The sequence below is a fragment of the Anabas testudineus genome, chromosome 14 (genome assembly GCF_900324465.2).
Source record: "Anabas testudineus chromosome 14, fAnaTes1.2, whole genome shotgun sequence".
NCBI lineage: Eukaryota > Metazoa > Chordata > Actinopteri > Anabantiformes > Anabantidae > Anabas > Anabas testudineus.
In genome coordinates this window covers 18,207,905-18,349,327 of record NC_046623.1, presented here as the reverse complement: position 1 = coordinate 18,349,327, position 141,423 = coordinate 18,207,905, and the positions used below count along the sequence as shown (strand labels likewise).

The 141,423-nt window shown below is 40.8% G+C and overlaps 13 protein-coding genes and 2 pseudogenes across 15 annotated transcripts; 9 read left to right on the top strand and 6 right to left on the bottom strand.

Annotated features, from left to right (window-relative positions):
* Positions 1–23,086: 23,086 nt before the first annotated feature.
* pitx1 (paired-like homeodomain 1) lies at positions 23,087–33,677 on the top strand. Its single transcript, XM_026369794.1, is given in 6 exon segments — positions 23,087–23,139; positions 23,141–23,176; positions 24,160–24,214; positions 28,127–28,276; positions 29,301–29,503; positions 32,396–33,677. Coding segments are annotated over 6 exon segments (1,023 nt in total). The 5' UTR covers positions 23,087–23,109; the 3' UTR covers positions 32,945–33,677.
* Positions 33,678–45,984: 12,307 nt separating this feature from the next.
* LOC113170880 (pterin-4-alpha-carbinolamine dehydratase 2-like) lies at positions 45,985–57,275 on the bottom strand. Of its 2 annotated transcripts, XM_026373183.1 has the most exons (4): positions 57,063–57,273; positions 56,078–56,209; positions 47,882–47,962; positions 46,364–46,645 (listed from the first exon to the last, which is right to left on the bottom strand). In XM_026373183.1, the coding sequence occupies exons 1-4, from the start codon at positions 57,174–57,176 to the stop codon at positions 46,550–46,552; spliced, it is 423 nt and encodes a 140-aa protein (XP_026228968.1). In that variant the 5' UTR covers positions 57,177–57,273; the 3' UTR covers positions 46,364–46,549. The 2 variants fall into 2 exon arrangements, with proteins under 2 accessions (XP_026228969.1, XP_026228968.1); XM_026373184.1 differs by lacking the exon at positions 47,882–47,962 and having other exon boundaries at positions 45,985–46,645; positions 57,063–57,275.
* A 780-nt stretch (positions 57,276–58,055) lies between these two features.
* On the bottom strand, positions 58,056–61,165 carry txndc15 (thioredoxin domain containing 15). Its single transcript, XM_026373176.1, has 6 exons — positions 60,983–61,165; positions 60,112–60,431; positions 59,822–59,968; positions 59,199–59,362; positions 58,578–58,708; positions 58,056–58,384 (listed from the first exon to the last, which is right to left on the bottom strand). Exons 1-6 carry the CDS (start codon positions 61,077–61,079, stop codon positions 58,188–58,190), a joined length of 1,056 nt encoding a protein of 351 aa, XP_026228961.1. The 5' UTR covers positions 61,080–61,165; the 3' UTR covers positions 58,056–58,187.
* A 592-nt stretch (positions 61,166–61,757) lies between these two features.
* On the top strand, positions 61,758–64,564 carry LOC113170879 (15-hydroxyprostaglandin dehydrogenase [NAD(+)]-like). Its single transcript, XM_026373182.1, has 7 exons — positions 61,758–61,903; positions 62,304–62,427; positions 63,000–63,106; positions 63,230–63,326; positions 63,795–63,871; positions 64,064–64,221; positions 64,373–64,564. The coding sequence occupies exons 1-7, from the start codon at positions 61,811–61,813 to the stop codon at positions 64,485–64,487; spliced, it is 771 nt and encodes a 256-aa protein (XP_026228967.1). The 5' UTR covers positions 61,758–61,810; the 3' UTR covers positions 64,488–64,564.
* Positions 64,565–64,976: 412 nt separating this feature from the next.
* Positions 64,977–68,967, top strand: LOC113170876 (annotated as a pseudogene).
* A 161-nt stretch (positions 68,968–69,128) lies between these two features.
* LOC113170877 (15-hydroxyprostaglandin dehydrogenase [NAD(+)]-like) lies at positions 69,129–74,175 on the top strand. Its single transcript, XM_026373181.1, has 7 exons — positions 69,129–69,286; positions 69,425–69,548; positions 71,172–71,278; positions 71,365–71,461; positions 72,100–72,176; positions 73,444–73,604; positions 73,764–74,175. Exons 1-7 carry the CDS (start codon positions 69,194–69,196, stop codon positions 73,876–73,878), a joined length of 774 nt encoding a protein of 257 aa, XP_026228966.1. The 5' UTR covers positions 69,129–69,193; the 3' UTR covers positions 73,879–74,175.
* Positions 74,176–74,325: 150 nt separating this feature from the next.
* Positions 74,326–80,942, top strand: LOC113170878 (annotated as a pseudogene).
* Positions 80,943–81,091: 149 nt separating this feature from the next.
* Positions 81,092–84,852, top strand: LOC113170875 (15-hydroxyprostaglandin dehydrogenase [NAD(+)]-like). The gene is made up of 7 exons (XM_026373179.1): positions 81,092–81,261; positions 81,551–81,674; positions 82,922–83,028; positions 83,115–83,211; positions 83,652–83,728; positions 84,270–84,430; positions 84,590–84,852. The coding sequence occupies exons 1-7, from the start codon at positions 81,169–81,171 to the stop codon at positions 84,702–84,704; spliced, it is 774 nt and encodes a 257-aa protein (XP_026228964.1). The 5' UTR covers positions 81,092–81,168; the 3' UTR covers positions 84,705–84,852.
* Positions 84,853–85,240: 388 nt separating this feature from the next.
* On the top strand, positions 85,241–89,033 carry LOC113170874 (15-hydroxyprostaglandin dehydrogenase [NAD(+)]-like). The gene is made up of 7 exons (XM_026373178.1): positions 85,241–85,409; positions 85,699–85,822; positions 87,051–87,157; positions 87,246–87,342; positions 87,787–87,863; positions 88,013–88,173; positions 88,330–89,033. Exons 1-7 carry the CDS (start codon positions 85,317–85,319, stop codon positions 88,442–88,444), a joined length of 774 nt encoding a protein of 257 aa, XP_026228963.1. The 5' UTR covers positions 85,241–85,316; the 3' UTR covers positions 88,445–89,033.
* Positions 89,034–90,087: 1,054 nt separating this feature from the next.
* Positions 90,088–94,238, top strand: LOC113168850 (tripartite motif-containing protein 16-like). Its single transcript, XM_026369887.1, has 2 exons — positions 90,088–90,123; positions 92,072–94,238. Exons 1-2 carry the CDS (start codon positions 90,088–90,090, stop codon positions 93,491–93,493), a joined length of 1,458 nt encoding a protein of 485 aa, XP_026225672.1. The 3' UTR covers positions 93,494–94,238.
* A 1,904-nt stretch (positions 94,239–96,142) lies between these two features.
* Positions 96,143–99,162, bottom strand: c14h5orf24 (chromosome 14 C5orf24 homolog). Its single transcript, XM_026369801.1, has 2 exons — positions 98,938–99,162; positions 96,143–97,668 (listed from the first exon to the last, which is right to left on the bottom strand). The coding sequence occupies exon 2, from the start codon at positions 97,663–97,665 to the stop codon at positions 97,042–97,044; it is 624 nt and encodes a 207-aa protein (XP_026225586.1). The 5' UTR covers positions 97,666–97,668; positions 98,938–99,162; the 3' UTR covers positions 96,143–97,041.
* A 274-nt stretch (positions 99,163–99,436) lies between these two features.
* On the bottom strand, positions 99,437–109,662 carry ddx46 (DEAD (Asp-Glu-Ala-Asp) box polypeptide 46). The gene is made up of 23 exons (XM_026371785.1): positions 109,534–109,662; positions 109,119–109,289; positions 108,189–108,311; positions 107,775–107,862; positions 107,513–107,681; positions 107,002–107,243; positions 106,710–106,820; positions 106,433–106,598; positions 105,784–105,904; positions 105,435–105,610; positions 104,932–105,053; positions 104,230–104,308; positions 103,141–103,223; positions 102,879–103,043; positions 102,538–102,700; positions 102,139–102,332; positions 101,833–101,970; positions 101,481–101,630; positions 101,115–101,342; positions 100,622–100,840; positions 100,035–100,179; positions 99,841–99,914; positions 99,437–99,700 (listed from the first exon to the last, which is right to left on the bottom strand). The coding sequence occupies exons 1-23, from the start codon at positions 109,548–109,550 to the stop codon at positions 99,653–99,655; spliced, it is 3,192 nt and encodes a 1,063-aa protein (XP_026227570.1). The 5' UTR covers positions 109,551–109,662; the 3' UTR covers positions 99,437–99,652.
* Positions 109,663–109,830: 168 nt separating this feature from the next.
* Positions 109,831–113,670, bottom strand: camlg (calcium modulating ligand). The gene is made up of 4 exons (XM_026373269.1): positions 113,338–113,670; positions 112,429–112,889; positions 112,227–112,292; positions 109,831–112,011 (listed from the first exon to the last, which is right to left on the bottom strand). Exons 1-4 carry the CDS (start codon positions 113,486–113,488, stop codon positions 111,820–111,822), a joined length of 870 nt encoding a protein of 289 aa, XP_026229054.1. The 5' UTR covers positions 113,489–113,670; the 3' UTR covers positions 109,831–111,819.
* A 3,103-nt stretch (positions 113,671–116,773) lies between these two features.
* Positions 116,774–131,989, bottom strand: sec24a (SEC24 homolog A, COPII coat complex component). Of its 2 annotated transcripts, XM_026371436.1 has the most exons (24): positions 131,619–131,989; positions 128,375–128,983; positions 126,569–126,748; positions 126,144–126,221; positions 125,504–125,560; positions 124,821–124,987; positions 124,222–124,409; positions 123,985–124,087; positions 123,429–123,555; positions 123,147–123,256; positions 122,885–122,997; positions 122,634–122,752; positions 122,334–122,389; positions 121,910–122,116; positions 121,705–121,828; positions 121,163–121,321; positions 120,720–120,893; positions 120,513–120,623; positions 119,499–119,674; positions 119,086–119,223; positions 118,782–118,886; positions 118,145–118,237; positions 117,903–118,006; positions 116,774–117,813 (listed from the first exon to the last, which is right to left on the bottom strand). In XM_026371436.1, the coding sequence occupies exons 1-24, from the start codon at positions 131,677–131,679 to the stop codon at positions 117,699–117,701; spliced, it is 3,474 nt and encodes a 1,157-aa protein (XP_026227221.1). In that variant the 5' UTR covers positions 131,680–131,989; the 3' UTR covers positions 116,774–117,698. The 2 variants fall into 2 exon arrangements, with proteins under 2 accessions (XP_026227221.1, XP_026227222.1); XM_026371437.1 differs by lacking the exon at positions 126,144–126,221.
* A 940-nt stretch (positions 131,990–132,929) lies between these two features.
* On the top strand, positions 132,930–140,974 carry sar1b (secretion associated, Ras related GTPase 1B). Its single transcript, XM_026372340.1, has 7 exons — positions 132,930–133,082; positions 136,085–136,160; positions 137,631–137,750; positions 138,146–138,211; positions 138,432–138,535; positions 138,816–138,947; positions 139,261–140,974. The coding sequence occupies exons 2-7, from the start codon at positions 136,103–136,105 to the stop codon at positions 139,375–139,377; spliced, it is 597 nt and encodes a 198-aa protein (XP_026228125.1). The 5' UTR covers positions 132,930–133,082; positions 136,085–136,102; the 3' UTR covers positions 139,378–140,974.
* The last annotated feature ends 449 nt before the right edge of the window (positions 140,975–141,423 follow it).

Sequence of the window (141,423 nt, the reverse complement as noted above, 5' to 3'; positions counted from 1 at the left end):
TATTCTACTTGATTCAGACGTAACATTTCTGAATGTTTTAAGAAACAGGTCAATGATTGTATGTGGACAGTAACAGTCAATTTACATTAATGAACATGTGTCCAGTTTAGATTTAGATCAGAATTAAATCAACTGGGGGAGAAACTGCATCAATCACAGGTGCTAATAGTTGGAGATGTTGTTCAGCCATTTTTTAGATATGTCTGTTGTAGAGCATCTTTCAATCATAATGCTTTGTTTTTATTTGAGAACCTCGAACGCCTGAAATGCAGCATGGGCGGCACCAGTTTGATTGTTGACATTTTCCTTTAATCACATGCAATTTTCTCTTTAGGAGAGAAAAGCAACCTAAGCAAGATCAGGTCACACACTCATGGCTCGGAGAACCCTGCAGAGTGCGACATCAAAAGAAGACCTCTCTCTAATGTCTTATGGTCGTGAAGTTATTCTTCTGCACACGGTGGCGTCACCACCAAATTGCTCAAACCTTTCAAGGTGATTAAGCTTTTCTTACCTAATCTAACATGTCAAGCCACACGTTGGCTCTTTAGGTTTGACAGGTACAAGTTTTACACATGCTACATACGAGTGTCCTGCAGGCATGTGTGTCATACTTCTGCTTATTTAAATCAAACGGCTCAACAGAATAAACGCACACTTGTTATAAAGATCAATATGTGAGACTACAACTCGTCTTCTTCAAAGAAAGACAAACACCAGTGTCAGTTTTATATGTGCTCATCTCAAATCTGGCTTCAATATTTAATCACTGACATTGTGCATCCAGGTTAATCACAGCATGTGGAAATGTGAAAAACATATCTACCTACACCCCCATCTAAAACAAAAAATGAAAGGTGAGGAAACTGAAAATCATGATAACACCTCACATCACACACATATTGAACCAGACTTCAAAAAGACCATGAACCTGCTGTTTGAAGATTGCTGCAATATGTGTATGAAGTGAGGTCTATTTTTTTTTTTTTACTCTACTAGATGAAGAGAATAGGTTTTTAATATTTGCTGAGAATATTTGTGGAATGTGGCCTTTTAGTTTCATGTGCTACACCTACAGTAGATTAAAGTGTGCATTCACTTGACCTTTCTTTTTAAATCTTAGGTTGCTTTGTCATTCATCTTTATATCTGCAGTATATGAAGGACTGATGCTGTGATCTAATGTCTGAATATCAACATTGCTGTTTTTAATGTATTACTACACTACTTGGTGTGTTACCACCACCAGCTGTTGATACAGTATGTAGAAGAGATCAAATACTTGCATCCAGCTTTAGGTAGACATTAGGTTTTTATGTGGATGTGAGTTGATGATGTCTTCCTGGCATCATAAGCAACGATGAAGATGGCCAAGAAGTGGCCTTCATCAGGTACAATACAACGGTACAATATTCATCAAAACTTTAATGTAGAAATTAATATAACTGATGCATTAAGGGGTAAGAAGTTTGTTCTAGCTGAACTAATTCTTTATAAACTACTGTATGCATTTATTCATCATGTAAAACCTACAATAAAACTGCATTTTACAATAGAATTAGCAGTGAGGTAATAGAACACTTTCTGGATCTCTAATGCAGGATTTCACAATAAAATATATTTAAATGCATTTTACAATGTCCTTTATACTATATTCAGTTCTTCTATAAAAAAAAAAAATACAAAACGTACCTAACGTACCTTCCACCACTGCCCATCTGCTCACACACACACAGCATATAGCACCATATTTTTTACCATGTAAATAAAATAGAATAATGATTTCACTTCCAAATACTGTACCATCAGTTTTTCCTGTCTTTATCTGTGTGACATGCTGTAAAATGCTGATACAAATACTTATGCTGCAAACACACACGCTCAAAGGACAGAAACAGATTTCACGATCCCTCTTCCATGTTGGGTGGATTTTTCAGATTCTGTCAAGGTTTTGTGGGGTGCAAAGTAAAGCTTTGATGTCACCATATATCTTCCTGATCTCTCTGGCTCCACTCTGGCCTCTGCTACCTTCAGGTTTTACTTAAAGCACCACCAAACGTCTAATTTAGGGCCAGGCTTATGGAAATTGGACTTAATATACTGCTTTCCCCTTTCTCCCCAAGTGCCTTAACAGCCACTTTGGAGGGGGGGGGGTGTAATACACCAGTTAAGGTGTTTGGCCGAAGCCGGCGATGAAGAATGTGTAGAGAAACACGTGATGTGAAATCTGGCTTCAAGACAAATGAGGATGCACTTGAAAATATAACGGTGGAGGTATCAGTGTTTCATGCAGGCTGTGCATATTCAACATTAACAAGGTTAAAGGAAAATTTAATACTTTGACAACTTGAAAAAAATAAACTTAATTATATCTAAAATTGGGTTAATTAGCTTATTTCCTCAGTTGATTAAGACTTTTGTAAAGACTGAACTGTGGATTTGGTTAAAGCTCAAACTTTGACATGAAAACGTTACTGAGCATTTTGTGACTGTTCAACTGGGTTGAGGGTCACACTACTAACCACTGCACAGGGAAGTACCAACAGTCTGGAACAGCAGATAAGAAAAGAAAATACTGTCCAGCATGACCAGACAAAGACATGTCCTCTTTGTCTGGTTATTCTTAAACTGCTGAAAAGCCAGAGAGTTTCAGTATTAGAGAAAACTGTCCTTAATAAAATGAAACGGATAAGTGGACATCTGTACTTTTAATACACTGCATATTTACAGATCCAGGCTCAGTCCAATAATAGTGCACCAGCGCCTATAGAAAAAGAAAACTAATATATAGTCTCTGGAGTCTGGAGCTGCTACAAATATATATATTTTATGAAACCTCAATTTGCAGTTTGTGATTCATCCTGCAGCCACAGACACTTTATTCATGTTGTTTCCTTTCTGCATATCTATTCTGCTCCTCACCACAGTCCAGTTATGCAGAGGGTGATCTTTTATATACACAGGAAACTGATACAGGCAAATGCTTTGCTTTGCATTAAATCACCTTAACAAAATATGTGCATCAGGCCAACGCTCTCGCTCATCCTCTGTCTGCATTTGAATAAAAATGCACCTTGATGCTGAACGAACAAGAGAGAGAAAACAAAAGGGGAAAAAAGGAGAAGCCCTGAAATGTAAGCTGGTCTCTCCTTGATATCCCTGCCAATTTATTCTGCCTGTCTGTCACCACTCCCATCCATCTGTAACATGAAGACAATGATGAAGCTGTGTTTCATTTGGCAGCTGTGGCCTCTTGTCAGGAGTCAACCAACTCCTTTGCATGCAATGCGGATGTCCCAGCCTACCTTGCAGCAGGCCAGTCTTCATATTAAGCAGGTAGAGCTGGTTGGAGACAATCAGTAATGGAGGTGTGGAGCCAGTTGTAACAGCAGGAAGAGGAGGGGTGAGCATGAATTATTCCAACTGTGCTTCTGAACAGTATTGGCATCTGAATATAACAATGCAATCGGACCGGCTGGAAAGAAAAGGACGGTAGAAACACAAGAGCGCCGATCTGAAAAATCAGCAACACCACCAGGAGTGCCAAAGACGAGGCACGATCTGCTGAAAGAAATAAAAGAAATGGTGACACATCCTGTGTTCTTAGAAATAAACAGTGAGGTTTTGGAAAGCTGACAAAGAGCAGCAATTCATTACAGCCAGGGATGAATACACCCAGAGGAAGAGAAAGTGCACACTTACAATAGCAAAGTCCCTGAGAACAATCGCCACATCCGCATGAGCTTAAATCAATTAGACCACAATGGTAACAAACCAGATAAATGATGAGGTTATGTCCTCCAGCAGAAAGTGTGACCTTATGTTAGCCTGTATTCATTCATGCTGTTCGTGCACCGCCCTGCTTCAACTGCTTCAACATTTATACAACTCAAGTTATTGTTTCTGCATAAACTCCTGTGCTGGTGTCTATTGAACTACTTGAATCAAAAGAACCACAAATGTGCGCCGTTAACCGCTAAGCAGCTGGGCACTGAGGCTTTGTTCAAGGGCACCTTCATGCTGTTTACTGAAGGAGGAGAGAGATTTACACTTTCTCTTGTCCTAAAACTGCAAACGCATGCCGACATGAACCGCGTCTCATCTGCCCGGCTGTCGGTGGACAATCCGAGCGATGACACTTAAGGTGGATGTGGTGATCGATGGACTCCAAGCAACTGACAAAGCTGAAAATGATGTGACCTAATATTATTGTGAAGACACTTTCATCAACCAGAGGAGCTATCTGACTGGATGATGGAATAAGATGCCAGAGGGGATAACTGGACTTTAATCTACAAGTGGCGCCATAGCTGAAATACTCTCCCACAAATAATTCAGACACACAGATATGAACACAAGCAAATGTTAGAATATTTTTATGTACACATACAGAGCACACCGTCACTCACCTACATCAACCTTGTACACTGGCGTCATCTCTCATCATAGATCCAAAGGAAGCTTTGACTGTTCAAGACGTTTATTTCTAATGTCTGAAATCTGAACTTAGCAAAGAGATTTCTGCACAGGAAAGGTATTTTATCTGTACCTCTAGTTTAGGATAGGTGTTTGTGTTTGGCTGTAGCAGAGAAACCGCGGACTGAGCATTAAAAATGTGAACAATGAGCAAAGTAGGATTAAGCTACAGGTACTGATGTGCACAGAGTCACAAGCACGGATGTAGACTCTTGGTCTTATTGTATTGATATACAGTAGCTATAGTTATCAAATCAATATAGTAAAGTAAAAGTAGAAAACCTGCCTCTGTCCACAAGGAATGCAAAAAAATTTAAATAAAATGAAACAATACAAACAGTATGGAGAATCCATCAAACAAATTATACAATACACATTAACAACAACAATATGAGATATAGGTGATACACATTTTGGAGGTGGAGGCCTCTTTTTGTTCACATAGATGTCTATCTGTTGAAAACCTCACTGTGCCAAAAACCCTCTCACAGCACATATTACTGGGAGGTCGCCCCATGCACAAACCAACGCCTGTACAGAGTGGAAGAACTAACTGGTCTACAGAGAGACCGGATCTTAAATCTCTGAAACCCGAACTGTGAGCCAGGCTTTTTTTGTCCAACATGAGTAGCTGACATTGGTCATGTTGAATGGGAGCAGGTCTCTGAAACAAAAAATATCAAAAATAACACCTGCTGATTTTTAATAAGATGTTCAGCTCCAACATATTCGTGTAAAGTCGGTGTATTCACACACTTTTAGCCACACAAAGATAAAGAGACAAGTCTTTGACGAAGAAAAAACAAGACAGAAACACAAGGGAGAAATGATGGATCTGGACATGATGGGAGCATTCCTCCATGAATGGACATGGAGACAGATGTGGTGAAGAGTAGAAGAAGAAGGGGATAGACAGTCACATAGGAACATCAGAGCAAAGAGCAGCAAGACAAAAATGACAGAAAATCAAAATACTCTGATGACAGACGTCTGTCATCAGAGTATTTTGATTTTCTGTCATTTTTGTCTTGCTGCTCTTTGCTCTAAGAACAAACAAAAGCAAAAAGAGTCACAGAAGAGAGGAGAAAATAAGATAAAAGGTTAGGAAGAGAGACAGGATTAGGCAAGGAAAGTGGGAGCAGGCAGAAAGAGAGAAAACATTCACTAAAGCAAAAGAAAGAAGAGACGGAGGGAGAACGAAAGATCAGAAGGGAGACAAACGGGAGATAAAATAGGCCTGACACAGATAGACGACAGCGAGGAGATGAAGAGAGGGGAGGGGAAAGAAGAGAAACAACGCTAAGCCAGCTAGGAGGAGAGTGCCAGCTGTGTTTATCTGACCTTTGACCTCAAGGCCACTCCAATCTCCACAAGACCTCAGTCTGACTAGCAGGCGCTCACAAACACACACTCGTACCTCACTGCAGCACGGCTGCAAACAGATTACTGCAGCACTACTTTCCCTGATTAAAACAGAGCAAAGGTTAGAACCACTGACCGCTCAGGACACACGGACACACCTGGAGGAAACTAAACTGTGCACAACACGTTCCCACTGGAACCAGGAGGACATAACAGACATAATACACACACCACAAAGGAGTTCCTCCAGTCGTCATGTGGTATTTTAAAATCAACTCTCCTAAAATGATGTACTGAGTACAGTACTCAGGTACTCTGGCTAGAAACTGCTGCACTCTGTGGCTGTTTCATGAAACCTGAAACATTGATTTTTAAACTATTTCAAAGAGTAAATCTTGAGTCTTGTCGTGGGATTTGTTTTTATGGGTTTATAATAAAGTCTTACCTTGATCCAAAGGTGAACATAGAATTGTGCACATGACAAATGTAATGGACTTAAACCTGATATTACTGAGTCCAGTCCAACACGGGAAGGGAGACAAGAAACAGTCAAAGTCACAGCATCAGAGATGAAGGTCAAGCTCTAATCTAACCACATCACGTATCACATCTCCTATATTACAACTAGCATCAGACACACTTCCTACTCAGTTGCTTAAATTTTTTTAATTAAGGATTTCAGAGCATCATTCAGTGTTAAACATTCCAACAATCATCAGGTAGAAGCTGAAAGAGGAGACGAGCTGCTCCCTCACACCAGACCTGGTCTGTGGTAATCAGCTCCAAACACAAATACCCTTAAACAGAGAGTGTGTGCCAGATCAAAGCCTGACAGCCTCTGCAGATCTACAACTACAGCCTCTATTTCACCACTTCTCCTTTTCTTTTGTTCTCTCCCTCATTTCTTTCCTTCTCATCTCACACAAATCCACAAATCTCTATTTATTCAGTTTCCTCGCCCCTCTTTTTTCCCCTCTCACACTTTCAGCTCCATCTCTCCTTCTCTTTCTGTTCTTGTGAAATATGTCCAGCTGGATTTAGCTTCTTCCTCCTCAGGACTCGGCTTACCAACCCAGGAGAGAGAAAGAGGAGCAGCTGGTTTAACACAACATGAAGAAGCAATGGATGGGCAGGATGGAGGGGGGTGGGGGAGAGATCTGTGGAGTAGGAGAGAGAAATGTGGTAGAAGGTGACAGAGGAAGCATGGGAGATGGAGACAATGGACGAGAAAGGTAGAGAAATGATCATTTAAAGGTGGAGGATCCTGTACTGTGAGCAGATAGTTTTACAGTAGTAACAACTTCTGAGGATTTAAACTACGTCTATGTTTTCTAAGAGACTTTGGGCTTGTTTCACATTCACAGGTTTGACTTCACGTGACGTTCCCACCCAGTCACCTCAGTCATGTGACTGATTAAAATACTAGAAACGTAGGGAAACAGGAGCTACTGGACAATGAACAACCCTGAAAATAATTTGCTCTTCAGTTACGTTCACACATGTCGTCTTAGTTCGGGCTTCCTGAGGCTCCGAGATTCACAAACAGTAAATATTCATTACAGCTCCTGATGCTGAGAAACCACCACACAGAGCAAAGGGTGAAGAGAAGAGGCTGAAATACGCAGAGGAACAGGAACCAAGATCCTCAGACAGCAGGACAAGCAGCGTGTTTTCTTAAACAGAAGAAGAAGAAGATTATTAGTGCGACCAACAACAACCGAGACGTCGCACCACTGCCCTCAGTCCTGAATTAAACAAAAGGCACAGATCTCTGGGATTAAACTCACCCTCATTCACCACAGATGAGAACACTCACTGAACATTTGGAGTCTACAGGGATCTTTCCCATTATTTAATCACACCTATACTTAACATATTAATTCTGCATTTGAGGATTAGTTCAGTAAATTTCAGTGGCGACTGTTAATTTCTATGATAGATCGAGTGCTTTGGGTTTTAGCACACCCGTCCCAGGAATGACTCACAGCATTATACTTCTCAGACTGAGACAAACAGAGATTACTGGGCTTACCTACTGCCACACAGGTAGACACTCTGTCAAACACACATTCATGATACACAAGTGCGCACACACAAGCAGACAGCAGCTAAAGCTTTAAGATACGCAATTAAACAAGCACCAAAGGCATGAAAATAATCCAGTGGTGTTGCAATCACTTTGAACTGTTGCTCACCAAAAAATCAACTCAGTGTAATTCTGCTGTTTTACTGCTTAGAGACGATTCAGCCTGTTAAAACAGTCGTTGCATCACTTCCAAAGATGCATCTGTAAAAAACTAAATTGAGCAGCAGCTCTCACTCACACACTGAAAAACATGTTGAAACTCTGTGGTTTTTATTAGCGCATGCAGTTTGGGAAAGAGGTGAGTATTTCAGAAGGTGCATTTCTAAACCACTGGACTCTGCTGAATTGTTCCTAAGAAACTGTTTAATATGGTGCAACAAAAACAAATGAATCAAAGATGAGCGTTAGTTTTTGTTAGAAACCGGTGTAGTCGAATAATTACTGCGACATGACGATACAGCGCATTGGGCCAAAGCTGCTAATGACTTCATTAATGAGGTTTAATATTTTAAATTGTACAATGTCCCGTTTTTTCCTTTAGTGCCACATTTTATATACACAAAAGCAGCGTCTTGTTCAAAATGTTGAACACAAACATCCTTGTTCCGGTTTTAAAAACTCATTGATGTATTATTGATTTTCTGTTTACTTGTTGTATTTATTTCTTTTCCACCATTCACACCTTCTGATTTTTTATTTATTACACATTTTTGCTGTACCATACATTTTAAGTTCTTTGTATAGTATGTTGCATTGTTGCCACAATAATTAACATACATTTAGCTTCTTCCTTTTTGCTCCCTGCTAATTTCAGTATTTTTAGTAAAGTGTCCTTTTGCAACACAAGAGTGTTTTGAAATGTGAAACTCTGCAGAAGAGTGAAGAAAAAACTGAATGTTTATTTTTAAATGTTAAGTTTTCCTTTTTTTCCCAGTCAGGTGATGCTTGAGTCCTACCAGCTTCACAAAACAAACCTTGTGACAAATTCCCACGATACACCTTTAATTTTCATTGTTAGGTATTTGTTTGAAGGCAGTACTGTGGTCTCAGACCTCCTCCTGTTACTGGACAAGTGAGACCAACATGTCTCAGTGAGAGGAAGCTTTTTATTGTGGATTCGATTCGAGTCGTTTCAGTTTTTCTGCTTCATCAATGCTAAATTAAATCTGGAGGAAAACACCTGTAGAATAACTGGCATTAATAAATTATATGAAACATTTTCCAGGAGCTTTAATTGCGTTAGTTATTAGAATTAAACACAATGAAATAAAGTTTAATTAGAAAAGAATCAGGTTTCAGTTAAGGACAAATTTATTAAAATAATTACCTTAATTTAATACTATATTTAATGTAATACTATATTTAATTTTATACAATATTTAATACAATATTTGAATAATTGTCTTGTTCCAAATGTGTTTAAAACAATTGTGCAAGAACTAACAGTAAATGTTATGTGCAAATGTGTATACACTGTAAATATACGTTGTATAGGTAAATACTCAGCATATTTACATTATAAATGAAGCTAAAATAAGTCCTGAAGTTCTTATAGTACGTGTTTCACTATATCACATATGTAATGAATCCAATACATAGCTAATTCATTTCTTTTGACCTGGTTTACTAACCTTTATTAAATCTTACTTTAACAGTATTTGGTTTAATAAATTATAACTATTCTTTTATTCAGGATGAACATTCATTGGAAACTGCTGCAGTAGCATTATTCCTACATGACTGTTGTTTCCAAAGCTTTCAACCACATCTGGTGATTTTCCCTGAGATGGTTTAGTTCATCACGACATGACAAGTATGGAACTTCATGTGACAACAGGTGGTCCTATGGTTGGTCCTCAAATATCTCTGGCTTTAGCCTCAAATGTGAAAGCTCTCCTCGATCTTTTTCCAGCCACGAACAGCCACCTGTTATATGTTAGCACAGAAATTCCACACTCCATGATACACAAAATGCAAAAGCAGTTGAATTTACCTTGACTAAAGTTTGTGCGACATCGTATACTGTGGCTTCCATAAGTCAATGGAAGATTCCATAATAAATGAGCTTGTTACAATGACAATACTCGAGTTACAACACACACATACCCCAACATACAATGACAAAGAAACACACCCTCCACATGCTCACAACCCTAACCCTAATTCCACAGCAGTCTACTGCGTACATTGTCTGCTGCTCCTGAAAACGAATTAGTCACACATATTTGCATTTGTACACAAACCCGCCCAGCAACAAGCATAAGAGGCGTTCAGGGTCATAAACATATGTGCACAAACACACACGCATGCATGCATGTATGTATGAACTCACATTACATGCATGTGCACAGCTGCACACATAGAAACACGTGAGGATGTTTGAACGAGAACACGTGAAGACACAGGAGTGTGCACACTCCCGTGCAACACAAACCCACACACACCAACACTACACTGGTGGTCCTGCTTGGCTTGTGTGTCCTTTGTCTCCTGTGTGAGGCCCAGACAAAAGCAACAACCTGACAGGTAAACAAGCCGTCATGTTTGGGCAGACCTACCTGAGAAAAGCTCTCATCCTACTCAGCCTCCTTCGACACACCCTCCTCCCACCTCTCTCCCACCATCAGTGGCTGCAGTCTATGGATTTTCTTCTCTAACGTTCCTGCGTTTCCAACTTTCCATTAGCTCTCCCAGCCACAGCACTTATTTCTAAATCCCAACAGAAATGCTGAGCTCTTGTATGAAATGAGATTCGAGGACTCTACTGTAACATACCCTGCAGATAAATAGATGGTTACCTTCCACCCCCCAGTATGATTTGTTGTACTGACTTCAGCTAAAGATATTAGCAAGCTAAAAGAAAAGCTTTAAGTGCCGTGTTGTCCCCCTTCACTATGCAGCCATGCAGAACTCCAGTGTTAGTATTTTGTTCTTTGTGACCATCATGCAGCAGTTGGGATTAGTGTTGTGCAAGTTAACAGTTCACAAGAGATAGCTCATAGCGCGGTTCACACAATTTAAAATAACCTACTTCACATTCAGTTTGCAAAAAGGAAAAGATAAGATGAGCAAAATATGTTTGTCCTGTCAAAGTCTAACTATAAAATCAGGGTATACTTGTTACATCTGAGGCTCTAATGCTCCATAATGCATCTTTAAACCACAGAATACAGTATGTAAATGATGTCTCAGAGATTGCCTTCCCAAGAATAACATTACCGCTGCAGTGTTGAATATTAGCAGCACATTCTTTACCAGCACATTCATTCCAAAAATAGCAGCATCACAATTCTATATTGGTCAATATGTTTTCATTTCAATCGGTTTCAAAAGGTACGTTTGTCAGCTTTGGCATGGAAACTGAAATGCATCATCCGTATTAACAAATATTGGTCAAAACCAAAATATCAGCGCATTAGGCCAATGACATTTGGTTTGATATGTTTTATAATTCTCCCTCACACGCAGCTATCTTAAGTGCACAGTGCTGCATGCACACAGAAGAAGCAAATCCCTGCCAACTTCAGGCTTTCCAAACAATTCAAAACATTTGGGAATTAAGTCCCGCAGCATAAGACAAGAGTCTAACAAAAGCCACCCACACCTGCTTTATCACTGGAGTGTATTTCTACTGTTTTTCCTCCAACTAAACATTGGGAACTAGTTTGTTCATTCTGCACAGCAGATGTCAGATGGTGTAAGATCACGACCACAGGGAAAGAGAAGAGACGAACAGACGAAGAGCATGAAAAGTAGGAGAAGTGCAATGAGCAGTGACACTTGTATAGAGTCTGCTGAAAGGATGATGACTGGCCATGTAGAAATGGAAGAAACAAAGCCTTCATTAATTCTGATTACTCAACTTTTTATTAGCGGGACTATTGTTTTCCGATTGTCGTAATAAAACTAAAGCACCTTCTTGTTTAAGCAGGTACGGACAATTATCTTGAGAGATAATTGGGTGAGACTATGTGACTTTGGGAAGAAGAAATAAAGCATTCTCTTACAAACTGATTTCCCAAACAATAAAACAAACACTTGCTCAATTAAAAACACACCTTAATTATGTCACTACAGCTCAACGTGGATTTGTATGACTGATGGCTGATGTTAACCAACTGAGAGAGATATTGTTGTATAACTGCCATTACTGTCAATCAGCTGACTCCATGACTCTTCTGCTATGGCTAGTTTTAGCACTTATCACAAAAACTCGCTTTACAGTATTGTGTAAAATATACAGGAACAGGTTATTACAAGTAAAGTCAATGTGAAACTGAAACAAAGATAAACTGTCTTTGTGATCGCACTGATACCTCGACTGAGTACAGAAACGTAACAGGAACTCAAATCATCAGGTGTGAGAAGTAACCAAGTACCAACCACCACCATCAGTGCTTATAGTCAGTTCAAAGTTCTGGTTCTCTGAGGTACATGTGGGACAAATCTGGACTAAAAATGTAAAGTCATACTATCAACAGCATACATATTAAAGTTTTAGTGCAGCCACTTAGTACTAGTACAATTTTAATTCTTAGTGCTTGTTCTTTTGCTTGAGGCATAAAATAATTTTAATAATTTAAAATTGCCACATGTTTTTGTCACATGGAAACCAATAACTTGATTTAAGCCCTCGAGCATCATGTCCACCTTTTCATGACTTAAAACAGCATAAATCACTGCGTTTCTGTGAGTGTAAGATTTTCAGTTATACTCTGTGAGGACAGAGACTGTGCCTTATGACAGTGACCAACTAGGTCATACTTTTTAAAGAAAAGCAAAATAAAGAACTAATACATGGAGAGAAATAACGACAGGAGAGTGGAGGGAATTTGTTTGCATTCGCTACTGTGGGAAAACCCTCTTTCCTGCCTGAGGATAACCAGAGTCCCTGCTGTCCATCCTCCTACTCCTCCACTCCCCTAACCCTGCCCGCTGGGTCAGGCTACTGTGTCTGTGTGTGTGTGTGTGTGTGTGTGTGTGTGTGTGTGTACACCTGTGTTAATCCATACCTGCGTCTGCGTGTCTGGCTCAGAACACAGCATGGGAACGAATAAAGGAAAGTAGAGTAGCTTTAGCCTCAAGGAGTAAATTTATAAAAACTATTAGTAGTAGTAGTACTACTACTACTACCACCACTACTACTACCACTACCCCCATGACACAATTTCTTGTGTTTTAATAATACATTATCATGGGTGTAATGTACAAAGGTGCGTTTGTCCTTTAAAACTAGGATTTGATCCTTTCAGTGCTGCACAAGAGTCCAAATGTTAAACTCGTGAGGTTTTTGACTTTGGTCAAAATTAAACATCTGGCAGAAAGAGTCATAGATCAAATAGTTTTTATAGCCATAGATGTTATCAGGACCGTCCTAAATCTTTATGAGTGGACAGTTTTATCCCAACTCTTACACAAGGATGCAGAGCTCACATTCACTGCATCCTTTACAAAGAGAGCAGCCTGACTGAGATCCCTTTTACACAGCGGAGCTTCAGTATACAACAGATTTTGATTGATGAACTAAAAGGTAAGGTTTTTATTTTTCCACAAGCATGTTGCTGCTTTCAAAGAAGCTTTCAGAAGACGCTCCAGGCCTCTGTGCACTTTTATTGGCCTCGCTAATGACAGTGTTTGTGTAGTTTTTATCAGAAACCAGAACGTGAGAAGGAGCTAAAGTGACTCTTGCTAAAGACTCTCATGCACAGCTTTAGAGCAGCAGATACCGTTTTATCTGACAATCAAAATAAAACTGCCAGGGTGAGTTCACTGCTCCAGCTTTTCCCACTCTCCATTCCCATACCTGGATCATGTGGAATTCCCAGAGAAGGGCAGTAAATTGTCCAGTGGGGTGATGTTGTCCTCTCCCTCCTGAATACCTTTCACTCTGAGAAAAAGAGACAAGAGGTATGTTGAGTTTCACCTATGTGTCCTCTCTGAAAAACACATTCATCACTTTCTTTTTTTTTTTAAGGGGGGGATGTGAGCTTGAGGCGGAGCAGCATGTGTGAGTGCATGTAAATATGTACCTGAATGCATTCTTTCGCAGGCCTAACAACTTACAGTATGCAGTGAATAAGAGCGCTCGTGCTTTGTGAGAAATGAAATATGTGGTTGACCTTTTGTTGACGGACAAACACGGCTAAGGCTCCAGAGTAAATATGTAGAGGAGGCTCATTCAAACTCAGTGGTTTGTCATGATCAATATGGAACGTTTACTTGCCACAGAGAAGTTCATAACCCTGCCAAGAATATGTCGTCTCCTTTAGCTGGAGTGCAGGATGCTGTTTTGATGTATTAACCTTTAGGAAATAAATGAAATACACAGGTGGTTTTACAAAGCGATGCTGCGGTCAACTCAGGGCGTGTAGTCAGCTCTTAGAAAGCTGAGGTGTAAGTCAATGCACTGTGTGTATATTATTGGATCCAAAACCCACATTTCACACTGCTTGTGACTTGCAGGCCCATTTTACTGGTGCAGGAATAGTCATTTGAAATGTTATGTCACTGACAAACTGCTGAACAAGACAAAACCTCATGGCTCTAACCTGCTGGTATTCCTCGAGTTTCCACCTGCAGAACACAAGTAATGATGCAGCACATCTGCAGAATGTGAAACTACTATAATGAGGCACACACGACTTACAAAAAGTACAGGGCAGTACAGTGAGTATTTTGAAAAATATGTTTATTCAGTGAAGCTCTAGGATGTAAAGTTCCAGACCATATTGTAGATCCTTGCCTAACCACAAAGTCACATTGGCACAGTTCAGGTTAAACAAAACTAAAAGGTTTAGTGATACTGGTTCTGTGACATACTGCTGCTACTACTACAACACTGTTGAAGTGTCCTGTAACACGGTGCATTAGTGTTGTTCATTCATTCAAAGACCAAATTGTTTACATTTCTCACTGTGTCACAGAGTGATGGCTATGGATTGAAGATGGATTGTATTACTGGAGATGAGGAAAGACTGGAAAGTAGGTTGGACCGTCACTGAAATTCACTCCATATAGTACCTTCAATTAATCCGAGCAGAGGATTTCCTCGGTTTAGTGGCCAATGCAATAAATCCTGACAAAGCTGACAGACTGATTGGTCTGCAAAGACCTTAGGATCCCCTCTGAAGGTGCTGGAAGAAGTTACTCGTTATTAGAGATATTATTACAAAAGATATTCAGTTTTGATGGTTTACCATCAATCATGACACAGTTTTGAGTCTCTGAGAACTGTGTACTTTGTCTATTGTTGGTCCACTTGTTAGCTAACTAGGTTTAATACTAACTAAATATTTTGTCATTTATTTTAAAGAAGCGTCTGAAGGAATTTTTCTGCTCACCCTACTTGCAGAGCCACAAACACCTGTCGAACAGGTATCGCAACAGTTGCATTCAGAAGCATAAATAGGTATAAAGCCTGTAGCAGGCAGATAGCTTACTCAGCAAATTCTCAAAACTGCAACGATACTGTACGTGTGTGAGTTTAACAACTCTGAGGACATACAGCTGTACGGGTGTGTATGAGTATATGTCTGTGCACATGTACATGGGAGTGTGTTTATAACTATTTACACTCTCCAGGTTCAGGCCTTAGCTCAGCCTGGTTGCACTGAGCAGGCAGGTACAGCGACTGGCAGGGAGGCTACTGTGGCAGCTTCTTAATCATTTCTCACTCCTTTTTGTTTCTTTTCTGACAGTCCTTCGCTCTTGTGTGACGGCCCTCAGCGCCGCCCCGGCCTGCTCACCTTTTCAGGGTTCCTGAAGCGAGACTACTAATGCACTTGCTGCTCTCCTCGCTGCCTCGCCGGCCCGCCCTGAGCGCCAGCCTCCCGTGACAGCACAGGACGCTCACTTTGTCTCCTGTGTTTGTCCAAAATAGTTTCAATATGTATTTTTGGGAACGGTAATGTTTGCATAATAAATCTTTATGTCAGAGGAATACAAAAAGAGCTATAGGTCGAAACCTGGGTGGATCGGATAGGAGACTCACTCTTTCCCTCGTTTACTCTCCACTCTACTTTCCATTCTCTTTCAGTCAGGTTGTTTTTCCAGCCTGCTGTCAGTAGGTTTATACAGACATGTATCAGGCCAAGTGCAGAGTCTGGAGCTGCCATCCTCTGAGAAACATCTTTCATGCACTAGGTTTAGATACCTTCACCGGCCTAGTTAGAGCAGAGTGCTGAGAATCCATCATCCATATGCTATGAATATATTATCATACACAAAACATGGTGCAAGGTTTGTGATTCTACCAATAGTGGTTTGCTATGAGCCAGAGAATCTAATTATCAGTGTAAGATTCAAGTTCCCGACCCTTATGCCAAAAACAGTCCATCAAGAAATTACTCAAGTACAAGTTTCTTCTATTTGAACATTATGGGGATGACTTGGATGGGCCAAAAGGGTTTTTAATGGCATTCAGCTTTTTCCTTTAACAATTCAGTTTTTGAATGAATGAAGTCTATTGTGTGGGACTGAAACCGCAGACCTGAGCTTAAGTCCAGAGTCCCATGTCAGGTTGGGTTAAAGCGACAAAAACCCTTTAGTTAGGGTTAGAGGAAGATTGTGGTTTTGTTTAATAAAGACAGTGTGTGTGTGAAGTAAGTTTTTTGCTTATGAAGCCACCCCACAATCTCTCCCTGACATTAATCAGGTGCTGTGAGAGTCTAAACCCAACTATAAAAAAGATTTAATTGTTGGTTTTCAACATTAGTGATTTGTCATTTACATTAACAGTGAACATATTGTATTTAATGTGATTGTAACATCATCTTTAGGACACTGGGTTGGTATGTTTGTCCAGATTCACACTGACTTTACCACCTATATGGAGTTAAATGTTGTTCATCCTTGAGTTGTATGTGAAGAAGTTCAACAAATTCCCTAAAGAAGTTCTTGAGATATTGAGTTAAAAACATGCCGGACAGACGACCTGAGAACAAAACCTCCTCCAGCCACTGCACTGGAGAAAAAATCATAAAAACCCACTGCAGCATTTTAGTTTTTGTTTGAATGTCCATATTACTTCAAGATTCAACTTATTAATTTATTAAATTAAGGTGCTTCTAATTTTGGAGGAACATAGACCTCAGTATGTATCATAAATATATAAATTTATATTATATTTTACATTACTACATTATTGTTGTGCAGTGAAGTAAGCTATATATTTCCTCCAGGAGTTGGTAGAGACCAAAACAGAGCTAAAAGAGAATGAATATGGGTCTTATATTCACCAGGTGGACAGAGACACTTCAACGCAGTGATAAAGTTACTCCATAACTGTCCAGAAAGGCAACTTTAAATTGAAACTGACTTGTTAAAGGTCACATGAATGTTTACAACTTGTTTCTGTTCCTCACAAGTGGCAGAAAAACTTTGGGTTTAGTTGGTCGAACAGACAGGTACAGCACAGCAATACAACTATTTTACAGGTTGCTTAAAGACTCTTTAAATCACTCATGAATTACCATGCAGCCCAGTTGAGCCCTTCTGCTACAACCCAACCAGCCCAAACGCTCCTGTAATCAGAGCAGCCACATGACCGAGGTTTTTATTGTCCCTCGCTGGTGACAGAACTAGACTGAGAGGGAAAAGAAGGGGGCGGACAGTTTCTCGATGCGCCAGAGGCTGGATTGAAAGCGGGGACGCAGGGGAGGGGAGAGTATAGTGATCTTAGTGGGACAGCGCAGGGCAACGCTATCCCAAACACAGCAGAGTGCTATAAGCCTCTGCCATAAATCTGAGCTCGCCGAGCCACAGCCAAGCTTGTTCAGTGCTGTGTGCCGCTCCAGAGGCCAGAATCCAGATGTTGGAGCGAGACAGTAAATAAAGCAATCTATCAAAAGTAAAGGGGGAGAAGATTTTTTTAAGACTTACTTTTGTGCAACAAGTATTGGAAAACTACATGTTGTAAGTGACTATCCGTGAGGTTGTGTGGGACATAGAGCACCAACCAGACACATCCAAACTCCCTCGAAAGCGAAATCAATACTTTAGTCCCATCTGGGACAACACAGATATTATAACACCGTGCAATCTGTGTAGCTCGAGGTGTTTCTGAATACAAAACAGGCCTGTTCCTCTGGATTAGTTTTTATCATTTATAGATGCAGGTGGATTGAAGGGATAAGCAGATATGGAAAGACCATTGTGGAATAAATAGCAGTGGCTTAAAATCTTATCAAGCTGAGCATAGTGATGGTTTATTGTTTAAGACCCGCACCTCTGGACATGAACTCCTGCTAGCATAGAACTGATTTGAACAAAACCCAGCGCAGTCGCAAACAAAAGGAAGACGTCTGAGGGATTTGAACTCTTGGAGAAAGATTTTTTTATGTTAACACACAAAAATCACCTCTCATCCACCAGATTCACTCAAGCTGCCCAAATGAACTTTCAGTGTATGATCACGGTAAGGAACTGACAGGAAGTGGAAACATTACGCTTTAAACAGCTCGTCTGAGCTGTAAAATTCTGCCATTCGTGCGTCTCATCTAATCACAGGCTCATCAGGTTGACTGAGAGGACTGGATGCAGTTAAAGACGTCATGTTGCAGGATTTTAGCATTTCCGAGTATTCCCGTTCACACAGTTCTCAAACAGTTGCCTGTTGCTGCCATTTGGAGCCGCTACAGTACACAGTAACCTGGTGCAGCTTTAGTTTTGAATTCAGTAATTGGTACATAAAATGTAGTTCTGGGATTACTTGCATCCAACTCGCCCAAAACATAAGTAGAGAATAATGTAAAACTACTACTATTGCTTTTCTAGATGCAAAGTGTTGTGGTATGGTATGAAGTGGTCAAATGCATAACATTTGATTCTTCTTCGGAGATCTTTGGTGTGGCTGCTGGAATCTTAAATATGAAACTTGATTTCTGTAAATAATAATAATAAAGGGAGACGAGATTGGCGATGCATCAAATCAACCTGAATTATTTAAGAATTAAATCTCTTCAACTCGCACCAGGAGTCAATTCTACATGACAACTGTCATTTTAAGGGATGGTTTGCTTTAGTGGATCATTAAAAACTTCAATATACAGTGCCTGTCCAAAAAAACATCACCACCTGGATTTAACTAAGCAAATAGGTAAGAGCCTCCCACTGGATAATTTCTGAATGGATGATTCTGTTTCAGCTGGTAACAAGTTATTGAACCTTAACTGATGCACTGAGTAGCTTCTGATTTCTTAAACAACCATGTCTGAAGACACATTCTGTGGTCGTGGAAAAGATGTTCATCTGTTTCAGAAGAGTCAAATTATTGACATGAATCAAAGAAAACATCTGAGGAGATGAAACTACTAAAACTGGGTTAAGAACTGTCCAATGGAAGCAGGTCATGTGGTCTGATGAGTCCAGATTCACACATGGATTGGGCACCACAGAGTCCAGACCTTAACCTCACTGAGAATCTTTGGGATGTGCTGGAGAAGACTTTGTCCAGCCTCTGACTCTCCATCATCAAAACAAGATCTTGGGAAAAATCAATGCAACTCTGAACAGAAATAAATGTAGAGACATAGCAGAAGCTGATTGAAACGATTCCACAGTGAATCAGTGCTGTAACCAAAGCTAGAGGTGGTTCAACGGGTATTAGAGCTTGTGACTGTAGTTTTAAGTTCTAACGTGAGGAGTCCTGGAGATTAGATCATCAGGATTCATCAAAATATGAAAGGGGTTGTGGGGGGCAGAAAAAAGGAATTAAAACTTCAGTTGCGGGATGATTTCTCTTTTGACTTGTGATGAAAACATTCCTTTAGACACGTGTGGTGATGACTGATGGCTGCTACAGCAGTTTTGGTGGTCACTGATTTAAATAATTCATTAACCAGCATTACGCTCCGATGAAGAACTGGAAGCTGGATGTCCGATTGTCATCAGCACTAAATCCAGAGAGTCCCACAGAGTTTGTATAAAGTGGTGGTGGGGGGGGGTTGAAGCCTCCTCTTGAAATAATCTGTGCATCAGACCTGTTTATGTTGGTAATCTCTGAGCACTGTGTAATCAAAACATCACTAATTTCACTGCTGATTGGAAACTGTGACATCTGCGTTTAACACACTTCAAGGGGGCTTGGAAAAAAAAGCCAACTAGGAAGCATCTATTCTTCATAATAGCTCCGGTGATGAGATGGTGACTTCATCCACATGTTTAGAAGAGGATAGACATCTAGTAGTGGAAACCTTATGCACTAAATACCCCTGCATGGGTGTCTAACAGTCTGTGTGAGCAGGCTGGCTGGTTGGGTGGATGTTTGGCTGGTTGACGTGCAGGCGGGCTCTCCTGCTCAGAGTTTAAAAAAAGAAACAAAAAGAAAAAAAAACAGGCCGAGACGTTTAAGAAGGCTTTCCATTCTCGAGCTGCCCAGCGTCAAGCTCGCAAAACCCTCCTGATTGATTCTACAGAGTCTGGATGACACACGGTTCAAAAGCACTTCGCTGCACTTTGCTCAGCGGAAACAGGCCTTACACACTAAAGCCTCCAGCGCTGCTTTGCTAGGAGTGTCCTGGACGGAGAGCGAACTGACCAAGAAGTCGTCCTTGCAGCTCCGATTTAGAAAAACACACACGACGCTGCTGCAAGTGTGTGTGTGATGCTTGTGTGTTAAATGTATCCTGAAAACACACACTCCCTCACCCAGCGTCTCCCACACCCCTTCCAGTGTGGGGTGTGAACTTGTTTTTCCACGCTTCCAGTGTGCATCAGCCCTTCTGTTTAGGAATAACTATTTACACTGCAGAGGTGACCATGAGACAGGTCCTGGCCACAGACACACACCTCCCCCTCCTCCCCCACTTCACACACAAATGGGCTAAATAATCCCTCCATCTATTTACACAGGAGAGTTGAGGCCACGGCCTCACCTTCAGGGTACTACTTAACTCCTCGAGTCACTCGTTGAGTAATCACAGCATTCTCCTACCTGCCTGCCTGCTGCCTAATTACAGAGTGACTGTGTGTGTGAGAGACTCATTTAGTAATGCAGGCCTCACAGGTAGACGGCTACACACACACATAGTGTCTATATTACTATTCTGTGGATGCAGTTTGATGCAAACAACCTCTGTGTGTCTGTTTGATGGGACTTTACTGAACAGAATAAAGGAACATTAGTGTAGGATGGATGTCCTGCAACAGGCATGAAGTGCACATTGAAAGTTTTATTCTGATTAGCAATAATCTATAGTTTTATGTTATCTGAAACATGCAGCAAGTTGTTTGAGTCTATTGTTGTTGTCTTTAAAATTAATTCTTCAAATCCATCCAGAGTTTGAACATTTGACAAAAGCTGAAACAGCTTTAGGGCCGTGGAAGGAAATTCAAGAGTCCAGACTGTTTCAGATTTCAGGCCTGTGCGTCACATCACTGCATCTCTGCTGCATGTGCACGACAAATATTGACATGTTCACTGTGATGCAGGAGAAATCTTCAAAAACGAAAAGACCGCTGACGTGAGGGTACGTGAGAGAGCCTTCGGCGTCTCCGAGAGGCACCATGGGAAGGAGGTCTGTCCGTGTCCTGGAGGGAGGCCCGCAGCTCCTCTTTAATCCCTCCAGGATCCCTCTCTCAGAACCCGGCTTTGCTTCGTGCGCAGCTCTTGGCCGAGTTAAAAAGGAAAGTGTAAGGGTGGGACAAATTTCACACTTTCTCCCATGTCTCAGGCCAAAAGAAAGAGCTTGTAAACCAAGTATGTGGAGCTGGAAATATTCTTCAGCACACAGTTGAAAACAGCCTGAAACTTGGTCTCAGAGATCAACTACGCATGTGGAAGCTCCCGATACGAGCACAAATGATAGAAACAGTCACTTTTCATCTCCTTTGAGGTCGAGAAAATGTTAATTAGGTTCTGTTTAAATATTTTAATGTCTTTATTTCGCCGTGATATTCACGGTTTTATTTAAAGTGTCGTTTCACGGCTTCTAGACTAATTCTACTTTAATTTAAACTGCGGCCTGATTCACGGCCCAACTCGAAATGTAATGCTGCAACGCGCAAGACTCAATCTGAACCAATTTGCTTTGGCTGAAGAAGAAGTTATTAAAATACTCTATTGTCGTCGTTTTCATTGTGTTTTGTCTTTTTCCCACTGGACTGGTTCTGGCTCACAGGCCTCAACATTTTCAACTCAGCATCTTTTTCTGCTCATTCAATTTGTTTTTTGTTTTTTTAAACTAGTGAAAGAGTCGAATTTCGAGTCTTTACACCACAAAACAAACATTAACAATAGAAATGTTTAGATTAGCAGAATAATGCCGCGCTTTAACCTGCAGCTAAATATTGGACTCAACTATTTGAATAATCATCTGATATAAAAAGGTTTAATCTAAAGATGTTGAAACCGCAGAATTAACAACTTTAACGCCAGCGGGGAAACAGTCAAGATGATTCTATTATTAGATATTATTCAGTTCAGTTATTTATACAAATCAAATATTTTAGTAACAAATTCATGAGAGGAATTAAATTTAAAACTGTCTCATTTTAGTACTTTTTTAAATTAAAACGTGTTTATTACGATTCTACACGACAAATGTAAGTTTACAAAAAACAAGTCACGTGAATAAAGAGACTGCAAATAATGGACTCACATTAAAACAACAACAACAAAAACTAAAAGCAACTGAAGCTGCTGTCAACTCGCACAGGTACAGAAATAACAGGAGCCTGCACAAGAGGCAGCAGTAATTATGTGTAATGCTAAATAATTATTATTAATTTATGTATTTTTATTGATCCATCATTATCTTTATTACCATTATTATCATCATCAATTTTGGTCCGCGGCGCTTTGGAAAAATGAAGGTGTAAATAAATGTGGAGCTGATGTGACACTGACGGTGAAGATAATGACGAAAGGCCGAGGGTGACGTCACGTGAGGATGAGGATGATGAACGTGAGGAGTTCTATGATGATTTAAAAAGAAAAACATGGAAATGAAGCGCTGGGATGAAGCTGCAGGAGGATCACACTGGTGCAGATCGTGGTGGCGGCAGCGGCGTGTTGGGTGGAGTGGGGGTGGGGGGTTGCGGTGCCGTGACGTCATCACGAGGCGTGCTGCACAGCACTAGCGAAGAAAAACCAAGGCTGCGCCGCAGAGACGCAACCAAAGCGCCGAGTACCGCGGACGCAGCTTTTACGCGCAGACGACGCGCACAGTGGATTTACTGAACACTTGCATGGGGCAAACTCTGAGGCTTTATTCCTTTTTATTTCCCGTCATCTGCCTCTGCTGGGGACCAACTGGTGAGTAAAACACATGCAGCCTGTCCGGTGGGTTTTAGCTGGTGGGCTGACATGGCGCTGTTCGCTGTTTTAAGATTCAGAATTTGCAAATATAAACATGGAGAAAATTAAATATAAAGCACTGAATCCATGCTCCCTGCATGTCCTGCATGCTGTGGGTTAGCTGGGTAAGAGACTGGGTTATGACTGTAGGGAGGCCGGAGAGTGGATGGAGCTTTACGCACAGCAGCGAATTCTGGAATTAAACAGCAGCATCGCCTGAAGATTCAAAGCAGAGTCGGTGCTATTTAGAGTGTGAGCATCACTGTCAGCCAGATGTAGCCTGTAGAGCGCTGGATTCTCTCAAGTGCACTGACGTCTTAAATCGACCAAATAAATAGGATATATACACTGTATAAATGTGTAAAGTGCAGGTTTGTGCGCGCCACGACGCCAGAGGGACGAAAGATTTACTGATCATATAAAAGCAGAAAGAGATTCCTGTAGATACAAGTGACTGTGTCAGTGTGTGTTTGGTGTCATGGTAAACATTTCAAATAATGTCCAAGTCAACATATAAAATATAAAAGGTTGAGTTAGAGCTGATACAGAAGGTCGGAACAGTCATTAAGGTTTGTGTGAAAACGTTTCAGAACAGAAACTAAATAATAAATCTGTACAGTCGTTTGTAGAGTTGCAGCATTTTCCCATCGAGTCATTTCATTTTGTTTCAGTGCTTTGGATTCATCCTTTTCTTAACTTTGTTATTAGTTTGACATATGTTTATCTAAAATAAGTGATGATTCACACAAGGAAGCAGAATGTGTCCATGTGTTTCCTGTGGTGAAGCAGAAATTTATTGGTTTTAAATTTTTTTAATTGTTCAAAAATATCGAGGTTGAATTTCTAACACTGCTGTTTTAAAGAGAAAAGATACGTATTCAACCTTTTTAAAAATTATTTTAAGACAGGAAAATTTGATTTGATCTGCTTCTGTTTTTCAGGCAACTGGAATGGAACTGAATCTGTCGAAGAATGTGATTTCATGTGGAGACTCAGGTACGACTCTGCTCACTTTAACACTTCCAATGACTTTTTTACATTTCCAGTTCAACCTTCGCTGCAGATTTATAGAAATTTACTATTAAAAAGCTGCTTTTGTGTCGGTTTGGAGAAAAACACTGTTGGTAAATAATAAGAGCGCACAGATTGTGCGTGTGCACGAGCATCTGCTTGTAAGATTTTACAGGCGCAATATGTGATATATGCGCAGAGCATCTGCTGTGCTGATGTGCGGAAATATCAGATAACGAGATGCAAATGGAAGTGTGCGGAAATCAAATGAAAGCACACTGAAACAACGTTTTCAACAATGTACCTACAGTTGAGTTTTACTGACCCACAACACTGTGCTCGAGTTTTTGTGTCTGGTTAGCTGGTGACGTGTTTTCCCTTTAAAGAGTGGAACAACTTCAAGACAGTTAGACAAGTGACCCCGTAAATAAATAAATCTATATTCAGAACAGGAGGTTTAAATCAGAATAAGGTTTGTCAGGCTGGATTCAATCAGACCAATGAAACGGGAAAATGGAGATGTGAAGACTTTGGAAAATATCTGTGGTTTTCGAGATTTAAATACCAGACGTGCAGATGAGACACTGGTTGTGTACAATGGCTTCTTTCAGGATATAAACACTTACAATAATAAATTAGATTCAGCTTAAACGTCAGATGCTGGAGTGTGGGACACACGTTAGAAACAATTATTAATTAAAGAAGCATCCGACTGTTGAGTAGAAGCTTGTGGAAGTAACATTAACCTCAACTGAAGCAGTTTTTTGTAAATTTAAAAACAGATTTCATGTATTTCGGAGACTAAATTCACCTCAGATCAAGACATCAGCCTTTATTTTTTCTGTCAAACGCGGCTGCTGGGTTGAGTAAACAGTATGATGAATGCGAGCTGGCTTAAGTTGAACAAAGACATTTAAATGAAAATGAATGGGACATTTTAACAGATCATCTTTTATGGGTGTTTTCGTTTTATTTACACCTGCACCTCATCTTTGTTATCTGTCAGGCTCCAGGTCAAACAGGCCTTGGACCAAGCAGGGAAACCATCACCACAGCAATAATCAGCTCTGTCCTTCTCCAGTTACGCACAGACTCCAGTTACATCTCCGATGCTGCCCTGCTTTTGAGTTTGGTCGACAGCTTTAATTTTCTGTGCCGTGTTGTTTGGCCTCGTGGTTGCTCTGCTCTGCTTGCTTGCTTTTCAATTAAGAAAAATACATCCACACTGTATTTTTGTGGGCGTTTGGTTTGTAATTAACGGCGCTCGTCGAGTTTATTTTCACTTCATGGAGGAAAAATATGAGTGTTTGCATTGCCACTGGCCTTTAACCTGTCCTGCCGGATGGAAAGGCTTTTTAACTCATCCATCACGGTAAAGTGCCCTCCAGAGCAGAGCAGAGGAGGCGCGGGACGCAGGCAGGGATGCAGACTGAGGAGGTTGGGTATTTAGATTTAGCCATCCATCTATCAGCCTGTAAGATCTGCTGCAGGACAGAGGAAGGTAGAAGCACAAGAACTGCGCCATGGAAAATCTCCATGTACTGCAAAGCCTTTAATATTCCTGTGGGAATTAAAGGGTCAGCGTGATCTTACTGTGATTTTATCTACTGTAGAGCTGCTGTTACATTAATTAAAAGACTTTTGTCAAAGTTGTCCCTGTTAAAATCTCCCCGTTACTGTTTGTATTATAAATATATTAAGATAAATACAACTGCACTATTGCTCCAACCCAGAGCTGCAAGCACTTCATTGTACCCATTAACCCCGCCAACTAATACGCATGCGTTCATTCAGCCTTTGCATCGTGCATAGTAAATACCACCTGCTGACACTACTGGATAACCAGGTCCTCGAGGTCGCTTCGTACAAAATTCATCAGCTGCTGCTCTTCCGTTTACTCTGTTCGGGTCAGTTCCGTTTCCTAAAGACTTTTTACACACTTGTCTGCATCTTAGAAGTTGAGTGAGCGCAGCAGCTACACGCTCGACTGCTCGTGATTGAAAATGGGCCTTTGCCAGCACAGAGCATCATGTTGGAGCTTCTAGATATTCAGATGTGTTCGTTGATATATTTATGTACATTTCGAAGATGCTCTGTGCAAACAGATGCCAGACACAGAAAAAGCATAGGATTTGTTGAGAGCTTGCACAATTGTCTTTTAAAAGGCCCCTCGGGGAGTTTTCCGGTCGGACGGGGATCTCATGTCAGAAGTCACCGTCACAAAAACCGAACATGCTCGAGACCGGCGCCGGTGACAGATGAGGCCCGAGCCGGTGCTCGGTTATCTGTGACGTGGAGACTAGAGGCCGGACCACAGGAAGACACCAGGTTGGGTCTCAGTGTAAGACAGAGCAGAAACTAGCAGATGAATCAGCTCCAAACATACATCGGTCGGCGATTTGCAAACATTTGGAGCAGTAAATGCGCAAAGAAGAAAACTGATCATCTTCCGGACTTAGATAATTACAATCTCGTTTTCCTCCATAGATAAATTTATCATTTAGTTTTGAACAGTTTGGTTCGTTTTATTTTTAACAGAAAGAGTTTAAATCAATAAAGAAACTAGTTTAACACGTTGTAGAAGTTCAGTCAAATCCAGGTGATTAAATTCTGTCTGATTTGAATTATTACATTTCAGATTCAACTGTAACTTTTTCCCTTCTTCATCTAAAATGTTCTTATTTAGATTTAGACTGTCTGCAGCCTATTTATGCATCGCTGCCAACCAAATAGTCTTAACGCAAATGTGTCTGTATCAGAAGCCGCAGTCCGGTTGTCTGTAATCAAATCATGTTTGTGGAACATCCATCATAAAGGGATGTGCTGAGAGGTTCGGTGCTGCAGCCAGAGAGACGCTGGAGCAGAGTGCATGTTGTTTGAGTTTGGAACAAGTTTGAATACAGTTTGATTATAAACCGGTGGCTGTTTAGGGAACAGAGCGCGGAGAGATCTGCTGCTGTCAACAGATTATTATTCACCAACGTATTTGGTAGAACAGAGCCTGGTGTTGGTTCTGCTGCAGAGACCGGTCCAGGTAGAGGAGACCGGCTCCTCTTAGTCCTGATTGTAAGAAGAAACCGCTGAGCGACACTTATCAGTTTATAGTGCGTGTGTAGGTTTACAGTGCGTGTGATTCATACACAATCATTTTCACATCACGCACTTTTCAGGCCCGTGTCAGATGGCAAATGTTTATTCAGCTCAGTACATATCCGAGACGTACATTGTGTGGGAGTGTGTGTATAAGCGCACCCAGCTGCGTTGCGCTGGACACATTTCAAACATGCCTGCACAAATAAAAGATCCATTTTACTCCCAGAGACCAAAGAGCTGCAGAGAAACTGAAGAGCAGCCTGTTAGGAAGAGAAAAGGTCGACTCACTGATCAGAAGTCATTCTGCTCACATGGTCATTTAATGCCCCCCCTCCCCGACAAATGGACAGATTCATTAACATAATGGCGGATTTTTCATCTTTTAGCTTCACAGCAGATTGAAGATCTTGTTTGGGTGGATTTTTTTCTTGCAGCGGGCTGGCTCAGTGGGTGGGGCTCGTTCGTTCTGTGGACGTTAAACGTAGAAGATGGGTGGGTCTCATGTGGGAGTTGGAGATCCGGAGCTTCCTCTCGGTCACAGCGGCTGGTAGTTTTTCACTGCAGCAGACAGAAGGGGAGCGCACTGGGCCGTCACTGCCGCACCACAGGGAAAGAAGGGCTGCTTGTTTCCTAATTTGTTTTTCGTGGAAGAACTCTCGGGACTTCTCCCTGCATGGTTTATCCTCTCATGTCGTGGTGTGTGCCTGGCAGCGGGTGTTTTTTTTGTAGCGTGGCTGTTGAGGAAAACTTTGTGCACTCCAGGATTCACCCACTTTCCTCTTTGTACGCATCCTTCTCTTCAAGGTGGGATGAATTTGGACAGAATCACAGAGGCAGTGAGAGCGCCGCCGCCCCGCGACGTGGCCCCCGCGTTTCACTTACCGAGAACTTCCAACAGCAGCCGAGAAACGTTAGAGAACTCAAGCAGCGAGTCTTCAGACACTGAGTTGGCAGGTACACGGTCAGAGCGCTTTTAACAACTGTTCCTTCTGAGTACGATCACTGTTTATTATACGTCTCCATAAGAGCGTTTACTGCGGGCTGTCACGGGGGCATGGGAAAGGAGAACATTTTAGGTATGTACAGGTCCCGGTGTTTGACATGGGATAAATTCACAGTCAGCAGGACATTAGTTTTGTCTTTTTCTAGTTAAACTCGCACAAACGCACACAGATTGGGAAAACAGTCCGTTTCTGGGGTAGTTACACCCCATTTCTTGTTTATTGCTCTGGCCGAACCAAACACTTGGCAGGATCCCGAGGTCTGTCAGGGAAAAATGTGCAGAACAGCCTGGCTTGCTGTCAGTAAATGCATTAAAACAAACTATAAATATTGGGCCTATCCACCAATCTAAACTGAAAGCCAGAAGGTCTGTATTAACAATTCTTGGAGAAATGTTTTGTTCCTCAGTTTTTGCTGCTTTTTTTAGAGAAACAGACTTTTTCCCCTTTTTTCAGTTCACATGAGGAACAAAAGAGTGAAAATCCTTTTATTCCTGATGCTGTTAAATATAATTGATTGCAGTTGAAAAATAATAGTGGGATGAAGTTTAAGTTGCTTTTTAATTCTTGGCAAACAGTCAACACACTATCCCTCTCCGTGATTAACCTTTGCACGTGTTGACCTTTCAGTTTAATGAGGCAATCTTGTTAGGACACGAATACAGGATAGTAGCTGGGAGATAAGAGCGGGCAGAGCACTTCACAAAGAAATCGGGGCAGATCCAAGTGTATTTAAAATAACGGAGAAAACTCAGACGTGTGTAAATATTTGTCTTTAATCTGTCACTTCTCTGGCTCATTTTTATGAAGATCTGTGTAAATAATTTGTTTATAGCTTCGGGTTTGCTTATTTCAGGCTGAAAGGCCTTGTCGGTTGTTGACCTTTGCTGCACGTTGCTGTTCCCCATTTACTATTCTATTTTAAATACCTTATAGCTGCAGCACACAGTAATCCCACCCCGGTTTATGGTCCACAGAAAAGGAGAGAAATGCTGAACACAGAAGCGATGACGGGAACGCGGATGACCCCAAAAAGAAGAAGCAGCGGCGGCAGCGGACTCACTTCACCAGCCAGCAGCTGCAAGAGCTGGAAGCCACTTTCCAGAGGAACCGCTACCCGGACATGAGCACCAGGGAGGAGATCGCAGTGTGGACCAACCTGACCGAGGCCAGAGTTCGGGTAAGAGGCCAACAGGCAAACCGCCGTCCGTGCGTAAAGTGTGCGTAATGGACAAATAATTACAAATAATGTGTTTTAGATGGGATAAAGCTTAAATTAGGCCTAAGTATATATCAAAGACAAATAACATACATAAATAAAGTGTAAATTCAAATAATCTGACATAAACGGTGTGTGTATGATACATTTTGGTGCTAAACTGACTGAATGATTTGCCTAAACTGAGCCATCATCGACAATAAAAATCTAAAGTGAGGCTGCCAAAACTCCCTCATTTTAATTTTGTATCAGGACAACCTGATAACTCCCATTGTTATGTGTGGCATTAGAGGTGCTTTATTAACTGTTGTGCTCATACTGAGCTTAAAAGTGCAAATCCAGAGTTCATGTAAGTTACCACAGCTGGTTTACACGGCTCAGGCAGAAACTAAATCTGCGACATAACTCAGAGACACGCTGAAGAAAATCCGTTGACACAAAACTGGGATATCTTCAAAAAACTGCAGTGTTAACAGATATTAGGTTGCAGTCATGCCTGACTGTCAGCTGGATCCAAAAAGTACAGTAAGTTATTAAAGCGTGTGCGTAATTCTCATCACCGCGCGCAATTATGACAAACAATAAAAAGCGCGTTTTTTAAATACGTTTACGTTATATGTTGAAAATTGAGCAGCATAGTGAGCTGTGTTTGGGTCTGTGGGTAATGACATAAGCTTTTTAAGGGTGTATCTGCGCTGCTAATGGAGCCCGTTGAGGATTTACCTTTGACGACTTCATCAGCAGTCTGGAGCCTGAGCTCTCCCTGTGGAGGAGGCTGCTCAAATCCACCGGAGCTGCGCAGTGAACAGTAACAGCATGTGGTTCTAGTTATTAACAGAAACAGGACGATACATTCAACAAGTTGGAAATAAAAATGCGAACAATGCCCATGTTTAACTTATTCCAACTCCAAGATCAGAGTAATGTGGCCTTTAAAAGTAGAGCACAGCTGGCAGAGAAGGGTCTTAAAGAAGATGCAAACACTAAACGCCGCTTTTACACACAGGTGGAAACGCTGGCTGCCGTTTTCTTTAAAAATATGTGGATGCTTGAAATGTGCCTTAAACAAAACAATTGCAGTCGGTTTTCATTTACAGCAACTGGCGCCTGGCGGCCTGTCCTTGCAAAATCCACAGTCTCAAATTGCATAAAAAATGCACACAGCTATTTAAAGTGCAGAGGGAAAAATGTAAAAAGTCTCTGGACGAGTTTGGAGTGTTGGGTTTTCTCCTCTAGATGGAAGGAGGAGGGTGGATTTTAGACAGTGCAGCTTTTTATTTTGGAGGAATCAAAAGAAAACGCTGTACAGCGCGTGTCGTGAATATTCCCGCTTCATATCTGAGCATTTCAGAAAGTGTTTGGACGTTTTTAAGTGTTTGACTTGACCTTTTAGGACCACGAGTGTTGAATGACGCTCAACAGATAATATGTGGAGGCTGAATTAAATTAGTGGCCTTTGTATTTTGAATCCAATACTTTTCATTAACTAATGGATCTTTGGCTCGTTAACATGTTATTAAAAACCAAACATATAAATTTCAGCTGAAGCTTCGGCTCGTTTCCTCCGCAGCTCTCCGTCACATCGCTCACGTCTTTGTGGACAATTTGTCCGCAGCACCCTGTTCCCTGCGCGGCTATAAATAGCCTCCGAGGGCCCGTCTGATGGCCCCACTTGTAAACTGTTTCTACTATGAATTAAAAATGACTTGCAGAGTGGCGACTAACGGATATTTTGTCAAGTTTCAATAAAGCCTGAGTTTATCCAGAGGCGCGCTGCTGATTCATTTACACAACTTCTCCGTGCGCGTTTGATTCCTGAAGTAAGTTTGTTGGTCCTGGACAGTCCTGACCTATTTACTGACATGTACTTGAATGGGACGCATTATTATTATTATTATTATTATTATTATTATTATTATTATTATTATTATTATCATCATCATCATATAAAATAAATCATAATTGGCTCCGCCACAGTTTGGCTGTTATCGTTTTAATTTAATTTAAAAACTAAATGAATATGATTCAGTCTGTTCTGTCCCCATGAACAATGTGCAAGTGTGTAATAAATGTAATTACTGGATTAATAAATTCATAAATAACATTAACACAATGTTCAAAATAAATTTTCTAAGGCTGAAAATTATGCGTTGGTTGTAGAAAGTTTCTAATTTTATTGTTTCTATTCTTCCATATTCAGAGCCTATTCAAATCTTCCTGGACAAACAATTAAATGCATAAAACTTTAAAAATGAAAAGGTGGAAGCCACGTTTTCATTTTACTGAAGTCTGCACAGGATTGGATCAGAACAGCTGCTGTTCGAATTGACATCAGAGTTTAATAAGAAAAGACTCTCAGGACCAAATCTACCCTGAATTGTTCTCAGGGGGAAGATGTAGCAGCTCTGTTATTATTATTCTACAGATTTTAAAAAGGTCCAAATCATTTTGTGTTCATAAATAAAAAGGTTCGTTTCTTAAATGATCATTGTAAAAAACAGTTTAGAGTAAATTCTAATCAATGAGCAGGAGTTAAATGAAGCAGCACTGAAGCAGCCCTCAGTCCACAGAACTGGGTTTCAAGTGTTTTATTCAGCTGGAGGTGGTTTCTAAAAATCACTTTTAAAGGTTCGTGTTGGTTTTACGTTTTTAAACAAACTCCACATATTTATATAAATTATTATTAACTTTTAGGTGCACAGCGTGAATAAAAACGGACTTTGTGCTGGTCCAATAATCTGGGACATTTAGTAATAAATTACATAATAATAATAATAATAATAATAAATAATAATAATAATAATAATAATAATAATAATAATCTACTCTACTGACCCCCTTTCTCTGCCCTAGGTCTGGTTCAAAAACCGCCGGGCCAAGTGGAGGAAGCGGGAGCGGAACCAGCAAATGGACCTGTGCAAAAACAGCTACCTGCCGCAGTTCAGCGGCCTCATGCAGCCGTACGACGACATGTACCCGGCCTACACCTACAACAACTGGACCAACAAGGCCCTGACCCCGGCGCCGCTCTCCACCAAGAACTTCACCTTCTTCAACTCCATGAGCCCCCTGACCTCTCAGTCCATGTTCTCGGCGCCCAACTCCATCTCCTCCATGACCATGGCCTCCGGGATGGGCCACTCGGCCGTGCCGGGCATGCCCACCCCGGGTCTAAACAACATCAGCAACCTGAACGGGATCGGCACGTCAGGCATCAACTCTGCCATGTCGTCGTCCGCGTGTCCCTACGGCCCCCCCGGCTCCCCGTACAGCGTTTACCGGGACACTTGCAACTCCAGCCTGGCCACCCTGAGACTCAAATCCAAGCAGCATCCGACGTTCGGATACAGCGGCCTGCAGAGCCCCGGGTCGAGCCTGAACGCCTGTCAGTACAACAGCTGACGGGACAAGAGGAGGCCTGAGTTTTACCAATGAACCGAACGGACTCGGTGTCCGAGCTGGGGGGGAGGGGGGGTCCCTGAGGACGGGAACAGACAACTAAACTGGATTAGTTGCATTTTGAGAAAAGAGAAATATGGATTATGCGGGTTTTATGTGTTTACCAATGAACTTGCACAGGTCCAGGTTTTTTGGATTTTTTAAATGATGAAGACAAGTTACAGTGACGCAGTGTACATATAGAGATGTAAATACACGCACGCACACACGCACGCACACACACACACACACACACACACCACATTTAAACAGACGGGATTCTCTTTCCTTTGTGCGCTTGCTTGCTTTTCAAGACTGGCTGCGGGTTCCTCGACCAAAATAAGGATTTGCAAGAAAAAATAAATAGTGTCGAGCATCAAGACTGAGAAAAGTCCTGGAGCTTGTCTTGTACATATTTTATATTTCGCTTCTGTGTGCTTTCTATTTACCGTCTATGCAGGTCTGACTCCCGCACACTGACTTTAAGATGTTTTCTCATGTTGTTTGCTGAAATAGGACAAAAAAAAAAAAAAAACTAAACCCGCATGTTTAACTTGAGTGCAACGTGTTTTGTACAATGTAAAACTCTGCAGAAGTTCATTAGCCTCGACTGTATACAAAAAGGTGATTCCAAGTCCTCATGTGTTTATGGTAACATGTTTGTTTGAATAAACTCCAGGAAAAGAGGTTTATTTCAGCCATGTTTTAGAGGAGTCTTTGTTTAACCAGACAAGCCGCAGTGGCTCCATTTTCCCCAAAGGGAGCAAAATAAATCATGATAATAATCAATAAGACACATCCGCAGCCTATTGATCCGCTCAGTCTGAAGAGATCATCTCATGATGGGAAGATGTTAAGTGTGATCTGGGCTTTAAACCATTTTCTTTTGGTTCTTTCATTGTTGCCTTTTTACACATATTTTAATTAGGACTAAAACTAAATCCACCTTTATGCAAACCTCCAAACTTACATACATATAATATTAACTGTTCTCTTTGCCCTCACAGCTCAGACTGAGGTTCTGCGTCACGGCTGCGTCTTATCCGCTGGCGCATGTTTTCCATGTGTGCTCGAAATGAATTCAGTCAGTACATATCTTGTTTGTGACACCTGCAGAAATCTCTATATCTATATTACTGACCATTAGACTGATATTAGTGCAGCAGCAATGATTGTGTGCTTTAACTGATAGTGAAGAGAGGATGTTAGGATTAGAGGCCACACTTTAATAAACCATCAAATGTAAAACAGTCTAATGACTAATAAACCAGCCGTGGTACCTGAAGAATTATTACATGGTTTATGAGACACTGGTGCAGACTAAGTGTTCCAATCCTCTAAGGTAAACCCGAGCGTGTAGTTAGAATAACCACTCTACAACAGTATTCCTCTTTATTATTGCTCTACTGCTGCATCGTGTCCTCTTGTCTTTGCTTTTCTATGACTCCCAGAATTGTCTTATTATAGCATTTTAAGATTAACATGCAGCAGCACATTTTTTATATTTATTCTCCAGGTAGTTTCATCATTTAGTGGCATTTTATGTTGAGTTTTCCTGTTTCTGATACTTAGAGTTTGGTAAAGTCAAGATACCTTTTGGGAAATTGTTCCCACAGCAGCTATGATTCAACTCATCTGAATTATCCTCTATTACACCTCAGTACCGGCTTCGTGTTATCTTTGTAGTGCGTCATGAAAATATAAAGTGACTTTGTTAAACTACAGAGTTTAACATTCATGTTGTTTAGCACGTCAGTTCTTCTGGTGCTTTTTTGCCAACAATTGTTTTTTATATAGTTGCTTTGCTCATTTAAAGTTTCTCCTATGTTTAGTGACATTTTGACATTTAACCATAGAGCATCTGACCCTCAAGTGATTCTGATCACCACTGTGTAAATTTGACATTTGGATAAATTTATGAGTTTCTCTTGTTAATATTTTACACAGCTGAGAACAGAAGGTTCATACTTTAAATTTACCTTAATATTCTACATTTGTTTGTAGAGTTAAACTTCAGGTGCCATTTTGAATTTTCCTCCCCAGCACAGAGTCTGACTCTCTAAAGTTTCATTTATTGATATTTTACATATCACTTAAACAAATTCATGCTGATATTTAGGTGATTTTTGGGAAGACATTACATTAATGTGTTGTCAGTCTGTGTTGTGTTGTGCACTCAGGTCCGTTAGTCCTGACATTTGTATTTAATTATATTTAATGAATATTTTTAACGTGTAATCAGTCTGTGACACATTAGTTTATAGACTTGTGGTTTTAGATCTGATACTTTCAAGTGGTAAATTCATCTGCAGCAGAAATGGACTGAATATATTTAACAGAGTTTTTTTAAACTGAATTATTTTATTTCCAACTTCATTGAGCAGCTTGTTTCCACTGAAGCTCTTTTATTTCTGAGCTTTATTCATAACAAGTCACAACAGTATGAGCAGAGCGCGCGGCTCCAAATTCTTTCCTTGGGCGCGCCCGCGTGCACGGGGGTAGGGTTTACACAGGGCGGGCATGCGCACTGGCTGTAACTGCAACTATCCTGCTTTGATTTGGAAATGTTTGATGGGAGGACAAAGCGCAGTCGGGGCTCATGGTGATTGGAAAGAAAAACAAAGTGCGCATGTTGTTGTAAATAGTAAAATAAATACCTGCAATAAGAGCGGGCGGCACCGTGAACGCGCATGAACCTGAGGGAGGGGGCAAAGTTCAACACGGTGCTTTATAGCTGGTAAATATTTGAACTAGTGTTTCTCTGGAAAGGAATTCCCCACGGCCTCTGAATTACTAGAGATACTGCAGAGTGCAGGTCCCCAAGTTAAATGAACCTGATTCTTCCTCTAATCAAACCTCAAATGTCCCTTTAAACATGTGAGGACTGATGTGCACAGCTAAAGTGTGTCTACAGAAAGAAAAACCTGTAGAAATAATGAATTAAAAATAAAATAGTTGGTAATCACTGATCAATTTAAAGAAAAAATGCTGTAACATTACATCAAAGTCTCATGAGCATTAATAATTCATATAAATGCAGCCAAACTGGACCCAACATTGATGTATACAGTGTGAGTTGGTGGGTGAGTCAGTAGGGACTGACAGCTTGTTTGGGGCAATTTGATTATTCTGATGCACAAGTCTGAAAATACTGCATCTGAAATGAAAAGGTTCCTGTTGTTTCACCTTTCTGTCTTTTGAAAAGTCACTTCTCAACTTTCACAGCCAAAGTGAGATTAACAGAGTCTAAACCAGGTCACACAAGAACAAATGTAACATCTACCTCTATGTCGGGGAAACAGTAGTAAGAGCCTCATAACTATCGACATCGTACATTTACTGACAGATCTAATCTTACTGCACATAACTGTCATCAAATCTAACTCGGCCCCGTGTACTTCCTGGAGGGAGTGACAGTCAAACTGCTGGCAGCACATCACGAAGAGGGAATGAGACTGAAACTAAATCTCCAAAGAAAAATAAATAAAGTACCATCATGTTCGAATTTTACAAAAAAAAAAAAAAAAGCGCAACAACTAAAAGTGTCCATGATCAACATGGAACTCTGTGTAGTTCCTACTTAGTCTTAATAAAAAATACAAAGTAAATTATTTCTCATTAAAATTAATTCTGGTTTAAATAAAGAGTTAAAACAAACTAAAAATGTTTTTGTGCATCGTTTCTTGTGCAGTTAAGTTCACCCAGACAACGTTTTCTGAATGTGTTGGCATAGATCTGGTAGAAGTGTTTTGTTTGGGAGGGTCTAGAATAAAAGTTTCTACATCAGGATAAAAAATCCTAATGAAATCTTCAGACACAAACCGTGGAGCCTTTAGCACAACACATTTGTCTTGGTTCACAAGTGAGCAGAAAAGCTAAACTTCTCAGCTATAAAATGAAAACAGCTGTGGCAGTAATATCGCAGATTGAATCAAGAGGCGTATGACTTTCAAACAATGAATAATTTGTTAAGGTTGTGCGAAGATTAAGTCAGGTACAGACCCAAACACACCTAACTTGGCATGCTCCAGGCCAAAGCATCCCACAGGTAGGACAGTGGGTGTTAACAGCTTGGAGGCTTCTCACACCCTCCTCTTCAAATGAAGACGTCTTCAGAGCTATTAGCCACAATTGCATATCATGTTTGACAGGCAGAACACCACGACATGTATATAATAAAAAGGCAGAGGGTTGTAGCTGAACATCACCATTCCTCTAAATGACATCTGAACAGTTTCTACAACCCCGCCCACCCGGTGTACCCTAATTAACAAAACAAGCACCGCTGAACCAGGCCTGCCCTCAGCTATGACAACAATGCTGGTCGGCTTCTGTTAGTTTTCTGCTGCTACCAGGTCCCTGCAGCAGCTCATTGGATCCTGAACCCTGCACTACAGCTGGTACAACTACTCCTACAGGCCTGCAGTTTACACAGAAACATGAGCTGGAGTCGAATAGAACAAAACTGACCCAGTAATCAAACAGCAGCAGTTACAGCAACACGGCAGCACAGGCCTTCACCTTTCTCACATTGACATTTACAGTGTCTCTCCGGGTGTAAGGCTGCTGCTGTCCCTGTCATTTTCCACAGCATCCCACATGTTCTGACCACGATTAATGATTAGTCTTTAGTTTGAATTAATTTTCAGTCGATGTGAAAATCAAACTACAAAGAACTGAGACGAGCGAGCTGGGTAATCTGCTCCAATGAGCATCATCTGCTCTTATTAGTACTGGCTGTTTAAATTAGGAACAAGCCTTCAGCTGAGAAACTGATGCTTTAAAAACTATTTGGCAGAGATGTACCGTGAAACATCCACAACCGTGATACAACTGCTAAACGGTCCTTTACATAATGTAGTTGGGAAATACAAAAACCTTTTACACCAGGTTTTTCAAATCCGAGCTGTGCAGAGAACAAAGCACCTTCCTGCAAAACCGAACCAACAGGCTGAATCCTGAACTGCTGTTCACATTTGATTGCTTTTGGATTACTGTTGCCATGACATTCATATCACAAACAGTAACTCAAGATGTTGCATGTTTTGCTTGCTAACACTTTGGGCTATGGCATCTCCCTTTCAGTTTTCACTGAATGTGGAACACAGACCAGTTATGTCACTGTTTGGCTTTCTGGCCTTGTGTTTTTGTGGAGTCAAACGGTCACGGATTATATAGCAACTGCCACAGGTGAGAGACAAGCTGGGCCAATTCTGCCTTAAGTGTTCAAATGAAGAAGAAGCAGCCTTTATTTGTCCTATGTCACATTTACATGTTACAGTGAAATTGGTCCTCTGCATTTAACCCATCCCCCTGGGGGGAGCAGTGGGAAGCTACATACAGCGCTAGCGTGGAGTGTCTTGCTCAAGGACACACCAGGTGTCGGTGACGGGGTTTGAACCCTGTATCTAAGGCCAATGATCCACCCATTGAGCCACCAGGCCGCAATGCAAACTGCGGGTAGCTAAAGTGACATGTCTCTGCTCTGGATCTTCCAATTTAAATTTAAGAAACATATTCAGACCCATCAGTTTAAACTTTAAGAAACTTTAATTAATACATTGAGTGTGGACACGTGAAGGTTTTTATGGTTTGGCCCCAAATGTCCAGTTGAGAGAAATCTTAATGCTACTACATACAACACACGTATAGGCCTGTGCACACAGCCAGGTCCTCAGAAATAGTTTTAGACTGGCCTGGTCTGCACAGAACTCTCATCTCAACCCAGTGAATGATATCATGGCAACAGACAAAGTTTGCATTGCAATTAAACAAGATATTTTATACATTACTTTTTAATTTGTATTAATGCTCATGTTGATGCCAGTGCCACCTTTACCCATGAAAATCCTACAAATGCTGCAAAAGAGATTATTAAGATGATTCATTTTACCTTTTCAACTAGACATTTCCATGTTTGTAGATTTGCAGGGCATCGTGTCGTCAGTCATTGGGTGAAACAGAGTCAGTGATTCATGTCTGCTGCACCATCAGTGCACTGTACAGTGTACTGTACTGATGTTCTCTACCGTTTCACCTGTTGAGTAGAGGTTTGGAGAAATGCAGTGATTAAAGTTTCAGTTTACATAAAAATGTAAATAGTTATCACCAAGTTTCTCAAATTGCAGATATTTAAATTTGATGTAGACCAATTATATAAACACAAGACGTTTAAAGTGGGGGGGAAAGACATATTTATAAAGAATATTAGTGAATATATCTTAAACTTGAAGATGATTCCAAATCATTCACTGGGTTTAAGAAAATACAATAATTTAGTTTAACATATCTGTTTATGGATTTACACTGTCTGCTCAGTGAAATCCGGTCCTGACAATTTCTACAGATTTTCTTTGAATATGAGAAAACGACAACAGTGACGTCATCGGCCTTAAAAATCAAAGGGGTGAGTTTCTTAAGTTTGGGCATCAGCTTTCTCCTTTTCAGTCTTAAGAGGAAATCAAAAAGTTTACTGTCCAAACAAACTAATTTGTATAGTATCAACTCCCAGAAGACCAAAATCATTGTGAAGACATTAGCACACCGATCTTCATTTAAAAATCTAGCAATTTAATGTGGTTTACTTTACTGGCAGACATAAATTTAGGAGTACAAGCATCAAAGGAGACAATATAATGAATGCATCAAAGAAGTACATTTAGAATTTATATTTTAATGTGTTCGAAAGAAAAGCTGCATGTTGCCCACATGACATCTGAAGGCAAAACACTCCCGCCCGCATGGTGTTAGATTATTTTCCATAACGCACACTAATGTCAGCGCCATCATCGCTTGATATCTCACAGTAAGCACAAGCTGTGCAGGAGGCCCGTTTGCTGAGTTGAGCAAAGCAGATGTGACAGTGAAAGAACGCCATGTTAGCAAAGTGACACAGGTCTGACATGCAGTCATTTTAAAAACTAGATCCCAGTGCTATGCTAACAGCTAATAATTGTTATTTGAGCACAAGTCTGACTTATGACAAAACTTACAACACCAGGACATTAACTTCCCTTTGTTGTTCATCTCTCTGGTCATCATCCGGCAAAAGGACCTGACAGGGCTCTCCTACCTTTATATACTTCCTCGTTCTACCATGTTTAAATGTAGGAGGGGAGAAGCGAAGTCTGATTTTAATGAAAAGTGTTTTTATTTCTTTCTAAAGCTGACAGTTACACATACATTTAATAAATAGTTTGTTTTTGGGTGAACAAAATTGTATAAATCATGAATCCTCACATGGTCAAATTATCTGTCTAAAGGTGTGCTCATGGTAAACCCCCCTACTAGTGGTTCAGTCCAGTCCAATTAGTTTCCTGGAGGTTATATAAGAAGTGGTCTGTTGACCTGTTGGAGGAGAGTAGAAGAACTGAGTGTTTCTGTAGCCCAGCAGAAGGTGGTGATAGTGTGCCACCTGGCTGCAAAGAAAACTGAAGAAGTTGGAGGATTTAGCACAATAAAATATGATTTAACACAAGAAATCAGAAAAGAAAAGTTTGAAAACTATACTAAAGAAGCATCATGTGGAGGGAAATTAATTCACACAACAGAAGGAACAAATGCACCCAAACTAGCTGTTATGGTGAGAAAGAAGTTTGACAAGATCCGGTTCTGATAAGCTGATGACAGGAATACTAATCCTATAGCTTGTTGTGATCTTATTGTGCCATACAACAACAAGAAGAAGACTCAGTAGAACAGGACATGATCACACAGTTGCAGATTTTAGGTTGGGTAATAAAATGTTGGAATGTGGAGATAACACTGAGGCCCGCCCCCAATTAGTTTATAAATCTTACTTGGCTCTGTCTCAGGACGGAGATTGAGTCATCCACCAATCGCAAGGTCAGAGGTTTTATCTCGGGATCCTCCTGCCGCCGTGTTGAAGTGTCATTGAGTAACACACTGAACCCCAAGTTGCTCCCAGTGGGTCAGGCCAGAAACTTGCATGGCAGCACAGACTGTAGTTGTTAGCTGTTTTTAATCAATAACATGATTACCGACTGACCTGAGAGCCACAGACAGGATGGGATTGTTCTAATGCATTGTGAGATGGACAGGAAGACAAAGGGCTCTGTACAATACATCTAATAAGTACAGTATTTTAGACGTGCCATTGTTAGCATTAACAGAAACATATGAAAATTCTGAAAGAGGTGGTCAATGATTTCAGAAAATTTAGGCTGTTTATTTGTTACCTCCAATAAATATTATTATTGACTATTTAGTTACTTCCAGTGGGACAAAGTTGGGTGACAAGAGGCAAAAAGTTTTCCACCCCTTTGTGGTATAATCATTCCTGTGACATGACTGGAAATCATTGAATACGTGAACAACAGAGGGGCTGATGAAGCTCACACCATCGACCGGTGTAATTGTCGCTGACAAAAACTAAATGTCTCCAACAGATCAGTGGCTGCTTAGTTTATGTCTTTCTCTCTGAAATACATAAATGAATCGACTTTATTGCAAATTCCGTGTATTAAATGGTAAATGTATTTTAGTTCAGTCTGTCGTCAACAGATGATTCTAATATGAACTGCTTTTTACACTGTGCTGCAAAGAGATGCGCTTTTGATTTATGGCTCTTAAGATTTATTACAGAATATTGGATCAGACAGTCAAAAGAACATTTAGTCATTAAGTGCATGCTGTTGCAAGCCAAAATACAACAGCATAAATTACTTTAATTATATGTGTCCTGAGATGATGATGTAATTACTGCCAACACTCTGTCTTTGTGCTGCAGTAATTCTGACATAGTTGACACATGACAGTCATTTTAGGATTAGTGACGGTGCTGAGTCGAGCTGCAGTGACTCTTACAGCACAGTTTGTGTGTCTGTGCTTCACAAACTCAAGGGAGCTGTGGGTGGCTGAGTAAAGAGTCACGTCTACTGTATGAAAGATTTGTCTCAACATCATTTATTCCTTTTAATGGAAGCTAATTATGAGACTTTGAAACCTCCTTAACAGCAGTGGTGAGCAGTTAATGTAGAGTGCAGGGATAAAAATCTAAACCCTGAGTCTGATTGTTGCTCTTTTTGAAACTGCCTGAAACGACTTTCTACAAAAATGTTGGCTTCACAGATTTGTTCCCACTAAACAAGAAGAGCAATGCTGAAGTGGGCCACTGATATTGTGCAATACATGTTTGGCTCTGAGTGAGTCTAACATTTCATCCTGAAGGTGTTAAATGGAGCTTAGGTCAGAGCTCTGTGCAGACCGGTCCAGCTCTGGGAACTGTTTCTTTAAGGAGCTGTCTGCACAGTTAGGGTGATAACCTGTACTTTTACTCCACTACATTTGTTTTACATCTTTAGTTACTGATTACTTGCAGATTACTTGCTCCAGTGTGACCACACATTTTTACTCCCCTCCAAAGAGGTGGCAAAGCTGCCCCAAATCATGATGCTTCCTCCACCGTACCAAAACCAGGAATTTACAGTACAGATCAGTAACTAATCATACTGTGAGTATAATACATCATTTTTCATATACTGTCAGTGTGTTCAGTAAAGACATGAAAGATCAGGACTGTTTGTGTTTTATCTGCCTAGAAATGTTGTTTGTTTATATATTTGTGATGTTCACTTCATCACTTTATGCAGAAAACCAGGTCATTTCAAATAGTTCACTTACTTTTTGTTGCCACTTTAATATTTTGTACAAAGAACAGATGGACAACAAATCAATTCCCTTTAAGGACTGATAGCTCTTGTTGCTTTCCAGTGAAAACCACATTCTGTATCCCTCATTTTATTGTTGTTACATTTTCAGGTAGACTGCAGAATTGAATGTCCCTTTATGGGCTGAGAAAATTGTTATATAAACCACTTAAAATCCCCTTGGATTGGGAGAAGTTCATGAAAAGTTGACATTTTTGAGATATGGTCGATGATTTTCACAGAACATCCACAACTGTAATGGATTTCTGTATCAGGGAGCTTCTCATACTCCCTTCATAGTCCAGACAAAACGTGTTTCCATTTTCACAAAAAATCAGTCCTGACAACTTGTCTTTTAAATGGAAGAAGACAGCATGAAACGGCCATTTATCAGCAAAACAGACAGTATGTTTCTATTCACACAGATGAGAGCAGTCAGTGATCATCCAGTAGTTGCAGCCGCAGCACATGGTGGAAATACACGAGGGGGTGCATTTGATCAAATAACAAACGCCATACAAATGTCTGCAAATGTTAATCTCCTCTGCTTTTTGGCATCAAGCGAACACTGTGATTATTATCAGTGGTGTGTCTGCAGCGAGTCGAGCCCACGTGCTAAACGCTGGCCTGTGCACTCCTCTGGAGACTCCCACAGCAGACTTAAGTCAAGATTGACTTGTTATCTTTATTCAGCAGTATCACATTGCAACTACCCGTCCTCCAGCCCCATCCCCACGTGGCCAAGGAGTGCAACTGCAATTCACAGACTAGAGGAAAAATATGGGCCACTATCACACACAGCAAGCAGCTACTTGGAGAAAGCCCAGAAAGCCTCTCTCCTGGTTGTGGTTTCTTCCCTCACTCAGGGATGAAGCCCACACTCCATCTCTCTCTTCTCCCTTCTGTTGCTTTTAGGGGAGTTGGACATTTATGCTGGAGAGAATTATTATTTTTCCATCTCAAGGTCTACACAAAAAAAGGAAAACGGCATCCCCCACCTGGCCCGTCCCACTCATCTAGTCTTGTATCTATTCCTTTGCACTCTTTTCTCCTCATTTGTCATTGACTCCTTTTATCCCCCCCACCCCACCCGCTCAACCGCCCTCCTCCCATTCCCATTCCTCCTCCTGTCTGTCTCTCTTGCTCCCGAGTGTGTCTGCAGGTCGGACTGCTGGCACAGCAGAATTAGTAGGTGAAGCTGAAAACGGATTAAGGAGCCACAATCCAGGGAGTCTGCTAATAGGAGGGCTGGATTGGCTTCCTGCTGCAGGCCATCAGCGGAGGCCAATTATTAGAAGGGGCTACATCTGGCCTGGTCTAGCCCACCTCAGGCTTGTAGGAATGGCTGTCTGGTCACCTACAAGTGTCTCTCCTCATCCTCAGAGGAAGGAGAGTGACTTTGGAGTTTGTCATGAGCTGATCCACAGAAATTAAATAATCAACCATTTCAACTATACATAAAAAAATAGATAAAATACATCCACTGGGTCCAGTTTAGACAAGAGGAAATAAATATTTCATGCAAGTATAAGTGGAAACCTGGACATTTTCCTCTAGAATTTGTTTATATAACTAGTTGAGTCTCTTCTCTTCTTCTTCTATAACAATTCCTGGATTTATCTTCTTTAATTAACGCAGCTCCTCCCAGATTCTCACCTGGTTGTCGTCCACTTGACTGAAGCTGATTCTGGTTCCACTAATTCATTGGTAATTTTCTACTTACACTGATACTTCAGTCACATGTGAACATTCATTTCCACAACGAATAAAAGTGAAGTACTTGTTTAGTTGGGTTCCTTTTATTCAATTCAGTTTTATTTGTATAGCACCAAATCACAACAGAACTATACAGTGTTTAAGGTTTAAGACCTTACGGAGAATAATCGTATAAAGAATTATATAGAAAACCCAACAACCCCATTTGACCAAGCATTAGCCAACAGTGGGAAAGAAAATCTAGTTATCTAGTGTTAGGGCTTCTCTCCGGACGTCTCCTGGAACTGATGACAACAACAGCTGCTGCAGGTGAAGGTAAGGTAGTGTCTGTCAGTTATATTAAAAGACTTGTCTCATATTGTTTTCAGCCTTGTAGTCGACGCCGTGTACAAGAAGCAGTTAGAAGGGTACTGGAAAGAGCGGTGCAGGGTAATTACACTCTATTTAAATTAAAAATAAACACTGCTAAAGACAAGAAAACCACACAGTGACACACACAATAAAGTGAAATCCTCCAGAACCAGTTAGTGTTGAAATTCTGAAACTAAACCACAAAGTCCAACTAATTCAAGAGTCAGTGCTCCATTGTTCTGTATGATTCAGTTACATAGACAACAGCATTTGACTAAACATTTTTATTTTTACAGGAAACTCGTGTTTAAATAAATATGACTGATTTTATTCAAGACAAAGGCAGAATTTAATACTTATCAGATGCAGCAGCTTACTGTACAGACAAATGAACGGGGGTTAAGTGCTGCTCACAAACCATTTTTTTGCAATATGATACATATCTAACATCGACCATGTGATTTAACCTGACTAACATGTGGCCCAAACTCTAAAGAGGGAAAACACTGTGAAAATCTGATCCAATGTAAACACAGCCAGTCTTTAACCCATGAGACCCAAGTCACAACGCTGAATGGTGGCTGCAGCATTCAAGCACAGGTTACAAACAGTTTTATAGATTTGAACAAAACTGTGAAACAGAAAACCCACAGGACCCCCATCCAAGTGAAGGCTGATTTAAAAAGCATGAAAACCTTCAATTACATCTCATTTAGACATTTGTTTTCTTTCCGGCCTCTTCCAACAGTGAAGATGAAGCTCATTTGAAGTGACTTTAAGGACCTTGAAGTCCCAGTTGCAGTGGAGACGTCTATTATCATCACACCACACAATGAAACCATCAAATGACAAATGTCCACATTCAAATCTTACCACATTTATGACACTATGTTTTAATTAAGCTACTGTTGGACATTCACAGCTGTGACCCTGTTTCATCTGTTGGAATCCTGTAGAAAGAGTAACTAGATTACTTTTGATTCGTGACTATTACTGACAAATCAAGATCTGTTGCACGTACATGTAAATATGATGCCACATTGACAGTGTTTAGGTTTGTTTCCCTCCCTCATCAAACTACTTCTTGGTCTGACATCATAACCTCTGCTGTCGGCCTGTTACTGAACCAGTAACAGCAAAAAGCTCCCACTGACACTGGCACCTGTTGCTTTACACTTATTGTATTACTACTATCTGGAGTAAAATCATATTAACTTTCTTTTTCCAGCCTGAAGGAACAGAGACGACAAAGAAAGAGGCTTTTTACAACATACACTGACAACATGTACCCCTACTGATTGGTTTGTTTATGACTTTTTAGAACTCCTTTCTCTTTGGTGATCTTCTCCTCATGGCAATCCAGTCAGGAAAACACAGCAGCTCTAGGTGACTCATCCATTAACAAACAGTAAATCAAATAAATCCCCTTCCTACTGACTTTGACCCTTTGCTCATTTTGCTCCACCTCCAAGAAACAGAACATGTGGTCCAGCGGAGGGCCGACAGGAAAAAGAATCCTCTGGACTATTGTTGAGCTCTCGACAGAGTTGCAGGGAAATTACTCTATTTTATTTCCACGTGTGAAAATAAATACTGCTAAAGACATGAAAACCACAATGAAGTGAAATCTTCCAGAACCACTTACACAGACACCATTTAACAAAAAGCTTTTTATTTTTACAGGAAACTTGTAGAAAACAGAGAAAATTTAATAAAAAGATTTAAACAGAATATATTTCAGATTTTCTATTTAAAACAAAGCAGAGATCTGTGGATCAACAGGAAGCAGAAAATACATTCACCTGAGTTGGAATAAAAAGATAGAACAAACATATTACATGGAAAGTGAGATTTTGTCAATAAACTTGGCCATTTTGATGTCGCGCTTTGAGAGTCCTCCACAGTCGTGTGTGGTCAGTGTAATCTGGACCTGTGAGGACACACAGAGGTGTTTACAGAGTAAAGTAAAGTAGTAATTAATCATCCATTTTTTGGTATAATCCACATATTTCAGAGAATGTTACAGTACTGTCAAGGTGAGATGGTGTAAAATGATCCGGCTTGTGATTCAACTTAGAAATCAAGGACCATGTTGACAGTAGTTTCAGTTTCATCTGTAAATACTGTTTTCATGCTAAGTTAAGTTAGTCAAGTCCTGGCCCCAACTCTCCTTAAAAGCAAACTTTATTTTTTTATTTCCCGTAAGCTGCATGGTAATTTCAAGGAGCTACTGTTACTATTGTTATCTACACTCACACTAGCTATAAAGACAAATACAGCAGGTTAAAACAGCTGCAGTTTGAGGTGCTGCGTAGGTGTACCTAATGAAGTGTGTTATTTAGTAGGAGTTGTGATTAGTGGGCGTCTAACTCTGCCTTCAGCAGAGTGCATTCAGAAACATTTGAGGGCATGGTTGTCCCCTGGGTCGCAGCCCATGTTAATAAATTCACCTTTCAATACTGGCAGCCACAAAAACAGAACTGTTCATGAATGAATAATAATAGAATATTAGCAGTAGCTCAGAACACAGCATCTATTTTGTCGAGGCTGAACTTCAGCGAGTGTGGGATTTATGTGCAAGTGTCTGGTGGAAAGTGCTGTGGGGGCCCAGAGACCTGTAGCAGCCTTCTACAGCCACTTCAATAAAGAGTGGATTAGGAGCAGCATTCCTCTCCCAGCAGCCTGGTCCACCACACAGTAACTCAGTGGCTACAGACTAACGCTGAGAGATTTTCAGGGACTGGGTTTGTCATATCAACCACTACCTTATTTTTGAGACTGACAAAGTGAGGAAGTATGTGTGAGTGTTTGGGGCTGCGGGGGTTCGCGAAGGCAAGGCCGAGACATTTGCAGAGATTTTCACAAAAAAAACGATGGGATTACAGCGTGAAGCTACTGCGTTTTATCGTGGCTCTGACTAATGGAGTGTGTGGGCACTTCAGAACATGCAGGGACTGTTCTGACTTTATCCAGGGTTGATTGATGTCTGTGTGTCTGTAATTTGTTATATCACAACCATAGAATTGTAAATATGGCAGTAACTCAAACACGTAGCTGAGACAACACTGACTTTACAAGCCATGATTTCTGTAACAGATACTAAACAAACGCAGCCCTCCATTGTTACAGTGTGTGATTAAAACCAAAATGAGGAGACAGTTATTACCTTATTATAAACATTAAACCATTCTGGGTGATGATTCATCTTCTCTGCCTGCAGAGCCACTCGCGACATGAAGCCGAAGGCCTGGTCAGGAAGAAACAATCAACTGTCAGTCAAAAACTATTCAGGAAGTGGATTTCTCCTCAATCAAAACCTAAAACTATTGTTTCTTTAGTCTTTACCATTTTCAGTCTAGTCACCATCAGTGATAGAAGGAGTAATGTAATGGAGTTTGACCACAGCTTTATAAACGCATCTCGAAATGGTGAGAACAACCATTTTTTTCAGTCTCTGAATTAACAAAGAGTCAAATGTGCATCAGACCGGATACGTCCCCTCTCAAAGTATTGGAACAACAAGGCAGATTCATTTGTTTTTGCTGTAACCAAAGACATTAGGGTTTAAGATCAAGAACCGCTGGTGTACTGAGCAACGTACACATTACAGGTCAACAGCTGATGAGAGAAGCAAGGTAAGAGCTACTGTAAATACCCAACACATCCAGCTACGGCTAAAGGAGCAATGCTGCCACCCGAGGCACAGAGAAGCACATGTAGTCATGCAGTCACGACTGCTTGTGTGCACACTTCTACACCCACGTAAGGACCAGAGAGCGTGCACGCACACAGAAACATACACATTCTTCATATTTAGCATGTGGATCTCTCCAATCACAAGGCATCCAGGGGGTGATCGTGGTTATTCTAATTATCTACAAAGAGGAGAGTGAAATCCCTCGTTATGCCCACTGTGAAGGAAAAAAAAAAAAAAATCAGGTAAACCTATTTCAGAGCAATTTCCCACTGCAATCTCAATTAAGCCCCTAAATACTTCCTCCCTGCCTAATTAAATCAACTGAAACACCATTGTTTACAGACCATGTCTGCGGCCCCATCCACCACCTGACATGACGACACAGAATTACTCTCGCAGAGGAAATTGCTTTTGGCCCTTTTAGTTTGTTGTAACCAATTTCGGAGACGTCCTGTTTGGTGCCCAAGCAGCGCGACACATGTAACACGATCGGCTGTTTGATCAAATTGGTTATCAAGGAAACCGTCTCCCGATCAATTTAAGTAATTGGCATATTCCTGCAACTTGACCCCACTGGCACCAATTTGGAGAATGTGGCGGTCTGCTTTTCCTCAGCTCTCATTGACTCTAATGGAGATGGCTGAACAGCCTGTCATGTCAGGTGTTGCCCAAACATGTCTCTCTCTGTGTGTCCCCCACTCTCTCTTTGTCCCTCTCTCTCTCTATATATATATATATTTGTATATATCAGGGGGGGTTAATCTGCTGCTGAGGAACAATGAGTGGCAGGTAAAAGGATTCTGTGTGAACACTTAAGAGTTCCTGCAGATTGTCCCATTTCCAGTCTGTACTCAGTTAAGGAGAAAAACGTGCTCACTTAACATTCAAAGACCGGCCCGTCCGGCAAAACTGGGCTAAGAACATGTGCTGGAATACACTTGTCATGCTAACATTTGAATCATTCACTTTCAATATTTCTTTTTTTCCACTATCACTAATGAGGCTTGTTTGAACACAGAATACTGTGTTGAGTTATAAAAACATTATCCTCCTGTCAAAATGGATATTGTTGCTTGTCAAATTAAAATTGCTGCCTTCCTTGTCTCCATGGAAAATGCGCCTCTAGTATTTGTGTAAATTATAAGCTGCACCACACTGAAATGAGTGATGGAGATAAACTCTCTGCTCCGGATCATTTAACACTACAACCACATAGTACTGGACATGATACACAGAAACTACTACTACTACTTTTAACAGTAAAATGTCAAGGTTGGATTACAAAACAAGGCCCAGGCTGAGAGATGCACAATTATTTTGTGTCCGTTTTCAGCGATTGTCTCTTTAGGTTCATTTTGTGTCTTTTTTGGTCATAATCCATCTATTTGTGATCATTTTTCATCTCTCTTTCATTGTAAAGAGTCTGATATATCTCTTAACAGTGGGTGGAGACCAAAAGCAGAGCTAAAAAGAGAGGAAATATTAGGCCTGCATTCATCAGGTGGTCACAAACACATCTTTAAATGAATGATAAGGTTGGTCTTCACATTTATATCAGCTGCATGTATAAATAAGCAACTTTTCACTTTATGTTTTAGTCACAACAGGCCTCCACTGCCCTCAAGTGGCTAAAAGAATCAGACATCAAAGCTGCCTTAATTATTATTCCTCGGTTAAGTTAGATTAGCAGTTCAAAGCTGAATGTTTAAAATACTGCATGTCACTGGAACAGTTTTATATACATGTTATCAGGCTTCTTACCTGATCAACAGGTGTGAATGATGCATTTGTTTCCCTAGTAGTAATAATTTAATAAGGGATCTTCTAATACTACTGGACTGCCAACTAGGTCCCAGTACTCAAAATGAGACAGTTTTCAAAATGAGACAGTTGCACATTTACAGACATTATGAAGGTTTTTCAAATGCAAACATCTGCAGTCACATCTGTATCATACATTTCCAAACTTGGCCGAGGAAAGAATTTCTAGTCTGGACCAATAATTGGTCTCTTCAATTCAGTTTTTATTCAAGAAGTATATTTTTCTTCCAAAGCCAGCTCATGAAATGGTGAAGCCCACCAATGATTAGGAACAAATGCTGTATTAATGCTGAACCAGCACCAACTGGAGCTTACACTCATTATCCAAATTTCAAAGTACGATACAGTACACAGGCCGCGTTGCTTTTATCAAAATTCACTGTAGCTGTTTAGACCTCGTGATGTGCAAACAAAGCAAAATGTAAGTTGGAGCAGAACTTTGAACACGAACCCTAAAAGAACATTCAGTGACTTAAAGGCTATGAGTAGAGAAGAAGTAAATGAACCGGAGACTGTCTGAAAACCCTGAAATAACCTGAAAGGTGGTGCCTCACATCAGCCCCATCACACAGGTACTGGTCCCCCAGGGGCAGTAAGCAGAGTAGCAGGACACAATACTGGCAAAGTGCTACGCTCGTCTGTCACCTGTAGGTCATCTCAACACACTGCACTTGGGTCAAACAAGAAAATAATCCAGCTCTAACTCCCAGTCAAGGTCTTAAGTCAACAGAGGTCAAGGGCTCTCTCTCTCTTAAAGTTCTTTATTTACCCATCTGTATTGTACAGGCCACACTTCTCCAGTCAATAGGTCAACCAGCTAGTCGACTATCCATCCTGTCAGCCAGACAGCCGTTCTCTCCAACAGGCCCAACAAGCCGGAGCTGTCAGACTCAGATAATTTGACATGACATTACACAGGCCCCCATCTCAAATAATCAGAAACACCCCATGGCAGACCCCCACTATGCCCCTTTCACCATACACCCGCTTTTGAGGAGCCATTTTGCTGCTATTACAGCATGATTGTCATACAACACTGGATGAGACAATTTGACGTCGGGGCCGAGTGGTGTTCTCTCTCTCTTTGCGGCTGTGGGCTGGAATACAAGACTCCGTTTCAAACACATGTGTCTGTTATTTACAGATTGGTTTTCCACCGCCGCGCAGTCCAGGGGCTTAGAAACGCCTGCTCTGCCTTGCCAGGACTAAGTGCATGCAGATTGTGCCTACTCTCACTAGCCTCTGACACACACACACAAACACACACACACACACACACACACACACACACACACACACACACACACACACACACACACACACACACACACACACACACACACACACACACACACACACACACACACAGGCACACTGATGCGTGTACGAATACATTTATACAAACCTCCTCAGCAAACACACAAGTATGTGCCAACACACATGAAGACAAGCCGCTCTCCTCCATTACACACCACCAAGAATGCCTGATGATTACTCTGCAAACCCCATCATCACCCACGTCAGTGTCAGCCCCCTGGAAAACCTTCGCTCGTCCACAGTGACAGGCAAGAACGCTGCGAATTGCTTGGTGGTGGTGGTGGTGGTGATGAGAATGATCATGATGACCACACCTCTTATGTCTCATTTCTCTTCACAAGCTTCCAGCTGGCCGGACGTGGCTTCCCACTAAGTTGACATGTAACTTAAAGCAAAATATCAAGTAATCATGAAGCAAAGCTGCCAAGTGATGAAGTTCTTTCATGAAGCAGTGAGAGCTCTTCCAAGCACGTGTATTAATCTCCTCGAATAACGTACTGGAAGTTAAGAAACACAGAAAATAGTTTAAACCTGATACTAGGTATTGCACTCTCTGCCATGCTGCAAACACTTGTTAAGTGACTAATGCCGTGTGTAACAACGTCAGCTTCTACTTATGTTGAGAGTCTCATGTAATGTTCGAGCATGGTGTCAAAGACGACGTATGCAAACCCCATCATTAACTGCAGGGTAACCAGCAAGGGCTTAAAAAGACGTTGGGTTTGTCAAACTACAGCAGACATCTTAGCTTACCCAGTGACTGATAGCCAGATTATCTAACCACCTCCGCTTGGGTGCCACACCTTTCAGCTTCCCTGCAGCCATTTTGACAAGATGAGATGAACGCAGGATGCCTCCAGTTCCGAGGGAAAGTTCCATTTATGAGACGGAGATGGGAACTGAACTCACGGAGCCGAGTAAAGGGACCCAGCGTGAGCACGATACATGTGTACATATAGTAGTTGGGTTTAGAATAGATTAGGTGAAAGTTTCTGAGCATTTTTTTCCAGGAGTTTCCTGCATTTCCACATGAATTTTATTCATGTCACGTCAGAAAAACTGCTCAAACTCTCCACAGACTAAAATGACAGCAGGTCTTTGAAAACAACCATAGTTATTCCATAGGTAAAGTCCTAATCTGGCAACAACATACAAAATATTAAATGGAACAATTTATTTAGTAAGAACCGATTATTTCCCACTCTGGTGGCTCTGAAAGTACGGTTTACCCAGGGGCTCAGTTTTAGTTGTAGGACAACTTATTCAACACAAGCACAGCAAGGCCCATAACGAGAGGCAGAGGCTTGAAGGAGATTTGGTGGACAGGGAGCCCCTGACTGAATATAAAAAGGGGGATCAACCTTTGAGAACGGAGCCGAGGGAGCAGAGGGAGCTGTCTGAATCACAGCAAAACTGCAACTTAAGTCCAGAAGCTTGTGGACGCAGCAGCTTTTTCCGGTGCTTGTGATGTGGTTATTGTCTGTGGTGAACCGCAACTTTGGTGTGTTGTTCATCTCCAGCTTGTCAGGTTCGTCTTTGTTTTTGTTGCATTATATTTTTTTTGTCAGAATATGACTGCAAATTTTCTAAAATCCAACTTCCTCTTCATTTGTTTCTAACATGACCACAAATTAAAGCCACAGATTTACTGCCTCACAGCATCAGTCTCTAACACCCCAACCAACACACTTCCCAGAAATTAAACAACATACATTCACGTAAGTAATTAGAAGACCACGTGAACCATCCTAAGAACATACATCAACTAAATAAAGCAAATATTTAATTAGGGCTGCAACAATTTATTGTGTCATATTAATGAATACATCTGTCAGAGTTTTGTAAATCCTATCACTTTCTTAAACTGTCACAACAAATTCCTTTTTTTTTTCAAAAATAAGCAAGAAATTTTAGCTTAATACTTCATTTTAATGTTGATATTCATGGTCATGTAACATGAGCGGTCAAAGAGTCAAACATCCTCATTTATCTGCTTAACCCATGAATCAAAATAATCTATTACATTGTGGATATAATGTTTACCTGGTTCAAAGTTTTCTGCTCCTTAGTTTAAAAAAGGCTTTTTCCCACCAAATGCAGCTTTCTATACACGACTGAATATTTGATGAATGTGACCATTGTCAACATAACAACAGCGGAGCATGCACAGCTTACCTCTCCTATACAAGCAGCATCTATAGGCTACGGATTTGATTTGTGTCACATGCATGTTTCCACTTCAACCACTGAAATGTAAAGCAGATGGTCATCTGCAAACTTACACAACTTAAAGCTCGACACGTAAACATTATCAGTGCCTGCAACTTACAAACATGCACAATCCCAACCAAAATGTAGAGAATTAAAGACACATCTACACACAGATGTTTCCACATATGACTGCAGGGACTCTACTGACCAAAGGATTTCACTGCTCAAACCTGATTAAATAAACTTGATGGGAAAATAACTTGTCAGACTACTGTCCCCACATGCTGCAGATTCATTTCTGTGTGGATACAACAGCATCACAGCACTTTCCACTTGATCTAATCAAATAAAAATAAACTTAAAAAGGAAAGTCCAGCTGTTATGCTCTTTTTTTTATAAGTTCATTTCCATTTACAAGTGGCTGTTTCAGCAGCTGCCACTGTGGATTTAAAGCCACGGGTACAGTTCTACCGCCCCCTATGGACCATTAGAGGAAGTGTTGCAGCTCACAAAAAGAGGATTTGTTATTCTCATTATAAACTCTTGGGGATCTGATTTCCTCGAGCCCATCACTCGGAGATAAGTAGCGAATGGAAATCAGCCAGCGTGTCGCTCCTCATCTCCCTTCCCCTCCAGTAAAAGCCCTTCAAGAACGAAAACGAGAAAAACGAGCTCGAGAGTTTGTGAAAATGCATCAGAGAATTTAAGGGTGGCTGGAGAGAGAATAAAAGAGTGAAAAAGAAGGGCAGAGACAGGAGGAGAGTGTTGCCAGCATGTAAAATTGGAACAACATGAGCTCATTCCCCAATAACATGGGGCACAGGATGGGAATGAGAGACAGACAGAGACAGAGAGACAGAGATAGGGAAGCGGGTGGCAACAAGCAAGAAAAAAAAAGAGAAAGCAAAGCACGTCTACCAGAAAGAATGATGGGGTTGTTAGTGGTTTGTGAACCAGATGAAACATTTTAACCAATTTGATTGTTTGTGCAAGAAATCATTCTGATCGAAACCCCAATTGCTGCGAACTGGCCGCCTGGCGAGTCTCAGGGTAATGCAGCCTGACGTGTCGGGGTAAGAGGAGAGGCTTTAGAGCCGGGAGGAACAGATGGGGGAGGTCACTGCTCGCCCCCCGACTTCAAACACTGGGAAGTGTAAAAACAGACTATTTTAGGGGCTAAAACAACTAAGAACAGGATTAGAGGAAGTCCACTAAGTGGCCTTGAGATCCCGCAGTTCACTCTGCCCAACACTGGGCTGAGTGGAAAAAAACGTGCTGACACTAAACATTTCTTTATGTTTTCTTTTACCCCCAGAAATAAAGTTTGTGCCACTTTTTAATGATGGTTGTGTCACATTTTTAAATAATATGTATATGTATAATATACTTTTTAAATATGTTTTATATTATTATAATTAATATTTGTAATGTTTGTAGTTGGTGTGTGACAAATACATCAAATTAATGAAAATTATGATAATCAAAGGGTTATAAACTAATATTAAACTGACACTTATCTTATTGGTGTTGTTTAAAACCTCGGCCACTAGATCGCAGTGTTTAACCCAAAAAAGAAAAAACCCTGCTTAACGTGTCACAACATACTCAATCCCAACCCCCGTATCATGATATGTTCTGTATCGACAGCTTCATGTCCATCATGTCTCACAGTGAGTAGGAATAACGATTCATTTCAAACAACACATTTCTAATTGTTATTGTGCTTTTCTTAGCAGAAAGGAACAAAAAGTAAATCCAGAACTAAGAGAAAACAGAGCAGACAGGAACATGCACCTGCAACCAATCAGCATTTAAACACTGATGGATTTTCCAGTTAAAGAGTTCACTGTGCACGTGGTGGTCTGCACCCAGATCCCCATCAAACAAACCTCTGACCAGTGTACAACAGCTCCCTGAAGACCACAGCAGACGGCACATTTACAAAAACTAAAAAACACTGAATCTCTCAGAGTCTGGAATAAAAACTAGGAACAGTGAAGCAGACGGCAGCTGTGTTGTTTCTGTCATGACAAATGTCATAAAAACCTCTATTCACACTCCAAACAGCTGCACAAGTTTCTGTGACCCCAGTGATTAGGTATAACTGACAAATGATTTTTATTACATCTCTATGGTTTTACATCCAGCTCTTCACTGATGCACTTAACAACAGTAGAATCAGATGTTTTAGTGCTGCCAACACGGCAAATATATTACAAACCTGAGTCTGAACTTTAAACTAGCCAAAGAGAAGCAAAGATGTTGGAAACTCAGCTGTGTAACGTTGGATCCAACCAAAGTACAACACACACACACCTGATTAAAGTTTTTAAAGTGAAGCTCCTTGAAAATGGCGTTGCGGTCCTCCACCTCCATCCAGCCTGTGGCCCTGAGCTCCATCACCAATTGATCCCGGTCTGCAGCTGAGAGCCAGTGGGAGTCTGAAGACTGATGATGGTCACACATAAACATTCAGCATAAAACATTCAGTTACTCTTTGTCGACATTACATCGGAAAATCTAATATTCATTTGTGTTTATGTTTTATAATATTTTAACCTAAAGTCACTTCAGTGTGAACATGCTGATCAACCTTTAACGACAGCACCATGTCAGGTTTTCAGGTGTCACCTTGTTTGCAGCAGTTACCTGAGTTCTCTTCGTGCTGCGTCCCCAAGGTGGAAGTCAAGTTCCAACAATGACAATGAAGTCAATGAAAGCAGGTGAGAGCATGAACCATCTATCTGTGCATTTAATGGAACCAAACTTAATGGCTTCAATAGTTGGAAACTCACAGCCACAACGATATTAACACACTATTTAAAAAGAGTTGTTCTGATCCTGCTCGTCTTTAGCAAACCAGACTTCATGTACAAATCCTCCACTTTATGACATGTACCAGAAAGTCCCCAAACCAAGTTCCACGGGTTGCAGATGTGAAAATACATGTGATGATTGTGTAGTGACTTAGAGATTTTTATGCCGAATTTAAGAGAAGCAGTTTTAAAAGTCTCAGCTTGTCACAAAACGTGGTTTTAATTCTAGTGTATACACAGAAACGCGTGGAAACTTTTAATTCGACGCTTTCGACTGGAGTTTGGCGTGCGTGTGTTACGACAAAGGACACGGTGGGTTCCTGCAGCTGTCGACACCTATTTCTGCATCCACAAACGTGTGTGGGTTTTCTTATGAGATATCACCCGTGTCTCCATCACTCGAGCCTCGAATAAAAGCCACCACTGAGCTCTTTTCCATGCTAATGCTAATGCTAATGCTAACCCAGTGTCGGTGCAGCACTCACCATTTTGGACGAACAGTTCCTGGAGAGCGGAGGCAGCATCAGACGGATCAGCGGAGACAAACGGCTGCAGGGCCATGAGCTGCTCGTCTTCAGGCTAAACATTAACCCAGACATAACCAGGCCTTTGTCGGCTGTGCTCTGACTCCTCAATGACCCCTCTGCTCCCTGCTTGTCCTCTCACGCTTGACCATAGCTGTTCAGATTACTGCCTGATAAAAATCACCACTTTTCTACTGGAGTCTGGTTGTAAGTGGCAGGAAGGTGAATACAACAACCTGCAAACTCCAACCTGCAGTAAAATATTAGTGCATGTATTCTTGGTGCAAACAGGATGTACTTTATCTGAAATATACTGTAGTTATCATCAAACAGTGGATTTATCCTGCTATTTTACCTGCAGAACTAATTCAGTTAGTTAGGTTCAGAGCTCATAACTAGGTCATCAGATCACAGAGACACTGGCTCCTGCTCACTCTAAACTGGTTCCATTTACTATGCACCTAACTTGTACTGGAATGAGCCACTTTGCCCAAAAGGTCAGATCTCATTGAAGGAAATGAGCTGTTAGCTCACGTTAATGTTCTTGTACATATTCCCTGATAAATAAACTTAAAGCACTGGACTGAACCCTGATAAGACAGCAGTACAACATGCTTTGCAGAAACTGCATCTGTTTTATCCAATCATACACATAAAGTGACCACACAGTCAGAAAACCAATACAGTTACACACTGCCCATCCACCTGGATTTAACTAAGCAAACAGGTAAGAGCCTCCCACTGGATAATTACTACATAGATGATTATTCTTCAGATGGTAATTTAATTTAAAACATCTAAGGAGATTGATGAAACTACTAAAACTGGGTTAAGAACTGTCCAATAGTAGAAGGTCATGTGGTCTGATGAGTCCAGATTTACCCTGTTCCAGATTATGGGAGCATCAGGGTAAGCATAATTTTTTTTCCTAATAACACACACTATTCACCAAAAAACGATTATTTCCTTTATTGTAAATCACAATGGCTCAAATAATAAATTTTATAGAACAACATAACTTAACTTTAACTAACTGAACTGTTTATTGTTTACATCCAGTGCATTGTGTGGTCTGTGTGTGTGTTTTCAGTCCTGGTGCTCATGCTCCTGGCCCGGTATGAGCCAGCGGATGCTGTCTGTCCTCAGGATAGCGTACAGAGTGAAGCCTGTGATGAAGAGGATGGAGAAGACCAGCAGCCAGTCGATGCCCTGCACTGGGACGCTGGGGAGGGGGCCCAGACGGTCTGCATCAGTTACGTTTTTATCAGGGCCAGCTTCAAATCCTGGAACACAGACAGTGCTTGCTAGTGTGTTTATATGAGTGCTTCTTCCAATTTTGATGCAAACTAATTAAAATAAATACTCAGAAATCAGCAGCAATAAGCACTCTGCAGAGAGGAGGTTTAAGAGTTGTGACCAAAACCAAACAAAATAAATGTTCATGATGAACTAATAATCATTATAATAAGTATGTACCTGTCTGGTTAGTGATAAAGGCGGTGAGTGTCTCCAGCGTTCTGTCCGTGTGGTTGAAGCGAGCCATTGGTTTGGCCCCCTGGAACAGAAGGATGTTGGGCACGGCCACGGTCCCAAACCTCGTGGAGAGGCTGGTGGAAGACGGAACCGGACAAGACACAGAAACAGGAACTCATAATGATCAAATCTGTTGTTGGTGATGCTATTATACAGATAAGTCTTATACAGATAAGTCTACTCTAATAAAACTGGCAAGAAGATTTGTGAGTGGTTCACAAAATCCTAGATACGCAACAATATGACACCACAACTATTCTCACATTGTTCACAGAATTGAATCAACATATCTTTGTTTCACTTCTAATGAAGTGTGGTATTTTGTTGTGGTACAGTTTGTTTTTGGTTTACACAAAAGTATTTTTTTAAACTCTTTAAAAGAAGACAACCCTTATTTTATAGTTTGCATTTTTACTCATTTGCACACACACATTTTTTTAGCTCCTCAACCATTGAGAAACCTTTTGATATATCTCTAATAACATCAGCTTGTTCAGTAAAAATCCCTTAATGCCTCTTCCAAACCTTCAAAAAAGGAGGGATGACATGTTTAAGACAGCTCACCTGCTGTGCTGAGAGGCATCCAGTGCCAGGAAGTGCATACTGGGAAAGACTCTGGGCAAGGCGTTGAAGTGAGGTGCCAAGCTGGCTGAAAACTGGCACCAGGTGGTGAAGAACAGCACCACAGAGCACTCGGTGCCATTGGCATTCAAGAACTCCATCAGGTCCTGAGACAAAAGAGGAACATGCAGACAGGCCTATGAGCAGGTTTAGTTACAGGCTTTGACAATTAAGCAATTGCTGTAGGTGCCAGTAATTCATCCACCAACAACCACAGTTAATACTTGCCTCTGTGGAGTTGTAGGTCACATCCTACAAAGAAAATTGATCTTACAGAGGCTGAGTTGTTACAAACGAGAATACTGGTAAATATAATGCTATAATATTTTTCAACCATCAAATTTCATTACTGGTGGTTCCCCCAGGAAGTACTGTCATCAGAAACTCTCTAGAGAAAACAATATTGTAACGACTTCAGGTGATAATATGTAAATATTTAATATGAAAATCACATTTTCAATGATTTACACTACAAAACTGAAAAACTTCACAATCTTTTCTTTATTTCATTAATAAACATCTTAAATTTAATATGATAAATGTCATTTAGAGTCCAGTATAAATACCTGTGAAGCATTGAGGACCTGCACAGTGAAATTGTCCATGGCCGTTATGTTCCTCTTATCACAGTTCACCTTGTACATCTTAGCACTTTCTGTGGTGTTGTGCTCCTCGGTTGCTGTAACTTCTGCACGCACTATGTCAAGAGTGACCTGGAGGTAAAGATCCAGGGAGAAGTCACCTGCTGCATAGTGCACTCTTCACTGTGTGACACAGCAATATATGAAGGTGGCAGCTACTTGTATCACACACCTATCTTTGAGTTTCATATTCCCATCTCATCACAGTCACTAACCTGTGGTGATGTTTCAGCGCTCTTATCCTCCAGTGACGCTTCTTTAGCTGCCAGATCAAATGAACCACACTGGGCACTGTTCTCGTCACAAGGTGGGGAGAAGCCTGACTGGAAGTCTTTCACATTTTTGGGAAAGAGGGACTCTATGTCAGATGGATCTATGGGGGCTTCGGTGCCCATCACAGCGTCTGCAATCTCAGCTGTCTTGAACTGTCTCTTCGGCAGAGATTCCAGGTCTTGTGACTCCACAAACTTGGGGCTGTTCTCTAAGTCGGAAACTGCATCTTCTGACAGCAAAAGCTCCAGTGACTCATCATTTTCTGAAATAAAGATCATTACAAGTCATGTTTAGCTTAATACACATTTCTCTCAATATGAATCTCTTATTTTCCGATGGAAATTTCTGCTTTTTGTGCTTGTACGAATCTAATGTTACAGCCTAGTAAGGAAATTTGACTTTTATGAAAATCGCGTTTAGTTTTTGTTGAAAGTTGTTTAAAGTTTACGTGTTAATTAAACGTTTTGTTTAATTGACGTTAGATAGAGATAAAGATTTTTTGACAAATACAATTTGACTTCATAAATTATATTAACTATTTTTAATATTCTTTATTTATATTGTAATGAAATTATAACTTAAAAATTGTATTGATGTGTTGTTATGTGGACATCTTTAGCTAATTCTTCCAGCTAGCTTAAAGTAACGTTAACGTTTCTAAAAACGGTGACATGTTAAATTATTACATAATGACACGAAGTACACAAAATAAAACAAAAACACTGTTAATATAAAATCTCGTCATTATTCTTAATATTTCAGTTTTATTAGCATCGTGTGACGTTAGCTAACAAACTGCTGTCAGTCTCTTACCTTGTGCTCCCACAAACGAAAACCTTAAAACATCGGAATAATAAAACACTAATACCAAAACATAAAAGATGAGAGGTTTGTTCGAAATCCCCTTCATATTTTTAGAAGTTTATCTAAATGTAAATATGAACAACTATCACGACATGTTGATGTGTAATGTTGCTCTGCTACTAGGAACGAATGTTTCCAGTTTTAACGGATGGAAATAAATGTTACACCCGAAATTCAACTTCCGGCAGACCGGAATGTTTTTTAGGACATTTTGAAAACAGGACAATGATTAAAAGTATTATTTAATAAATTAGTTATATTACACATAGTAATATATTTCATATAGTAATATAACTAGTATATAAAATGTAAGCTGCTTTTTACAATTTGATTATTATGCAATTTAATTTAATGTTTTAAATTTAAATTAATTTTTAATTTCTTGAAAGTTTGGATTACTTTTCAAATACGTAGCTTTTTACTAATGTCAAATCTCCTGAATGATTAAATTAAGTGTGTGTGTGTTTGTGTGTGTTTGTTTGTGTGTGTGTTTGTGTGTGTTTGTTTGTGTGTGTGTGATTCACATCCTTGCATCCTTACTTTCATGCAAAAACCCCACAGAACCCAATCTGGACCTCAGTCCAGACCTTTTATTTATGATCCTTGATTGGTTTATTCTAATTTGAATGCAGCTGTTTTTATATTTGTCTTCCGTGTCAGCCTGTCACCCTAAGGGCTTAGGGTGGTATTACAAGCACAGTCTTCAGTCTGTATGTCAGTATTTTCTGCAGAGATCACACAGCTTTCTCCCTCCTCTCTTCTTACTGAGCAGCAGAAATGGCTTTAAATGGTAAAGTTGCAGTAGTGACTGGAGCAGCAATGGGAATCGGAAAAGCAATAGCAGAAACATTTCTACATAACAGTGCCAAGGTAAAGTTTTGCATGTTATGGCTGCAGCTGATTCTGCAGGAGTTTTGTCTTTTTTTAGAATTTTCCAAAAATAATTTCCAAAAAACTCATCACCCTAAAACAGCGATGAGTTTAATGTAGGAGGACATGTTTTTAGAGTTGGACACATGTGGAGGTTGTGTTGAACTGCAAATGTTTTGGTGTTGAGGTGATTCCAATATTGTGTCTTCCACAGTTAAAAGCCTGAGATTAGATTAAAGACGAGTTACACATCTTAATTTTACATGAAACAGTTTGAATTCAGTACTTTATAAGGTTCTATATAGAACAACCTTAACAAAAAATGTATTATAGAACTGCTTAGGTTAACTTGTATCTTCATGTAGGAGCTAATGAACAGGTGTGTATTTCACCTGTACAGGTAGTCCTCTTGGATGTGAATGAACCTGTAGCAAAAAGTGTAATGGAAGATCTCAATAAACAATACGGACAAGACAGGACACTGTTCCTGAGATGTGATGTTACATCAGACGAACAGATTAAAGGTGAAAACACACACACACGCACATTTGTATGCCTGTCTCTGTCAGGAGACTCAAACTGAGCCCTTTGCGACCCGTTGTACATCACGCTGTCATCAAGTGTGAGGAATTTTGAAAATTGTGGGTATTTACTAACTTTTTACTTTTCGTAGTTTTTTTTTATTTATTTATTTGTAAACTATTTCATAAATCGGCCTCACCCAGCGGTGGCAAGTCAATACAACCAAATGTACATACTATTATACAGGAGCAGTTTGGAAGTAGCAGAAAAATGAAGATTGTAATGAACATGTGAGTCATGCTGCACATGAGGGAGGTTATACGTTCTTTCATATGATGTAATCTAAGCTGATAAACTGTGTTTTGGACCTCAAAAATGTGTATTTTGGAAGTTTGTGAAACATAAATTATACCAGTTTAAGAAACAGCAGTTGCTGCAGTGCTGACAGCATGTGTGTCTGACCCACATCTATTTTTGAAGTATCAGTGCTTAACATGTAGAGAGGTGTGTTTAAATTGGCTATAATGTGAGGTTATTGTGCTTAAGGTACAGATATGTTTTCCCTGTTGTCAAGCTGCCTTTCAGAAAGCCACAGAAACCTTTGGAGGAATCGACATTGTGTGCAACAATGCTGGCACCGTGGATGAGATGGACTGGGGAAAAACTGTGCCCATAAACCTGGTAAAAAGTAAAAAGAAAATGATACCTTTTTATTTTTGCAATATTCAGACAGAAGAACAAGACAAAAAGACATTTCCACTGTTACATTACACCAAAATGCACCATTATCATTCGTGTTTGTAGGGGGGTGTTGTCAGAAGGACTTATGTGGCTCTCGAGCACATGAACAAGTTGACTGGAGGCCGGGGAGGGGTCGTCGTCAACACTGCATCTGTGGCAGGTAAAGTCAAAGATGAACTGCATATATAGTGTAATAATTTTCAACTAAAGAAAAACATGTTTAAAGAGAAGCGTCTCAGTGAGACAGTCTCTAAATCCAGGTTTGTGTTAGTTTTACTTTTCACTATGTAGACGTCTCCTTTAGGTATTAACAGCAGGAAACAGTAAGAGTCTGTTGATATGCAGACGACACACAAGTAAGAGGTTAATATGTGTCCCTGAGCCTGATTATACATAATTGTATATATTTGAAAAATGTTTCTACAGAGCTTGAAAGGTTTGAACTTTACAATATAAAGTGCTTTGAAATCTTTTTTGTTGTGAATTGGTGCAATATAAATAAACTGAATGAACTTTGAAAAATTGAAATTTATAAAGTACATAGTACCACAAAAATAATGGAGAGAGGCATTTTGCTGGATAATAACAGCTCTTAATTCAGCCCTAAAAGTGACTTCTGATCCTTTAGGTGTCTTTCCCATGGAAATGTGTCCTGTCTACACGGCCACCAAGCATGGAGTCGTCGGCTTCACTCGAGCTATGGCGGTAAGAAAATCCAAGAAGATGAACTCTTACTGATAATGATAATGTCCAGACTCACATCATCAGGTGATTTCAGGGCTGTAGTTTGACAGCTTGAGATTTTCTGCCACAGGACAAAGAGGGTCAATTAATGCAGCTTTAAGAACCATGTATGAATGTAATAAAGCTGAGGCCTAATTGTCTGTCTTAAACTAGGCTGCTTCTACTGCATCAGGCTACGGGATACGGTTCAATGTCATTTGTCCAGGTCCTGTCCAAACTCAGCTTGTCTCCGTCTGCAAAACCAAGACTGGACAATTCTCCCACCTAGAAGGTTTAATCCATCAAGTCATAGAAACAACTGGTATGTTAAAGTGAGTTTTTTCCTGTCTTAAAGTTGCTTATTAAATCTCACACGTTTTACATTTTGTTCTTTTTTCTGTTGAATAATTTCTACAATATGAGACATGATGAACAACAGTGTGTCTGTGTTTTCATTAACATCACTCTACCGTTTTGTTTCAGCCCGTCGGAAGTAGCTGAGTTCATCCTCGAGCTGGTGACAGATGAAACAAAGAATGGAGAGGCCCTGATGATTCTCCAAAAAGGAAATAAATACATCACTTTTCCATCAATGTAGTGTTGAAGCATCATACTGTAACAACCGTCAGACTGAATCCTATAATTACAGCTGCAATGTTTCTCAGTGCTTTAATGTGTAATATAAACATAAAAAATCACAGTTACAACATGCAAATAAAATATCATTTGCATCCTATTGTTGAGTTCATTCAAATTATTTAAAATTCAATTATTAAAATTGAAATTATCACTGGATTGAAGAACTGAAAACTACAGATGTCATTTTGTGTATCGACCATAGGGTGTCACTGTTTCACGTGTTTCCATCTTAAAGGTCTCATTAAATAAAATCATTCTGTAACATACGATCATGCAAATCTAGTCTTTACATAACAATAAATACATTTACACCTCATCTTGTTGTTGCTTCAGTTGTTTCAGTCCCAAATTTCCCAGTCACTTCAGAACCTTTTCATTGTGTATTTATTGCAGCTGTTCATTTACCTTCCTGTTCTGTCTGACACCACCCAAAAGGTTTAGAGGTGGTGTCACATTAGTAGCACCTTCTTCATTTGAGTATTTTCTGCAGAGATCACACAGCTTTCTCCCTCCTCTCTTCTTACTGAGCAGCAGAAATGGCTTTAAATGGTAAAGTTGCAGTAGTGACTGGAGCAGCAATGGGAATCGGAAAAGCAATAGCAGAAACATTTCTACATAACGGGGCCAAGGTAAAGTTTTGCATGTTATGGCTGCAGCATAACTAAATATAATATTTGTGTGATTTGCAAATGGTTTATTATAGAACTGCCTAGGTTAACCTGTATCTTCATGTAAGATCTAACAGGTGTGTATTTCACCTGTACAGGTAGTCCTCTTGGATGTGAATGAACCTGTAGCAGAGAGTGTAATGAAAGACCTCAATAAACAATACGGACAAGACAGGACACTGTTCCTGAGATGTGATGTTGGGTCAGATGAACAGATTAAAGGTGAAAACACACACACACACACACGTGTGTGTGTGTATATCTGTCTCTGAGACTCACACTGAGCCTCATACAGACAATTGAAAAGAAACTGTGGTAAATCAAACAGGAACGTTTGTGGCATTTATCCGTTCTTCTTATGAGCTTACAACTAAAGTTACAAGTCCAGTCCTCCTGTAAAGGTACTGTATGTCCTGAACAGACAAGTTTAACCTCTTCAGACCTGAGCTCTAATTTGATATGCATTTTTAAATTCTTTTTGCTATTTGGGCTTATTGGAACCCGATAAGTATAAAAACTAAGCATCATCTTTTCACAAACATTTTCAGAAAAGACATCATATGCTTACATTTTAACCTAATTATAACACATTTTTTTATCAACACATTAACACACATATAACAACATTTAGCATTAAAAACTAGCACTGCCTTTTTCTTTACACACCTATTTGTGAAAGGCTGTGTAACGGTTGCGATCAGCTAGAACGCACAAGAATCCAAAATGTGTTGTACACGTGTGTGTACGCCAGGTCCTAAGAGGTTAAATATGTCACCAACAATTATGTAATTAAAGAAATACAGCATGAAGAAGAATTAGTGCTTTATATTATGTTCACAATATGTTCACAATATGTTCACAATATCACCATCATGGGTGACAGGTTTAGTTGATCCACTTGCTGCATCAGAACCTTTATTTCATACTCTCCACTCTGATCACTTCTTGGAACTGTTTACTCAGTACAAAGGTTCAGAACACAATTCAATAAAATATTGATGAATCATTGCAGCTGGCTTACAGTCAACAACAACACACATTAGTCAGGGAACACAGTTTACCTGCACCTATACTGAAAATCTGCACAGACATGCAGATTTTAATTTTTGATGTTTTTTTATTTTTGTAAGTGTAGCTGCAGGAGGGGAGCAGAGAAATAGACTAAGTCCCAGAATAAAAGTGGACATTCACTAACAGTACTTAGATTTTCAGTCAGAGTTTGTGGAAATGAGGCTCCACGATGATCTCTCCCTAATTCAGCTGTCTGCAGTCTTTTGTTGTGCACATGTGCACTCGAGGAGGAATCTTCCTGGGAAAACCTCCATTCTATTGAAGTAGCTTCCTTTTTAGCTTCCTTTCCTTTTCAAACCGTCATTGGAGGCTGACACGCTGCTCTCATGCTGTATGTGCTAGGTAACATAAATACATCCTACGTCATGGCATCTCTTTGTTATTGACATTTTGAAATTGCATCATGTTTTATCATGTAAAAATTTATACCAGTGTTCCCGTGGATACATGAAATGACACCTCTACTCCTCAACCTCCAAGGTTCTGCTTGCTCATGTTGTCAAAGACTCCCCTCTTGTTTGTTTCTACTGTTGTTGGTCACGACTGAGCTTCTGTTATGTTTTCTGGTTGCTTTCTAAATTGCAATGGAGAGTTTTTTCTTCTCAAGCACATGAAGAACATGTGTGTTTGTTGGCCATTGGCTGTAGTCATTGCAGTTTTTAAAGTAAACTTTCACTTTAAACACTGTAAAACTCTTTTTCTTCTCCCTGTTTTCAAGCTGCCTTTCAGAAAACCATAGAAACCTTTGGAGGAATCGACATTGTGTGCAACAATGCCGGCACTTATGGATGAGAATGATTGGGAGAAAACTGTCTCCATAAACCTGGTGAGGACGTATATTCATTTCCAATGTTTAGGAGGAAAAGGTATGAAGTAGGTGACGCTTCCTGTTTAATTCATTCTTTATTGTAGCTGGGTGTTATCAGGGGCACATACACAGCGATGGAGCACATGAACAAGTTGACTGGAGGTCGAGGAGGAGTCATCATCAACACAGCATCCACAGCAGGTAACAACAGGCTCCAGATGTGTTTCAGATTTATTATTTTTACAACTGTAGATTATTGACAGAGTCTCTGAAGGCAGCTGTGTGTCATTTAGTATACATCACCTACATTTTGGACTTGATGGGCTTGTTAACTGATGTGAATCACTGTATAGGTGAATATGACAAGGCAATAAAGACAAAAGACAAGTCAAGTCATATTAATTTAATGATATTCACAGCTGTGTTAGATTGTATTAGATTATACAAATGTACTTAATAAAGTGGCCACTGAGTGTATGTTTTCCATATAATTCTCTATATTGTACCTTAAAGGTTCTTTGAGATGCTTTTTGTTGTGATTTGGTGCAAAAAAAATACGAAACTGAAAAACTGTAGAGAGGTATTTTGCAGGATACCAACAGCTCAAACTTTATTTTGACTGATATAACACATGCTTTAGGCATCTTTCCTGTGGAGAGCTGTCCTGTCTACACGGCCACCAAGCACGGCGTTGTGGGCTTCACTCGAGCTATGGCGGTAAGAAAATCTAAGAAGATGAACTCTTATCTGTGTAGCTGCAGTCGAAACAAGTACAGACACAGTGTTGGACACATGAAGGTCAGAAGGAGAAGTTTGTTTAAATTCATATATTTGAGTTAATTAACTAACACATGATTTGCTAAAACATTTATAATTATAACAGCTACAACCTCATATTTAAACTGTTCACTTATTTACAAGAGCTCCTGGTTTCTGGATGGTTAATAAAGTCTTGTTCATGAAGTGTGGTGAACTAGCAGATAATAGAAGATTATCTACACAGTCTCCATCCTGCTCTTTATTCTCACTAAGAGTGATTCAACCAGCAAATATCAAACCCCCACGTTACACTTGAACTGTGAACAACCCAAGAGGCCACAGACCATCATTTCAGCTGAGGCCTACTTCTGTGTGTCCTCTACTAGGCTGCTTCAACTGCATCAGGCTACGGGATACGGTTCAATGCCATTTGCCCAGGTCCTGTCCAAACTCAGCTCCTCTCCATCTCCACATCCAGAATGGGACAATTCTCCCACTTATTAGAGAGAGTAGTCCGCCACCATACTGAAGCTGCTGGGATACTAACGTGAGTTTTTGCTTGTGACCTGTCATTAAAGTTGCCTAAAGATCACAAAATCAACAATTTGTTCTGTTTTCTGTTGAATAATTTCTACAATATGAGACATGATGAACAAAAGTGTGTCTATGTTTTCATTAACATCACTCTACCTTTTTCTCTCAGCCCGTCTGAAGCAGCAGAGTTCATCCTCGAGCTGGTGACAGATGAAACAAAGAATGGAGAGGCCCTGATGATTCTCCAAAAAGGAAATAAATACATCACATTTCCATCAATGTAGTGTTGAAGCATCATACTGTAACAACCGTCAGACTTAATCCTGTAATTACAGCTGCCATGTTTCTAAGTGCTAAGTGTAATATCATTTGCATCCTATTGTTGAGTTCATTCAAATTTTGTAATATTAAAAATGTAATTATTATAATTGAAATTATCACTGGATTGAAGAACTGAAAACTACAGATGTCATTTTGTGTATCGACCATAGGGTGTCACTGTTTCACGTGTTTCCATCTTAAAGGTCTCATTAAATAAAATCATTCTGTAACATACGATCATGCAAATCTAGTCTTTACATAACAATAAATACATTTACACCTCATCTTGTTGTTGCTTCAGTTGTTTCAGTCCCAAATTTCCCAGTCACTTCAGAACCTTTTCATTGTGTATTTATTGCAGCTGTTCATTTACCTTCCTGCTCTGTCTGACACCACCCAAAAGGTTTAGCGGTGGTGTCACATTAGTAGCACCTTCTTCATTTGAGTATTTTCTGCAGAGATCACACAGGTTTCTCCCTCCTCTCTTCTTACTGAGCAGCAGAAATGGCTTTAAATGGTAAAGTTGCAGTAGTGACTGGAGCAGCAATGGGAATCGGAAAAGCAATAGCAGAAACTCTTCTACATAACGGGGCCAAGGTAAAGTTTTGCATGTTATGGCTGCAGCATAACTAAATATAATATTTGTGTGATTTGACAAATGGTTTATTATAGAACTGCCTAGGGTAACCTGTATCTTCATGTAAGATCTAACAGGTGTGTATTTCACCTGTACAGGTAGTCCTCTTGGATGTGAATGAACCTGTAGCAAAGAGTGTAATGAAAGACCTCAATAAACAATACGGACAAGACAGGACACTGTTCCTGAGATGTGATGTTACATCAGACGAACACATTAAAGGTAAAAACACACACACACACACACACACACACACACGTATATCTGTCTCTGAGACTCACACTGAGCCTCATACAGACAATTGAAAAGAAACTGTGGTAAATCAAAGAGGAACGTTTGTGGCTTTTACCAAGAGTCCAGTCCTGCTGTAAATTTTATGTCCTGAACAGACACTTTTAGGAGATAAAGTCACCAACAGTTATATAATTAAAGAAATGCAGCATGAAACAGAATTACTGCTTAATACAATGTTCACAATATGTTCACAATATCACCATGATGGCTGCTAAGTTCAGTCGATCTACCTGCTGCATCTGAATCTTTATCTTTATGTTACAATCTCTCCTCTGTTTACTGAGTCCAAAGGTTCACAATTCAATAAAATCTTGATGAATCATTGCAGCTGGCTTACAGTCAACAACAGCACACTTTCTCTAAGTAAGCATCAAATGTGCTGGGTCACGATGACTATCGTTCACTTGCTCACCTAGTGTCTTACTTTCCCTCCGAACACTAAGGTTCCTCAGACAAAGCGGCTTTCTTATAAAACTTATAAAACCTTCTAAAAAGTTTCTGTTCTGTTATGTTTTCTGGTTGCTTTCTAAATTGCGATGGAGAGTTTTTTCTTCTCATGCACACGCATAACTTACAGTGGCAAGAAAAAGCATGGGCACCCTTTGGGATTGCATGGAGTTTTGAACGAATTGGTCATAAAATGTGCTCTGATCTTCATCTAACCCCTAGCCTAATGACTTCTCAAAGAGCTTGTTGGAGCCAGGAGTGAGCCAACCTTAAGTCCAATCAGTGTGATGATATTGGATGCGTTGCTGAACGCTGTCCTGCCCTTTAAAAACACACACCAGTCTTGGGTTCGCTGTTGCAGCACGGTTGCTACTCTCTCTAGGTCGTCCTGCAAAGATGACTGCAAGAGCACAGCGCAGAATGCTGAATGAGGTAAAGAAGAATCCTAGAGTGTCAGCTAAAGACTTACAGAAATCTCTGGCACATTTTTGTTGACATTAAATCACAATGGAGTACATGGGAGGACACCATGGAGGAAGCCATTGCTGTCCAATAAAAATATTGCAGCAAGTTTGCAAAAAAGCACCTGGATGTTCCACAGCACTACTGGCAAAATATTCAGTGGACAGATGAAACCAAATTTGAGTTGTTTGGAGAAAAAAAAAAAAAGATGTGTGGAGAAAAGGCACAGCACACCAACATCAAAACCTCATCCCCACTGTAAAACATGGTGGAGGGAGCGTCATGGTTTGGGGCTTCTTTGTTTTGTTTTGTTTTGTTTTGTTTTGTTTTGTTTATTAACACATTTTGCAGGAAAACGTAAGACCATCTGTCTCCAACTGAAGCTCAGCAGAGGACGGGTGACGCAACAGGACAATGGTGTGGTCCAAAATTACTCCAGATAGTTGTGCAGTTCAGCTCTAAACATTTGGTTGAGGTTATTGCTGCCAAAGACGGGTAAACCAGTTATTGAGTCCAAAGGTTCACATACTTTTTCTTACCACGGTATGTGCTTGTTGGCCATTGGCTGTAGTCATTGCAGTTTTTAAAGTAAACTTTCACTTTAAACACTGTAAAACTCTTTTTCTTCTCCCTGTTTTCAAGCTGCCTTTAAGAAAACCATAGAAACCTTTGGAGGAATCGACATTGTGTGCAACAATGCCGGCACTATGGATGAGAATGATTGGGAGAAAACTGTCTCCATAAACCTGGTGAGGACGCACATTCATGTCCAATGTTTAGGAGGAAAAAGTATGAAGTAGGTGACGCTTCCTGTTTAATTCATTCTTTATTGTAGCTGGGTGTTATCAGGGGCACATACACAGCGATGGAGCACATGAACAAGTTGACTGGTGGTCGAGGAGGAGTCATCATCAACACAGCATCCATTGCAGGTAACAACAGGCTTCAGATGTGTTTCAGATTTATTATTTTTACAACTGTAGATTATTGACAGAGTCTCTGAAGGCAGCTGTGTGTCATTTACTATCCATCACCTACATTTTGGACTTGATGGGCTTGTTAACTGATGTGAATCACTGTATAGGTGAATATGACAAGGCAATAAAGACAATAGACAAGTCAAGTCATATTAATTACAGCTTCAGCAGCGACAACTTAGAGATGCTCAGTTTCAGAGGGAATATAGGACATGTAAATAACATGTAATCATCTCAGGCTGTTCCAGGGAAATGATGCTAAGTTAGTGGTAACAGGGCAGACAAACAACAGACAGTAGGCAGATTCAGTTTGTTACCAGTCAAACAGCTCAGAAGAGGGTTAGCAGGTTTAGTGTACAAAGAGCAGCCGGTTCTGCAACAGCAGGAAGACAGGACGGTGTAGAGTGGGTGCAATAGAGGTACATCAACATAAATACTGGTCTAACACGGTGTATCCAAAATTACGTACACCATCAGATGCTTTTTGTTGTGAATTGGTGCTAAAATATGAAACTCTAAAAAACTGTAGAGAGGTATTTTGCAGGATACCAACAGCTTAAATTTCATTTTGACTGATATAACACATGCTTTAGGCATCTTTCCTGGGGAGAGCTGTCCTGTCTACACGGCCACCAAGCACGGCGTTGTGGGCTTCACTCGAGCTATGGCGGTAAGAAAATCCAAGAAGATGAACTCTTATCTGTGTAGCAGCAGTCAAAACAAGTACAGACACAGTGTTGGACACATGAAGGTCAGAAGGTGAAGTTTGTTTAAATTCATATATTTGTGTTAATTAACTAAAACATGACTTGCTAAAACATTTATAATTATCATAGCTACAACCTTATATTTAAACTATTTATAAGAATTCCTGGTGTCAGGAATCTGAGGAGCAACTCCATAGTCAAAGATTTACAGGAACTAGTTTTACAATGTTTATTTAAACAAGAGAGCAATGACAAGGACTCTGAGTTCAGCAGGGCACCCGTCAGGAGGCGACAGTGCAGGGTGACTGTGGAGAAATAGGTGAACCGGAAGTAGTTGGTGGCAGGAAGAGGTGGTCTGACATCGAGGCCAAGATGGCCGACAAATGGAGGGCATGTGGAGCGGATAGAGTCGATGGAGGCAGTGAGACTGGGAATGGAGGCTGGCAACAGCGGAGTGCGTCCAGAAAAGCAAGAACAGTGTGCAGAAGCACGAGGAGTAAATTGCCCAAATACAGATAATGGTGATGATGGTGATGAAATCTGAAATCCAGTAAACAGTGTAATAAGACAGTCCAGGTTTATGTACAAGGGCAGTTCAGACAATAAATTCAGTAGGCAAGTATTCGTGGTCAGGGGTTTCCAGGTCAATGCAGCGAGGTCCAAAAAAGTCTGAGCAGGGAAGGGAACAATAAAGGAGAAAACACTCAGAGTAGCAGAGGGGTGGGTAGAAGGCAGGATCAGGTCAGGCCGGTAGTACCAGAGGGTCAGGCAAGGGGCAGGGTCCAGGACAGAAAGAGTCCATAGAATCAAAAAGGCAGTCCAAGGTAAATGATGGATAGTTATACAGGGGCTGAGGACAGACTATCTGGCAGAGAGGAAAGGCAGACAGATCTGTTCTTATAGTGCAGAGGAAACCAGGGGCAGCCAATCGGTGGGTGAGGCTAATTAGACCGAGAGGAGGGAACAGGAAGTTGACCCAATAAAGACACAAGGGCGCCGGAATTGTAACTCCTTGTTTCTGGATGATTAATAAAGTCTCGTTCATGAAGTGTGGTGAACTAGCAGATAATAGAAGATTATCTACACAGTCTCCATCCTGCTCTTTATTCTCACTAAGAGTGATTCAACCAGCAAATATCAAACCCCCACGTTACACTTGAACTGTGAACAACCCAAGAGGCCACAGACCATCATTTCAGCTGAGGCCTACTTCTATGTGTCCTCTACTAGGCTGCTTCAACTGCATCAGGCTACGGGATACGGTTCAATGCCATTTGCCCAGGTCCTGTCCAAACTCAGCTCCTCTCCATCTGCACATCCAGAATGGGACAATTCTCCCACTTAGGAGAGAAACTAGTCGGCCATCATACTGAAACTGCTGGGATACTAACGTGAGTCTTTGCTTGTGTCCTGTCATTAAAGTTGCTTATTAAATCTCACATGTTTTACATTTTGTTCTGTTTTCTGTTGAATAATTTCCACTATTTGAGACATGATGAACAACAGTGTGTCTGTGTTTTCACTAACATCACTCTACCTTTTTGTCTCAGCCCGTCTGAAGCAGCAGAGTTCATCCTCGAGCTTGTGACAGATGAAACAAAGAATGGAGAGGCCCTCCTGATTCTCCAAAAAGGAAATAAATACATCACTTTTCCATCAATTTAATGTGAGATCTAAACATAAAAAATCACTTAAAATTATAAAATATAATTTGCACCTTAATCTTGTGTTCATTTACTGTTAACTAATCAGTGCTTTTACTGCTGCAGTACATGTGTCGATTATTGAAACAAAAAATTATCACTGGATTGAAGAACTGAAAACTACAGATGTCATTTTGTGTATCGACCATAGGGTGTCACTGTTTCACGTGTTTCCATCTTAAAGGTCTCATTAAATAAAATCATTCTGTCACATACGATCATGCAAATCTAGTCTTTACATAACAATAAATACATTTACACCTCATCTTGTTGTTGCTTCAGTTGTTTCAGTCCCAAATTTCCCAGTCACTTCAGAACATTTTCATTGTGTATTTATTGCAGCTGTTTATTTACCTTCCTGTTCTGTCTGACACCACCCAAAAGGTTTAGAGGTGGTGTCACATTAGTAGCACCTTCTTCAGTTGAGTATTTTCTGCAGAGATCACACAGCTTTCTTCCTCCTCTCTTCTTACTGAGCAGCAGAAATGGCTTTAAACGGTAAAGTTGCAGTAGTGACTGGAGCAGCAATGGGAATCGGAAAAGCAATAGCAGAAACTCTTCTACATAACGGGGCCAAGGTAAAGTTTTGCATGTTATGGCTGCAGCATAACTAAATATAATATTTGTGTGATTTGTGTTTGCCACAGTTAAAAGTGTGAGATTAGATTAAAGACGAGTTACACGTCTTAATTTCACATGAAACAGTTTGAATTTACCAATAACAACAGTTTTTAAAATGCTGAAATGCTAAAATGATTATGTGAAATTAGAACTAATTGAATTACATCTTATAACCTTAAAAAATTATTTCTTAACTACTTAGTCTTCATGTAGGAGCTAATGAACAGGTGTGTATTTCACCTGTACAGGTAGTCCTCTTGGATGTGAATGAACCTGTAGCAAAGAGTGTAATGAAAGACCTCAATAAACAATACGGACAAGACAGGACACTGTTCCTGAGATGTGATGTTGGGTCAGATGAACAGATTAAAGGTGAAAACACACACACACACACACACACACACACACACACGTATATCTGTCTCTGAGACTCACACTGAGCCTCATACAGACAATTGAAAAGAAACTGTGGTAAATCAAAGAGGAACGTTTGTGGCTTTTACCAAGAGTCCAGTCCTGCTGTAAATTTTATGTCCTGAACAGACACTTTTAGGAGATAAAGTCACCAACAGTTATATAATTAAAGAAATGCAGCATGAAACAGAATTACTGCTTAATACAATGTTCACAATATGTTCACAATATCACCATGATGGCTGCTAAGTTCAGTCGATCTACCTGCTGCATCTGAATCTTTATCTTTATGTTACAATCTCTCCTCTGTTTACTGAGTCCAAAGGTTCACAATTCAATAAAATCTTGATGAATCATTGCAGCTGGCTTACAGTCAACAACAGCACACTTTCTCTAAGTAAGCATCAAATGTGCTGGGTCACGATGACTATCGTTCACTTGCTCACCTAGTGTCTTACTTTCCCTCCGAACACTAAGGTTCCTCAGACAAAGCGGCTTTCTTATAAAACTTATAAAACCTTCTAAAAAGTTTCTGTTCTGTTATGTTTTCTGGTTGCTTTCTAAATTGCGATGGAGAGTTTTTTCTTCTCATGCACACGCATAACTTACAGTGGCAAGAAAAAGCATGGGCACCCTTTGGGATTGCATGGAGTTTTGAACGAATTGGTCATAAAATGTGCTCTGATCTTCATCTAACCCCTAGCCTAATGACTTCTCAAAGAGCTTGTTGGAGCCAGGAGTGAGCCAACCTTAAGTCCAATCAGTGTGATGATATTGGATGCGTTGCTGAACGCTGTCCTGCCCTTTAAAAACACACACCAGTCTTGGGTTCGCTGTTGCAGCACGGTTGCTACTCTCTCTAGGTCGTCCTGCAAAGATGACTGCAAGAGCACAGCGCAGAATGCTGAATGAGGTAAAGAAGAATCCTAGAGTGTCAGCTAAAGACTTACAGAAATCTCTGGCACATTTTTGTTGACATTAAATCACAATGGAGTACATGGGAGGACACCATGGAGGAAGCCATTGCTGTCCAATAAAAATATTGCAGCAAGTTTGCAAAAAAGCACCTGGATGTTCCACAGCACTACTGGCAAAATATTCAGTGGACAGATGAAACCAAATTTGAGTTGTTTGGAGAAAAAAAAAAAAAGATGTGTGGAGAAAAGGCACAGCACACCAACATCAAAACCTCATCCCCACTGTAAAACATGGTGGAGGGAGCGTCATGGTTTGGGGCTGCTTTGCTGCCTCAGGGCCTGGACGGATTGTTGTTATTGATGGAAAAATGAATTTTTAGAGTTTATCAAGCCTTTTTCAGGAAAACGTAAGACCATCTGTCCCCAACTGAAGCTCAACAGAGGATGGGTGATGCAACAGGACAATGACCCAAACCCATCCATCCATCCATTTTCTACCGCTTATCCGGGGGCCGGGTCAGAGGGGGAGCAGCTTAAGCAGAGATGCCCAGACTTCCCTCTCCCTAGACACCTCCTCCAGCTCTTCCAGGGGGAACACCGAGGCGTTCCCAGGACAGCTGAGAGTCATAGTCCCTCCAACGTGTCCTGGGTCTTTCCCAGGGCCTCCGCCCGGTGGGACATGTCCGGAAAACCTCCCCTGCGATTCGTCCCGGAGGCATCCGAAACAGATGCCCAAGCCACCTCAACTGGCCCCTCTCGATGCAGAGGAGCAGCGGCTCTACTCCGAGCTCCTCCCGGGTGACTGAGCTCCCCACCCTATCACTAAGGGTGCGCCCAGCCACTCTACGGAGGAAACTCATTTCGTCCGCTGGTATCCGCGACCTTGTCCTTTCGGTCATGACCCAAAGCTCATGGCCATAGGTGAGGGTAGGAATGTAGACTGACCGGTAAATCGAGAGCTTTGCCTTTTGGCTCAGATCCTTTTTCACCACAACGGACCGGTACACCGACCGCATGCCGCAGCTGCCGATGCACCAACCCTTCTGTCAATCTCACGCTCCCTTTTTCCCTCACTCATGAACAAGACCCCAAGATACTTAAACTCCTCCACTTGAGGGAGGATCTCCCCCCCAACCTGGAGGGTGCAAGCCACCTCTTTCCGGTTGAGAACCATGGCCTTGGACTTGGAGGTGCTGATTCTCATCCCAGCCCTTTCACACTCGGCTGCAAACCACCCCAGTGCCTGCTGGAAGTCCCGGTGTGATGAGGCCAACAGGACAACATCATCTGCAAAAAGCAGAGATGAGATCCTGTGGTCCCCAAACCGGATTCCCTCCGACCCCTGGCTGCACCTAGAAATCCTGTCCATAAAAGTAATGAACAGGATCGGTGACAAAGGGCAGCCCTGTCGGAGTCCAGCGTGCACCGGAAACAAGTCTGACTTACTGCCGGCAATGTGAACCAAGCTCCTGCTCCGGTCATACAAGGACTGAACGGCCCTTAACAAAGGGTCCCGAATCCGGTATTTCTGAAATACCTCCCACAGGATGCCACAAGGGACATGGTCAAACGCCTTCTCCAAGTCCAAAAAACACATGTAGACTGGATGGGCGAACTCCCATGAACCCTCGAGCACCCTAGCAAGAGTATGGAGCTGGTCCAGACTAGTCAGCCTCTGAGTCTCCAGCCTCTGCTTCCTCAACAGAAGGCGTGTCGACGGGATCCTCAAAGTATTCCTTCCACCGTCCTACAATGTCCCCAGTCGAAGTCAGCAGCTCCCCACCTCCAATGTAAACCGTGTTGGCAGGAAACTGCTATCCCCTTTGAGGTGCCAGACGGTTTGCCAGAATGTGTCCAAGACATATGGTTGGAGGTCAGATGACACAACCACAAAGTCGATCATAGACCTCCGACCTAGGGTGTCCTGGTGCCACGTGCACTGATGGACACTCTTATGCTTGAACATGGTGTTCATTATGGACAAACTGTGACTAGCACAGAAGTCCAATAACAAAACACCACTCGGGTTCAGATCCGGGAGGCCGTTCCTCTCAATCACGCCCCTCCAGGTATCACTGTCATTGCCCACGTGGGCGTTGAAATCCCCCAGTAGGACGACAGAGTCCCCAGGCGGAGCACCTTCCAGTACCCCTTCCAGAGACCCAATGAAAGCCGGGTACTCTACTCTGCTATTTGGCCTGTAGGCACAAACAACAGTGAGAGACATATCCCCCACCTGAAGGCGCAGGGAAACAACTCTCTCATCCACCAGGGAAAACTCCAAGACATGGCAGCTGAGCTGGGGGGCTAGCAAGCCCACCCCTGCCCGCCGCCTCTCACCATGGGCAACTCCAGAGTAGAAGAGAGTCCAACCTCTCTCAAGGAGTTGTGTTCCAGAGCCCAGACTGTGTGTGGAATTGAGCCCGACTATCTCTAGCTGGCTCCCTCAACCTCCAACACAAGTTCAGGCTCCTTTCCACCCAGTGAAGTGACATTCCATGTCCCAATTGCCAGATTCCTTGTCCAGGGATTGGGTTGTCGAGGCACCTCCACACGGCTGCCACCCAATCCACACTGCACCGACCCCCTTTGCTCCTTCCTGCGGGTGGTGGGCCTACAGGAAGTCAGTCCCACGTTGCTCCTTCGGGCTGAGGCGGGTCCCATGGGAGCGATTCCGGCCACCAAGCGCTCGCCTACGTGCCCCAACCCCAGGCCTGGCTCCAGGGTGGGGCCCCGGTGACGCCAGTCCAGGCGACGTAACTGTCCTTGATTTTTTATTCATCATAAGGGGTTTATGAACTGCTCTTAGTCTGGCCTGTCGCCTAGGACCTGTTTACCTTGGGAGACCCTACCAGGGGATTAAGCCCCCGGCAACATAGCTCCTAGGTTCATTTGGACACGCAAACCCCTCCACCGCAGTAAGGTGGCAGTTCGGGGAGGGGTGACCCAAGCCATACAAGTAATTCAAAATTCAAAAGAATAGCTTCAACAGAACAAAATACACCTTGTGGAGTGGCCCAGTCAGAGTTCTGACCTCAACCCAATTGAAATGCTGTGGCATGACCTTAAGAGAGCCATTCACACCAGACATCCCAAGAATATTGCTACACTGAAACAGTTTTGTGAAGAGGAGTGGTCCAGAATTACTCCAGATCGTTGTGCAGGTCTGATCTGCAACTATAATAAACGTTTGGTTGAAGTTATTGCTGCCAAAGACGGGTCAACCAGTTATTAAGTCCAAAGGTTCACATACTTTTTCTTACCACTGTATGTGCTTGTTGGCCATTGGCTGTAGTCATTGCAGTTTTTAAAGTAAACTTTCACTTTAAACACTGTAAAACTCTTTTTCTTCTCCCTGTTTTCAAGCTGCCTTTAAGAAAACCATAGAAACCTTTGGAGGAATCGACATTGTGTGCAACAATGCCGGCACTATTGATGAGAACGATTGGGAGAAAACTGTCTCCATAAACCTGGTGAGGACGCACATTCATGTCCAATGTTTAGGAGGAAAAAGTATGAAGTAGGTGACGCTTCCTGTTTAATTCATTCTTTATTGTAGCTGGGTGTTATCAGGGGCACATACACAGCGATGGAGCACATGAACAAGTTGACTGGTGGTCGAGGAGGAGTCATCATCAACACAGCATCCATGGCAGGTAACAACAGGCTCCAGATGTGTTTCCGATTTATTATATTATTTATTATAGTATTTTGCAGGATACCAACAGCTCAAACTTTATTTTGACTGATATAACACATCCCTTAGTCATCCTTCCTATGGAGAGCTGTCCTGTCTACACAGCCACCAAGCACGGCGTTGTCGGCTTCACTCGAGCTATGGCGGTAAGAAAATCTAAGAAGATGAACTCTTATCTGTGTAGCTGCAGTCGAAACAAGTACAGACACAGTGTTGGACACATGAAGGTCAGAAGGAGAAGTTTGTTTAAATTCATATATTTGAGTTAATTAACTAACACATGATTTGCTAAAACATTTATAATTATAACAGCTACAACCTCATATTTAAACTGTTCACTTATTTACAAGAGCTTCTGGTTTCTGGATGGTTGATAAAGTCTTGTTCTTGAAGTGTGGTGAACTAGCAGATAATAGAAGATTATCTACACAGTCTCCATCCTGCTCTTTATTCTCACTAAGAGTGATTCAACCAGCAAATATCAAACCCCCACGTTACACTTGAACTGTGAACAACCCAAGAGGCCACAGACCATCATTTCAGCTGAGGCCTACTTCTGTGTGTCCTCTACTAGGCTGCTTCAACTGCATCAGGCTACTGGGATACGGTTCAATGCCATTTGCCCAGGTCCTGTCCAAACTCAGCTCCTCTCCATCTCCACATCCAGAATGGGACAATTCTCCCACTTATTAGAGAGAGTAGTCCGCCATCATACTGAAGCTGCTGGGATACTAACGTGAGTTTTTGCTTGTGACCTGTCATTAAAGTTGCCTAAAGATCACAAAATCAACAATCTGTTCTATTTTCTGTTGAATAATTTCTACAATATGAGACATGATGAACAAAAGTGTGTCTGTGTTTTCATTAACATCACTCTACCTTTTTCTCTCAGCCCGTCTGAAGCAGCAGAGTTCATTCTCGAGCTGGTGACAGATGAAACAAAGAATGGAGAGGCCCTCCTGATTCTCCAAAAAGGAAATAAATACATCACATTTCCATCAATGTAGTGTTGAAGCATCATACTGTAACAACCGTCAGGCTGAATCCTGTAATTACAACTGCAATGTTTCTCAGTGCTTTAATGTGAGATATAAACATAAAACATCACTTAAAATTATAAAATATAACTTGCACCTTAATCTTGTGTTCATTTACTGTTAACTAATCAGTGCATTTGCTGCTGCACTACATGTGTCGATTATTTAAACATGAAATATAATTTGTTTAAAAATTGAAAACTACAGATGTCATTTTGTGTATCGACCATAGGGTGTCACTGTTTCACGTGTTTCCATCTTAAAGGTCTCATTAAATAAAATCATTCTGTCACATACGATCATGCAAATCTAGTCTTTACATAACAATAAATACATTTACACCTCATCTTGTTGTTGCTTCAGTTGTTTCAGTCCTAAATTTCCCAGTCACTTCAGAACCTTTTCATTGTGTATTTATTGCAGCTGTTCATTTACCTTCCTGTTCTGTCTGACACCACCCAAAAGGTTTAGCGGTGGTGTCACATTAGTAGCACCTTCTTCATTTGAGTATTTTCTGCAGAGATCACACAGCTTTCTTCCTCCTCTCTTCTTACTGAGCAGCAGAAATGGCTTTAAACGGTAAAGTTGCAGTAGTGACTGGAGCAGCAATGGGAATCGGAAAAGCAATAGCAGAAACTCTTCTACATAACGGGGCCAAGGTAAAGTTTTGCATGTTATGGCTGCAGCATAACTAAATATAATATTTGTGTGATTTGTGTTTGCCACAGTTAAAACTGTGAGATTAGATTAAAGACGAGTTACACGTCTTAATTTCACATGAAACAGTTTGAATTTGCCAATAACAACAGTTTTCAAAATGCTGATTATGTGAAATCAAACCTAACTGAATTACATCTTATAACCTTAACAAATGGTTTATTATAGAACTGCCTAGGTTAACCTGTATCTTCATGTAAGATCTAACAGGTGTGTATTTCACCTGTACAGGTAGTCCTCTTGGATGTGAATGAACCTGTAGCAAAGAGTGTAATGAAAGACCTCAATAAACAATACGGACAAGACACGACTCTGTTCCTGAGATGTGATGTTGGGTCAGATGAACAGATTAAAGGTGAAAACACACACACACACACACACACACACACACACACACACACACACACACACACACACACACGTATATCTGTCTCTGAGACTCATACTGAGCCTCATACAGACAATTGAAAAGAAACTGTGGTAAATCAAACAGGAACGTTTGTGGCATTTATCAGTTCTCTTGAGCTTATAACTAACGTTACAACAAGTCCAGTCCTGCTGTAAACGGAACTTTATGTCCTGAACAGACAAGTTTAAATATGTCACCAACAATTATGTAATTAAAGAAATACAGCATGAAACAGAACTAGTGCTTAATATAATGTTCACATTATGTTCACAATATCACCATCATGGCTGACAGGTTCAGTTGATCCACTTACTGCATCTGAATCTTTATGTCATATTCTCTCTTCTACTCACTTCTTAGAACTGTTTACTCAGTACAAAGATTCAGAACACAATTCAATAAAATATTGATGAATGATTGCAGCTGGCTTTCAGTCAACAACAACACACATTAGTCAGGGAACAGCGTTTACATGCACTTAAGAAACCTACTGAAAATCTGCACAGACATGCAGATTTCACTTTTGATGTTTTTTTATTTTTGTAAGTGTAGCTGCAGGAGGGGAGCAGAGAAATAGACTAAGTCCCAGAATAAAAGTGGACATTCACTAACAGTACTTAGATTTTCAGTCAGAGTTTGTGGAAATGAGGCTCCACGATGATCTCTCCCTAATTCAGCTGTCTGCAGTCTTTTGTTGTGCACATGTGCACTCGAGGAGGAATCTTCCTGGGAAAACCTCCATTCTATTGAAGTAGCTTCCTTTTTAGCTTCCTTTCCTTTTCAAACCGTCATTGGAGGCTGACACGCTGCTCTCATGCTGTATGTGCTAGGTAACATAAATACATCCTACGTCATGGCATCTCTTTGTTATTGACATTGTAAAATTACATTATGTTTTATGATGAAAAAAATTATACCAGTGTTCCCATGGATACATGAAATGACACCTCTACTCCTCAACCTCCAAGGTTCTGCTTGCTCATGTTGTCAAAGACTCCCCTCTTGTTTGTTTCTACTGTTGTTGGTCACGATTGAGCTTCTGTTATGTTTTCTGGTTGCTTTCTAAATTTTTCCTTCTCATTCACATGCAGAACATATGTGCTCGTTGGCCATTGGCTGTAGTCATTGCAGTTTTTAAAGTAAACTTTCACTTTAAACACTGTAAAACTCTTTTTCTTCTCCCTGTTTTCAAGCTGCCTTTCAGAAAACCATAGAAACCTTTGGAGGAATCGACATTGTGTGCAACAATGCCGGCACTTTGGATGAGAATGATTGGGAGAAAACTGTCTCCATAAACCTGGTGAGGACGTATATTCATTTCCAATGTTTAGGAGGAAAAGGTATGAAGTAGGTGACGCTTCCTGTTTAATTCATTCTTTATTGTAGCTGGGTGTTATCAGGGGCACATACACAGCGATGGAGCACATGAACAAGTTGACTGGTGGTCGAGGAGGAGTCATCATCAACACAGCATCCACAGCAGGTAACAACAGGCTCCAGATGTGTTTCAGATTTATTATTTTTACAACTGTAGATTATTGACAGAGTCTCTGAAGGCAGCTGTGTGTCATTTACTATCCATCACCTACATTTTGGACTTGATGGGCTTGTTAACTGATGTGAATCACTGTATAGGTGAATATGACAAGGCAATAAAGACAAAAGACAAGTCAAGTCATATTAATTTAATGATATTCACAGCCGTGTTAGATTGTATTAGATTATACAAATGTACTTAATAAAGTGGCCACTGAGTGTATGTTTTCCATATAATTCTCTATATTGTACCTTAAAGGTTCTTTGAGATGCTTTTTGTTGTGATTTGGTGCAAAAAAAAATGTGAAACTGAAAAACTGTAGAGAGGTATTTTGCAGGATACCAACAGCTCAAATTTCATTTTGACTGATATAACACATGTTTTAGGCATCTTTCCTGGGGAGAGCTGTCCTGTCTACACGGCCACCAAGCACGGCGTTGTCGGCTTCACTCGAGCTATGGCGGTAAGAAAATCTAAGAAGATGAACTCTTGATAAAGATTATGTCCAGACTCACATCATCAGGTGATTTCAGGGCTGTAGTTTGACAGCTTATTACAGCTTAATTCTTATTTGTGTAGTTACAGTCAAAACAAGTACAGACACAGTGTTGGACCCATGACCTCCATTGGTCCAACACTGTGTCTGTTCTTGTTTTCTTCAGAAGGAGAAGTTTGTGTAAATTCATATATTTGAGTTAATTAACTAACACATGATTTGCTAAAACATTTATAATTATAACAGCTACAACCTTATATTTAAACTGTTCACTTATTTACAAGAGCTCCTGGTTTCTGGATGGTTAATAAAGTCTTGTTCTTGAAGTGTGGTGAACTAGCAGATAATAGAAGATTATCTACACAGTCTCCATCCTGCTCTTTATTCTCACTAAGAGTGATTCAACCAGCAAATATCAAACCCCCACGTTACACTTGAACTGTGAACAACCCAAGAGGCCACAGACCATCATTTCAGCTGAGGCCTACTTCTGTGTGTCCTCTACTAGGCTGCTTCAACTGCATCAGGCTACGGGATACGGTTCAATGCCATTTGCCCAGGTCCTGTCCAAACTCAGCTCCTCTCCATCTGCACATCCAGACTGGGACAATTCTCCCACTTAGGAGAGAAACTAGTCGGCCAATTTACAGAAGCTACTGGGATACTAACGTGAGTCTTTGCTTGTGTCCTGTCATTAAAGTTGCTAATTAAATCTCACATGTTTTACATTTTGTTCTGTTTTCTGTTGAATAATTTCCACTATTTGGGACATGATGAACAACAGTGTGTCTGTGTTTTCATTAACATCACTCTACCTTTTTGTCTCAGCCCATCTGAAGTAGCCGAGAGCGTCCTCGAGCTCATGACGGATGAAACAAAGAATGGAGAGGCCCTCCTGATTCTCCAAAAAGAAAAGACATACATCACTTTTCCATCAATGTAGTGTTGAAGCATCATACTGTAACAACCGTCAGGCTGAATCCTGTAATTACAGCTGCAATGTTTCTCAGTGCTTTAATGTGAGATATAAACATAAAAAATCACTGAAAGCTACAAAATGCACAGAAAATAAAATATAACTTGCACCTTAATCTTGTGTTCATTTACTGTTAACTAATCAGTGCATTTGCTGCTGCACTACATGTGTCGATTATTTAAACATGAAATATAATTTGTTTAAAAATTGAAAACTACAGATGTCATTTTGTGTATCGACCATAGGGTGTCACTGTTTCACGTGTTTCCATCTTAAAGGTCTCATTAAATAAAATCATTCTGTCACATACAATCATGCAAATCTAGTCTTTACATAACAATAAATACATTTACACCTCATCTTGTTGTTGCTTCAGTTGTTTCAGTCCCAAATTTCCCAGTCACTTCAGAACCTTTTCATTGTGTATTTATTGCAGCTGTTCATTTACCTTCCTGTTCTGTCTGACACCACCCAAAAGGTTTAGAGGTGGTGTCACATTAGTAGCACCTTCCTCAGTTGAGTATTTTCTGCAGAGATCACACAGCTTTCTTCCTCCTCTCTTCTTACTGAGCAGCAGAAATGGCTTTAAATGGTAAAGTTGCAGTAGTGACTGGAGCAGCAATGGGAATCGGAAAAGCAATAGCAGAAACTCTTCTACATAACGGGGCCAAGGTAAAGTTTTGCATGTTATGGCTGCAGCATAACTAAATATAATATTTGTGTGATTTGTGTTTGCCACAGTTAAAAGTGTGAGATTAGATTAAAGACGAGTTACACGTCTTAATTTCACATGAAACAGTTTGAATTTACCAATAACAACAGTTTTCAAAATGCTGATTATGTGAAATCAAAACTAATTGAATTAGATCTCATAACCTTAGAAAATTATTTATTATAGAACTGCTTAGGTTAACCTGTATCTTCATGTAAGATCTAACAGGTGTGTATTTCACCTGTACAGGTAGTCCTCTTGGATGTGAATGAACCTGTAGCAAAGAGTGTAATGAAAGACCTCAATAAACAATACGGACAAGACAGGACACTGTTCCTGAGATGTGATGTTACGTCAGACGAACACATTAAAGGTAAAAAAACACACACACACACACACACACACACGTATATCTGTCTCTGAGACTCACACTGAGCCTCATACAGACAATTGAAAAGAAACTGTGGTAAATCAAACAGGAACGTTTGTGGCATTTATCAGTTCTCTTGAGCTTATAACTAACGTTACAAAAAGTCCAGTCCTACTGTAAACGGAACTTTATGTCCTGAACAGACAAGTTTAAATATGTCACCAACAATTATGTAATTAAAGAAATACAGCATGAAACAGAACTAGTGCTTAATATAATGTTCACATTATGTTCACAATATCACCATCATGGCTGACAGGTTCAGTTGATCCACTTACTGCATCTGAATCTTTATGTCATATTCTCTCTTCTACTCACTTCTTAGAACTGTTTACTCAGTACAAAGATTCAGAACACAATTCAATAAAATATTGATGAATAATTGCAGCTGGCTTTCAGTCAATAACAACACACATTAGTCAGGGAACAGCGTTTACATGCACTTAAGAAACCTACTGAAAATCTGCACAGACATGCAGATTTCACTTTTGATGTTTTTTTATTTTTGTAAGTGTAGCTGCAGGAGGGGAGCAGAGAAATAGACTAAGTCCCAGAATAAAAGTGGACATTCACTAAAAGTACTTAGATTTTCAGTCAGAGTTTGTGGAAATGAGGCTCCACGATGATCTCTCCCTAATTCAGCTGTCTGCAGTCTTTTGTTGTGCACATGTGCACTCGAGGAGGAATCTTCCTGGGAAAACCTCCATTCTATTGAAGTAGCTTCCTTTTTAGCTTCCTTTCCTTTTCAAACCGTCATTGGAGGCTGACACGCTGCTCTCATGCTGTATGTGCTAGGTAACATAAATACATCCTACGTCATGGCATCTCTTTGTTATTGACATTGTGAAATTACATTATGTTTTATGATGAAAAAAATTATACCAGTGTTCCCGTGAATGCATGAAATGACACCTCTACTCCTCAACCTCCAAGGTTCTGCTTGCTCATGTTGTCAAAGACTCCCCTCTTGTTTGTTTCTACTGTTGTTGGTCACGACTGAGCTTCTGTTATGTTTTCTGGTTGCTTTCTAAATTGCAATGGAGAGTTTTTTCTTCTCAAGCACATGAAGAACATGTGTGTTTGTTGGCCATTGGCTGTAGTCATTGCAGTTTTTAAAGTAAACTTTCACTTTAAACACTGTAAAACTCTTTTTCTTCTCCCTGTTTTCAAGCTGCCTTTCAGAAAACCATAGAAACCTTTGGAGGAATCGACATTGTGTGCAACAATGCCGGCACTTTGGATGAGAATGATTGGGAGAAAACTGTCTCCATAAACCTGGTGAGGACGTATATTCATTTCCAATGTTTAGGAGAAAAAAAAGTATGAAGTAGGTGACGCTTCCTGTTTAATTCATTCTTTATTGTAGCTGGGTGTTATCAGGGGCACATACACAGCGATGGAGCACATGAACAAGTTGACTGGTGGTCGAGGAGGAGTCATCATCAACACAGCATCCATTGCAGGTAACAACAGGCTCCAGATGTGTTTCAGATTTATTATTTTTATTACTGTAGATTATTGACAGAGTCTCTGAAGGCAGCTGTGTGTCATTTACTATCCATCACCTACATTTTGGACTTGATGGGCTTGTTAACTGATGTGAATCACTGTATAGGTGAATATGACAAGGCAATAAAGACAAAAGACAAGTCAAGTCATATTAATTTAATGATATTCACAGCTGTGTTAGATTGTATTAGATTATACAAATGTACTTAATAAAGTGGCCACTGAGTGTATGTTTTCCATATAATTCTCTATATTGTACCTTAAAGGTTCTTTGAGATGCTTTTTGTTGTGATTTGGTGCAAAAAAAAATATGAAACTCTAAAAAAAACTGTAGAGAGGTATTTTGCAGGATACCAACAGCTCAAACTTTATTTTGACTGATATAACACATGCTTTAGGCATCTTTCCTGTGGAGAGCTTTCCTGTCTACACGGCCACCAAGCACGGCGTTGTCGGCTTCACTCGAGCTATGGCGGTAAGAAACTCTAAGAAGATGAACTCTTATCTGTGTAGCTGCAGTCGAAACAAGTACAGACACAGTGTTGGACACATGAAGGTCAGAAGGAGAAGTTTGTTTAAATTCATATATTTGAGTTAATTAACTAACACATGATTTGCTACTAGGCTGCTTCAACTGCATCAGGCTACGGGATACGGTTCAATGCCATTTGCCCAGGTCCTGTCCAAACTCAGCTCATCTCCATCTCCACATCCAGAATGGGACAATTCTCCCACTTAGGAGAGAAACTAGTCAGCAAATATAAAGAAGCTGCTATGATACTAACGTGAGTTTTTCCTTGGGTCCTTTCAGTAAAGTTGCTATTAAGAATCACAAAATCGACATTTTGTTCTGTTTTCTGTTGAATAATTTCCACTATTTGGGACATGATGAACAAGTGTGTCTGCATTTTCATTAACATCACTCTACCGTTTTGTTTCAGCCCGTCGGAAGTAGCTGAGTTCATCCTCGAGCTGGTGACAGATGAAACAAAGAATGGAGAGGCCCTGATGATTCTCCAAAAAGAAAATAAATACATCACTTTTCCATCAATGTAGTGTTGAAGAATCATACTGTAACAACCGTCAGACTGAATCCTATAATTACAGCTGCAATGTTTCTAAGTGCTTTAATGTGAAATATAAACATAAAAAAATCACTTAAAGTTACAATATGCTACTACTAGGAAGCTCAAACTCAATCCACTCTGCTCTGCCCTGGTCTCATTCTCCTTGTTCCTTTAGACTTTTTTTGTCATTTAGGCTCCATTACTTTTTGTGCTGCTATTCAGATATTAGACGTTAATATGAAATTAAAATAAATGACAAGCTGAGCCGACTAATCAAGTAGAACTCACTTAGATTCTCTGATTGTGTCTAGGTAAATATCTTTTCGCCACTGTGAGGCTGTTCTAACCAAATACAACATATTTCTACTAATAAATATTCACCAGACGTTACATCTTATAGCCTTAAGTTTCAGCTAAAATATGTTGTAAGGTTTAAGCTGTTGGCTGTTTTAAACATAATCCTTTTACATCTTCTCCTGTTATTCATTTATTGTAATTAATCTGTGCTTTTGCTACAGCAGTAAATGTTTGGATTTAAAAATTAAAAACTACACAAGTCATTTTGTGTCCTGACTATAGGGTGTCATTGTATTGACTGGTATATTAATATTCTGTTGTTCTACTATCAGGACAATCTAGTCTGTAGTTGTTCTCCAATGCAACAAATCAGTAAATGGGACATGACTCGATTATCAATATAAATTTCTGACTTTTAGGTTTTAAGTGTAGCTTTATCCAAACTTAAAATCACTGACTCAGTGTCAGCTTAAACTCTGCAGCTGCCTTGTCTCAGCACGTTCTCATTCCCTACATATTGATGATGTCAGAGTATTTTTGCTCATCTGCTGATCATCAGTGATTAAATCTGCACTGAACTTTTTTATCTCGAGCAAGCCTATTATCTACCAACGTCCTCTAGATGAGATTTTCAAGCAGATATAAGAAAAACTATGAAACTTGTCCTCCTCTAGTCTACGTGATGTGTCTGTATGTTATATTCTCTAGTTTAACATATTTTGAGTATCTTTAAAGTTATCTTTAAGTGATATCTTAGGGCCGACACTGGAAGAAGTCATTTTCAAATTCTTCCGAGAATCAGTCAAATTCTATGCAAAGACAGGTACAGACTTGCACAGTAGCTCCCCTATGCTTAGTTTTTGTTCCCGCTGGAGCAGATGTTCTTGAAATACTTGTATTTATAAATTTCCAATGAACATATAAACATGAATATTTTTTGACTGTGGGAGAAAACCGGAGTCATCACAGAAAACCCCATAAGTACAGGAGAAAGACCAATATTTTAACGCCTTTTTCCAAAGCAACTTACAACAAAGGTACAAGGCAAAATATCTGAGCCAAGGAGTAAAGTAAAGTAAAGTGCTCTAGGAAGAGCTGTTTTCACTTCATGAGGTGAAAGTGCAAGAGTTTATTTTATTTAAGATTTAAGTGCAGAGAAAATTGCAAAAAAGTTCTGTTTTCAGCAGGTTTTTAAGAATCGGGAGTGATGCTGCTGAGCGTGCAGACGTGGGTAGGTCATTCCATCATGGAAACACTGAACTAAAAAGTTTATCCTGGGGTCTTTTGAGGCGAGGTGAGGTGAGGGGACAACAAGATGCCATCAACTGACAGCAGATGGGAGGGATTGTAGACCTTGATGCTGGAGTTCAGGTAGGTCAGTGCTTTTGAGGTGAGCAGGGTCAGGGCTTTGATGCAGCAGCTACAGGAAGCCAGTGCAGAGATCTGATAAGTGGTGTAACATCTGTCATTTTTGGATGATCAAAAATTAGATGTGCTGCTGCATTTTGGATCATCTGGAGGTTTGATGGTGCAGCTGGTAACTCTGTCAGTAAGACACTGCAGTAGTCAAGACAAGATATGACCAGAGCCTGAACAATGAGTTGTGTTGTATGATACAAAGGTAGGGTTGAATGTTCCAGATTCTACTGGCTGGTTGCGCAAAGAAGCTACTGGCATTCTTCCTGATCATGCCCTATATGTTGCTTGTAATTGTCTACTATCCTCTTCGCTCTCTACAGTCCACTCACCCCAACCGGTCGAGGTAGATGGCTGTCCACCCGGAGCCTGGTTCTGCTTGAGGTTTTTTCCATTAGAGGGAGTTTTTCTTCTTCACTGTCGCCCAGTGCTTGTTCAAGGGGGATTGTTGGGTTCTCTCAATGAATTTTTAAGGTTCTGACTTTATTTTGTGAAGTGCCTTGAGATAACTTATGATTTGGTGCTATACAAATTAACTTAAGCCAAGCCAGAGCGTGTTGTGAGATACGTGTATATGATTTGTATAATAACTGGAGTTAGTGTGGATGCAGTTGTTTGAAGGAGAGTGGAGGTGGTAGGATAGTTTGAGAGGAGGGTGGATGCATCATCCTCAGTCAGAGCGGCAAACGGGACAAACAATGCGCTGTTAGGATGTCTGTTTGAACGAGAGGACTGAGAGCTCATAGAGGCCACCGTCATCGTAAAGAAGATAGCAAAGTCATCAGCAGATAACTGCTGAGTTTGTCCAGGTAGTACTCTGTTTTTGTCTTAGTGACGCTGTGAGAAAACAACACCAACAGGCTCTGATATTCTGCTAGAGCAGATGGTGAATTGGGGCCACTTCCTCTCAGCACTGCTGAGCATGGTGCATTGTTCACAGATCTGATCAGTGAGTCATGAATTAGGAGCTGATGTACAGGCAGGCCTCGAAGACAGAGGGCAGAGACTACCCAGACTAGTTAAAAGTGTAGTGCAGAATCTGTCAGTGGCTGTGTCGAGGGAAGAGAGGACCTGTGGTGGGGGTAGGGTAGCAGACACAAGAGAAGAAAACAGATCAGGAGTGAGAGGTTCCAACAAAAGATGACAGGTGGAGATGGAGGATGTAAAGTTTGGGAGAGAGAGAAACTGTGTTGTATGAAAAAGGTGAAGGGCGCAAGGCACTCTGGGTAATGAAGTTCGGGAGTTGAATGAGTGAAGTTGGCGTCCTCACGTGGCCACCAGGTGAATTGCGCTCTTGATTGGCGCCGAACAAAACGGAGCAAAGTAACAAATAAAGTGACACCAAAAAGAGACTTAAAAGAGAAGGAAGAGGTTGGTAAAGGAGGAGATCACCTGCAAAAGAACAAAAAACACTGCGAGTGTTGCAGAGAGACAACTCACAGAGGAGGGGCCGTTTATCTTGGAGGGTTCCAGGAGGAACCAACTGAAGTAATTGATTGAGAACATGGTTCCCTGTTTGGAAACATTTGAATCACTACTTTGGCGACATCTGCTGGAGAAAAGTGCTTTAAATAGATGGAAATGACAGAAGGTCTGAACTAGTGAACTAGAACAGAGGAAGGTAAAAGCTGGGGACATATGAGCCCCTCTGTTAGAACTGGTTAGATTAGCCTGCTTGTTCATTTTGTTTCACCTGTACAGGTAGTTCTCTGGACTATTCCCCACCCCACCCCCTTCAGTCAGGCTCCACACCTTTTCACAGATCTACAAACCATCATGTGATCAGATAATTCAGCACATTACAGATCAGGAAATATAGCCAAGGTAATAAACTGACCGTATTTCCGCGCGATACGGCGCACTGTCATTAAATGGTCTAAGTTCACTCGTTTCTCATATAAAGCTCCGGACTAAAAGGCGCATTAAGCGAAAAGCTGTGTCACCTGCTGGACCTGGAGACGTGCCCTGTGATATCTGTACTGGAAGGAAGCTGAAAGCCTTCAGGTCCTGTCTGGTGTGTTTGGCTTCTTATTGTGAGCAGCACCTCCAGCCTCACTACGATGTAGCTCCGTTAAAGAAACACATGCTGGTTGAAGCCACTTTAAAGCTTCAGGAGAACGTCTGTTCTTACCACGACGAGGTGATGAAGATCTACTGCCGCACTGATCAGCAGTGCATCTGTTATCTCTGCTCCATGGATGGACACAAAGGCCACGACACCGTCTCAGTTGCAGCACAAAGGTCTGAGAGGCAGAAAGAGCTCAGGGAGAGTCAGCAACAAATCCAACAGAGAATTCAGGACAAAGAGAAAGAAATGGAGAAGCTTCAGCAGAAGATAGAGGCGATCAACTCTTCTGCTGATGAAGCTGTGAATGACAGTGAGAAGATCTTCACTGACTTGATTCATCTCCTACAGAAAAGGAGTTCTGAAGTGAAGCAGCAGATCAGATCCAAGCAGAAAACGGATGTGGTTCTGGGTAAAGAGCTTGAAGAAAAGCTGCAACAGGAGATAAGTGAGCTGAAGAGGAAAGCTGCTGAGCTAGAGCAGCTCTCACACACAGAGAACCACCTCAGTTTTCTGAGCAGCTACTCTTTGCCTCACCTGAGCGAGTCTGTAGACTCAACCGGCATCAATCTTCAATCTGAGCAGTTTTTTAAGGATGTGACAGCAGCAGTCAGAGGTGAGGCAGCTCTACTACAGGCTGCTATGAATCAGGAGTGTGCAAAGAAACCACAGAACATCACCAGAGAGGCTGTTTCACCACAACAGCAGGAGCTCAACACCAGACAGGACTTTATAAAACTGGCTTGTCCAATTGTTCTGAATCCAATCACTGCAAACCAATTTGTGTTCCTGTCTAAGAATAACAGAAAGGCAAAACTGATGTCCGAGGAACAGGAATACCCAGAAAAGTTTGTAAAATGGTGGCAGGTTCTGAGCACAGACGGTCTGACTGGACGCTGTTACTGGGAAGTGAAGTTGCAGGGTAAAGTCTTAATAGCAGTGGCATACAAAGACATTTGCAGAACAGGGACCAGGACTGAATGTGGATTTGGAAATAATAACAAATCGTGGGCGCTGGAATGCTCCACTAGTGGTTATACATTCAGACACAACAACATCTCCACTCCCATCTCAGGCCCGGGGTCCTCCAGAATAGGAGTGTACCTGGATCACAGTGCAGGTATTCTGTCCTTCTATAGCATCACTACAGTCATGACTCCACTCCTTACGGTCAACTGCACCTTCACTCAGCCTCTGTATCCTGGATTTTGGTTTCCATGTTCTGCCGGAGACACTGCTGAGTTTTGTGAGCTCAAGTAGAGTTTTAGGTTTTTCATCTGTGCAACCACACAGCGCACGGGTTAGCGCACAGGACTGTTCATTTTCCAATTTTTCCATTTTTATAATTTTCATGAATTATTATGGTCTATATCAGGATGCATAATGAAATGTGAATAAATAAAAGAGATTAATCATGTGAATATATACAAAATGAAAAGTCATATATATATAAAGTGTCTATTTGGATTTGGAAGTCATCTGCAAAATGAAGGGAAGTTTGAAAATGTTCATTTGAGTTGTTCTAATTCTTAATTAGCAGAATTTGCATTAAAGATCACTTCAAGTAAGAGACTATTAAAAATGAGAGAAAACCTTTGTGAAGTGTGGACAGAAATACAAGATGCTTCACTTTGATATTTATTACACAACTTTGAAACATTCCACAACAATCATGCAGGAATAAAATGGGAAATATACAAAGCTCTACAGGCTTTGCCAGTCACACTTCAGGAATAACTGGGCATCACTTATTCTCAAAAACACACTCAAAATATGAGGTAATGTTTTTTAAATCATCTACACATCATGACTTGAGTTAATGGTGAAAAACGTAATAAAAAACAGAACTATTATTCAAATCAGGGGGACAGCACAGATTTAACTTGAAATATTACAGCTATAAATGGCAGAAATAGAAATAAGTGGAGTAATCCACCTTCCAATATCACTGAATTCCTTATTACTCCTGTGATGGTTATGATTCTAAATGTCGTCCTTCCAAAAACAAAATGTATAAATAAATAGTTTTACTGAAGCTTCTACATCTTAATCGTTCATTTAACAGCGTACTTTAAGAGTAAGTGAAACAGATGCTCACGGACCATGAGGGCACATCTGGAAAAGAAATCATTATCATCAAATCATTATCATCGAATCATTATCATCAAATCATGAACATCGAATCATTATCATCAAATCATGAACATCAAATCGTGGTTTCACCTTTTGGAGCAGGTTAAAATACAGACAGTCAAATATCTGAGATTCTTTTTTTTATATCTACAGCAGTGTGACTGTACCTGTAAAATTAAGGGTACTGATAATGTGACGGGCACCGTGGGGGGAACCCTACTCATAAGGGCCTCCCTCTGTAGATCCGCCCCTGTTTGGAAGCTATTGCAACAGAGCGAATCTAAAAGACGGCGTGGGACACACATTTCCACATATAGAAGATCATTTTGACTTGACACAGGTGATATTAGTAACATAACAATCTGTTCCAGTGTCTCAGCAGCCAGGACCCTGAATCTGGAGCAGCTCAATGGAAGAAACCATCTTTAGGTTTACTAACACCTGGCACACCAGGTGACATGTCAAAAAGTCCTCCTCTCCAGCAACAGTGAATCGTGCCCCCGTTTATCCCATTAGAGTCGATCTTAGTGTAAAACGTCAGAACGTGACACATCCAGGCATCAAGTGAGTCGAAACCTTCACAAACACCAAACATGGCTACAAATGGAAAGGTATAGAAATAGAAAACGTCTCTCAACGTGGAGTAACAGAAACAAAGAAACGGAAGGAACTAAGTGAACATGTCGGTGTATTGCAATTTACAAAGTAGTCAAGGAACTGTGGTTTTAATCCAACACCTGCGAGGTTTTAGCATCAGTAAGATTTTCATATTCAACCAAAACAACGACGCCCGTCGCAGATGCTGCTCAGTCACATTTTACACAGTAACTTTCATGCGAAGGTTATTTTATAAGATGAATAGATTTAAAATCAAACAACATAAACGTCTACAGTTCGATAGCATGGTTTTCTTTGGTAGAGGAGGGTGAGAGTGACACTTCAGTAACCTACAGTATGTTAACACTACACACGCCAACCAAACAAGTGATAGAAGGCCTTGTACACAAGTATCAAAATACAACAATAATAAAAAGTGATAGTATCAAAGTTTTCACAGAACAATACAGACATGACAGATTATTGCACCGAATTTAACAAAGTTAATGTTGACATTTCATGAAGCTAAATTATTTCTTCACTGTATTTCAGAAAAACTGAATGTTGGTCAGGGCAAGCTGGGAGAAAAGTCGTGTGCCAAAAATAAAAGCTTAAATAAAATATAGTGACAAGAAATCAAACAGTCAGTGTTGGATCAGAATGATGCTGCTGACTGTATGAAACGCATTAAACATGTTGTAAGATAACGACTATTAAACTAATAGAAATACTGCATCATTTTTAACATTTAAATAAAAAACACAAACGTCCTATTCAAGTGCTCCGTGGGGCTGAAGTCTAAAAAATTAACAACAATATAAAAACCAGACATTATATGAACGTGACGTAGTTAAAAACAAAACTTGACAGACTGACGTGATTCATTAACGAGTGTCTGTGCGAGTGATGAGGCTCTGTGGGAATTAAACACCACAGTTCAGGTGTTTTCTTGCCTCTGTCACACACCTGTGCTAATGGTCATAAACAGAAAAACTAGTCTGCACAGACATCGAGTCGTTCTTCTCTGGTCTGTACTGTAAGTCGTCGGTCTGTGGAGGAGCAGCGCCCTCTGTCTCCTTACTCACTGTAACGTCTTCATCAAAATACAAACTTGTCAAACACATATTTGATGCTTGAGCTGAGGATGGATGTTTTCTATATATATATATATATATATATATATGTATCTGCTCATTTTCTAGGGACAAATTTAAAACAACTGATCCATATCAAATTTGTCAGATTTAAATCTAAATGTTATTAATTCAAGACGGTTTCATTGACACAACATCAGGAGTTAGATCCTGATGTTGTGACTTTTAAAATGAATCCTTTCGGTGTCTGTGGGACTTTTCATGTTCATGTACGTGTAGTAAAATGTTTTAAACGACACTGAGCCCACGACAATCTGACAAAGGTCAGTACCAGAGGTTTGCTGATTCTACAGTGAGAACTCCGGCGAGGACGTTCTGACCATGTTTACCTGCAGACAAGTTTTCAATGACAACAGGTGAGAAAACGAGACGACCAAGCAACGCAATTCAAACCCCGACTGGTCCTCTGAATCAGACTGACGCTCAAAACAAACACTTGAGCACCCAGATGCCTTCAATTTTACAAATGTGACACATAACAGATGCTACATATGGCGTTTTGATTTAAATTAAAGTCGACATGTCCAACAACAATCGTTCCTGCTGCCACTTGACGCCTTCTTCCCTTTGTGTGTGTTTAAGGAGCAAAGAGCTAATTAATGACATTAACAATCAAACGATGTTCAAAGTGTGGTGTGATGAATATACAAAGTCCAGTCGTGTTGTGCTCGCAGATTTCACCCAGTTGTGGCTGGTTCTACTTTTTACAGTAACGTGCAGTGACACTTTTCACACGCCATAGATCTCCAGCAGTTGCACTGATAGTAACAGTATGATATCAGGTAGCAGGCACACAGATGACACCAGCACGATGAATAGAAAACCTCTGAGCCTCACAGCAGAACAGGAAACACTGCAGTCACAACCTGCACCCGTCGGCTCTTATTCCACGGGTGGAGGCCGAGCAGAAACAGGGTGGAGCCTTCACTCGTTAGCTGTCTTCTCTTTGCAGGAAGGTTCACAGAGGATTTCTTTGTGTGGTAGTGGATAGGGGAAAGCCGCCCCGCTGCAGGTGCTACCGTAAGCCACTTTGTTTAGGCGAGAGAGGCCTTTGATGCTGCCTGGAGGTCGTCCGGGGCTGACCTTGTACCCCGCGGCCCTGGTCGTACCCAGCGGCCTTCCCGGACTCGTCTTGAACCCAGCTGCCCTCGTGGTGCCGAGGGGTCGCCCCGTGCTGGTTCTGTATCCGGCTAGCTTCGTGGTCCCCAAAGGCCTCCCGCGTCTGCCCGTCTTTCCCACGGCCTTGTTCTTCTTCTTGGGGTCATCTGGCGGCTGATCAGTGCTTTTAATGCCAGGTATTTTCCCAGGTGTGCGGGGGTCTCCCCCGAGCACTTCCTGTCTCTGGCACACCATGGGCTTGTGGCTCTGGGTGGGCAACGCCATGGGTGCCAGCGTCATCTGAAGCGAGGATGGGGGAGGAGGGGGGTAGAACTTGTTGGACTGAGAGGTGCACAGGTCGAAGTGAGCGGCAGCGTGGTGGCCGTCCTCCGCCAGACACGAAGGCCTGTTGTTCATGCAGAAGTCGCTGCTGGTCACCTGGCGCATCATCGTCTGCTGGGAATCAGAAACAAGAGTCAGGTGTGTGGTTATCACAGAGAACAGGAGGCGGGTCTGATGGTGTATTAGTATTGGACCTGATCCAGACAGTGAACACGTTCAGTCTGTTCTGGACTGAGTGGGAAACGGTTCTGGTCAAGTCCCACATAAAGGTTCAGGAGGTCGTAGTGGTTCTTATTCACTGTGAACTGCAGCTGTCATGAGTTTCACATTTTTACATTTTACAACAAATCGACTTTTAGGATGAGACTAACTGCTTCGTTTGGAAAATACAACCCTGCTAAATCAAACACCGGAGAACAGATGAACAGAGAACTGTGGCTCTCACACAATGAAGGATAAACTCTTCTATCAACAGGATGTTGAGTATTAATGATGAAGACCATGTTCAGTGAAGACAGATTTAAACCTCAGTCTCTGACTTTCATCACTTACTTTTCCTGATACAAACTTTATTGTGTTTTCTTTAGATTTTATACTGTTCTCTGAATGAGTTCAGCAGAAGTTAAAGTATGAAATATTATTTATTATTTAATATTATTTATTAAGCTGAACTTCAGTGAGATGTTTTACATCATTGCGTTATATCATCATAATTACTGATACTATACTGTGTAAACATCCCTAATTCAACTAGCTGCCAGGTGGTTCATCCATATGTTGGAGCCAGTTAAGAATGATAAAGTATAAAATAACATAACACGTCAGAATTAGTTGGTTGATTATAAAGAATCTGCAAATACAAGGTACAGAACCTGAGTACATGTGTTGAAATCCTTCTAACACGGGGATTTTCTGCAGCCTGACAACAAACAGCCTGTTTTATTGATGGTTTATACTTCACATTAAGACTTGTTAGAAAAGCTGCCTTCTCAATAATTGGTCATATTTCAGCAGCACAATGCTGATACCCAACTCCAGGGTATCAATACTTTGTCTTTAAGCATGAGGACAGACTCTACTGTCTCATGTCCTCTGTCCTGTGCAGAGGACACGTCCTGCACCGAGGTGTGGACTCTACTCCCTCATACTCTACAGTGTCTGTAGTAGCACTCATTCACAAAAAATATGCACATGGATTCCGCAGATTTGCATGAAGAAGACAAAACGTCCAGCTCCATGTCTCACACAGCAGCAGCAGCAGCAAACACTCGTTTCAGCCTCGTTTTCACTCGATTTGTGCAGAAAACGGATCCAAATCCGACCCAGCGCACAAACTGCTGCTCGTATCGAACCATTTCACGACGTTTAAAGCTACTGTACCTCGATTGTTCGCAGATCTCGGAGCAGAAAGGGTTAAAGAGAAAAATGATCTTTCATCCCTCAAAGCGTGACTCGATCCATTTCCCCGAATCTGTTCGCACCACAGGACGTCGAGCTGCGCACGGACGGTCAACACGTCGGCTCGGTGTCGGTGAGCGCGGAGAGGAGCCGGATGCTGCAGATCAGCGGGTTTTTATTTGGCAGCTCCAGAGGTTTGGATCAGAATCGCAGCCATTTTCCATTAAAAATTAATAAGACGGGGAGAGCGGACTGAGCATGCGCACAGAGGATGCTCAGTCTAAACGCTGCTCTGCTTCATTTTTAATGTTTCTGCCCTGAAACGGAATCATAACCCTCCAACAAACAGCTGCAAGAACAGAACCTAACTTTAAATATTTCCCAGATTGGTGAGCAGTTTTATTGTCAGCAGAGAAAATTAAAATCATCAGAACATGATTTCCTTATGATGACAGCAGACATATTAAATAAATAAATCTTCCACTGAACAACAATTAGTTTATTGTAGCTTTGTGATGGTTTAATGACACCAACAGTGAAAACAGCATCAGACATTTTGGTATTAATGGTTTCTACATATAAAAAAAAAATTCAAACTTAAACAAAATCAAAGACTAAACTTAGTCAATCAAAGGAGACATGAATTAAAATATAGACTAAAATATTCTCGATGACATCAGGAGCCCTGGTTGCTCCTCTACAGCACTTTGTAGCGACCTTTGCTCGTCGGCTGGTAGGAGTTTTGCTAAACAGAGAAAAAGAGGTGATGAGAAAAAGGCAGTGACGACATGTTGTATTCATATTTTATGTTTGAAACAGGCTCCTGGTGTCTTTAGCCAGATAATAACACAAGAGCACGCTTTGCAAACAGCAGAAGATACTTACTAATCTGATGAGCTCTTCCTTAATTAACCGTGTAATCTCTGTTTTGGCTTTCTGCACAGCCAGTTCATTAGCACCTAGGAGACAACAGCAGCGTTACACAGACAGGAAAACAGGAAGCATCCCCTACACAGATGTTCAACCACCTCTGGAATGAATCTGGATGTTTACACAAGACATTATTTCCTCATTCATACTTTCAATAGCCAGGTAGATCTTGCGTTCTCCCTCTTTGGGCTCTTTGCCTGGAGGGAAATAGGTTCCTCTGATGGTGATGGCAGCTTCGGAGTATTCACCGATCCTCTGCAGAGCTTCTTTAGACGTCACCTTCCACCTGGCCGTCTGGGGGGACAGAATAAGAAACACGTTGCAACACGTCCTTATGTTAAGTCTAATGGTGAATACATTTGTAAAAATGATGCTGTGGGGTCCTGGACTACACCTGTACATCACCTGTACATCACCTGTACATGACTGATGAAAGCACCAGAGTTATTGGGGTTTTAAGAAATCATTACAATCAGGAAAATTAAAGAATGGAAACCAATGACCGGAGACAACTGAAGATAAATACTGGATCTAACAGCGTCAGGTGGTGTTAAAAATTAAATGTTAGATCTAATCAGAATGGTTTTAAAGGAAAATGCCATGTGAGTCTTTTCATCCTGTGTTTGTTAGTTTCCAGCGAGCTGCTTGTTACAGAGCTAAACCACAGCTGTCAAAAATAAAACATTCATCTGCTGAATATTTTAGCACTCCCTGCTCAGCACCGTGCGCTGCTGACCTGAGGGAAGTCGTTGATCTCCAGCTCCTCTTCGTATCTCTTGACGGTCTCTGCCTGTTCGGCGGCCTGCCGCTCCTCCTCCAGCTTCTCTACGGGGGTGTAGTTGAGCTTGGCATTGATCTTCTCTGCCAGCTGCTCCGCGATGGTCTTAGCTGACACTGAGGGCGTCATGATGGTGCCACCCCGCAGGATGGCGTTTGTGGCCTGCTGCATCACATCCTGTGCAGGAAAACAAAAGACAGTTTGACTTTTAGTGTTTGGCAGAAAAGAATCCTGAAACAACATCAGTCCCACTGATCAAATAGAAAATGACCTCAGTTCTTCTTAGTCATAATTTCCTCGTTTTAGCCCAGAGGCACAGTTAGGTTAAATATATTTGTGCAGCGGAGTTGATTTAGCTGTAGAACATTTACTGATCAAAAATGAGCCATGATGGAGTTTTTATTATTAGCCCCACAGTTTTTATCTCTTTGTTTGTTTTTTGTTTTTTTACCTGAGCCTCAGCACCCAGGTTCTTCTGAGCGTTGATCTTGAGCGCCAGCCTCTTGGCCATCTCCAGCTTCTGGATGTTTCCTGCAGACGTGGGTCCGAGACCTGGCAGGCCTCCGGGAGCCGCTGCTGTGGCTGCAACTGTTCCTGCAGGACCAGCAGCTGCCCCGGGAGCAGACAGATCCTTCACTCTCTTTTTGGAGTTGAACATGCTCTCGATTTGCTCCTCGATCTGTTGGGGAGGGGGGGCAGTAATGTATAACTGAGATGATGAAATCATAATCATGACACACTGAGAAACAGCTGAGCTCACCGTTTTGTTCCATTAACATGTTAATGTAATGAACTGTGATATGTAAAGGTCACTCACATCCAGGGCTCCGTCCTCATCGTCAGAGTCTTGAAGTCCAAGAGCAGCTTTCTGCAGCTTCTTTCTCTCATTGGCCAGAGCGTGTTCAGTCTCATCAAACTTAAAACCTTTTCCTGAGAAGCCGCTGCTGCTCTTAATGGTCTTCCCTTCCTGCACAGGTGAAGAAGGGGAGGAAAAAAAAGGTCATCAAGGTGATGCTGCTTAGTTAACACTCGCATGGATCACTTTTTAAAGCTGCCCAAAAACATCTTTCCTCCAGATCCAAGTCCTGCCTAATTCAGCTTTAAGACTCAGTGCCACTGTGGTGCACAAACACTTCTGCTATTTTCAGGTTCCCGTTTCTTCATCTTACCGCCTTCTGCTGGTCTTTGAAGGACGCCCAAAGCTGCTCAAGTTCAGGCGGAACAGGAGACCCCGACAGTTCCAAGGCTTTGATGATATCTCCAGCATATCGAACCTGATCCTCTGTGATAAAGGTGTAGGCGTAGCCCTTGAAAAAGAAGATGTAGAAAACAGAAGGTTTTCATCTCGTCTCATCAGATGAATTTCAGTCCAAACTGACAAGACGCTGAACATCAGTTATCAAACTTCACTGGTCTCTGATCTCATCTAGATCACATTAGACATCTAAAATCCAGTTCCCCTTTAAGCAACTGACCTTGTTGCCTGCTCGTCCAGTGCGCCCCGCCCTGTGCACATAGTCCTCATAGTGGTTGGGGCAGCTGTAGTTAACTACCAGGATCAGCTGCTTGACGTCCAGGCCTCTAGCTGCCACAGAGGTGGCCACCATCAGACGACAAGCTCCATTCTTGAAGTCATTGATGATGCTGTCTCTGTCGTACTGGTCGATTCCTAAGAGGAGAACCACAAAATCAGACCTACAGAAAACAGTCAACAGATGATCTTCAATATGACGTAATGTAGGTCCCCTTTATTCATCTGTCTGGAGGTGTTAACAAAACAATCAGAGCCCAGAAGCAAATGTTTTATTTTACTCGTTCAAATTGTCAAAAATATACAAAGATCACAATGTTGCTTTCCAAATCTGACATCTTACCTCCATGCAGAGACATGCAGGGGTAAGAAGCTTTCATCAGGTCTTTCAGCAGTCCGTCTGCATGCTCCTGTTTGTCCACAAAGATGATGACTGAGCCCTTCTCCTGGTAGTGACCCAGAATCTCAAGCAGCTTCAGGAACTTCTTGTCCTCATCAATCACCAGCTGCAGAAACAAATAAAGAAAAAGTCAGAGAAACGAGGAGCCTGGTTTGTCCTGAATTATCAATATAAATTAAAAAACACTGGTAAGGTTCCCAGCAGCTAGTCCTAGGAACCATACATCGTAGTATGCAGTGTACGTATGAACATACGTAAGAAATGCTCAAGCGTAGATAACTTACCACGTGTTGTTCCACATCAGAGCAGACGACACTGCGGCCTCCGACCTGAACCTCTATGGGCTTGGCCAGGATCCTTCGAGCCAGCGCCTCCATGGCCCTTGGGAAGGTGGCTGAAAACATGACTGTCTGACGGTCTGGACGCACGTTGTCCACAATACGCATCACCTAGAAGAAGGAAAAGATAGATTTTGTGTTTCTGGGTTTTACAGGACAGGATGAAATCCAAGGTAACAGAAGTCTCACTGCGCAGAGTGACTTTTACCTGAGGCTCAAAGCCCATGTCAAACATCCTGTCTGCTTCATCCAACACCACATATGTGACTCTGCGCAGGTTGGTGACTCGACCTATACAGCGAGGGAGAAGAGCATAAAGAGAACTGTTAACTTCAGGAAACATCAGTCCTCATACGCATCCTGCCTTCTTCATGAAACATTTAATAACCTACCAAACACATACAACCTTCCTCCGATTAAGATTACTAATAACAACACAAAGCATCCTAACTTTCAAGTTCAAGTGGTCAGGGTTTTATTTTATTTGTATTTAAAAGTTCTTTTTTTGTTTGCTTGACTCTGGTCTTGCGTACCATCTCAGGGGCATGAGGGACCTGTAAAAGTCAGAAAACAGCCTCAAGATACAATACAAGAGATGGAGCCCCATCAAGCATTATCTGACCAAGCGCCTTTTCACCTACAAGGGAAACATATTACAGATTACCTCGCATGTGTGGAAACAACAAAATCCCCCTTCTACTATAATAATGAACAATAACGTTTCAAATATAAGCCAGTACTTTCTAATAACATCATCATTTATTATGTGAATTTGCTGTACAGGGCTCTACAATGACAGCTGTTCTCAGAAGTTACACAAGTTCTAAATTACAACTAATTACAGAGGCAGACGATGTTTTAACTGTGAGCACAACTGTGTGTGCTTTGAATATCAAGTAGTGACTTTATTTATGAGTGTGTACTAAAAACAACATCATCGTAGAACCCTGGTTCAGACTACTCTCATTAATATAAGAAATTACAGGTCCAGACAAACCTACGTCCATGTTATGATACTAAATCATCAAACAGAGTCTCTGGCTTGGAGATCGAGGAACCATGGAGACAGCACCAGGTCCACCTACCTGTACTTGCCCTGATCTTCAGGAAACACATCACTGTCTTGTAGATATGACTGATCCCAGAGGTGGTCAAATAATGTCAACAGTTTAGTGAATGGTACTTGTACATGGACTTTGTTCTTCATCATTTTGCAACATTTATTTCATGCACAGAAAATTAATAGGCTCAAAGTGGTTATTTGCATTAAAGTGAGGGACAAGGTGTAATAACTCACCACTGTTGGCCCCCAGCATGTCAATCATCCGTCCTGGTGTGCACACAATGATCTCTGCTCCTCTCTTCAGTTCGGCAATCTGCAACACAAAAACAACAGGATGTAACTAAACTCTGCAAGTGTGCTTCAAGCTTCAAGACATCAAGCATTCGTATTATTGCAAAATACAATTATGCAAAAAGTAATTATTACTGTAGCAGACCATTTTATAAAGCTCTAATAACATTAGCCTATTTACGTATTTTCCAAAGAAATGAAAACAGAAAATAGTTTAAATAACAGGCAGTCAGGTTAGAGGCAGCTTCAGAAATGAGTCTGAAAAAAAGTCAAATCAAATCAAACAAAACATGTCTCCCTTCACTCTCTGAGTCCCAGCTGGGTTAGTTTAGCTCTCTTTGCAACTCTCTTCCCTTTCAGTAACTACTATAACCTGAGCTTAACTACATAGAGAAACAAACAAGGAAATATTATTATTATTATTATTATTATTATTATTATTATTATTATTATTATTATTATTATTATTATTATGTTTGAGTTTCATATTTCTCCCAAATAGAGAATAAATAGAATTAGTCAAAATAAAATGGGAGAGAGGAGAAAAAGCTCTTTTATCATGATAGTGCCACTGAGTATTACTGTGCCAAACTGTTACTTTGGAAATAAAATCAACAGGCACCATTAGTTTGTGTGTGCGTTTACCTGTTCGCTGATACCCGTGCCTCCATAAACACACACCACCCTGAGCCCCAGTGGTTTAGAGAACTTCTTACACTCCTTGGTGATCTGCAGGGCCAACTCTCTGGTCGGAGTCATGATAACAGCTGTGGCAGGGAGAGAAAAAAAAAACACAGATGAGAACACGTCATCCTTCACGTCTTTTACTATCTGAGAACTCAGATGTTCTCAAAACTGCTAAAATCTGATGCAGCGTATTTGCCAATAAAATTAATTGTCTATAATGACACTTGACATGTCGTAAAAAGAAGACAATACATACTATAGAAGCATAACAGATAGTGGGTCATTATTCCAAAGAGACAGGGGGTGCTATTTCCGTCTTCCTTTGACCTACATTTATGTCCTGAACCAGGTCCCTGAAAAGCACTGGACTAGGACATCACACATCTCTTCACTTGCTTATAGACAAACCATCCTGTTCATGTCACAGTGATGTCTAAGGGATGTAATAACATAATCCTTACAGATGGGTCCCTCAGACTCTTCCAGAGGCCTCTGATCCATGATGTGTCGGAACATGGGCAGCAGGAAGGCTATGGTTTTCCCGCTGCCAGTCTTAGCAATGCCAATGAGGTCTCGGCCCGACATGATGGCAGGGATGGCCTGGGCTTGGATGGGGGTGGGCTTCTCGTAGCCATGCCTGGGTACATTCGGAAAAAAATTTTACACGAATGGGGAGTGTCAGACCAAGTGTCATGGGAATAAATGGGATATAAGTAGTTATATTTTTGTTTATATCAGTTAAATGACTACACTGTCCCTACAAATATGCCAAAGTCCATCACATCAGCAGTAATGAACATTAACACTCACTTCTTCAAAGCATTGAGGATCTTCATCGACACCCCGCACTGCACCCAGGTCTTGATGGGTTTGGGGCACCCCTTTCCTTTGACAGTAATGCCTTCCAGTTCCAGTCTGTATGCATTCACCTCTGAACAGACAAAAACAACCACACAGAGAAATGTTAGGAGGGAACAGTACAACACATAGTACATGGCCATACAGGTTTCTCAGCGGATATAGTATTTATATGCTCAACACTGTTTGATTGTTTAGCTATTCAACATGGAACAAAATGATCAGAATGCTGAAGGTTTACAGAGTTAGATTCAGGAATATCTGATCATGGAGTAAGTACGTAAGTCTAAATAATCCAGACAAGAAGTCAACATTGCACTGTGTTGAATTTCTATGTACCTCATTGTGAAGATTGTACTTTGTGATGCAGGTTTCTGGCTTAGGAAATAACAGATTCTGCACCCAGCATCTGGGAAACTATTCATGAGCTCCTAGAAACTTTTAACAGTCATGCAAAGTGCATTCACTCAGTCTAAAAACGAGATGATTTACAATTTCCAGGTAGAGGTATTCAGAGGTAGTCCGTCTGGATCCAGCTTTCTTATAAGGGAACTTAATTAATAGGATACATGCTTCTTTCTGTACTGTTCTTGTCACTGACCTTCTTGAGTCATCTTGGCCAGCTCAGGCACCTCCACATAAAAGTTTTTGCGGTAAGCCTCATACTGGATCTTCCCGTGATCAACAGGCTCAAGGATTTTCCTCTGTTTGGTCTGGAAACCCGTCAGAGCTGTTTGCAGATCCACCTCCTCTTCTTCTGATGAATACTGTCAAAAACATCATAAACTTTTTGGTTTTTTGCAGAAACCCTGGGAACTGAGGACAGAAACCTCGCAGGTTGAAACTCCTGCATGTTTCACTAATAAAACTAAATTCACCTCCATAGCATCCTGGTCATTTTCCATCAGCTCACCCTTCTTCTTGTGAGTGTGAGGTCCTTTTTTGGTTTTAACAACTGTCACCACTTTGGTTACCGTCATTGCTCCTTTCTGCAAACAACAGAAAGATATGAATATACAGGTTCTGGTAAAACAGAACATAAAGCATCCACACAAACATCTGTAGACAAAACAGGTGAACGGGCCTGTCCTGTGTATTTCACAATATTAAGAAATGTTTCATGACTTAACTCCAAATTGAAGTGGGGCAGTATCCTTCCCTCACACTCACCTTATCGTTTCCTTTCATGGCTCCCATGTTGAACTTCTTCACCTCCTGTTTAACCTCCTCCATGTAGGCGTCCAGAGGATCCACGTCGTCCTCCTCAACCTCCTGCTCCATGGGAGTCTCCTTGTCCTTCTCACCTTCCTCTTTCTTCTCCTCTTTTATCTCCTTCTCTTTCTTCTCTCCCTTGTCTTCCCCATCTTCGTCGTCGTCACCGTCCATAGGTGCTGAACCATCCTCGTCATCATCTGAAATGGTTAGGGTTAGTTAGCAGAGTTGGGAGAATTTACTTTCTCATTTAGATCAGGAGTCACATGCAGAGCATTTACTTACACAAAGGATAAACCTGCCAAATAAGCTGCAAGGTAAAACTGATTTAAACCAAAGTACTGCAGGTCATTTTAATAATAATAATAATAATAATAATAATAATAATAATAATAATAATAATAATAATAATAATAATGTATACTTTATTGATCCCCTTGGGGAAATTCGTTAAACAGTGTTTCCTCACCATCATCATCCTCCAGACTCCACTTCTTGCCCTGTTTCATCTCCTCCAGTTCTTTCTTGATCTCGCCGATGTTTTCGATGGCCTTCTTCCTCTGCTCTTCCCTCCACTTCTCCACTCGCTCCTTCCTCTTTCTCATCTCTTCCTCAAGCTTGTTCTGGTCAAAGTCTTGCTGCACAGACACAATGGAAAGATGAGCAAAATTAGCCTTCTATTTGGTGACCAGTGATCTGTGATTAGCAAGAACTGGGTATGTGGCACTTACATCCTCCCCTTTCTCATCCTCTTTCTCCTCTTTAACTTTTTTCTTTTCAGATACAGGCTCGAGAGTGTCTTTCTCCTTGCTCCTTGACCTGTACAGAAGATAAACAAAAAAACTAAGTTAGAAAAACAGAAGTAGGTGCAACCTTCCCAACCCATATTATGTAAGACTGTTTCTAAGTCATTAAAGGGGTTAAAACTATATTGGCTGCATATTTCAACTTTGTAAACTGTATCTGTCCTGACTCAGAGACAAACCGTACTTTAACTCCCCATACCGTGATGATAAAAGACACAAGCTGCAGCAAAATTATGGATTAATTTACAAATTACACTTGATGGTTCCAGGAGAGTTTGTTTTTTTAAAACTGTCAGTTTTTTTTTATGAGATGATGTATTTTTTTAAAGAGAGCCTCACTTTTCATCTGCTTTTCTGCTCTTGCTGGGGCTTCCAGATCGGGACCTCCGGGCTCTGCTCCTGCTGCCTGATCTCCTCCTGTCTCTGCTTCTGGACCTCCTCCGTTCTCGGCTCCTGGAGCGCCTGGACAGGCAAAGCAAAGATATGAAAACTCAAAAGGTGAGGGGAACAGTGAATTCACTTAAAGACTTTGTCACACTTTGTCCAACTCACTATATCAAGCCATCTGAAAATGTCAATTGACAAGTTCAATAAAGCAGCTGCAAAAAAACTGCAGCTGCAAAAAAGTAAAATGGTTCTTTTTTACTTAAAAAAAAAGCTTTGAATGTTAGACTCCCACTTGCAGTAAATGATTTTCGTAATGTGGTTTTTCTACTTTTACTTTAGTAAAGAAGCAGAAAACGTCTTGCACGACTGACAACATGCTGATGCCAGCGGTGCAACATGCAACTACAATAATTACTCATTAATTTTGATGGAGCTGCAGGAAACCGATTGTTCTACATGTCATTTCTTCTGTCTTTTGTAATGTAAACTTTAAACTAATGTAACTTTACAATATCAAGCAGTGGCCTAACAACCTTCATGTGGAAATGTAATGTGTGATAAGTCCTGAACTGGACTAAAAGCAGAATTAAACCCCCCTTTAAAGTAATATCAGACTGTAAATACAAGTGAATCTGAAAGAACTTGTAGCTATTCTACATAAAATATCACAGTTGGTGTTTTCTAACTTAACATCTTATGATTCTAGTTCAGAGAGTATGTGTGAAGTTCAGATAATACCATCTATATATTAAACTACTACTGTTCATCTCAAACTAAAACCTCAAGAAGCATGTGGAAAATCTGTGAAATCGTCCTTTAAGTCCAAACCAGTGCTGTTAAAGAGCCCCATGCGGTGCACATATATTAAGATAGAGCACACACCTAGCCCGTTTTCTGTCTCTTGACCGGGACCTGCGACGGTCCCGACTTCGTGACCGTTCCCTCCTGCTCCGGTCTCGATCCCGATCTTCTTTCTTGGATCGTTTGTCCGGGGATCGACTCTTTGATCGGCTACCTGACCGCCCCCGAGACGCGGAACGCTTCCTGTAGTGTCTGATGAACAAACAGTACATATTATGTTAGCTGACAAACACTTGACAGGTATATAAAATAACTATTTAATTTATATTCTGTGAAATGATTGTTGATTGATGCGTGGTAACACCTGGAGATCTTAGCTAGCATGCTAACGTTAGCACAAGACTGCTAAAGTTTAACTAGCGGCGACACAAGTTCGCCGCAGTCGATAAACGAATGCAATTAAAACCATCAGACTGAATTAATAATTCGAACAAACCTCGACTCACGCCCCATGTTCAGTCCACGCAGTTAAGCCCTTTAAAAAGTGGAGTTAGTTCACAGATTATAACGACAGTTGAGCGGCGGTTGTTTGTGTCGTTGAACCCACACGTAAGAAAACTGCGACACAAACGTGCAGCGTCAGCAGCGACGTGCGCCCCCGGCGGTGGGAGGTCAGCACTGCGACTCCAAACATGGACAAGGTCCAGTCATGAACTTGAGTATTTATAATTATTCTGATTTGAATTAAAATATATACATATATATAATATTATTCCACAAAACATCGATCCAATAGGTTTTCAGCAGGTTTTATTCATGTCGTTGTTACATGATTCATTGAGAAAGTGAGTATGTCACACAAAGAGTACAGTATTTATTTGGTTTGAAGTGTCTGGTTATCGGTTCCTGTGTTTTTAAAGCAGAGACTGTTTACATCATGTCAACACTACAATTGTTACTGAAGTCAAATATGTAGAAGATACTGTATGAGCCATTAAAAACTGTTCTTCTGTAAACTTTATCAAAAACATTCAAGTAGATAAATTACACCAATTCATTTACCTAAGAAGAAAACAAATATTCACATTAATAAATTAATTTGGATGAAGCGAGAACATTTATCAGCACAGAGGAAGAGAGTACACCATATATAGTATGTATTAATGAGACACATCACCAGATCTAATCAACACAATTAGGCATAAAAAGCCGAAACATCCCCGTCAATCACGCATTTCACTGTATGAAGTTTACTGCGGTTTTAAGCTTAAAGCCATGCAAAACGACACACTCCACATTCAAGGACTAAATGCTTCTTCTGACTTAAACTAAAGGAAGAAAACGTCTTCACGTAGGTGGACCCGTTCTGAACACTGGACAGACAAATACAAAAGGCTCATCTGCACAAATTGAACGCGAGTTCTAGTTCGTAAAGAGCCAATTAAAGTTGTTTGGAACCGATCTTTAGGAGACACTATACAAATGTTGTCTAATGTCCTTTAATACTAAAGCTTGTCATAGGTCCTCAATCAATTCATGCTTATATAGAGTAGTTTTGTCATCTGTAGCCTTTTAGCTCTAAGCTCCAGCTCCACACAAGATGTTAGGGGCAGGTTTTGGGCCACACATCCGTGTCTCTGATAGCTGGATCATTAGTATGTTTAAATGAGGCTAACTTTCAAATCCTCCTACAGGTAACTTTTATTTAGTCACGTGAAGGGTGAAGTTTCGGTTTAATGTAAATAAACATCTTCACTTCCAGGTTATTGTCAGTTAATTCACATGAATTGAGTCAATTCTGGGACTAGATTATGTAAACATGTAATAAACTGAATAAGTTAAACCCTACAAATAAAGTCTCCTCTGCTCATCACAGTCTATGCACTATCTGAAGTTTCAAGTTATGAATGTCAGGAACTGAAAATGCACTGACCCCATCCCCACTGAAACCACTGCACAGCTGACTGAGAAGACTACAAGGCATTCGTAGTGTTGTACACTAGTAGTAAGATCTACTCCCTCCAAATCTGTCATAAGCTAGAATCCGGTTTGAGGCTCTGTCCAGCTTATGCCCAATCTTTAGAGTTTATTAGGGTACAGAAAGACTCAGGTTTTTCCAAATGTTGTCCACATATTACACGTTACATAGACTCTTTTTAAATGTTCCTATGTGAAAAATTGGACTTGTTACAGTTTTCAAATCAGTCTGGGTCTAAATTTGCCATAATTAATAAATAGTTAATATCAGAAGTTTTAAATGGAGGTTGTCAGTTTCAGATTCTTTCTGACTGGTCCTGAGTTAAATAAATTAAATGACAACAAAATGAAAAAAATAAATTGCCCGGCCCTGAAGAGACTCCAGTTTTCCTGTTGTTAAGTTAAATGGAATCTGTGGTTGCCCAGTCTAACGTCAAACTGAACTGTCCACGTCTCAGTACAACTTTTACCTGCTTCTGTGCCAGACCTTAACAAATGTCAACGAAACACATCTGTACATTCGTCTCTCACACACACAAAGTTGTTCTGTTTCCGAGCCTCCATCCAGAGCAAAAAATAACCTGGATGTCTGTAACAAACACTGGACTCTCTGGTTACACACAGATTAGTTTTAGTGGAACCCTAAAGCGCTGAAATAACTCGTCCAGCTGATGTGCGACCAAAAAGCAGCAGGGACTTTCCAGTATGTCAACAACAAACCCACGTCAGAGGGTGTAAATGAGCATGCCTGGTTTCTATGGGAGACAGAGGGAGGGGGCAGCATGAAGGGCGTCCTAGCAGACTATCAGGGAGTCTCTGAACCTATGAGCAGAAGGATTTCATGTGAGAGGATAAAGGTAAAGAAGTAGACGCAGAGGTCAGCAAAGACATCCCCCATCCTCCTGTAGGTGTCCATGGAGCGGTTGATGACCTCAGCAGGGATACCCGACAGCAGAAGGGCAGCGGTTAGCACAGTGGTCTTGGTCTTCTTCTCCACCTGGAGGAAGAGGAATATGTATACGTCACTGACTAACTAGACAGCCACAGCACAAGGAAGTCAGAGCACAAACGATGTCAAGTTAGAACATTTCAAATAAGTGATACCGAATCTTGTGAGAATCTGTGAACTGTAAATAATAATAATGTAAATAAACCATGACTAAAACACAAGAATCTATTAGAGTAGGAAAAGATCATCTTAAGAGAACTCACCTTTGGAAAGTATTTGGACAACCCCATGTAGGCCAGCTCTAGGGTCAGAAATGGAGCAAATATTGACTAGAATGAGAAAATGTGAGAGTCACATGACCACAGCAGTGCCAGGTTTCTGGTAACATCACAATAAAAACACTTGGAAAAGGTTCAGAGCACATGTGACAAACGACATAACCACGAACTCTCTCACGTCTCTCACCAGATACTTGCAGACAAAAACCCTGACGAAAACAGCGAGCAGGATGCTGCCGATCAGCCTGAAGATTCTGAAAGGATCAAACTCCTCTGAGTCAGACACTCCGTCCGGAGCCGGCTTCTCGTTGGCCAGCTGACCCCGAAGTTTCATGGCATCGTCAAAACGAGACAGGTACTTCTGGAGGCCTCGACGAGGGGAACCACCGACGTCATCTGACGCCCGCTCGCCCCTGGGTCTCTGTCGGATCCCTCCCACATCATCTTCCAGCGAGCCTGCGGACAGCTCGCTGCAGTCTGGCAGCGGGGAGCCTCTCCTCTCTGGGGTGGCGCTGCGGGAGTGGCTGCCGAGCCCCAAAGCCTCTGGCAGGAAGGGAGACGGTCTGGGAGAAGAGGAAGGCGATGACCACAGCTCTGTTCTGTCGAGGTCGAGGTGGAAGCGGGGCTCTGTGGGACGCCGGGACGCTCCTGTTGAGGACACGAACACAACAACATTTAACCAGAAGAGGTGAACTTCTCCCCTCATCTACATCATAAATGAAGGTTAAAATGAAAAATAACTAATGCTGAAATATGTTAATGTGACATTTATCAGTATCACCCTGATAAATGATATCCTATCAGTATCAGTCAGTATCAGTGTGACAGCTGATCAGTACCAGTTATTATTGGGATGCAGGGAGACTGTGTCAGTGTTATGAGGGATGATTTAACTGTACAGTGTTGTCTTCTAATGCGTGTCTCATTTAGTTAAATCCTTGTTTTGCTCTCTCCAGGTTTTCTGGACTGTATTAACACAACATCTGGCTGAACGTGTTAAATGTGGGTTGTACTGGTTCCGATAAAACCCACTGTAAACAGCAGTGACTGTGTGCTGATCGACAGAAGTGTAATCTGTGCTAACATGACAGCATACCGTTGTTTTCAGCCTCGTTTTTGGCGAAGCCCACGATTCTGTTCATCCTGTCCTCAGAGTTCATGAGCAGCTTCCTCCTGCGGATCTCTGCTCTCCGCTGCGCCGCCGACACGGAGCCCGTCCTCTCCTCGTTGGCCTCCGCGGACTCCATGTTGGGTGAAGTTAGCGTGAACCACAAACTATATTCACTCTACATGCAAACCAAGGATTCAGCTGCCGGGGAGCGACGACACAAAAGCCTCAGAAAGATGATTTAAACGTGAAACATAACGGAATAGACCGTACGCTGGCGGAACAAGCGACGCACGGTGATGACGTCATCGCCGAGAATGACGAGGTGGTTTCAACGTGTTTTGTTTCCTGGAAAAAAAAAAAATAATAAAAAACGATATTAAAAATAAATAAAGATAGAAATTAGAAAAAGATTATAAATACAACTAAAAAATAATGAAAATCATTTGATACACACGATATTAAAAATAAATAAAGATAGAAATTAGAAAAAGATTATAAATACAACTAAAAAATAATGAAAATCATTTGATACACACGATATTAAATATAAATAAAGATAGAAATTAGAAAAAGATTATAAATACAACTAAAAAATAATGAAAATCATTTGATACACACGATATTAAAAATAAATAAAGATAGAAATTAGAAAAAGATTATAAATACAACTAAAAAAATAATGAAAATAATTTGATACACACGATATTAAAAATAAATAAAGATAGAAATTAGAAAAAGATTATAAATACAACTAAAAAATAATGAAAATCATTTGATACACACGATATTAAAAATAAATAAAGATAGAAATTAGAAAAAGATTATAAATACAACTAAAAAAATAATGAAAATCATTTGATACACACGATATTAAATATAAATAAAGATAGAAATTAGAAAAAGATTATAAATACAACTAAAAAAATAATGAAAATCATTTGATACACACGATATTAAAAATAAATAAAGATAGAAATTAGAAAAAGATTATAAATACAACTAAAAAAATAATGAAAATCATTTGATACACACGATATTAAAAATAAATAAAGATAGAAATTAGAAAAAGATTATAAATACAACTTAAAAAAAATAATGAAAATAATTTGATACACGATTCACCACAAAAAAACCTGTGATTTTATCTTACAAAAGAAATATAAATAAAAATGTAAAATTAAGCTAAATATATGGATTCAAAGAGATTCATCAAACAAACACAGAAAATCTTAACTCTTACTCTAATACTAAATAAAACCCATCAACCAGTTCAATTTAAATGTGATCTGGAGAATTAGGTTATTAGTTTTGAGTACTGAAAAACTGAAATATACTGAAAAAAAAAAAGATTATTCACATAATACTATCACACTCTACTCTATATATACGCTACTGTTTATTATAATTCCTTATTTTAAGGGATTTGTATGAGAGAAGTATAACTGACCTAATGGAATCCAATGGGGATCTACTGGATTTCATCATTTTCACAATTTTCTCATTGTGCATCAGTAAAAATAAGAATAAATAAGAGTTTTTCTTGTGGTCCTACATCCCTGGTCCACTACAATGCCCACCGGATTCAGTTCTGTTGTGAAAAACAGATCCAGTTTCCCACTTTCTGAGTTCCTGGAACCATCAGTGAGTGTCTTGAGATAAGGTCTCATTGCTCTGTTCAGATCCTGCTCTACTTGTACTTGTACTCTCTCTTGTAAAAGGGTTAAAATCAGTGTCTAGATCCTGCATTAGCCAAAAGGAACAGAGCCAATCAGATGACTTGCTATGTTTTCCTGCTCTAGTTTCAGTTTTCTGGACCACTGATGTACATAGTTTAAAAATGGACTGTTCTTGTTTTTGTCCCCAAACCCTCATGTCTCTTGCAACAGACACTAAACTGGGACGCTGTATGGAAAGCTACTTAGCTTTGACCAGAACTGCAATCCCAGCTTAGTGGGCCTCAAACTTAATGTCATTTCTTCCATTTCAATAATCGGTGCACAGTAAACGCTCCATAGCAACGTGTGAGAGCCTTTCACTGCACAACGCCAGTTTTCCAATTCCTGTTTATCTTAAATACACGGGTTCTCTCTCTCTGTGCTTCCATCATGTTCTGTCAGACTTCATATTACATTTAACACTTTCTCACTTTTTTCAACTGCTCTGATAAACAATTACTGAGGCTGTCGTCCTCTGATCTACGCCTCACCACAGTTTGATCGCAGACACAAGTTCTACAGACACATTTCAAAGAATATTAAAGAAAAGAGAAAGCATCTGACCTCGATTTGGAATCTGGGTGTGCTGGTGAGCAAAGTTTTCTACCAAATGCACTAAAGTCACAAAAACGGAAACGGCAAAATACTTTCTGAAGCTACTGTGCATAAAAGTGCAGCTGAAAGGGAAACGTTTAACCTTTAACGTCAAACAGTCTGCCGATAAGGTTGGTAATTATCTGCAGAGCTGCAATGACCGGGTCTCATCTCTGTGGTCATCTTTATACAAGTGTACAACAGTTTGATGAAAGTATAAAATTTGATTTTAAACCTCATCTAAAAGTGGAACATATACTGTGCAGTTACAGTAACACAACACAGACGTATTTAAGTTCAACGTTTTACAAAACAAAGAGGGTGCATGAAAAAAATTAGATCATGATTTTTCTGCAGGTTTGAGGACGACATCAAGTCTTTGCAAGTCAAGACATTACAGTCCAAGTGCAGTCACAGTGTTTTTATAGTGTAGTCTTTTTTAATTACCTCCCTCCGGCGAAGTCGAAAGTCAGTTTGAATCAGGAGATTAAATCCAAGTCAAGCTGCTAGTTATTGGTTTTATTTATTGGATTTGCAACTTGAGCCTGATTCTCGTCGACTCGAGTCCACGTCTCTGGAATTTACTCTGTACAAGAGACTATTTTTTATTTTCAACAGGTTTTTTTTATATAAAAGACAATCTTGAGCTCAAAACATATTTTATCTGCTCCTAAATACATTTGCCGTTTAAATAATACATAGGTTACAAACTGTATGAAATCAGACCAAATCTAAAAACTTATATTAAGAATATTGATGTTTTGGTCCATGTTCTGTGTTGTAGTCTTTGTTTTCACTGAATAAGCACTGTTCACCCACCGACACAAACTACATTTAAAAAGTCCCAAACATTTTATTTTCTTAGCGTCATTTCAACTTGTTGTTTATACTAAAATCATCAGCATTTCCTTCACCTTTATATAATGCAGTCTTTCAATATACAAGAATCAATAAACATGATTAAAAGATCACAATGGCTTTGTTACGTCTGTGTTAAAGAATTTCCCATATTCTATTATATTAAAATATTTTATATATATTTATATATATATATATATATATATATATAGTCTGCATTTAAACAGAGGTTTAGTAATAAAAGTGAGTTCCCATACAAGGCAATTATAGAATTTAATCAGATTGGGAGTCTCATAAATTAAACAATCAGGAAAAAAAGAAATAAACAAACAGAATAGTGACGTCACCAGAGGTGTTCTGAATGTCCGGAGAGAGAAAGGATGACAGAGTTTCTGAAGGACAGACCCGACGGTGAAAACGACTTTCTGCTGTCGAGTCCACACATTTAAGGCAGCGACAACAGCAAAGTCAATCCGCCTTCAAACCCCTTTAACAACAGTGTCTACATCTTTGTTCGACACACAATTATAACGACAGAAATAATTAAAAAAAGCACGTTCTGCCCTTCAGGTGTGATGTTAGAGTGTTGTCAGAGCCCAGGTGTTCTAGAAACAAATACCCCAATAACAGTCTTCAAGCGCAGACATACTAACCTTCCTCATAAACCTAAGCAGACATACATACATACATCCTTTGATTTGTTTTAGTAAAGACGACTGTGCTTTTTAAACAAAGACACTTCACACGTCCATTTGCCTGATTCCTCAGACAGCATTGTTCTACAAGAATAAACACTGATTCATTCGATCTTTGTCATCATCATCATCGACAGATTTCTTTGTTGTATCTTTTCTTCCTTCAAATGCATTGCTTCAGCTGGGTGAAAAGTGCCAAACAAGCATCTGAATTTACGCGTGTCACTCTCTGTCCTCTCGTGCGATGCGTCACACAGTTTGATTCGAGTGACGCTTCACATCAGTTCAGCTCAGAGGGGTTTCCTCAGTGAGATGGTGGACCACAGCTGGAAGAAACAGACTCGAGTCCGTCTCCCATTGCTTTCTCTTACTCTTACTCACTCACACACACACACACACACACACACCATGTACATATACACACACATACACTGATGCACGCCCTCGCTTCAGTGTTCCTATGTCTCCACAGTCCCGCTGAAGATTATTTGGAGATTTGCTGCTGGAGGTGGAGCAGGAACTCGTAGTACGACAGGGCCGACTCTGTTCGGTCTTCGATCATGTTCTGCATGAAGCTGGGTTTCAGCTGGCTCTCGTCCCTGACAACACCAAACGATGAAATGGTTTTAAATTTCCCACACTTTCTGCGAAAGTTTGTTTACTCTCTCGTGAAACTGTGGTTTCTCACCTGATGACGTGCAAAGACGGGAAGAACGGCCTCTGATCCCTCAGCCAGCCAATGAATGCTCTGGTTCTCTGCGACTCTGCGGTGTCCAGCTCTGGGAGCAGATACTATGAGACAAGATCGACAAGTTTTCATCATTTGTGAGGAAGATGCAATACATGGAGGAATGAGCAGTGAGGGCAGCAGGTGGTAACTCAGCTTCATTTAAAGCATGAACATGGCTGCGGTAACACAAGCTTTCCTACCAGGTTATCAGGCACAGCAGCATAGCTGGGAACTCCCAGGACTTGTGTGAGAAAGTTGGGGTTGCAGTTTCGCCCAATCCACAGATACATCACCTTTTAAAACAGAAAAGAGAATACAGTACTTTTAAGTAACAACTGTAGTACTGCCCCCAGAAAAGCCCCACGGTATACTTGTTCTACTTCGTCGTGTTTGCATATTCTTCTCCACTGCACCGAACAGTCAAACAATCAGAAACTATCTAAAAACCTAAACCATGGCTCTATTTTGTCCGTGTGGTTTCAAGGATATGTCTGTGTGTTTTTCCAGGATGCCTGGAAAGATTAATGTCACTGTGTAAGCCCAAAGTTCAGCATCGAGATAACGCTCATCGCCGGTAACCCTAACAGCACAAATGTATCTCCATACAAAATTCACAGTATGAGTCAAGTTATGTTTCTGGTACAATATAATCCCTTTTTTTCCACTGGGATCCTCAGGTATAAAAAGAGGCTACACTCCGAGGACCTTTGGGGTTGACAGAAGTAATTTTGGGCTAAAAAACGTCATTAAATTCCACAGACAAAAAAAGGTTGTGACTCAGCTTGGTCTGAAAGTCTATTTCTGTTGCCAACTTTATGTCCTTCTTCTAAAACGCACCATTCCAGCATCCATGAGGAAAGCTCCCTCCCTGCTGAGCTTCTCCACAGTGAGCTGCAGCACTCTGGGCTGAGGGATGGTCCGCTCGTTGATGTTCAAAGCTCCCTGAGGAGAGAGGAAAAGAGGAGACAGAGGTCAGGACACTTAATGACAAGAGAAACTATTGGAATTAATGTTCGGATTAACAATTATAACAAACACTAACAACTAAATAACTAACCCGTCTTTTGTCTTTTTAAAGGAAACTTTACTCGTTTGCTGCTGCATTCACAGAAATCTATTTCCACTAGCTGACCCTGCTTACCTCATCGGTCAGATCGTCGACACGGTACAGAGCAGGGTGGATCATCAGCATGGCGTAGGCCAGCGGCTGGTACTTCAGCTGACACATGGCAAACACTCGGTCATCCAACCTGGTGCTGGTGCCTGTCCTGAAAGCTTTCTGCATGACGCACACACAAACACATGAAGCTGGATCAACAGATCCTTGATGCTGTAGAGTACAAAACCTGCGACTAGGAGCTCTTCCTCAAGTGCTTCAATAAATTTAACCTGTTTTTGAAAATACAACAAGAACATTGACCCCAACTGTTCACATATTTAGATTTTACTTTGCTCTACATGTAGACAGATGTAGAAAGAAATTCAGTGGTGAAACAGAAACAGACATTTAAAGTAGAGTCCAAAGACTTGACTGCATGCTGTAAAAACAGGCACCTGTTTGAGCAGAGCCAGGATGTAGAGGGGGAAGAGTCTAAGGCAGGCCGGTGCCAGCAGACCGGGCTGCTGGATGGTCAGCACAGACTGTCGGTATGACGTCAGTGAGTCGATGGCAGCGTTGGTCATCGCGTCTCTGGCATCACTCAGACTGGCCGACGCAGAGCGGTCCACAGCTGCAGAGAGGGACACATTTCCAGTTGTCAGGAGAAGAACTCAACATTTCTAACTACTATGTACAGGATTTAATGATTTCTGACATTGAAAGTTCATTTATTTATTTTATTCAGCCTTGAACTTTGAATTTATCACATTAAGGCTGATAACAGCTGCTCATTATACTGTGGGCGGGGCGTTCGTGCCACTTTACGTCTGACGTCTGTGTTGTTGACGTTCTTGATGAGATTAAACTAAACCAAATGTCAAACTCTCCTGAAGCATATTTTGAAGAAAGCTAAATAAGAGCGTCTGTTCTCTACATGAATGTGAGAGGAGCCCGGACGGATCTGACTGCTTAGTATGTGATAGTTGCTAGGCAACCACAGCTGCCGCCACTCAAGTCCATCTGTCAGTGCTAATAACAGTGAAGAGGGTGAAAAACAGGCAAAGATTTAGGATCTAGTCAATCACAAAATGATTTGCTGCAACAATAAGAATCATTTCAGAGAGATGTTTTATACAAATTCAGGTTTTTCAATATTGTACAGAACATATCAAACAGTGCCTTACAACAAACATCAAGTCAGTGTATGGAAACAGGAATAAATTTAAATCTGAGTTATGTCCAATCTTTTTCAGGGCAGGTTAAACTATAGATATAATTTCCATATTGCCCTGTTAGCCTCTTACACTGGATATGTTTAGACAGCACCAGAACAAGTTTTCTTCAAAACAAGATTCCAAAATTAGATTTAATAATTTAACATTTCAACACTGTCAGTTCAAAATGAAATGAACAAATTGTGCAGCCCCAGTGTCAGTGCGCTTCTTAAATAATCTGATTTCTCTACATACCCATACAAGCCAGCAGTCCAGTAATGGCTTGAACATCGGCTCCAGCAAAGATATCAGACATAGAATTGACCACAGGGAGACACAACGTGTGGACACGGATCCTCCTCTCTCCTGCAAAAGAAACAAATTAGTTATTTGAATAAAGGAGAGATTCATTATTTCTAATTTTTGCTAAAACTAAATCATTTGCTATGCGAGTGTGTATACCTTTGCTGGATGTGTAAAGCAGCGCAGCCTGGAAAGAGACAACCTGCATGTCGTCCAGGTTTTCTTCGATGGACATCTGGACTGCGAAGCCAGCATCTGGATTCACGTTGGGGAGGGACAACAGATCTGTGGAGCGCACAAAGAAGTTCCCGTGGAACGTGTGGATGGACAAACCTGTAGAGAGACAGAGAGAGATGGAATCAATCAAACTGGAGTGACGGCACCAAATTTTGTGTTGAAAACTTTATAAAACCTTTAAGGATAGAGAGACCTTAAATTTACTGTAGCTTAAATACAGAGAAGACAACACAAAACACCAATTAATATTTCAGGACTAAAATACTGCAGCAAAAAACAAAAAAAACAAAAAATCATTTATTAATGAGAAATGATGGACAAAGTCACTGCTTGAAGCTTGAAGCTCAGCTCATGTGCCTACAGACCTTTGGTGCAGCGTATCCTCATCACAGCCTCGAAGCCGATCTTCCTGGTTAAGTATCTCTTCAGATCCTTCTGGAAACACTCCACCTGAGCGGGATTGTGCTGGTGGTGGTAGGAGGGGTAGTAGTAAACGCTCCCTGCCGAGTATCTAGATATGCAACCTGGAAGAGAGAAAGCACCGATGAGTAGCTGATCTTATTTCCTATTTTCTATCTCTACTCTGTAAAACATTTCTCCCCTGTTGTTGCAGCTTTAGATCACATGAGGACGAAAACAAGTTTGCCACAACAATGCCTGGCTGTGCAGCATTTTCCTGTAGAATAAGCTTGTGGTGTAGGTAATGGCCACATTTATAACTAGACTCATCTAACCAGAAAATAATTAGATAGTAAATTATACATTTACTGTATCAACATGTCAGAATCCAAATGAGCAGTATCAGATCAAAGTACAGACAAATTAATAGGCATGTAAGTAAACATCCAGATCCTTGTTTCCTTCCTCCTTTCCTTCCCCTATACCATCCACTCATCTCTGGACTCACCCAGCGATGCCAGGTCACAGTACCGAGCGCTGAGCAGGAACAGGTCAACAGCCACCTGCTGACCGGAGCAGTCCAAAGCCAGCTTCTTGTAGAAGTCTGTCGCAGGGGATAAGTGCTGGATGTCCTGAACATACCGGGAAAGACAGAGATTAATCCCACTGAATGGTGTTGAGCATTGATGTGCTGGTGAAATCAGAGTTCCTACCTTGGCAGAAGCCCGCTGGTTGGGGTCCTCTCTGGACTGGAGTGCCCCCACACCCAGGTTGGGCAGTTGGGTCTGAAACACAGACATGCGCCCCCCGGTGGGCGACAGCAGCTTGAAGGCGGCTTGCAGAGCTGGACCCAGAGCAGACTGAGTCTCCATGGTCTTCTCAAATAAAGTTGGCAGACTCTTCAAGAGATCCTGCACAAGCTGAAAAACAAATATGGTGTTTAGAAGTCGTACTTTTGTCTACTGATCTTTGAAGGAAAAGAAAAAACTCATCTTTCTTCCAACAACAAGGAGGTCTATCCTCGCTGTTCAAAGATGAACGCTCAGTTCTCTCTTACTCTGACTTTGATATACAGGGTAAAAGCATTGGGGCACATGTTGTTCACAACAACGTTTTAATGAAGGTGATGTTTCTTACCTCTTTGCATTCGTTGAGGTTTACTAGAAGGCCGTCTGGTGTTGGTAAAAAGATATCTATGAAACACAAAAGTAATAATTTAAACAAATAGAATTCACTCATAAATACATACACACACACACACACAAACAGTGGTATTACAATAGTGGTCTGAGTGCTGGTAACATCAAGTGATCAATTTAATTGAACAATAAACAGACGGTCTCTGATCTCTAGATGCCATAGATATTTATTAGCTCTAAATTTCAGACAGTTAGTGCAGTAATGAACATGTGACCTTTGCCTACAGCCACGTCTCACCTTCGATGTCAGACACAATGAGCATCTGAGGCTGGGAGAGCCCCTCCTGGAGGTTGTAGAAGTGGATGGTGCTGTCGAAGGAGATAAAGCCCACCTTTGTCCGTGAGTCTCCAGGAAGCCTAGGACACACACAAAGCCCTATTTGAACCGTGCAGTTTTTGAACACATTCAGTCCTATTAATGAAGTGCACTTGTGTACAATTTAATACCTTCATGAAAAATGTCAGATGCAAATTAAACGCTGTACATACGCATTGATGTTGTCCAGCAGCGACTGACAGAACACATTCAGGTAGCCTGTCTCCACTGCATTGTGGGATACATCCAGAACAAAGAGGTAAACAGCAGGCTGCGGTGGCCTCAGCTGGGCAAAATCACATCAGGACAAACACATTATTTAATGTAGGATTAAATAAAATACATCACTAACACAGACATTCTGTATAATGTAAGCCTGCAAAAAAAGTCACACTCTAAACAGAGCCAGTGTCAGTAGAGGCTGTTGAAACCAACCATGTATTCTGAAGGAGCAATGAACTCAATAGTGGCGTTCTGGACTTCGGGTCTTTTATGTGGCTCTCCGTAAGATCTGCTGACTGGGTTGTACATAAACTCCTCTGGAACTACACACATACAAAAAGAATCAAGTGAGGTTTTAGTATTAAATAGAAGATTATTGTGGATACAAAGAAAAATGCAGACACCGGGATTGGGGAAGATTTAAACTCCCCAAAACATCAACATCTCAAACGTTTGGTGCTGTATTAGTGCTTCAGATGATCATGTCTTTCTTACCATCATTGACCCGGTAGCACAGGTTGCACTTCCACCTCCTCTGGTCCAGGAATGACACAAAGGGGTTGATGTAGGTTCTGCACGACCGACACCTGACAATGGTGCTGGACGTCACCACTGGAAGTTGCTGCAAGAGTCAAACCACAGAACAAAACCAACCCCTGTGTGAGAAGTGCCTCAGGACAAACTAATTTTCTTGGTTTCAGTTCATTGTAAGTGGCATTTCAATAAAGACTTTTTTGTTGCTGTCCAACTCGTGTAACATCTGTCCTGTCACACACAGAAACAATGAATTCATTTAGTCAGATTTTTACCCAGAGCTGTATTTAGTCAAATCCTATTCTGGAAAAAAAAAAACTCTGGATAGATTTACTTTTTGGAATAATTAAAATTAAATAATTAAAATAAAGAAAATAGGTGGATTGATTTTGTATAGGAGGATACCAGTTGAACAAGTTTGTACAAGAAATGAGATTACAGCTCAAACTAGAATCATTTAGGTTTATATTAATGCACTGACCGTCACATATGAACATTAAACGGGACATGGTGTTACCGAGAGGTCTTTGAAAGGGTGGAGCAGCAGGCCCAGCGGCATCTTGGCTTTACTGAGCAGAGACTGGGTCTGAGGGATGCTGGTCAGCGTACAACGGAAAACCCTGGAGACAAACAACAGATGATAACAATACTTAAACTTCGCTCAGAGATCCTGCTCTCTTTGGTATTTCACGTCTACTGCTGCAGTATGTTGGCAGCTGGTTCAAGTGAATGGACAAATAAATTAGCGTCTTACTCTGGATTACAGTTTATCTTCTGCAGGTCCTGGGGCAGGCAGGGTATCGGGGCAGGGATCGGCCCTGGGGGCAGCAGGTTTCTCTCCTGCAGCAGGTTGACCACTCTCAGGGCCTCTGGGGTGCTGGACTGGAGGCTCATGGCTGCCAAAGATGGGCTGAGCTGGGCTGGCCCTGGACCACCAGGTGGCTGAATGAAGAACAAATTATTCAGTTTATTTAACAAACACATGACAACCAAACCAAATCCCAGACTCATAGGGACGGCAGTAGCCCAGGTGGTAGGTGGTTCAATTCCCAGTTACTCCTGGCTAATTGTGGAGGTGTCCTTGGACAAGACACCAAAACCCTGCAGTAGCACAACCCCAATGGGATCAATAAAGTATGTCATTATTCATTTTAAGATATTAGACTTGTGCCAAATTGCTCTGAAGTTGAATCTCAACTTGAAGTTTCAAGAGAGTTTGCATGTGTACTACATGATAAAGTTGACAAAGCATGTTGATCCAAAACCACATAAGGAGATGCAAACAAACAGTACTTTATATGCAAAATGCTCTAACAGTACGATGTAGGCATGGGGCTGTGACTTCACTCTCACCTGCTGGTATCGCTGAGGTGCTTGGCTGTAAGGCTGCGTGGCGGCTTGAATCGCAGGGTGCATGGCAGAGGTGGCATTCTGTGGAGCGGGGGTGTTCTGGTACCCAGGGGGGAGAGACGGGTAGTGCCCCAAGTGACGACCCGGTGGTCCAGGCTGAGGTGGAGGAGCTGTGGTAGGAAAAGAGGAGTTCAGTTTAGATGGGAAATCAAACCTATTGGGTTTACTTTAAAAAGTGGCCCTACTTAAATGGCAGGGCTGCCAATATTGTGTTTCTTTTCTGGACCAATCCTGCAAAATTCTGTTAAGACCAAAACCAACAACGCATTAATCCGTCTCTCAACACTGTGAGATTTCCAAGCTCTGTCTGTGCTCTAAACCTCTATTGAACAAACTCCACAATATTGCCAGACAAACAGTGATGTGCGTTGGGTGAGCATTACTGCAGGAGTACTGTGTATTTAGTCATTTGCACACGTCTTAATACACTTGATCTCACAAACTGTCTGAGGCCTAGAAACACATGTAACATCAACATTTCTACCTGTTGCTTTGGACATGGATGTGAATGTTTTTTTGTATTAAATGTTAAATAATTAAATAATAATTAAATTAAATAAATAATTATAATAAAGATAATTCTGGAAAAAGGTGACAGAAAATAGCTTAAAATCTTATGGTCTTACCAATTTTGTTGTCAACATGATTATAGCTGTTTGATGCTGCTGGGCCAGCCACAGTTCCTGTTTCGGAGCAAACACAGATGTGACATGAATAATTTTAGGGTTTTTGCTATTTCTGTCCCCACAGTTAATAGAAAACAGAATAAAATGAACTACAGAGCAAGATATGAACATCATGGACACAAATAGGTACCATAACACAATCCTAATAACGATGTTGATGATAGAAAATGATGTATGATGTTTTAAGGAAACATTTCCACTTTGGTGGTTCGAAGATGTTTACTCAGAGGCCACATGGGAAATGGGGAGAGGCTGGATGACAAGAGAGGAAAACAAACTACCAAACAGAAATGTCACCAGGGATGCACCGATAATAAAAAATACATACTAGTCTAAAGTAGTAGTAGTAGTAATACCCACAGGTTATAAAAAATAAAGCAAAGCATTTTGACTAATACATCTAATATAATTTTGCATTGTTCTCCAATAGCAACAGATTGATGCTGCAGAGCTTCATACTGTATTTGGTATTAATTGAAAAAACGACTGCATCCCTGGATATAACGAACGACAGAGAGGACAGGGTGGACTCCACAGCACGGACACAAGAGTTAAGAGCTATTGAAAGATTTGGCCACACCTGGACATTCAATATCCGCCTCCTGGCAGTCGGGCTCAGCGGAGGACTGAGTGCTCTTAACAGACACCCCGCACTGAGCTGGCACGTAGAGGAAGGAGGAGAGAAGATGAGGGTGGAGAAGGAAGGTGATCAGAAGAAAAATGTCTGGCTTGTGAATGGAGAAATATTTCCTGGCCCAAACTAATATAATAATCACAGAGTTTTCACTTTACTAAACCCAGTATTTAACCATCCATAATATTCCTGTTCAACAGCATGGATTTCAATACTCGCTCAGGCTGCTGGGTTCATTCCAGTCTATTTTAAAAGCACTCAAAGTTAATAGGTCATTGTGAAATGTAAATAAATATCCACAGTGATTCCACAAATAGATTGGTCCTCATAATAGAGGACAAAGCAAGACATTTAAAGAAACCAAAACTTACCATCTGCTTTGAGAGGTGGAGGTGTGGCACTGGCACCTGGGACTCCAGTGGGAGGGGGTGTGGGTTTCATGGCTGGTGGTAGGCCTGCAGGCGGTGGGCCTGTCGGTGGAGGCCCATAGGGAGTTCTACCTGGTTGGTATGTGTGGGGAACCATGGGATTCACCGGTGGAGCTGCAGTGCCTGGTAATAACAATAAATACAGTAACTTATATATTTATCTACATATATTTATATTGTCAATGTGCCGAGTAAAATAAGTACTCTGTTACCACATATCACATAGAAGACAGACATAGGGCACCACAGAGGTGCTGCAATATTATAATCTCTGACTACAGGTGACAACAGTTGGTGGCACCACTGACCCAAAGTCTAATATCAGAACCACATCCACTTGTACACTTGTTGTGCATAGACCTTTACAGTTCACTTAAGACTTGCTATGTTAAATTTCACCGTTTGTGACGTTGATTATTTTTCCAAGAGTGAGACGAAATGGAAACTGCTAATCAAATTAGATTATTAATGGTAAGGAAGAAATACCAGCTGCAAGATGATGACTTCACTACACATTCACTATAAGCTATATAAAAAGCACAATGCAACTATGTGCAGCACTTAACGGAACATTATTCAACATTTCAGAAATGCTTTAAAAATGTGACATTTTGAAACGTGTGACATTTTAAAGCAGTGACTAGTGACTAGTACACATCTCCACAAGAACCTAGTACATTTTCAAGCTTCCACTTTCATTGTTGCCATTGTGCTGGGTAGATATGACCTGATGGTGCTGTGGTGAGAAAAGGTCACTAAGTTCAAGCAGACTCTTCTGACTGTGAAGTGGAATTCTGGTCAATGTGACTGTAACACTGAGATGCTGGTAGAAGACAGTGGCAATCATGTGACCTCATCTTAGCTTTAAAAAACAATAAATCTTGGTTAAATTACAAAACACTCTGTGGCCACAGATTACACAACCAAAGTCTATCATGCTCATATCACTGAACAAAGCAACTTCCTCCAGAGAAAATGTTAATGACCAGAAGACATACAAAGCAACTGAGATTCTCTGAGTGGGCTTTTGTATTGTGCTAAATACTTCTCAGTAGAGACAACTGTTAAGCTTTCACAGAAAGACATGAAACGACTACTGGAATTAAAGAAAATGTTTAACTGTAAAAGTCCGGTTTGACAATTATTACACCATTATTGGAGGAAATGAGTCATTTTCGCAGCACAATCTGTGCCGAAACTGAAATTTGTCCTTAAAGCCATGTCACAGTGCGTCATAAGAATTACACTAGAAACAATAAAACTCTAATTTGAACTTTGTACAAATTTAGAGTGAATGAGTCTGAAGCTGGGTAGGAGCCAGAGGCAGCAGCCAGACAACATGTTCAACGTGGGGGCAGAGGGCAACGTCCAGCTCCAACATATCAGCACTGCAGATATGAATATCTGCAGCACATGTCAGTGACAGGAGACAATGACAGCAAAAAGACACAATAAGTGCAGAGAAGAGAAGTTAATGGAACATATGGAACACATATTTTTTTTTCAAAAAACAGAATATGTGTTAAAATATTTACAATGAGGACGACCCCAAGGACTCATTAAAGTTCACTAGTCTGATTTTATTAGTGTTATTGAGACTTGATGACATTATTGACAAGATGATTCATCTCTTTATTGATCTGACCCACGGAGTGCCTGCATCAATAGAGAACTATTGTCTCCTCTCTGCATTTGGAATGGTTAGTGATTATTAAAGGTTTTGTTTCAGTGGAGCCTTTGTGTTCCTACCTGGCTGGGTGTATGCATGCAGAGAGGTGGGGGGCATCCCTGGGCCTGAAGGCTGGGTGGCGCTGTGGGGCTGTTGGGTTGGTGGTGCAGAGATGTAAGCTGCCGAAGATGGTGGTGGTGGTGGTGTCGAGCTTGCAGCTGGGTTCACATGATTTGCCACAGGGCCACGGGGAGGTGCGCTCATAGAAGTGGGTGGCCCCATTGGTGGAGGGGCTGTGTTATACTGCCATGCTGGAGCCATGGGCTGAGGCTGCTGGGGGTTCTGGTAGAAACTACTAGAAGACACAGCAGGAGGTGGAGGTGTGCCCTGGGCAGGGAGCAGCCTTGGACCTGGGCTCGGGCTAGCAGACTGAGGAGGGGTATGGGATGGAGTTCCCATCAGAGGCCTGGTCAAAAGGGGCTGGCTGAGGGGAGGTGGGTAGGAAGTGAGTGGTTGGCCAGGCTGGTAGGAACTTACTGGGGGAACAGGCTGGTATGCGCCAGAGGGGTAGAGTCCAGGACCAGGAGGTGCAGGAGCTTTGGCCTGCATTGGATTGTAGGTTTGTTGGTAAGTCATGCCATAGTTGACCCCTTGAAGCTGCTGCAGGGCAGCTGGATTCTGTGATGGACCTGGAGAACAGAGGCAGGAAAATACAGGCATATTAGATAATCTAGGTCAAAAATAGGTTGAAGTACATTTAGTTATTACACATTTATCCAAAATGACACAAGCTAGCCATCAAAATCATAGTAAAGCAATTTCAGACATGCATGTCACTCCTTCAATGTTGTGGTAATTTTACACATCAGCTTCATGCACCAACATTATTTCTTTCAATCTACTCCCTAGCAGGGCTGCCGCTGTGTAGAGAGAAAAATAGGCTGTTTGACAGCCTCCTGGGTACCAGATGCCGTAATTTGCCTAAGGATTGAAGCTCTCTAGGTTACGGTCTTTGTCATGGTTGACCAGAGCCATTATGGAGCACTTCTGTAAGATAGCCTTACATTTCAACACCTAAAAAACAAACTATTAGCTACACAGACAGATGAAACAAGCCTAGTTACAGATTCCATGTCTGAAAAAGGCTTTTGTTTGTGATTCAAATGTTATTTAACTGAAGCAAATCCTTGGGTGTATATCTGACTTGCAGTTCAGAACGGTATATGAAAGACAGATGGCAAAGTAATGGTAGTGACGTCACAGGGTGAAAAGCACTCAGATGTACCAAATGACCAATGAACTGAGAGCACAGGGTCTAATCTCTTTACCTGGATTTAATTCAGAATGATCTGCCCTCAGTGACAGTAAGTGTGTGAGCCAAGTCTGAGCTTACATTACTCAACACAGTAGTAGTAAAACACCACAGACACGTTTGCTTAATTAAAAACGCTGACTGCACAGTATATATTGTGAAGATTCCAGATTAGAACGTTGCATTTGTTTCACAGTCTCGTTCTCTAACTGAAAAATATGAATACCAAGAAATTAGGCCCACAGCAAAAGAAGAAACGTCAAATTAATCATATCTCATATACCTACTCAATAATCAGCAGCAAAAGGGGAACTGTATTATAATAGCAATTCATATAAATGACAATATCTAAATAATAATCTAACAGGAATATGTGCATAAATTACAGCATCAGTGAACTGCTGTTTGCACACAAAATAATTACATAATGTACAAAGATTCACTGCTATTAACTAGGTCCTGCATAACCAGAAGCAGAGTGAGGAGGGATTGGAAAACAACTCTTATCAATGAGCAAGGATACATGAACGCGAAAAACCCACCTCAACTCACTAGCCTTCCTGAGAGTAGGACAATTTTAAAAACTAAAGCTTCTAGTCACTTTTAGCCACTGGCCCACCAGTAAACAGTCTTCACGTGAGTTGTGAGAAAATTATCAAGTGGAAATATTACAAAGACACTTAATCCCATGTGTATTTATTGTTCACAATAAACAGTGTCTAAATTGATTTTCAATTTATTTCCTATGGTTCTAGTTTGAGGAGTAAATGCACTTGAATGCCAGGATAGCAACAACTTCTACATATTAAAAACATCTCTCTCCTTTTAGTTTTTAGTTCAGATGATCTCATCTGGCTGCTCACAATACAAAGAGTGCAGTCTTGGTCAACCCGCTCCTCCAGAACTAAAGATATTAATTATACTTAATTACATATATCCCATGTACAAATGACAATTACTGTTCTGAATTCTTACTCCCTCACGCCTCTGCGACATCCCATGGTTTGTTTCTACTGTCAGAACAACACCTTTGTTTTCTGATTGATCCGAGTTCAAAGAAAAGAGCAAGATTAACATCCTTTAGTGATCCATTTGATTTAAATGAGATAGGAATAAGACTGTGGAGGGTGTACTGAACAACTATAAGTTAAGACACGTTTATCTAAAGCTTTAGAAAACTAACTGAGGCATTGTAAACTGGAACTGTGGTTGCTTCATCTGCACAGTACAAGAGAGCTCATTCACATGCATTGATAAGAAAAGCCACTGTAGGTTGCACACAATTACACCTTTGTCATCTGTCCCAGTACGCGTTTTGATTGTTCACTTGTAACTTCCATGGAAGTAATATCAAACTGAAGTAACAGTTTGAGCCTGAAAAAGGCTCTGCAGCAACATATCTGGATCGGTCCCAATGTGCCACATGTACAGTAACGTAGAAGGCAAACAAGCCAGAGTTTTTAGCCTACTAAAAACTGTCTTGCTCAACTGCAAGTAAACTAATAAACCCGCGAACAAACGATCACCTGGCCGTGAAACTGCACAGACAAATGTGAAAACACAAGTCATAACTTGTTCTGATTCTGAATAAGTGCTGAGTAGACGGGGCGATCAGATCATCTCCGTTATGTTTACTGGGAAAAAAACTGAGAAAAGTTGTGGTGTCTGCCAACTTTTCGGTTTGTCAACCTGTTGGTTTGTTACTTCGACAAACACAGATAATTAGCAAACATTGTCTAGAATTAAATTGTAAAGACAGCAATTATTTTTGTCATCGTAACTAAGTAAAGTCAAGATCAACCACGTTTAAGGTGGTGTACTATACCTGACAGCTCGCTCTTGTTTGGCTACTTTAAGGTACAGCGTTACTAAAGCCAGTTATTAGCTACTAGTTAGCAAATAACATTAGCCGCAGATCCAAAAACTGAAGCTAGTGTTAGCTTGGTACTAGCGCTGATGGCTACTTCGGCTTAAACTAACGTTAAACGTATTTGAATGTAAACCTTACTCACCGTTCGCATACACTTGCCCCGAGCCTGTCCCATTCTGGGAGTTGAACCCCGCCGTTGACATCTTGAAATAGACACCAAGATCTAATTCTGAGGTGCTTGGCTGGCGAATAGCTAGCTGCGTCTTTAGCTAGCTCGCTAACTAGCTGGCAGTCGCGGGGTAACGTTTAAACCTGTGGCTCTGACGATGATGCGTCCACTCAAAACGGCGTCTACGGCGACGTCTCCGAGTTTCTTGAAAAGTTAATTAGCTGACTTGTTGGGGATCACTCGGTCATGGCTATTAGCGAAACCCTGTCCAGCTACCTACGGCTGAGTAACGACAGGCCTGGTCGGAGTAGTCGTGTGAGACACTTCTCCTCTTTCACCGGAAGTCGGGATCACCCTGAAGGATCAACGTAAAAGTCGAGCATGCGCAGTGTTTACACGTGGCATTTCCTTCTGCGCTCTGGATTTTGCAGCGTACTGGAAACAAGAGGAGAGAGTTTCTTTACCTGTTTTAATCCACCTCACGCACAAGCACGCACGTCTTGGGCATTTGCTCAGTTATATCCGATTATAAAAATAATATGACATGTATTTCAAACAAGTGTAACCAATGGATGGGTTGCCAAATGAGCTAACAGAGCACAGACCCAGGGGCCAGAGAGGTCAGCGGGCGCCTTTGCCAGGGCCTTTGTGTAGTGATTATATATATTTCTTGTTTAAAAGCCATAGAGCCCAGATAAAAACCGCAAAACAATCCCACAGAGACCGAAAACAGAAAAAAAAGAGCTCAAAAAGAGACTAAAACACACCGGGTGAATAAAACTAGATACAAAATGACCGTGAGATGGAAAATTACTAATAAGAAACACACGACAACCTCAAAATAAAAACAAATTGAACACAGAGATAAAAACACAGGAAGACAATAGAAATGACTTGAAATAGTAGAAAATCCATCAGCCATGTGAAAACAGAATAGATAGGGTGGGGGTCCGTTTATTAGTCTGGGCCCAGGGGCCCATTTCTTCATAATCATTAGGTATATAGAAAAGAAGTGGCATTTAATGTAATTACAAACAATATCTTTTATGAATTTACAAGCCAAGTTAGATAGCAAATACTAGAAACTTTGTAATAGACCATTTACATACACCTTAATTCAGTGTTACTAGTAAATTTATAAATCCTGCTAAATGTGTGCATGGACATTGTAGAATTCAAACAACGGTAGAGACTGGGTTTGATTCAGTTCTCCTGCCGGACAGATGAGTGTGAAGCCTGAACAGGAAGCTGCTGGGCAGAGTTCGGGGAGTATCTGGATGTTGGAGCCGTAGCAGTGTCGTGGCTCAGTAACAACACACCACATACGAGAGCAGGACCTGGCAGTTTATGTGCAGGCTCTTTTTTTGACCGGCAGACCTTTTTACATGAATAAAAGCGCGAACACTCTCTGTACATTAATCTACACCTAAATAACGGGTAAGTTTTTAAATATATTGACTCTTCGATGTTTAGAACGGAATATTAACGCTAGAAGTGACCGATCGGCGTTTTCAGCTAGCAAATTATCCCAGCTACTAGCTATGCTACGTTAGCATTGCTAACACCAAGTTGACTGCCTCATTATGAAAGAGCCTCAAGCTGGTTATTAATCGGCAATTGACTGGCTGTTAAATTTACTCTAACGTAAATACTTATTACTGGAAAATATTGAAACTATCACAATTCACAGTGTTGTTAGAATATCGGTAAAGTGTGTGTCTAGCTAACTGCTAATCAGCTACCGTAGTCAGGAACCCATCGATGCAACGTCGCCTCTTGGAGAATATGACACGTAGTTAGCTAACTAGTGGCTTCCTGCTAGCTAGCCTGTTAGCCGGCCTCACCCAGGCGTTATAAAAATTTAATTTAACGTATACGTGTACATTTAATATGGTTTGTTATTTGTAATTTATTCTTGTACTAAAATGTCAGAGATGAACAATTGAATGAACGTTAGCTGTTTTTGTAACGTTAAATGTTAGCTAACGCTAACTTCGTTGCTACGTTGACAGTAGAATGGTTTGACAGCCGAGCCAAAGTAAAACCTGTTTCGGTATCTTGATATTGTCACAAATATGTCATCTGGCTATATTGATTCATAAAATGTGCTAGTAATGGTTTAATGGAGAGCATATCATCGAAGAAAAATGTGGATGTCGATTCAATTTAGGATCGTCGTGTATTCGTAGCTAACGTTACAAATTTTCACTTCTGTGTTCACAATTGCGATTTACTTTTAAGTCTTCTTTACTGAAATAAGAATAAGGGTTCACAGTTATTCCAGGCTGTCTTAGAACATTAGTCAGGTGTCCATATGAATAGTGAAACTGAAAAGTTAACTTGCTCTTCATAAAGGCCTTTAGATCACTCCAAAAGATGCTTTTTGTGTAAGTGATGTGGACCAAAATCCAGAGTACTTTTCTTTCTTCCAAGACAAACTGGAGCTTTAACTTTCCACATTTGTCATATTAAGCAGATTTGTTGGTATTTTTTTCCAGGACATGGACTGAATTTTGTGTCACCAGGGACGACTAAGTGGTCGCAGCAGGACCTGACTACTGTTTTAAGACAACCTTTACAAATTGTGAACATATCTTTTACAGACTGTGAGGGAAGACATTCTTCAGACATAGTAGACTGAGTTTAGAAGGTGGATATTAATAAGAGCAAACTGTCAGTATGTATAACTTGTTGATTTTTGTTTAATTACATTCTTATTGAGTGTAAAAAAAGGAACGTACCAAACATTTTCTGGTGGCTTCTTTACTGAGGTAATTTGCTGCTTTTTGTTGTCATATTATGGTAAATGAAATATACATGATAATGATTATAAATTGCTGCTTTAGTCTAACACAATTGGTCTCTGTTGTTGATCAGTTGAAAGAGTTCACACCTGTAAACAGCAACTCCAGATCCCTAGAAGCAGGTTCATGCTGTTGCCCTACGCTTGTTTTTAAAAACCTGTGTTTTTATGGAGCTAAATGAGCATGTTGGTGCTGTCACATACTGTCAAGCTGTTGCACATTCACAGCTGTATCACGCCACACACTGGAGCATCAGACAGTAATATCAGCCAACAGTGTCGTAGCAGCCGGTGGGGTGGGCGTGGGAGCATGTGGCCCCAGAGTGTAGCAGCAGCTGACGTGTGGTCTTGACCTTTGACTGTCTTACACTTTACCCCAGGAGTTGTTTGTGTGTTACGTAACTAGGGCTAGAGGTTGGCACCAGCTTACCTGATGCCTCTGGAACAGTCACAGAGAAAAGGCTTGGAAATTAGATGACGTTGTAAAACAGAGTGTGTGTGCGTGAAAATGTGTTGTCTTTGCTTATAGCAAGAGGAAGTATGTTTTATCTTTTTTTCTGTCCCTGCATTCTGATATCTTCATGATCGTAACACTTTCTGAAACATTCGGTCACATGTCACAAAAGGAAAAAAGAAGCTGGTGTGAATTAGTGACAAATGAGCAAAACAAGATTTTTTTTTTTCTCATACATAAGCGATTAGCTGTTGCTTGTAGTCAGTCGGGAAGGTGTTGATATTACACAGTTACAGAATGCTTTATTAGATCAATTTCACTTTGAACAAGTGAAATGCATGCTTATTATGAAAGGCTAAGACTAGGCTATATTTCCAAAATCAGCTAGATTGAAGTGTTGAACAAAACAATTGGGTTGCTCGTTGATGAGCTGTCAGATGGTATGGGATCAGTGCCCTGAATATTCTGCCCTCCTGTCCAAAGACTCCTACTGGAACACGCTAATTATTGGCTGCAGAAAGCCAGTCATTATTCTTATCACCACATGCCAATATCTGTGCAATAGGTTGAGGCAGGCTGCATATTCATAGCTTTATGAGTGTTGTAGAGAGGAGTGCTCATTGGTTGGTATTGATCTTAAATATCGTTTAGTCATTTGGTGGACGCCAAAGCGACTTACAAGGTACAGGGCAACAGCGTAAGGAGGTCTTGCCTAGGAACCCCTTCTGGAGGTGGACCAGGTAGTCCAGTTACCTACACATCCTACAGTTAGTTTAGGGTTAATTGATGTGACTGTGATCATGAGTGGTTGTCTGTACTCGTGTTTTCCAGTGTTAATCGATGATTCTGTGGAAAAAAAATATGAACTTCAGTATTTTAATGCATTTTAACTATTTTGTGTGGATTCTCCTTCCTCTGTGTATTTTGTATAAAATCTTTGTCCTGGAAAAATAGTGAAAAGTTATGCACAAAAATGATGTGATGTATTGTAAGTGATGTAATTGATAAATATTCAACAGAAATGTAGCAGTAAAAGCCACAGGCGGTGGACGACTTAGTGAATCTTGTTTTAGTTTTTCTCACTCACACTCGATGTTGCAGCAAATATCCTGTTTCTGTTACGTGTGTGTTCATGTCATCTAACCACTCTTTTCTTTTTTTACCCCACTTGTTGTTTTACAGGATTCAACAGCTCCGGATATGTCATTCCTAATTGATTGGTTTTATAGCGGTTTCAATAGCGTACTACAGTTTTTAGGTGAGTACGGGTGATTAGATTCAGAGTAAGCATCAGTGTTGGTGTCATTAAAAACATTTGTAACTGCTGTAGTATGATGTACCTAAAGTGTAAACCACACAGATATCAGAATAACAAATGTTAAGTAACACGATGATAGTAATTTGAGAGGATTTAGTGCGAGCGTGTCTTATTGTCTTTAGTGATTCCACAAAGAACGTTAATTGTTAAAACCTCGTACCCTTTCATTCTCTGGGGTACAGGGAAAAGCAGGGCCAAGACTGCTGTACACAATAGCAGGCTTTGTTTCCTAAAAATCAGTTGTGGTCGTGGTAGAGGCTAATAGGAAGAAGCAGAGTTTCTCTAAAAGACCAGTCTAAAACACAAATATGCCTATGGTTCATTTAATGGCAGGTGCATGCCACTAACTATTAGGAGAAAACATTGTCAGCCAAGTTGCCTCTTCAGCTAAAGTGTTTGTCAGGCAAAATGTATTAGACTATTGATCAAATCCACAATGTCTGCTTCAAACTGACCAATTTCTAATGCAGTGTGTGTGGTAAGAAACACATGAATTACTATAATCATTGGTCAGTCACCACTGTTCCTTTAAATGCTTTTCTGTAGTTTAAATGGGCCTTTATCGTTCTTTGGTTAGAACACAAGCTGTTTTATGTGTTTGATTCCCATCAATGCGACACACATGCTGCTTTTGTGCCTATAAAGTGGCTCAGCTGAAAGCACCCTCCAAATGGCATATGTCATGAATGAAAGTATAGGAAACGTCCCTCTGAAACATGACCCCACACCCCAAATTTGTCTGAGATGGAGGTCTCTATTTCAGATCTCCTGGAAAAGTGTGCTATGTGTACCAGTGGCTTTTCTCCCCAGTGTGCACTGTTCTAGTTTGTGTGTTGCTCCTGTGGAGCAGTCATTCCTGTTCTTCCTGTCAGACAGCTACATAGTGCTGTTGTGAGTAATGATGACATCTAGCAGAGCTGACTCAGTCACAAATTTTACAAATCCACTGAGTATCTGTGCTGACTCGGAGGTTGGCAAACACAAAGCCTCATAATCCTGTCAGAAAAGTTGAGGAAGGAATGACCTTTGTTGTTTCTTTTCCTCTGTGTTCAGGTAGTTGGCACATACGTCTGTGGTAACTGATAATAGAAGTAAAATCTAAAACAAAAAAGCCCTTTGTACATTTACATTTTTATGTTTATATACTTTTATTTATCATGATGATGATGATTATTATTATTATTATTATTATTATTATTTATTTTGTGCATGCGTGAGAACTGAACTATGAGAAGTCAGTGGGCAGATCTGTCCTTGTCTTTTGAAGATTGTTTTCCATTTCAAGGCTTAAACATCAGGGTTTATCTGGTGACTGGTGAAGATTAAGCTTTGAATATTGTGATGCAGCCCATTTAAACATGTTTATGGGATACAGACTTGTGTTCTGAGATGCTTCTGGCTTTGTTTCAGGACTGTACAAGAAATCAGGCAAGTTAGTATTCCTTGGCCTGGACAATGCTGGTAAAACGACGCTACTGCACATGCTCAAAGATGACAGATTGGGACAGCATGTGCCAACTTTACATCCAAGTAAGTTGGTGTTATTCTCTCTCTCACACACACACGTACAACCACACATTTAACACTTTAAAACAAACCCCTTGAATGAGTAATTTGTATTCACTCATGCTTTACATGTGTAAATTCTAGAGCCGTGACGGCTCTGAAACTGGCTCTGAAACTGGTTCTGAAACTGGTTCTGAAACTAAGACTGCAGGCCTGTTAGTTGCAGGTCTGATGTGCTGCATTCAGGGGTAGTACAGAGTGTTAGTCATTTGTGTTTTTGAAAGCCCCCTGCACCCACAAACATCCGTGGTCTGAACCAAACCATGGACGTGAAGAATCAATACACCTCCAGTAAATATGTGACTTAGTGTTAATGAGCTGATTTTTCAGATTTGTTCATAATATTTTTTTCCTTCTAGCTTCAGAAGAGCTGACGATTGCTGGCATGACCTTCACCACCTTCGACCTTGGAGGCCATGCACAAGGTGTGTGTGTTTAGAAAACCTGTGACACTAGATTTAATTAGTCAAAGTATGTGCTACTGAAGTACTGATGCCACTTTTTCCACTAAATAAAATGATGGAGCAGTTTTTCTTGGGACATAAAATTTGACCTACACAAAGATCATTCTCTCCCTCCTACCTCATCTGGACGGGCCACACAGCCCTTAAACTCTCATGTTTGTTTTTGCATTTGTTCACACAGCTCGCAGAGTGTGGAAAAACTACCTCCCTGCCATTAATGGTATCGTCTTCCTTGTGGATTGTGCAGACCTCATCAGACTGGCTGAGTCAAAAGCAGAACTTGATGTAAGTACCAGAATTAAATTTCTGTTCTGAAATTAGCTTGTGGTATATTTAAAAACGTAAAAAACCTTCTTTTTAATTTTACTCTGAATAATTTACTTGTTTCAGTTATTAGGAATAAATGTAGTTATGCAAAACATAGAAAATGACTATTGAAAGTAGAATTAAATTACCTAGAACACACTAAATAGATTTAAAAAACATGTGGAGGTAGATTCTTTTATCTTTATTGTCTTAATATTAAAAATGAAAGCCACAAATAAAAGCTTGTCTGCTTTCACAGGCATTAATGACGGATGAGACGATCGGAAACGTGCCTATCCTGATCCTGGGCAACAAGATCGACAGACAAGATGCCGTCAGCGAAGAGAGGCTGAGGGAACTTTTTGGATTGTTTGGACAGACAACAGGAAAGGTGAGCACAGTAGACACAGCAGGTAACCAGCAGGGAAACACCACTTTGATATGTTCATCATAGACTGGATCAGGGTGCGAGCCCCCACTAGTGCCTAGTGCCAATTGTGGGCCCCCTATTTTCACAGAGAAGCATTTGGTGGTAGGATAGCAAGTGGCAAGAGGTTTTTAGGAGAAACTAAAACTGACTGAGTGAGGAGGAACTCACTATGATGGACAAAACCATAAGATTAACTCTGCATCTTATTTCAATCTGTAATTCATTTTTAAAAAGTGAATTCAGTTGTAACTTACTTTCCTACGTTTTCTCTCAGGGCAACATTCCCATGAAAGAGCTGAACACGAGACCACTGGAGGTTTTCATGTGCAGTGTGCTGAAGAGGCAGGGCTACGGCGAGGGCTTCCGCTGGCTCTCCCAGTACATCGACTAAGGCAGCCAAGCCCCGAAAAACACAGACGACACCAACACCATCGCCACCACCATCATCAGAGGGCGCTAAACCCAACCACTCAAGACGCCCGCTGCTGCCACCGTCATACTCAGCCCCATGTTTGGTTTAACAAGTCTGCTTCCACCTTCAGAGAAACCAGTACAACTTGATCCCAATAGACTTTTATTGGTCGAACATTTGGTTCTGCACTCAAAGCATTCATACCCGTATGCGCATGCACACATTTGTTTCCATCTCTCTTTGTTTTTCTAAGAGAGTAACAGCATTGATTCCACAACAGAGAGTTCAAATTCAAATGGATGAATCTTTTCTATATTGTCTCTGTCACCCTCCTTTCCTGCCATCTGTTGAGTGTGATGCTAGAAACATTTATAACTGTAAATCTGTACATGATTCCATTGGTATAGCAGAAATCCTGGGCGCCTCTCCACCCTCTTCAACTCACTTTGAGCAATGAGAGAGAGCAGCATAGTTGTATACATTGCAGTTTTTTAACAGTGAAGACATTCATTCAACATTGTATTTAATCTCTACACTCTCTGGTTTTTCCTGTTTGTTTTTTTTTCTATATGATTTCAGTAATTCAAATGTGTGGCCACATATACAACCATCACAATAGACATGTGGTTGTTTCACTCATTTATTAACATGGACCAGTGCGTTTATCTTAGTGTATCAGACATTAGATCCATTTCTTTAGGTAAATTGGAAGTTCAAAGACTTCCTGACTTCAATCTAGTACAATAACTACAATACAAACTGTGGGCTCCCTTTTTCTAAAGCATGGGGTTGTAGTATAGCAATTGGGAGGAGAATTTTATTAGAAAATATTACTGGCTGTAACCCCTGTGAGGTTTGATGAAATCGTGTAGATAGAACAATGGTCAGTTGATACAAAGAGAAATATTTAAGTAAATGAAACTTTGGAATAGATAGCTTGATAACAACATGCAGTAAGAGCTGAAAGGAGGAATACCGTGACGGTTGTAACATCTAGTAGTCGTCAGTATCCATCCTGCAGATGTGTTTTTCAGCGCATGCCCTATTCACAGGGTGACTTTAGCGACCGAGCGTTGATAACGGAAGACACAGTCCCACAGTGGGAACAGGTAGACACCTCTAAGAAAGGGACCATTAATACATATATATATATATATATACATATATATATATATATATATATATATATATGAAATGTACATGAACATCGTACATGGATTTTATTTTAAAAGTGGTATCCTTCGATCTATGTGCATTACCAGAAACAATTATGCATGCCTTGTTCTTTTGATTTGTAATGACCGTTATTGCAGAGAGTACAATAGGAGAGAAGAAGATGCCAAAATTTCCAATAAGAGCCGATTGTCCTGTTTCTTTGGTTTTGTTTTTGTTTGTTTTTTAAAGAGAAACAATGGAATTGTGCATAATACAAACTTTTTCTGTCCCTGTCCCATTGTGTCTCTATCATTCCCTCATGACTACATTTTGAGCCGTTCCATCAACGGTGGGACTTGCTGTTGTTTGCATCATAAAAATGTAATAAATGTTTGCAATGAATAACGGGCTTTAACAATGATCGACAGTCAGACTGATTTCTTTACTTGACAAGATCAGCGTAAAATCCCACTTAAGAAAAAAGCATGGCTTTAACCTGATCAGTAAAATGTGGATAAATTAGTAAAACACTACATACACTTTATAAATTAATCTTTGTTAAAACTAAAAGAGTTGGCTCAGGACAGCACCGTCACACAGTACCTCGTTAAATCTGTTGATATTGACACAATGAACTCTTTCAGGCTTAAATGGGTTTTAGGAGCTAAGTTCAGGGGCTGGGGGTAAAAGATCCGGGGTTCAAATATTTACTCAAATGAAACCACTTTCAGTTTTAGAGGGAAAATGAGTTGAGGAACTACAAAATACTTTTACTAGTACCCACTTAGACACCGCCTTTTGAAAAAAACGAAAACATCTATCTACTCAATTTATGTTTTATTAATATAAAGTCTTTATCAGAAAGTAACA

Bases quoted from the DNA above. Each gene is read 5' to 3' on its own strand.
- LOC113170880 (XM_026373183.1), bottom strand. From the start codon at position 57,176: ATGTCTGGGTTAATGTTTAGCCTGAAGACGAGCAGCTCATGGCCCTGC. The intron at 47,963-56,077 runs GTGTGTGTGTGT...CTTCCTGACCAG, and splicing joins ACTTTAAAAACTTTAATCAG to GCCTTCGGCTTCATGTCGCG. The intron at 46,646-47,881 runs GTAATAACTGTC...GTGTCCTCACAG, and splicing joins GGTTTAATGTTTATAATAAG to GTCCAGATTACACTGACCAC.
- txndc15 (XM_026373176.1), bottom strand. From the start codon at position 61,079: ATGAAGGGGATTTCGAACAAACCTCTCATCTTTTATGTTTTGGTATTA. The intron at 59,363-59,821 runs GTATTTATACTG...CTTTTGTCTCAG, and splicing joins AGGTCCTCAATGCTTCACAG to GACCTGATGGAGTTCTTGAA. The intron at 58,709-59,198 runs GTGAGCTGTCTT...GTCTTCCACCAG, and splicing joins GATGCCTCTCAGCACAGCAG to CCTCTCCACGAGGTTTGGGA.
- LOC113170879 (XM_026373182.1), top strand. From the start codon at position 61,811: ATGGCTTTAAATGGTAAAGTTGCAGTAGTGACTGGAGCAGCAATGGGA. The intron at 61,904-62,303 runs GTAAAGTTTTGC...TCACCTGTACAG, and splicing joins TTCTACATAACAGTGCCAAG to GTAGTCCTCTTGGATGTGAA. The intron at 63,872-64,063 runs GTAAGAAAATCC...GTCTTAAACTAG, and splicing joins GCTTCACTCGAGCTATGGCG to GCTGCTTCTACTGCATCAGG.
- LOC113170877 (XM_026373181.1), top strand. From the start codon at position 69,194: ATGGCTTTAAATGGTAAAGTTGCAGTAGTGACTGGAGCAGCAATGGGA. The intron at 69,287-69,424 runs GTAAAGTTTTGC...TCACCTGTACAG, and splicing joins TTCTACATAACGGGGCCAAG to GTAGTCCTCTTGGATGTGAA. The intron at 72,177-73,443 runs GTAAGAAAATCC...GTCCTCTACTAG, and splicing joins GCTTCACTCGAGCTATGGCG to GCTGCTTCAACTGCATCAGG.
- LOC113170875 (XM_026373179.1), top strand. From the start codon at position 81,169: ATGGCTTTAAACGGTAAAGTTGCAGTAGTGACTGGAGCAGCAATGGGA. The intron at 81,675-82,921 runs GTGAAAACACAC...CCTGTTTTCAAG, and splicing joins GTCAGATGAACAGATTAAAG to CTGCCTTTCAGAAAACCATA. The intron at 84,431-84,589 runs GTGAGTCTTTGC...TTTTTGTCTCAG, and splicing joins GAAGCTACTGGGATACTAAC to CCCATCTGAAGTAGCCGAGA.
- LOC113170874 (XM_026373178.1), top strand. From the start codon at position 85,317: ATGGCTTTAAATGGTAAAGTTGCAGTAGTGACTGGAGCAGCAATGGGA. The intron at 87,343-87,786 runs GTAACAACAGGC...CACATGCTTTAG, and splicing joins CAACACAGCATCCATTGCAG to GCATCTTTCCTGTGGAGAGC. The intron at 88,174-88,329 runs GTGAGTTTTTCC...GTTTTGTTTCAG, and splicing joins GAAGCTGCTATGATACTAAC to CCCGTCGGAAGTAGCTGAGT.
- LOC113168850 (XM_026369887.1), top strand. From the start codon at position 90,088: ATGGGAGGGATTGTAGACCTTGATGCTGGAGTTCAG. The intron at 90,124-92,071 runs GTAGGTCAGTGC...TCTCATATAAAG, and splicing joins ACCTTGATGCTGGAGTTCAG to CTCCGGACTAAAAGGCGCAT.
- c14h5orf24 (XM_026369801.1), bottom strand. From the start codon at position 97,665: ATGATGCGCCAGGTGACCAGCAGCGACTTCTGCATGAACAACAGGCCT.
- ddx46 (XM_026371785.1), bottom strand. The intron at 104,309-104,931 runs GTAAACGCACAC...TTTGTGTTGCAG, and splicing joins GCACGGGTATCAGCGAACAG to ATTGCCGAACTGAAGAGAGG. The intron at 100,841-101,114 runs GTAAAAAAACAA...TTTCCTGCACAG, and splicing joins ACCTGGGTGCTGAGGCTCAG to GATGTGATGCAGCAGGCCAC.
- camlg (XM_026373269.1), bottom strand. From the start codon at position 113,488: ATGGAGTCCGCGGAGGCCAACGAGGAGAGGACGGGCTCCGTGTCGGCG. The intron at 112,890-113,337 runs GTATGCTGTCAT...TGTCCTCAACAG, and splicing joins AAACGAGGCTGAAAACAACG to GAGCGTCCCGGCGTCCCACA. The intron at 112,012-112,226 runs GTGAGTTCTCTT...CTCTTCCTCCAG, and splicing joins TGTCCAAATACTTTCCAAAG to GTGGAGAAGAAGACCAAGAC.
- sec24a (XM_026371436.1), bottom strand. From the start codon at position 131,679: ATGTCAACGGCGGGGTTCAACTCCCAGAATGGGACAGGCTCGGGGCAA. The intron at 121,829-121,909 runs GTAGGAACTCTG...CGGTATGTTCAG, and splicing joins ACCAGCGGGCTTCTGCCAAG to GACATCCAGCACTTATCCCC. The intron at 121,322-121,704 runs GTGAGTCCAGAG...TCTCTCTTCCAG, and splicing joins CTGTGACCTGGCATCGCTGG to GTTGCATATCTAGATACTCG.
- sar1b (XM_026372340.1), top strand. From the start codon at position 136,103: ATGTCATTCCTAATTGATTGGTTTTATAGCGGTTTCAATAGCGTACTA. The intron at 138,536-138,815 runs GTAAGTACCAGA...CTGCTTTCACAG, and splicing joins AGTCAAAAGCAGAACTTGAT to GCATTAATGACGGATGAGAC. The intron at 138,948-139,260 runs GTGAGCACAGTA...GTTTTCTCTCAG, and splicing joins TTGGACAGACAACAGGAAAG to GGCAACATTCCCATGAAAGA.